The following is a 115,625-nucleotide window of genomic DNA, read 5'->3' as shown; positions in this document are numbered from 1 at the left end:
TCCAGCGAGGACTCAGCCAATGAGAGGTGGGAATGCAGGCACCAGGAAGTAGTCAACCAAGGAGAGCCTGGAATGCACCGAACACTCAGCCAATGAGAGGCAAGAGTGAGGGCACCACCCAGCGTGGAGCCAATGAGAGGCAGGAATTTGGGTACCAGGGAGCGATCAGCCAATGAGAGGCGAGAAAGCGGGTCCGAGGATGAGCATCAGGGTGGAGAAGCGGCGAGGTCCACGATCGGGGGCTGTCACTCCCCTGGGGCGCGCAGGAGGACCACCCGCAGCCTCTGCAGGCCCCGGGAGCCAGCCACCGGTCCCCTGGGTGCCTAGCGGCCCCCCACCCAGCCCCGGGGAGCCCTGTGCCAGGGCTGGCGCCGAGCAGGGAGCCTGGTACCAAAGGGTTACAGGCTGCGCCCGGGCCGCTGGCTCGTGGGCGGCCGTTCCCTCCCCTGCCGGGCCCAGATGTGCTCCTCACTTCAAAAGGGAGCGGCTCACAGACTCCGCCAGGGCCTGGCCGGCCGCTGAGCTAATCATTCCTGCATGTGGGTGACGCGGGGTGGGTGCCACGGGCGGCTCTGACTTACGGGGAGGGTCGGGGCGGCCGCCGTAAATCTGACTGCGCCTCAGCGAGATGAAACGGCCTCCGCTCCCGGGGTCACGGGGAGGCTGGGATGGAGGCCGGGGTGGGGGCCCCCGCCTGCTGGCTCGCCGCCCCGGGCCCGCGGAGGCTCAGGGCGGGCTCCTGGGCCCCCACATGCCCCGCTCCCCAGACCCGCAGGCCCGCGGGACGGCCCTCCCGAAAGCCAAGAGGCGCCCAGAACTAGGCCGGGCACCCAGGACGCTGCCCCGGGCTGGTTCCACAGCCAGAAACAAGACAGGCGTGGACCCTGAGGCCGGGGGCACAGGGTGGGGGTCCCTTCTGTGGGGACAGAACGCAGGAGGTAAACAGGGGAGCGGAGCCGGGCAGGTGGCCCATGCCCGGAATCCCCACAGATCGGGAGGCTGAAGCAGGAGGATCGCCAGGTGGAGGCCAGCCTCAACCACTCAACGAGACCCTGTCTCTAAATAAAATACAAAACACGGCTGGGGACGGGACTCAGGGGTTGAGTGATCCTGAGTTCAATCCCAGGTACCCAAGGGAAAAAAGCAACCAATAAAATGTCAATTTGCTGACACATGATCAAAGGCACAAGAACGGGACACAGTGGTGCTAACTAGCATCATAAATGGGAATATAATACTAAGTAAAAGTCAAATACAGTGACTTCTCACTAAGCAACTGTGTGACACTGTCATAGGAAGGTGAATTCAGACAAATTCATACCTGAACCACTGAAATCATGGCCAATATTTGTTTCTGTACATTTTCCCGGTTAGGTAGGTAGGCCTCGATTTTTTATTTTAAATTTTTATTTTTTTTTAGGGGTTGGGTAATCCGTTTGAACTCAGTGACACTCAGCCACTGAGCCACACCCCCAGTTCTATTCTGTATTTTATTTAGAGACAGGGTCTCCCTGAGTTGCTGAGGGCCTCACTAAGTGGCTGAGGCTGGCCTCCAACTTGCGATCCTCCTGCCTCAGCCTCCTGAGCTGCTGGGATGGCAGGCGTGCGCCACCGAGCCCGGCTTGCATTGCTTTTTTAAAAGGATATATTCATTTTGTCGCCGCAGTTGGACACACACCTTTATTTTATTTCTTTACTTTAACGTGGAGCCGAAGATGGAACCCAGGGCCTGCTCGGTGCTAGGAGGGCGCCCCGCCCTGAGTCCCCACCCGGCCCTGGCATGGCTTTTATTATCAGAAAATAAAAAGGGCCTGGGGGTGACAGGAACTGGCCATCGCTGACTGGTCGGGTGGCCCCAAGGTCCCCGAGAGCACCCCCCAACCTGCGCCCTGCCCTCCATGACAGCAATGGGGACCTGGGCCGCAGGGGACTTGGACAGACCACGGGCTGCACCAGGTGTCACCGCGGCTCCTCCTCCTCCAGGACTCAGTCGCCTCTTGGGAACCCGGCAGGTGCCACGCAGCCCGCGGCCATGGAGGGGCCACCGCGCGCCCACTTCCCAGATTGGCAAACCGAGTCCCTGAAGCGGTCTCTTAGCCCGAGTCACACAGCGAGGCAGGGGTGGCTTCCCAGCGACCCAGCACCCGCCACAGGGCTCTGTCCCTGTCCCAGCGTCGGGCCTCACTGCCTGGTCCATGTCCAAGGGGGTCCAGGGAGTCCAGCTGGGACTGCGCATGCGCAGGAGCCTCCGCCAGCCACGCCCCTGAAGAGCACCGAGCACCTCCGCCAGCCACGCCCCTGAGGGGCACCGCGAGCCTCCATCAGCCACGCCCCTGAAGGGCACCACAAGCCCCCCCCCCTTCCTGGCCACGGGCCCAGGACACCAGCCCAGGGCGGAGCCTCAGTGCCGGGTCCTCACCGGTGCTGGGGCCGCCCAGGGCCGGGAGGGACTTGGGGACACCACGTCCCAGACGCCCAGGGCCACCCTCGCAGGAAGGAGCCACCGGGTCCAGCGCCCAAAGCCTTGGACTTGAGAACCCGCCTGAGACGGAGGAAGAGGAGGCCAGGACCTGGAGCCCAGGAGTTCAGAGCAGACGGGAGGCCCACGACAGGCCCGTAGCGGACACCCACCCCATGGGGGGACACACGAGCCAGCACCCAGCACGGCCGCACCAACCCCATTCTCACCCAGCGGTTACACAGTGGGCAGCCTGTGACCCCAGTGACTCCGGAGGCCGAGGCAGGAGGATCGAAAGGTGGAGGCCAGGCCGCACAACTCGGTGAGACCCTGTCTCAAAGCCTAAAGGCTGGGAGCAGCACCAGTGGTGGGGCAGCCCTGGGCGCCAGGCCCCGGATGGTGGGAAATACATAAATAAATGAAAGAAAGGAGAAACCTCTCTGTGTTCTACACCCAAAAAACTTAAAATCACGACAGGGACACGGCCACGTCAGTGTTCACAGCAGCTCAACTCACAGTAGCCGAGCTGTGGAGCCAGCCTAGATGCCCCTCGGCAGGTGGACGGATAGAGAAACTGGGGTCCATAGACACAGTGGAATATTACGCAGCCAGCAAGAAGGATGAAGGGATGGCATTTGCTGGTCAATGGATGGAGCTGGAGACAGTCACGCTGAGCGAAATCAGCCAGTCCCCAAACGAAAGGTTGAGTGTCCTCTCTGATGTGCAGATGCTGACCCCCAATAAGGCTGGGGAGGGGACAGCATGGGATGAAATCCATGGGATGAGATGAAGGGAAGGGAAGGTCAGTGGATGGACGTCACTCTCTTAGCCCTGTATGTGGACCTGTGACCTGAGCAGAGCCACGTCACTAGGACCAGAGGAGTGGGTAGCTCGGTGCAGGTACATGCCACCCAAGTCGGTCCTACGTCACATGGAAGTGGACAGTTTTAAGAAGCAGTGACCCCAAAATGTCAGCCGAGGGCCGTGGGAGCCCAAGCCCAGCTCACCCCAGACCAGGCCCAGGGGACGCGCAGGGCAGGTGTCCCCTGGCTGCTCCGTGGGCAGAGAGCAGAGGAGCCGCGGGGTCCCCCGCCCGGGCTGCAGGACAAGCAGGTCAGACACGAGGACGGTGGCCGCCCGTCTCTCAACTGCTGCTCATTAGCTGGGACATTCCTCCTGTCAACGGGGGGGGGGACGCCTGTCCTCCTGGGAGGCCCCGGGTGGGTGCCCGCCTCAGACAAAGGCTCCCCTATCCCCGGGCCTGGTGACACGGGCAGCAGCGTCCCTCTGCCCCACCCTCCGCCTGTGGAAGTGGCCAGGGCTCCAGAGAAGGGACCTGGCCAGCTCTGGGGACACGTCATGGTGGCACCGGGTCCTTCCTCACAGAGTGACCAGGACAGCGCCCACTTCAGGGGACTGAAGAAGAGGCACCGAGGGCCGTCCACCCTGCCACCCGGGGGACGGGTCCTCTGGTCTCTGGAGTTTGTTCCAGAAGCTTCTGCAGCCAGGCCTCTTTGAGGGCCGCAGCCGACGGAGCAGAGAGGGGGACGAGGTCCCCCAGGGCGCTGGACAGTGAGGGACGGCCACCAGCCAGGGGTCTGTGAGGAGCTGGGGGCTCTGGGTGGAAAGTTCTAGAACGTCCTCTGAAGAGGCCCCACTGAGCAGGAGGAGCTCACAGGATGATGAGAAGGAGCAGGGCCAAGTCCATCCTCAGGAAAGGGACAGGTGGGGACAGGAGGGGACAGGACGGGGCAGGGGGACAGGAGGGGACACAACGGGGCAGCATGGGGCAGGACAAGCAGGGGGGGGCAGGACACACAACCCCACACCCTCCAACCCTGGCCTGTGAGGGATCAGCTTCGTCTTAGAACATTCTAGAAGGAAACAGAAGCACAGGAAGTGAAGTCCCCAACACAAGGTCACAGGAGGAAGAGCGTTGCCAGGGCCCAGGGGAGTGGGTGGCGGCTGGGGACAGAGACCAAGCCTGGTCTGGGGGCCAGGGCCTTCCCATGGGGTGGCCAGAGGCACGTGTGGCCACCAGGACACTGGGCCCTGTGGGCTGTGAGTGGGACAGGACAGTGACGCTAGAGGTCCCCTGAGAGGGACCAAGAGAGGCAGAGGGAGGACCCGCCATTTCCCAGGGGCCACCTCAGCCACCACAGGACGACCCCAGGTCTGGGAAAATGACCACCGCCAGGGTCAGGGCCCGCGGGTGGCCTTGGGCATCTGCCCTGACCTTGGCATCGAGGGGACAGTGCAATTAGGGGACGCCCACGGCCGACCCCCCTGCCATCCACCCCTCACCTAAAGCCTGCCGCGGGGCCCGCTGCGGCACGAGTCACCGCTGGTTGACTTGGCTTTATAGTCGGGTCCCATTCCTGGGCAGCGTGTCCCCAACTGAGACTTGTTTTAGAAACCCGGGCACAGTGGCCCACGCCTGCCATCCCAGCGGCTTGGGAGGCTGAGGCAGGAGGATCGCAAGGTGGAGGCCAGCCTCAGCCACTCAGCGAGGCCCTGTCTCTAAATCAAATCTGAAATTGGGCTGGGGACGGGGCTCAGGGCTCTGTGGAGGCCACTGACCTGGGCCTGCTGGAGCCGGGACTTAGCTTCCAGAAGCTTCTCATTCCAGCTGATGCCCCCCGCCCCGCCTCCTGATGTCCCCAGACACATTGCCCCAAAGAGAAGCGCCAAGAAACCGCCGCCCCCTGCCCCGCTCAGCGCCGGGTGTCAGCCCCGCAGACTGGACTCTGCACTGGGCGTCCCTCTTCCCCAGGTCTCTGGCTCCATCTGGTGTCTCCAAGTGTCACAAGGAGCCGAATCTGCAGACGGCGTCCTCAGGGTGCCCCCAGGAAGGCCAGGGAGGGCAGGGCAGGGAGGGCTGCGGGTGGCCTGCCCCACACCTCGCAGCCAGGCTGCCCCCACTCTGGGAGGACACCGGGCGGGAGGCGCGGGGCAGGAGGCTGTTTGCTTGACCCCTGAGCCCACCTCGGTCTGGATCCAATCAAGTACAAAAGGGAAGCGAGTTACCAGGTCACCCTGCCGTCTGCAAGTCATCTTAAAAGCCACAAATCATTTGATGCAGGGTGACCCGGGTTTCCATGGTGACGTTCCTGGTGAGGGGCTAAGTCAAGAGGATAAGGAGACTGGAGTCAGAAAGCCCTGGACCAAGCCAGGAGGCTGAGGCAGGAGGATCGCAAGGTGGAGGCCAGCCTCAGCCACTTAGTGAAAAACAGAGAGCGAGCGAGCGAGCGAGGGAATGTTTCCATACCCCAAAGCAGGACAATTAAAACACCCAGGGCACAAATGGCAGACAAGGCAGGGAAACATTTTTCTAACAGAATAAATGATGAGTTTGAACTGAGTGGTCCCCCCACATAAGCAACTTTCCATCTTGATAAGAGAGAGATTCTTCTTGAAGAGGCCCTGGGGCTTTTCCAGAGCCATATATTAAGCTGCGGAGGAAAAGTCTGTAAACCGAGCGGCTGACAAAGACCATATTCATCCTGCGAAGCAATAAAAACCCAACTCAGGACAAAACCCGGCGTTCAAAGAGAAATAGAAAATACCAGAAATGACAGACACAGGAGGAAGCAAGTCCTTAGAAGAGAGGGAAGTAGTGAGTCGGAGGGCGCGTGGCTGTGATGCCAGGGAGTGTGGAGGCTGAGGCAGGAGGATCGCCAAGTGGAGGCCAGCCTCAACCACTCAGGAAACCTTGCCTGTAAGTCCACATGGGCCAGGTTCTGGAAGTGGCCCAGGTGCCCCTTGGGACAGGGGGCTGAAGGGAACGTGCTCTGTCCCCACGATGGAGTTTGACGCAGCCATAAAGAATGGAATCCCGTCATCTGCTGGTCAGTGGGTGAGGCCGGACGACACCACGCTCAGTGACACAAGCCAGACCCAGGAGGTCAAGGGTCAGATATTTTCTTGTATGTGTGGGAGCCGCAGAGGAAGGCAGAGGAACCCTGGGGAGATGGGCCGCGGCCAGGGCTCAGTGGTGCAGCGCTCGCCTGGCAGGTGCGGGGCACCGGGTTCGAGTCTCAGCACCGCATCTCATCCTGAGTCCTTCTAGAACTTAAAACTTTAAAGGAGAAATAGGAGAGGTGTGGAGGTACGTAGGGAAAAACAGAATGAGATGGATGGAAAAACACCTCTAAGATCACAATAATAAATAAAAGACGAGCGTTGCTCCTGAGTTTGATTTTTACAAAATAAAATTGTTTCTGGGAAAACTTAGAAACACTATTTATTTTTGGTCCCAGGGATTAAACCCAGAGGTGCTCAACCCCTGAGCCCCGTCCCCAGCCCTTTTTCTATTTTATTGAGAGACAGGGTCTCGCTGAGTTGCTTAGGGCCTTGCTAAGTGGCTGAGGCTGGCCTCCACCTTGCGATCCTCCTGCCTCAGCCTCCCGAGCCGCTGGGAGGACAGGTAAAGAAACACTTTAACTGTGGTTACCAGGAATGGATTCAGGGTGCAGGAGGAGAGACTTCCCCTTTCCTTTTGCAATTTTTCTGCTGTTTGAATTTCTGAATTATAGACATGATGAATCTCTATTTTAAAAAGATCAATGTGAATGTGAAGAATGAGATTTGGGATCATTTGTCCCTGTTTTATATGAAAATGAATAAATGTTTTTAGATATTTTGTTTCTAAGCCAAGCACCTTTTTTTAGTTCCTTATTGGAGAATATTTATTTTTAAAATTCATGACTAGGATCTGAAAACTAGGCTCAGAATCAGAGTCCTCCCTCCGTCTGCCTGGGTGACCTCTCTCACTATTTACAACTCTTGGACAAGAGGCCATAACCTGACTTACCCCTCCACCCGCCCTCAGGAAGATGTCCTGGTTTTGGTTCTGCCTTGACACTAGAGCCACAGTTCCAGCTCCACGTGCACCACCGCAGGTTGTCATAAAAAGTCAACTTTAGTAAGCCGGGCACGGTGGTGATGCCTGTGATCTCTTGGATTACAGGAGGCTGAGGCAGGAGGATCACAAGGTGGAGGCCAGCCTCAACAACTTAGACAGCCTTAAACAACTCAGCGAGACCCTGTCTGTAAATAAAATGTAAAAAGAGCTGGGGACGGGGCTCAGGGGTTGAGTGACCCTGGGTTCATGCCTGGTACCAAAAAATAAATAAAATAGAGATTATTGGAACAGCCTCTTTCTAGCACCAAGGAACAGGGCCCTCACTCTCTGCAGCACCATCCGCCCTCCCCCACCGCGCCTGCCCCTCTCTGTGCCTTTGGACCCAGATGATCAATGTCACAGCAAGAAAGTCATCATTATGACCAATCCACCAGGGAGTGGGGGGAATGATTCAATTCTGACAATTAATGAGCTTTGACAAATGACTCAACTCACACTCCACCCAACTGGCTGATGAGAAGACTCCATCTTCACCCCATTATGTGGGGACGGCAGCCCACCCAGGACCTGGGGCCTCTCTGCTCATCTCCTCATTAAATAAGGCCCCTCTGGGCAGCAGGCCCTGCCCAGGCCACTCCCAGCCTCAAGCTGTCACGAATTCACTCTGCAAACAGAAGGCAGAGACAGAGGAGGCTGAGGCAGGAGGATCGCAAGGTGGAGGCCAGCCTCAGCCACTCAATGAGACCCTGCGTCGAAATAAAATATTAAAGGGGCTGGGGACGGGGCTCCATGGATGAGGGCCCCTGGGTTCCATCCCCAGTACCCCCCCCTCAAAAAAATAAACAGAACACACCCCCTCAGGATCGTTCTCCCGCACGGAGTCATAGGGAGTGAGGCTGCCAACCAGAGCTGGGGACCTGGACGGTCCACCCAACTCAGAGCTCGCATGGAATCCCCCTTCAAGGAACCAGGGAACATTCTGGAAGGTCCAGGGCACATGGAGCAATGGCCGAGTCTGGTTGGCCCGAGAGACCAGAGACGGCGGGTCTGATGGCCCCAGTGGAGCTGGTGGAACTTTCTAGAACCCGAGCGACCTTCCTGTCCAAGGTGTCCGCCCGCAGGGAGCCTGAAGGGCCTCAACTGTCCTTCGTGGAAGGCACTAGGAAGGCGTGGCTCACAGCCAGCCCTGGGCGGTTGTCCCCCACCGCTCGGCACCAAGTGGGGACCACAGAGCAGACTGAGCCCAGCCCTGCTCCTCGAGCTCCCAGGGCCACAGAGGCCAGGGGTGACCACAGACAGGTACCACGGCCATCAGGCACCTTTAGAGGGACAGGTGGGGGGCCCATGTGCAGGTGGAGGGGACAAGAGGCTGCTCAGTGTCTGCACAGATGCAGGCCGGGGAGGCCCGGGGAGGCCCGGGAGGCTGGGGAGGCCCGGGAGGCTGGGGAGGCTGGGGAGGCCCAGGGAGGCCCGGGGAGGGCCGGGAGGCTGGGGAGGCCCGGGAGGCTGGGGAGGCTGGGGAGGCCCAGGGAGGCCCGGGGAGGCCCAGGCCCTTCAAGGCAACAGGATAAGTGGAGGCCAGCAGCCCAGAGGGGACAGGAAGGTATAAAGGGCTCTGTCAGCGGAGCCAAGGCCACACCGGAACCTTCCCCACCTCCCTCCAATCAGAACAGCAATGGCCAAGTCCACAGGTGGCAGCAAGTGCTGGCCAGGTGTGGGGCAAAGCCACTCACACAGGCTGGGGCTCAACATTGCTGCCACCACTGTGGAGAGCAGGGTGGAGATGCCTCAGGAAACTGGGAATGGAGTCACCATGGGACCCGGCTGTCCCACTCCTCAGTTTATACCCAAAGGACTTAAATCAGCACACGACAGGGACACGGCCACATCAGTGTTTATAGCAGCTCAATTCACAATAGCTGAGCTAGGGAACCAGCCTAAGTGTCCCTCAGCAGATGGATGGATAAAGAAACTGTGTCCATATACACAGAGGAATATTACACAGCCATCAAGAAGGATGAAGTGATGGCATTTGCAGGTAAGTGGGTAGAGCTGGAGACGATCGTGCTGAGTGGAATAAGCCAGTCCCCAAAACCAAAGGCCGAATGTTGTCTCTGATATGGGGACGCTGACCCACAATAAGGGAGGGTAGCAGTTCACTGGATGAGACGCAGGGGAGTGGAGGGAAGGGAGGGGAGGGACTGGGAGAGACAGGGGAACGGATGGACGTCCCTTTCCCATGTTCACATGGGAACCCACGACCAGGGACACCCCGCAGCAGGTCCAGCCACAGGAGTGGGACGTCACACCCCGTGTAGGTGGGACATGGCAGGATGCACGCTGCTGTCACAGAGAGTGTGGTAATGCACACCTGTCATCCCAGAGGCTCGGGAGGCTGAGGCCGGAGGATCGCAAGTTGGAGGCCAGCCTCAGCAACTTGGCAAGGCCCTGTTTCTAAATAAAATCTAAAAAGAGCTGGGGACGGGGCTCAGGGGTGAAGCACCCCTGGGTTCAATCCTGAGTACCAAAAAAAGAGAGAATGTTCTGGGCTCCCATCCCCTTAGTGAGACCCTCCCGCAGCGGGAAGGCCGGGCCAGGGACCAGTTGGGCCTCGCATGTGGCGGTCTCTGGCTCCCCAACTGATGGCTGGTCAGCTGCCTGGGCCTGGGCCAGGAGCCAGGCACGGAACCGCGTGAGTCCCTCCGTCCTGGGTCCTTCTCTGTCTTCCCACCCCAACCCCAGCCCCAAGGAGAATCTACAAAATAATGAAGGAGAGCGGGCCCGGGTGGCAGGCCACGTGACGGTTGTGGAATTGTTTATTCTACAAACAAACCAACAAATGGTGCTGAACTTTCCACAGGACATCAGGCCTGTCCTGGTGCCAAGGTGGGGGGCAGGAGGGCCGCCTGGGGACAGAGCGCGGGGGCTTCCTGTTGTGGATACGGATGCAGATCCCTGGGCAGCAGCCGGCTGATCAAAATGCCAAATCAGAAATCCCCAAACTACAAACAGGTGACACATGGGAGCTTGCTTCCTCTCCTGCTCCGACCCCAGGCCGCAGCCAGGGGCCAGCCCTGCTCCTGTGGTCGGCCACTGAGGGGACATGGCACTGCCCCCAGGGCTGGGCAGGGAGGACCTGGGAGGAGGCTGGGATTCACTGGGGGCTTCAAGAACCAGCCTCTTCCTTTCTTTTTGGTTCTGGGGATTGAACTCAGGGTCCCTCCACCCCTGAGCCCCGTCCCCAGCCCTTTTTCTATTTTATTGAGAGACAGGGTCTCACTGAGTGGCTCAGGGCCTCGCTAAGTGGTTGAGGCTGGCCTCCACCTTGCGATCCTCCTGCCTCAGCCTCCTGAGCCCCTGGGGTGACAGGCGTGGGCCACTGAGCCTGGCCTTCCTTGTGTGCTTTGATGGCTTCCAGCTAGGTCCCTGCCACTCAGCCCAGGAGACACCAGCCCAGCTGGTGAAGGCCCCTCCTCACCCTCTGTGACTGGGACAGCAGGAGGCCACTTCCGGGGGCCCAGCAGTTAACATCGGCTGGGTTCAGATATGACGGGGCTCCATCTGCTCCTCCCGTCTTAGTGGCCCTGTTTCTGGCCGTCCTCCAGGGTGCGAGGGACAGAGGGCCCACCGAGCTGGCCGGGGACATGGCCGCCGTGACCCCCTGCCCCCACCAGCACTCAGGCACACGTCTCCTTTAACCTCTGCGACAGACCCAAGGGACAGTCAGAGGCCCAGAGCCGGCAGGCCCTGTCCCAGGTACGGTGACCAGCCGGCCTGAGGCCACAGCCAAAGGAGACGTGCAAGGCAACAGCACCGAATGGACTCCAGAAATAGCCCCACAAATATTGTCATTCAATTGTTTTTTTTAAATAAAAATGACAAAGATAGTCAATGGGGAAAGGCAAATCTTCTCCACTAAAAGGCACCCAAACAGGACTGGGGTTGGGGCTCCGCGTAGAGCGCTCTCCTAACACGGGCAAGGCCCCGAGTTTGAGCCTCAGCTCCACGTAAAAATAAATTAATTAATTAACAATATATTTTTTTTTTTTTTAAAAAAGCACCAAAACGATTACATAAACGGATTTGCAAACACACCCGCCCTTGCTTCACACTATGCAAGAAATCAACTGGAAACAGAACCCAGACCCCGACATACAGCCTCACCCCAAAGCTTCCAGAAGGGCACATGGGAGGTCACCCTCCCAGCCTTGGGGGAGACAGATGCAAATTTTCTTAGGACACAAAAGCACAAGCCACATAAAAAAATGCCTGAAGGTCATCAAAACTAAGACCCTTCCCCAAATATCACTAATTAACAGAATGAGAAGGCAACCCGCAGCTCAGAGGAAAGACCTTGGTAAGTGTTTTCTGGTAACAGCCTTGTGCCCCAGACGTTAGAACTCCTATAAGACAGCAAGACAGACAGGCTGATGTGCAAAGGAACTCGGTGCTTATGGACAGAGCGTCCAGAGAGGAACACAAGGCTCACGGAGGCCAGGTGCAGTGGCCCACGCCTGCCATCCCAGCAACTCGGGAGGCTGAGGCAGGAGGATCGAAAGGTGGAGGCCAGCCTCCGCCATTTAGGCCCTGAGCCACTCAGCGAGACCCTGTCTCTAAATAAAATATAAAAAGGGCTGGGGACAGGGCTCAGGGGTTAAGTGCCCCTGGGTTCCATCCCTGGTACCAAAAAGAAAAATAGCCCTAATATTGAATGAAACGAGCAAGCCTGGAGCAGGGCACACAGAGCCCGTCACCATGCAGCTTGAGAACACAGAAAACCGTGCCACGTATTCGTGACTACAAACATGTGGGGGAAATGTTTACATCAAATTCCACATAGAAAAAAAAAGAAAACCTAACCAGCAGAGCAAATTGATGAGTGTAGAGTTATTGTCGAGTAACAAGAGATGGTTGAAGTTAAGCTTTGCCGTGTGTGTTGTTAAAAGCCCCCTGAGAACCGCCAATGTGCTGCAGAGACTCAGGAAAGCCAGGAAGAGGCTGGGGACGGGCCAGGCTCCAGGTGCCTGAAAGACCTAGAAGCTGGTCCCAGAGGTGGGACAGGGGCAGCATGAAGAAGGGAACTAGGGCCTTATGGTGGCGCACGCCTGTGATCCCAGTGGCTCTGGAGGCTGAGGCAGGAGGATCGCAAGGCGGAGGCCAGCCTCTGCAAAAGTGAGGCTCTGAGCAGCTCAGGGAGACCGTGTCTAAATAAAACACAAAATAGGGCTGGGGACAGGGCTCAGAGGTCGAGGGCCCCTGAGTTCAATCCCTGGAGTCCCCCCCAAAACATGCCAACTGGGAATATTCCTACAGGCAGGACCCAGGCACTTGGTGGGGCCCGGCAGTATGTGGCCCTGGCTCTACAGCCACACTGTCAGTGATGCCCAGGGGTCCGGGTGACCAGGCCTCTGGAAGGGCCTGTACCCTGAATGGTCCATCTGGAGCCTCCCCAGGGGCCGCACAGCCCCACACCCCCCGCACCTGTGCTGGGTCCATGTGTGGGGGGCCCACGGCACCCCGGGTCTCTTCCATGGTGAGGCCACACTGTGCGCTCTGTAGGGCTGAGCAGGGAGACGACCACACACACATGTGATCCCAAGGGGACAGGAGACCGTCTGTCTGTCCTTCAGGTAGGGTGGAAACTTTGGTGGTGAGCAGCTCTAGCTTTTAAAAACCTGAGTAAAATATGAAAATGGGAGCGTCCTCGTCCCACTTGGGGTGCAAGTGAAGCTGTTCCCCAGTCTCCAGGGTGGACACCTTTGTGGGTCTTAGAAATGGATGATGTGGAAATGAAGAGGTGACAGCAGCATCACCCAGGTGTCACCACCCACCAGGACACCCTGTTCTGCCAAGGTGTGGGCCACCCTGTGAGCCAGCAGGGCCCCTCCTAAGTCCTGACTCCCAGGGGAGACAGTGGGGACACACCCTGGCCAATGAGCCCTGGCGACCGAAGCACTGCTGGGCACAGGGAGCTCAAGGGCAGCGGAGCATCCAGGAGGCAGTTTTTATGGTGCTTAACCCCTGTACCCCATCCACACCCCGTTTTTAAAAATTGAGACAGGGCCTCCTCACTGAGTTGTTGAGGCTGGCCTCCAATTTGCGATCCTCCGGCCTCAGCCTCCAAGTCCCTGGGGTTCCAAGGCCCCACGCCCGGCGGCCTTGACCTTCCAGTTACAGAAGCAAATCAATTTCCCTCCCTTTGCTCTGCGCATCTGAGCCGGTTCCTGTCCCTGGACCTGTCCTTCCAGACACAGAACGCTCCTGTCCAGACAGACACCTGCCCTCGCTGCCCTGCGGGGCTGCCCGGGGCAGGAACGAGGCTAAGCCCTGAGGCCTCCAGGCTCCGTGGGTCCCAGTGACAGCGCGGGCTCCAGGTGCCCCACAGCTCTGCAGCGGCCCAGCGGCCCCCAGGGGCGGAGCAGGGGACAGGACCCCGGCAGCCGCCTTGCACTCGAGGCTCGCTGCGGGGAAGGAGGAGCCTCCAGAACTGCACGGCAGGACTCGCACAGCAAGCACGGCCTGTCCCCCAAGAAGCCCCTCATTCAGGAGACGCCTAGTCACGCGGCCCCAGCGTCCCACTCCATGGCCCATGGCCGACTTCCGCACAGCCCCAGCTTTCACTTCCTGCCCCATGGCCGACTTCCGGATAGACTGCAGCATCCCACTTCCGGGCCCATGGTTGACTTCCGGCTAAGCACCAGAGCCCCACTTCCTGGCCCATGGCCGACTTCCGGCACAGCCCCAACGTCCTGCTTTCGAACTCATGGCGACTTCCGGTTACAACTTCCCACTCATGGCCTACGGCCGACTTCAATGGCAGCCCCAGCATCCCGTTCCCTATCCCATGGCCGACTTCCGGCACAGCCCCAACATCCCACTTCCGGATTCATGGCTGACTTCCGGTTACAACTTAACGCCCCAGTTCTGGGCCCATGGCCGACTTCTGGTTACGTCCCCAAGTCCCACTCCCTGGCCCATGGCTGACTTTCGGCACGACCCCAGTGTCCCACTTCCTGACCCATGGTCGACTTCCGGTTATGCCCCGGCGGCCCTCTTCCGGGCCCATGGCTGACTTCCGGTTACGCCCCAAGGTCCCACTCCCTGGCCCGTGGCCGACTTTCAGTGAGGCCCCAAAGTCCTACTTCCTGGCCCAAGGCCGACTTCCGGTTAGGCCCCAAGGTCCCACTTCCTGGCCTATGGCCGACTTCCGGCTGGGCCCCAGCATCCCACTCCCTGGCCCATGGCCAACTTTCGGCACCACCTCAAAGTTCCACCGTCTGGCCCACGGCCCACTTCCATTACAGTCCCGGCGTCCCACTTCCGGGCCCATATCCGACTTCCGGCCTGGCCCCTGCGCTCCACTTCCGGCCAGCCCCGCTGGCTTCCCACAGGCTCTCAGGCCCGGCCTGGCCCGGGTCCCGCACAGGCGCCTGAGAAATGGAAGGAGCCAGTCGTGGCCAAGGGGGCTCGGGCCCAGAGCAGGGAGGCCCGCAGCAGAGCCGCCTCTCCAGGAGGGGACAGTCCCCCGTGTCGCCCCACCTGGCGATCGGCGTCTGCCAGCCGTCCCCGGGAGCCACCGGCCCAGGGCGGCTGTGCGTGCAGCGCGGGCCGCGCGTGGCCCTGCGGGTCTGCTTCCCATTGCGCTGGCAGCGTCCACCTGATAAACAAAAGCAGATCCAAAGCAACCTTTGGCGAGCGGCATATTTTTAAAAGAAAGACGGTCGGGCGAGCTGGCAGGGGGCCGCCTGTGCAAACAGCCGCGGTCCAGGCAAACATCCGTGGTGCACATCAAACGTCCCCCAAGGGCTGCCCGTGAACCGCGACCGGCAGCGGGAAGGGGGCTGAGCCTGGCCACCCCGGGCCCGGGACGGATCGGCCTCCTGCTTCCCCCGCGCTGGGAGGCTGGGAGGCTGGCATTTCGGGGGGTCACGGGGTGAGGTCCCGGGCTGCAGCCAGGAGGCCACGTGTCTGCTGAGCAGGGAGAGGGCCAGGTGGTCTGATGGCCCTGGGGAGGTGGCAGCCGGGGCCCGTGGGAGTCAGATTCCAGAGACAGGCCGGGTGGGGCCTCTGGGTGTCCTGGGGGAAGTTCATTCAAGGCGGATCGGGGTCTGGCCTGCCTGCCTGGGTTCTCACGGCCACCACCGCAACGTCCTCTGCAACAGATCGCAGGGGACCAGAGCGTAGGGGCTGCTGGCCCAGGACCCAGGGCCACCTTAGAGGCCGCTGGCCTCACAACTACAGCTTTAACAACCGGCTCTGGAAAGTTCTGGAGCTGGGGGCTCCCCAGTGCTGACCAGGGGGTCCCAGAGTCCCCTGGGACGCAGCTGACCCTCTAGGACTCCTGGCACTGAGCCCTCCGCCCCCCTTCCTGCCCGGCTTCCTGGGGCTCTTGAGCCTCCCAGGCCGAGGCCAGCTGCTGGCCTCCTTGCCTCCTTGGCCGCCCCACCCCCAACACACAGCTTCCCCCTGTGCACAGAAGTTTCTGGAACACCGTTGCTAGAAGTGGGCTGGAGGAGGCCACAGCACACAAGACCCCTCCTCTCTCAACCCCAAGTGTCAGCTACAAGGGAGAGGGAGCTGAAGGGACTGCAGAGCCCAAGGTCAAGCAGCACGGGCAAGCCAGGGTCACTCCCAGGACCCAACAGAGGCTGGAGACAGGCGGGACACAGAGAGGCCAAACCCGGGGACCGTGCCAAGGATATTACTAACCATCACAAGCTCACAGGACACAGGGGCAGGAGGAGGGACCAGACCCACACGTCAAACAGGGTCTCCCTGAGTTGCTGAGGACCTCCCTCACTAAGCTGCTGAGGCTGGCCTCCACCTTGCAATCCTCCTGCCTCAGCCTCCCAAGTCACTGGGATGACAAGCGTGGGCCACATGCTCATGCAGCGCCATTCTGGAAGGATGGGGCCAGGTTATCCTGCCTGGCAGGCCTGGGGCCAAGGACCTGAAGGGACTGCCAGGTGAGAGCAGGCTTCTGATAAACAGAAGTTTGTCACTGTCACCACCAACAGGCAGAGACTGGCCTGTGGGGAGCTGGAGTGAAAGGGTGTGGCTGGTCTTCCATAAAGAGAGCAGTCCCTGCCGAAGGGACAAAAGTATTTGTATATGCTAATGTGCAGGAGGCAGGGGACAGCAGGAGACAGGCACAAAACAACAGGTCTTCTGTGCCTCTGAGGAGGGGAGAGAAGAAAAGGGAGGGGGAGGGGTTGAGAGCCTGAGAGAGGCCTGGAGACAGCTGGGGGAGGGGCGGGGAGGGGCTGCCGCTGCCCCCACTGAGCAGGCCCCAGAGAGGGGACCCAAGAGGCTAGAGGGCTGCGTGTCAAGGTGAGCACAGGGCAAGGCAGGCCCAGGAGCTGTGCCAAGGGCCACGGGGGCCAGGGCGAGCAGCATGGCAGCCACACATAGGCACAGGGCAGCACAGGCCTGTGATCCCAGCAGCTGGGGAGGCTGAGGCAGGAGGATCGCAAGGTGGAGGCCAGCCTCAGCCAAAGTGAGGCCCTGAGCAACTCAGCGAGACCCTGTCTCTCAATAAAACAGAAAAAGGGCTGGGGACGGGGCTCAGGGGTGAAGCACCCCTGGGGTCAATCCCTGGAATCAAAAGAATAAAACCAAAAATGGGCCCTGGGTGACCCTGAGCCCACCCAGAGGCAGGGAGGCAGGCCCTGGGGATCCCCACCCAGCGGCCTCCCCAGCAGAGCTCCGCTGTCCAGGCCAAGCCGGCGAGAGGGAGGCGGGCGGGCGAGCAGAACAAAAGTTGTTCTTTCTCGGGTCCTTTGTGTTTTCTTCCCTTTCAGCAAAGCCACACAGACACAGATGAATACCAGCTTGTTGTCAGCCGCGCTCCGGTGACGTGGGCGCACATGAAAGCCTCCTCAGTCCCCTGGATTCCAGGGACTCGGGCTCCCCCAGGACGCGGCCGGGCTCCCAGTGGGCTGGGCCTCCTTCCAGATCTTTCTGGATGCATCAGCCCACAGAAGTGCGCACACGCGCCGGCTCTCCTGTCGAGTGGGACCCAGCCCCATGGTGTCGCAAGAGTGGCTGGGCACTCAGTGTGGCATTTGTCATGCTGAATCGCAGGGCACTCCTGAGACCCGGGAAGGGCGACCGCACCCTGGCCCTCCCATGAGGTGGTCCTTGGGGTGGTCTTCCTTCAGGGATTTACATCACCACAAAATTGCCAACGTTCTAGAACTTTCCAGAACTTTCCAGAACTTTCTAGAACTTGCTGAATCTCCTCCACATGGGACCTCGGGTCTATATAAGCAGTCCCCTGTCGCTGTGTGCTGTGCTGGTCGCAGTGAACACTTCGGTGGTGACACTCTTGGGTTCCTTTGAATAGGCAGAGAAGAGACTTCGGCATGCAGCCCTGTTGGTGGCCAGAGGAGCCCATGTGGGCGCTGACCAGCAGTGGATCACAGTTCAGGCTCCAGCTGGCCCTGCACCCCGGGGCCATCTGGTGTCCCCTGACTCTTGTGGCTGCTCCACTTCATGCTCAGCCTCAGGTCATGCTTCCATCCAGGAAGCTGCCTGGTGGGTCCCTCAGGGGACACTGAGGATGCTGGGCATGTTTTTGTTTTTCTTGGTCCCAGCGACTGAACCCAGGGACCCTCCACCCCTGAGCCCCGTCCCCAGCCCCTTTTTCTATTTTATTTAGAGACAGGGTCTCGCTGAGTGGCTCAGGGCCTTGCTAAGTGGCTGAGGCTGGCCTCCACCTTGCGATCCTCCTGCCTCAGCCTCCGCGTCCCTGGGATGACAGGCGTGAGCTACTGCGCCCAGCCCCTGGGACATCATGGTCATGATAATTCTGGGAATTGTTGGGACAGAGACTTCTTGGGCACAGAAGGCAGATGCCAAAGCAGAGAAGCCCGACTTTGGGTTCAGCACCCACAGGGTTAAGCGGCTGACTGTCCGGGCCTCCTTCCTGCCCGCCTGCCTGCTTCAAGGACTGCATTAAGCGGCCAGGAGACGGCCCTGCCCGCGCACCGTCTGGTTTGCATTAGCGGCGCTGTGCTGGCCCCTGTCCCTCTGGCGGCCTGCCTCCCTCCTGCCCCTCACTCCGCCCCAGCGCAAAAGAAAATACCAGGTCCACGTTCAAACCCGCTCCCCGGCTCCGCTCAACTCCTGACCTTCCGCCCGCTCACCCCGTGGGGCTTTGGCTTGGTGGCAGCAGCAGCAGCAGCAGCAGCGCAGTGGGCAGCCTGGGGGAGCGGGGCCCTGCCCTCTGTGACCAGCTGCCCTCCCAAGGTGTCCCCGGAAGCACCCTGCCCTGTACCCAAGAATGTCACAGCTAGTGCCACCCAGACCAGGACATCTCCTGAGTCCCTTAGGAACCCGTGGGGCAGGTGGGGCCACCAGAGCTCGCAAGCCTGTTTCACCCCAGACTTGTCTTAGGTCGACTTCCTCTAGAGCTGGCCAACGTTCTGGAACTTTCTAGAACTTTCTAGAATGTTCTAGAACTTGCTAAATCTCCCCCAATGTACTGAGTCCCCAGCCAGGATCCCAGCTATATCCACGCTCAGCCCCAGACTGCTTGGACATGGAGTCATTGGCTGGCTGCTCCCCGAGCCAGAGATGGGGGGCCTCCTGCCACGTCCCCCCCCCCACCCCGGGGCCTGCCAACCCACCTCCTCAGTGGCAAGGCCTGGGCCACCACCTCAGTCTCCCCGTGCTACGGCCTCCTGCCTCCAGTCCCCAGGAAGTGACGCTCCCCACAGCCCATCCTCCACGCTGCCTGTCTCCCCTCGCACACCAGCACCCCCTACGCCACCCACACCACGCCACCCACCTGGCCTGCGGCTGGCCCACCTGGGGAGCCTGGGCCCACCTTCCTCTCCAGAGCCTCTAGCCCACCTCTCCGAGCTCAGCCAAACCCCTCACCCAGCCTTCACACTCACTGAGCTACCTCCCACCACAGGGCCTTGGCACTTGCTAGAATTTTCTATTTGGACCAGGGATTGAACCCTGGGGTGCGTCACCCCTGAGCCCTGTCCCCAGCCCTTTTATATTTTACTTAGACACAGGGTCTCGCTGAGTGGCTCAGGGCCTTGCCATTGCTGAGGCTGGCCTCCACCTTATGATCCTCCTGCCTCAGCCTCCTGACCTGCTGGATGACAGTCGTGGGCCTCCATACCCAGCTGGAATGTCCTCTGACCCACACTCCCTCCTCCTGCAGACTGGGCGAGCCTGCTCCGACGGTGGCCTAGGTCAGGTCTCCTGCCCTCTGCTCAGACCAGTGTTCCTGCCCCCACGTCTGATGACGGTGTCCCCCACAGCCAGCCAGGGAGGTGGCTTATTGCCTGGGGGCGGGGGACTGCAGTGATGTCCTTAGCAGCAGCCCCCCGTGGACCCACAAAAGCCGGCTCAGGCCTGTCCAGCCCTGGCCCAGGATCAGCTCATTTAAATACTTTGGAAAAGAAACAAAACCTGAGAACCCGAGTGGCAGGAACAAGTTCCAAGGCAGCATTTTAGGGCGACTTCACACAAGAGCACAGCGAGCCCCTCCCGCCCCATGACAGGCCGCGGCCTGGGAGCCATGAGGGCGTGTTTGTGGGGGTTTATTGTCGCTTTGTCTCTTAAAAGAAGGAATTAGAAATATTCTGCTTCAGTGGCTCCTGGCTTCATGAGGAAAAGAGAGGTCACAGCAGAGACGCCAACTGCAGCCACGGCAGGAGGGGCCAGGCCAGAGGGCTGCAGGGGCCAAGTGGGGAAGCACAGGGACAGTGGAGCCTGCGTCCCTGAGGGGAGCCACAGGGTGCAGGTGGCACTTCCTGGGGCACCTCCGGGGCACTTCCCGGATACTCCTGAAGCACGTCCTGGGTACTTCTTAGAGCACTTCCTGGAGTGCTTCCTGGATACTTGTTGGAGCTAGCCAACATTCTGGAACTTTCTGAGGATTTCCTGGATACTTCTTGGAGCTGGCCAACGTTCTAGAACTTTCTGGAACTTTCTAGAACTTTCTGAGGATTTCCTGGATACTTCCTGGAGCTAGCCAACGTTCTAGAACTTTCTGGAACTTTCTAGAACTTTCTGAGGATTTCCTGGATACTTCTTGGAGCTAGCCAACATTCTGGAACTTTCTGGAACTTTCTAGAACTTTCTGAGGATTTCCTGGATACTTCCTGGAGCTAGCCAACGTTCTAGAACTTTCTGGAACTTTCTAGAACTTTCTGAGGATTTCCTGGATACTTCTTGGAGCTGGCCAACATTCTGGAACTTTCTGGAACTTTCTAGAACTTTCTGAGGATTTCCTGGATACTTCCTGGAGCGAGCCAATGTTCTGGAACTGTCTAGAACTTTCAAGAACTTGTTAAGGATTTCCTGGATACTTCCTGGAGCTGGCCGACATTCTGGAACTTTCTAGAACTTGCTGTGGATCTCCTGGGTACTTCCTGGATACCCCTTGGAGCTCTTCCTGTGCCCCCACCCTGGCTGCTGCCCTGGCCCTGGCCTCGGTCCCCACCTGCTCCCGCCCTCCCCTCTCCTCAGCCCAGCTCGCCCCAGGCTCCTCCCCTGGATGTCCGAGTGGCTGGGTCCCTTTGTCACACAGTCTCCCCAGGAAGCGCTCGAGACCTTCAGAGACCCTCTGGCTCTCAGTCCCTCACCATGAACAGCCCTGATGCTAAAGATCCGTTCAGCAAGGACCCATGGGGACCTGCCTCACCGGCCCTGTCCCCTGTGGCCTGGCCAGGCTGCACGTGGCAGGAGCTCTGTGGTGACTGCTGCCTGAGCCAGCTGGACGCGTCACGTGAAGCCTCCTTTTACCCCCAACACCCCGCAGAGCGGACATGTTCTAGGGTTTCCTCATTTTGCAGACTTGGGAGCTCAGAAAGGTCAAGTCACCAAGGCTGCACAGCAAATCCGACATCAGAGCCCCAGGCTGCCCCCAAACTGTCCGAGAAAAGGACTCGCTCCAGGGGATCTGCTTGTCGGGAGCCCAGGTGACCCGACCGTTATGAAAATCAATTCCCTGGCTTCAGCCGACTGCGACTTGGGGACTGCTGAGGGACAGAGAGTTTTGTTTAATTTTTTATTTGCTCTCTTTAGCTCCCTGTGACGGCAGCGAGCATCCTGCCATGTCCCACCTACACGGGGCGTGACGTCCCACTCCTGTGGCTGGACCTGCTGTGGGGTGTCCCTGGTCGTGGGTTCCTCTGTGAACATGGGAAAGGGACGTCCATCCATTCCCCTGTCTCTCCCAGTCCCTCCCCTCCCTTCCCTGCGTCTCATCCAGTGAACTTCTGCTGTCCCCTCTTGTTGTGGGTCACTGTCTGCATGTCAGAGGGGACATTCAGCCTTTGGAATCTGGGGACTGGCGGATTTCACTCAGCACGATCGTCTCCAGCTCCACCCATTTACCCGCAAAAATCATAAAGCCATTCTTTTTCGTGGCTGAGTAATATTCCACCGGGACCAAGACTGTTCGGTAAGCACTAGTTGTTCCAGGCCCACCTTCCGCCCAACACCTGAGAGTTAAAGAGCGACGGGTCAGACCCCATCACCCCCAAACCCAAGAGCAGGGGCTGCTTGTGGGATGAATTCCACATGGGGCAAGCATCAGGGGGTGGACCTGGGGTCCGAGGCAGGAGGACAGGGGAGAAGTGGAGGCCGGGGCAGGGCCACAGGCCAGAGTGAGTCAGAGGAAGGCTGCGGGGCTCAGGACACCCCAGGGGACCCCTGGTTTCTGAGCCGGCAGGGCCACTGCACGGACTGCAGACCTGGTGCCGGGCCACACAGCCCAGGACCCCCACCTGCCCTGGAGACCTGCTGAGCCCCCAGGCCCCAGGCCCTCAGCTGCAGGGACCTTTGTATGTCCCTGTCACCCTCAGGGCCCAGCGCCAGGACCCTTGTCCTAGAAGCAGGCTGGAGGCCCTCTGGGCCCTGGAAGCCACTTTACCCAGCACCCTGCCCGCATGAGGGGACAGGGACAGCCAGCCCTATGTGCACACCCCGGGTCAGCCTGGGCTGGGACATTTGGTGACTTGCTGCACTTTTGCTCAGTGCTTTGGGCACTTTCTGATGTCACCACCCCCAGGGCCACACCACAGCTGGGAGCATCGCCAGCCCCAGGCCTCGAGGCCACGTCTTCCCCGGGTGGAGGCTGGGAGACCAGGAGGCCGGGCAGAGGCTGGTGGCCTCCCTGGGCTGCGGGGCGTCCCCCCTGCCTCGCTCGCCTGCTCCCCCACTTCTGGCTCCTGTAATGAGCCCCAGCTGGGATGGCCGGGGGCAGCGGGGCCTGTGGCCGGGGGAGGAGGCCACTGTTTATTTGGACTGGCCGCGCCCCGCCCCCACGGGAGTTCACGCGGTCAGAAGTGTCCGAGTCGATTAGGGAAATCTGACAGGGACGTCCCTGGGCCCGGGGAGAGGGCCGTGGCCTGCGATGGCCTCCTGCTCCCAGGCGCTGGCCACCAGCCCTGCCAGGCGAGGACGGGCAGGGTGAGGGCTCAGGAGTCCCTGGACCCGGGCCTCTAAAGTGGGCCTCTCCCTGGAGCCTGGGAAGGGCCAGGCCACCCCCAGGCTGGCAGCTGCCCGGGGCCTGAGACCCTGCCCAGGACCACGGGGGACCCCAGGCCTTCTCTGGCTTCAGTCCCCCCCACCCACAGTCGGGGCCATTCCCTAGGAGGGTCGCGACGCAGACGCCAGGCCCCAGCTTCAGACCACAGACGGGTTCCCACGGTTCTGGAGGCCAGAAGTCCCCCTGCGCCTGTCGGGGGGGTCCTGAGGCTGTGAGGGACACTGGCCCTGCACCCCACCACCTCGCCCCTTCTCCACAGGGACGGCCTGCCGCGAACCTCCACGTCACCTTGTCTGTCTCCTACGAGGTCACCTGTCACCAGAGTCAATGTCCACCCCGTTGTGGTCAGCCATCGTGCCACAGTGACTCAGGGACCCTCCAGCACCACTGCAGAGGGGGATGGTGGACGTGGGGCCCAGGGTGTCCACAGAGGGTGGCCCCACTCCTGGCCGAGGGGAGGCAGGACATCATGGAGGAAGAGTGTGGGGAGGGAGCAGCTCCCGTGGGGACCAGGGAGCAGGGACAAATAGGGACCCCAAGCCACAGCCCCAGGGCCACCTCCTCCCCACACCCCACCAGGGGCCTCCAGGGGACCCCCAGTGCCGGGTTCAGGCCTCACACCCCTCACTCCTCCTCTGGACCCTCCTGTGTCACCTCCCAGGGGGGCTCTGGGGACACCCCACAGGACACTGGCCATGACTCTGCTCACGACCCTCGTCCTCCTCCCAGTCCCCCCAGTCACCCTCTCCTGACACCTTGGGGAGCGGCAGGGATGCGGGGCCAGGTGGCCCCCAAGGCCCTCCTCCAGGACACGGGGACGGCCCAGGGGACCAGCCCAGGGTGGCGGCCAGGACCGTGCCGTGGTCAAGCAGAGGGTCTGTCCTCATGGTCTCACGCCGTGTTTTCTAGGATCTGCCCACGGCTGAGGACGGCTGGTGGACGGGGCTGTCCTGGGTCCCAGGAGGAGGCCCCGACCCAGCAGTGGGGACAGCCGGGCCACGCCCTCTGGCTCCTGAGGCCACGTCCCCAGAGCCCCAGAGTCGGGGGCCTCACCCCTGAAGGAGGAGACGTCGGCCTCAACACCATCCAAGGGGCCTGGGGTGACCCCGAGGTCCCTTCACCTGGGGCAGCCGGCTCACTCCTGTCCCCCTCCCTGTCCCGGCCGCACTGCCCCAGAGCAGGACGGCTCACGCGGTGTCATCTGTGACCACGTGGGGGACCACGGTGCCCAGGGAGGTGCTCAGACACGACTCTGGACCACTGAGAGCTGTTTCACCCCAGACTTCTCCTAGGTCCACCTGTTTTCTAGAGCTGGCCAACGTTCTAGAACTTTCTAGAACTTTCCAGAACTTTCTGAACCTCCCCAACACACTGAAACCCCAGCCAGGAGGGCGATTTTACATTGAAACAACTAACACTGACGATGGCAGCCGTGGGGCAGAGCAGGGCACCCCACGCAGTCCCCCGAGGGGGGGCGACGTCCACCCACAGGTGGCCTCTGAGCTGCAGCGTGCCCTGGGCGTCCACCCGCCAGCCTGTCCAGCAGATTCTGGACTCGCCAGGCCCCATGACCACGTGAGCCAATTCCCCGAAACACGCTTCTCCCTCGTGAGACATGGGTGGGTCAGTCCAGGGTCTCCGGGGACAGCGGTGGCCCGCGCCTGTCATCCCAGCAGCCTGGAGGCTGAGGCAGGAGGATCGCCAGTTGGAGGCCAGCCTCAGCCACTCAGCGCGACCCTTTCTCAAAATAAACAGGGCTGGGACGTGGCCCTGTGACCGAGGGTCCCTGGCCTGTGCGAGGCCCTGGGCTCACCTCCTGGGGACCCCCGCTGGGGACCTCACAGGCCTCGTGCTGTTGGGGGGACAGGGCGAGCGGTCGATCTAGGATCCAAGGCAGGACGGGTGGGAGCCAGGGCGGGGCCAGGCCCAGGACACACCCGGCCAAGGACGGTCCCCTCCCAGACAGACCAGAGCCCCGACTGACCTTGAGGGCGGGGATCTCCACGCTGTCGCCGAGGCTGATGGAGCCTGAGAGGACGGTGCCCGTCATGACGGTGCCCTGGCCCTTGATGGAGAAGCAGTGGTCCACGGACATGAGGAACGGGCCCGAGGGGTCTCTCGTCGGGATGGAGATCTGCGACCTCAGCAGCTGGAGAAGAGACCCTGCTGCCACAGCCTGTCGCCAAGGGCCAGGGGCCAGGGGCCAGGGGCGCAGTGGGGGAGGGAGGGGGCCCACAGACACTCAAGAATCCAGAGACCGCGGTGGTCATCCCAGGAGTCCGGAGGCTGAGGCAGGAGGATCGCAAGTTGGAGGCCAGCCTCAGCCACTGAGTGCGACCAGGGTCAGGGCATGTCCAAGGCAGGGCGAGGACTGCCCAGGTCAGAGGGACCCCAGAGGCAGGCCAGGCTGCTGCTGTGTGTCCAGCAGCTTCTGCTGGGTGAGGAGGAAGGGGCACGGGGCTGGGGACCTCCTCACGCTCTCCTGGGGGACGCTCAGCTAGGACCCCTGCCTGTGGCCCCGCCTCCCGAGGCTGCAGGACCTGGGATCCCCCACCTCTAAGCCTCGGGGACCAGGCAGGCCGCGTCTCCCCCGTCACCTCGGGTGTCTGCCACTGTGAGCCCAGAGCCCCAGGTGGCCAAGCCTCAGCTGTCCCCTGACCACACCCCGGGGGGCCACCCCTACACAACCAGGCACCAGAGGTCACACCCTGTCCTGGGGATGGAACCCAGGGACACTTCACCCCTGAGCCCTGTCCCCAGCCCTTTTTATATCTTATCTAGAGACAGGGTCTCGCTGAGGGGTTGAGGCTGGCCTCCACCTTGCGATCCTCCTGCCTCAGCCTCCTGAGCCACTGGGATTGCAGGTGTGGGCCACCGCGCCTGGCCATGCACTGTTTTGGTCACCTATCTCATGGGCTGTGAGGGTCTAGAAGCTGGTGCCATATCTGGGGGACAGTCACACGAAGCGCAGAGAGGGCAGGAGGAGGGAAGGCCTGTGTGTGGAGGTCGCAGGACAAGAGCGGTCAGTGGGCAGCCTCATGGCCACTACTCCAGGGCCCGACAGAGACAGAGGGCCTGGCTCGTGGCCAGCGCAGCCCCTACGTGGTGCTCTGTCCGTCTGTCTGGCCCCGCTGGCCCGCTTTCCCTGTGCCACCTACGTGCTCCGAGATGCTGTCGGGGCCAAGGACCAACTGACACAGGAGCATCGGCAGCACGTCCCTCCCTCCCTCCCTCCCTCCCTCCCTCCCTCCCTCCCTCCCTCCCATTTGCTCCCCCCGCTTCCCGGGGGGCAGGTTGTCACACAAGTATTCAGCGGGAGCGTTCCAAGGTTTGAGTTTTGTGATAACAATTCCTTTGGAAAAGCAGGGAAATTCAAAACAGGCTTGGCCTGAGATTTGAGGAGAGGCTTCTAGAAGGAATGCACAGGCCTCTCCCAGCCACATTCTGGTGGGTTTTCCTTGAATCAAAACAACTGTCCCTGCCTGTCACCCCAGGGCCCTGGGAGGCTGAGACAGGAGGATCACGGGTTCAAGGCCGGCCTCCGCCAAAGCGAGGCCCTGAGCCACCCAGGGAGACCCTGTCTCTAAATAAAACACAAAATAGGGCTGGGGACGGGGCTCAGGGGTCGAGGGCCCCTGGAGGCAGGGGTCCACAGAGCTGAGCCCCAGCAACCAGCTGGGTCTGAGCCTCAGCTTTCCGATGCGCTTGCTGAGCCACCCTGGGCAAGTCACTTAACCTCTCTGAACCCCAGCCCCCTCCTGGGGACCACGGAAGCCTCCCAGGGTTGCTGGGAACGTTGGCCACCGTGGACGGTACCGCAGTCCGGCCCCAGGGCCAGGCGCAGGATCCCTCTGCCCAGAGAGGCCCTGAGTGGCCCAGAGTGCCCAGCAGTGGGACCCTGTCACCTTCCTGCCCCCTCCTGCCTGTTACTGCAGGGACAGAGGTGAAGCTGCCAGAACAGCCAACATGGCCCGGGGCCCAGGCTGTGGGCCACTTGGTGGGGGTGAGCGGAGGAGGGCGGCCAGACGGAGGCCAGGGTGCGGAGGCCCGCGGAGCCTCGGGCTGGGGGTAGAGGCCTGAGGCCGGGCAGGCCCGCGGGTGGCTGGGGCAGCCGGGGCTGGGTACCTCGATGAGCTCTGGGATCCCCTGAGGAGACTCGGTTTCGGGGGCCTCCGGGCCCCCAGGCTTGGCCGCCACGGGAATGATGGGCGCACCCCGGAACCTGCAACAAGGACAGCAGCGTTAGGGGACGGGCGGTCAGCAGGCCGCGGAGCACCAGGCGGACTAGCAGGCACGACAGGGGACACGTGCCACCCACTGTCGGGGACACCAGGAGACGCCTCGCGTTGGGGCACCAGGAGGAAGGGGCTCCCCTGGGCCCTGGGGTCCTCCTTGGAGGCCACCCAGGGATCCACAGGGACCCCGGCCCCCGCCTGTGGCCCCCCCAGGACAAGTGACCGTCGCCCCAGATTCCCCAGAGACGGGGCCCTGAGCAGGGCTGGGGACGGGGCTCGGTGGCTCACACCCTGGTCCAGTCCCTGCACCAGACAATGAGACAGGAGGCTGGCGGCCAGGAGGGGCCACCCACACGTGTCACCTTGCTCTGGGCCAGCGGGACGCTGGGGGGCTGGAACCCCACCTGCATCCTGAGGGACCCGCCACTGTCACCTGACAGACCCTGGTGGCTGGACCAGGAGGGCCATGCGCCTGGGGCCTGAGCCCTGGGGCCGGGTCCCCAGAGTGTCCCCCACGCGCCTTCCCCGTGACACAGAGCCCGGGCCTCGGGAGACCGCGGCAGCGCAAAGACCCCTGGGCAGACCCCGAGCTGCCACCGGGTCAGAGAGACGTCAGGCCTGTCCCTCGGAGGAGCAGGCAGGAGCCTGTTGAGGGGACAGGGAAGGGGACACTCCCAGGGGACAGAGTGGTCCTCTCAGGGGCCTCTCCTGCTGCCCAGTGTTGTAGACAGCCCCTCCCAGGTCCCCTCTTGGCTCTGACGGACAGCAGGTGACACCAGAGTCAGGTCCCCCCTGCCGCGGCAGCTCCGGGTCCCCTGGGCCATGGTGACACTTGTAACTGGACGCTCCACCCGACGTCTCACAGACTTCATGGTCAGGAGGAGCCGCCTTCTGTCCCAGAGCTGCAGGACCTGGTCACAGGGGTGTCCCCTTCAGGGTGGCCTGGTCCCTCTTGCCCATGTCACCTGGGGCTGCACTGCTCCCACAGTGAGCAGGCCCTTTGCTGGGGACGATGACACATCCTGTCACTGAGGCCAGGCGGGGCTCAGATCGGTGGCCTCTTGGGAGTCACGGGGTTGGGGACAGCACCGAGGACCTGCCTCACGGCCTCATGTCCCTCCATCATCGTCCTCTGTCCCCTGACCACTGTGGCCACTGGTCCCTGGAAAGCAGACCAGAAGGCGGAGCCCAGTGCGGCCACCCGGCCCCCAGCCCAGGCACCAGGGGGGGATGACAAAGCCCCACAGGGCCCTGCTCCTGTCCCCTCCCGTCACTGTGACCTGTGACCCTGGCCTGGCCACGGCCCTCCCACAGCCTCCCACAGCTGCCACCCGGGACGCTCCGGCACCCACCGTGTCATCAGGGCACCCAACTGAGAAGTGCAGCCCCCTGTCACGACCTAATGGCAGACCTCGGCCACTTGTCACCCCCCGGGTGGCACAGACGCCCTCCCAGGGGCTCCACGTCCCAGGTGGCCAGGAGCTGGGCCTTCCCGCCCACAGGGAGCCCCGGGCCTGGCACCGGGGGGCACAGCACCCGCGGGTCACAGGCCGGGGCAGCGGGTGCCTCCTGGGCTTCTGTCCCACCAGCCGACCTGCGCGCTGCAGGCCACGGTGCTGCCGCTGAGTGGGAAATGCCAGTCCCCAGTGTCACTTTAACGACATGATTCAAAGCAGCGGAAAAAACAGACGCGGCCTGTCGTCCCAGCGGCTGGGGAGGCTGAGGCAGGAGGATCGCCAGGTGGAGGCCAGCCTCAGCCACTCAGCGAGGCCCTGCCTCTAAATACGATATAACAAGGGCTGGGGACGGGCTCAGGGGTGGAGGGCCCTGGTTCAGTCCCAAACCCCAAGAAAAGAGGGAACAGGCCCAGATTCAAACGGGAGGCCCACCCAGGGGGACCACGGCCCCCAGCTCCTCTGTCACAAGTCACCTGTCGACGTCACCAACAGAAATGCACGTGTGTGTTTCAAGTTAAGATGTTTTGTCTGAGGTCCGCACGCGTCACTTTTTGACAATCTTCGCTCCCAGGGCCTTGTCCCCTGCAGCAGCCCCCCCCCCCAGGGGACAAGAGGCCCACCCCTGTAGCCACCGAGAGGGACACAAGGGGACCCGGGGCTGCTCCACCCTCAGCAGGCCCGACTCGCGCAGGCAAGGCCTGTTCAGACGCTGGGGACACTCTGAGGACAATAGTGGCCCAACTGGGGACATTGGCTGACCTAAGGCGCTGAGGGACAACCAGGCAGGACGGTCCCTCCCGTGACCACGGCCCAGAGCCAGGCCCAGGCCACCTGGCCACGCGGCTGCGGCCCCTCGCACCCACCTGCCCAAGGCCCTCCTGGCCCCGTGTCCCTCCACACTGGCCCCGGGCCCAGACTCCAGCAGGACACAGGAGCCACCCAGAAGGGACAACTGAACAGACGGGTCCCTTCAGGAACCCGCGGCCCCCAGGTCTCAGCCCCGGGCCAGAAAGAACCTTCTAGAAGCCCGTCCCCAGACCCCGCCCTGCCAGTCTCCCCCGGGGACCCAGGTCACTGTCCCTGCCGTCCCCCGCTTCTCTAAGGGAACTCGGACGCAGGCCGTGTGACAGGACAGCTCCCACCTGCCACTAGAGCTGGCAGCCCACGTCCCCTGCCAAAGACACGACGCTGTGTGACAGGAGAGAGGGCCACCGACCCCCAGGACCATCACGGGCCCAAGCCCCACAGCCCCTGCGGCTCGCCTGACTGTCCCCAAGGTGGCCCTGAGAGCCCCGCTGTCCCCAACCCTCCAGCCCCACCAGCCACCAGGCCCTCGCTCCCGACCTCAGGGGTCCATGACGCCCAGGACGCAGCCGACACCCGGGCCAGTGCCAAGGCCCCTGACGGTCTGTCCCAGCCTCTCCTGCTCGGCCTCCCCAGGCCTCGCCCAGGGCCCGTCTCGGCTCACACGGCTACTGCCACCTCTTTGACCCAATCAGGCCACCACGGCCCAGGCCAGCTGTGCCACTGGACAGCCTTGCCAAGGGGGACCCCAGAGTCAGAAAAGAGAATTTAAAGAGGACGGAGAAGGAAAAAGAATCAAGCCAGGTGCAGTGAGGCCCACCTGTCATCCCAGCAGCTGGGGAGGCTGAGGCAGGAGGATCGCAAGGTGGAGGCCAGCCTCAACAACAGCAAGGCCCTGAGCAGCTCAGCGAGACCCTGTCTCTCAATAAAATGCAAAATAAGGCTGGGGACGGGGCTCAGGGGTCGAGGGCCCCTGAGTTCCATCCGGGGTACCCCTCCCACCCCCCAAAAAAGCGTCTTCAAAGCAAGAAACACGCGTCTGGGGGGGAAGACGGGCCAAGGGAGGTGTCAGATGATGATATTTAGTGGAAAAAAATAAACAGAAAAGCCCAGAACGCAGAATCGTGTCAACGTGGCGATAACCACCACCTCAAATTGTGTCCCTGGGGGGAAGCCGGCCGGGGGACGGGAGGAAACATTTTAATTTGATGCACTGGGAAGATTGGGGTGCGTGCGCATCTCCCATTTTGATTTCCGCGAACATTGATAAATGCTTATGCGCGAGCCATTTTAAATGCTTTCAGAGATAAAGAAATCACAAAGAGAAACAATCGAAGAGTGAGGCGACGTGGAAATCAGGAACTTCTATGTGTCCCCAAAAAAAATGGAATCCGGATGGAGGGACCCACAGCTGGGCGAGGGCCACGTGGGCAGGAGGCTGGCAGCACCTTTGTGCCTATGAGACACACAGATATCAAAATGGCCAGAGGCCAACAGACCAGATATATGTGCCCAGGTCACAGACACACAAGCACACGAGTGTGATGCACTTAGGAGAGATGTGCCATGTCCCCACTGATTCCAGAGTCCTATGTCCAAAATGAGAATAAAATGACATTTCCATTTTAAAGTTTCAAGTATATGTTGAAGGCAGATATATTTTCAACATATGAACCCAAGTTAGTTGTTCAGTCGTGTGTAAACAGGAGAACCCGTTTAGAAAATAACATGGCAGGCCGGGCAGCGTGGTGTACACCTGTCACCCTCAGCAGCTCAGGAGGCTGAGGCAGGAGGATCGAAAGGTGGAGGCCAGCCTCAGCCACTTAGCAAGACCCTGAGCAACTCAGGGAGACCCTGTCTGTAATCAAATTTTAAAAAGGCTGGGGATGGGGCTCCGTGGGTAAGTGCCCCCTGGGTTCAACCCCTGGTATAAAAAAAAAACAAACAAACAAAAAAAGAACTTTTGTATATGAGAGGACCCTGCCAAGAAATCAAACTGACAATCTATGGCTGGTAGAGAAGAATCACAAATCCTACTTATGGCAGGGGTCAGTGTATAAATCTGCAATTCAACAACAACAATCCAATTAAAATGGGCAAACGATAGAAATATTTTTCCATGAAGTTATACAAATGGCCAATAAGCCCCCTGGGACCTCGGCCTCACTCGTCATTAGAAACAACAGCCTCACTTCGTGCCTCCTGGGGCTGGTTTTGGAGGTGGGGGTGACAGGGACTGCACCCAGGGGCACTTCACCACTGAGCTACAGCCCAGCCTTTTTTTTATTTACTATTGAATCATGTATTTATTAATTTTTTAGACAGGATCTTGTCAAGGTGCTCACGGCTTCACTAAGTTGCCGAGGCTGGCCTCCAACTTGCGATCCTCCTGTCTCAGCCTCCCCAGCTGCTGGGATGACAGGCGGGTGCCATAGCACCCAGCTGGATATTTTATATAAATATACTAGTGTGTGTAGAAATGCCACTACACGTACCTGTGTGTCTATTGGGGTGGACTGGGGATGGAACATGGTGGGCAAACACCCGGAGCCACCACCTGGCCCCACTAAGAGTCTATATTCAAAGGACTTGAAATGAGGGACTTAAACAGATATCTATGTCTACACCCAAATTCGCAGCACGATCCTTCGTAACAGACAGGGAACACCACCAGTGTCCATTAGGAGAAGGATGGATCAACAATACAGGGCCCAGTTACACCACAGAATACTATACAGCCACAAAAAAGAAGCCAAGTTCGGAAACCCGGTTCAATAGAAATAGAGTTTCTTGAAAACTTTATGGTCTGTGACATGCAGGATTCCCCTCAGCTCAGGGACCTAGAACAGGTGAAAGTCACAGACAGAAAGCAGAACAAAGGCTCCTGGAGGAACAGGAAGAATTGCTTCATGGGTACTGAAGTGACTTGGGAGATGGTGAAAAGGTTTTGGGAGATGAGTATAAAGTATCGTGACTGTATTTGAGGTCGCTGGATTGCACAGGTACAAGTGTCGAAAATGATAAATATTGTGTATATTTTACCACAATAAAAAAAAAAAATAAGTGACAGGGTGCAGCGGCTCACCCCTGTCATCCCAGCAGCTTGGGAGGCTGAGGCAGGAGGATCGCAAGGTAGAGGCCAGCCTCAGCCACTCTAAATAAAATCTAAAAAGGGCTGGGGACGGGGCTCAGGGGTTCAGCACCGTGGGTTCAATCCCTGGGACCTAAAATCATGTTTTAAAAAAAAAACGAAAAGTCCCCACCAATGGACCATCCCCTTTGGTCTGTCGTGAAATCTGTCATTTGACCTTCAACTGTGACCTTCCGACAGGAAGAGCCACCTCCACCCGCCAACGAGGATCTCCCTCCTCTGTCATGGATGTGGCCAAGTTCGCGTTGACCCCGCAGAGTCCCTCCGCCCTTCCCACCAGGTGCCATGCCTGGAGTCAATGACGGCGACACTGGACGGCGCTCTCTCTGCAGGGTCCCCAGACCGGTTCCGCGCTCTGTGACAAGTGAATAAAGCGGCAGGGAGATCGCATAACTCACTCCACAGGAGATATGGTTCGCTATCTCCCTTCTCGCAGCCTCAGGCCCACTTCCCCGGGAGCCGCAGCTCCGCGTGCTCCTGCGACACTCATCTAGACGTGTCGATCGTATCGTGTTGATGAATTTTGGTCACAAAAGGCAGCGCAGGAAAATCTTTTATGACATATTTGGTGCGTGCACGGGGCCGGGGCTTTAATCTAAGCCACTGGAGGATTCTGCGGAAGAGCTGCAGGTGGGAAGATTCTGGAAATTTAAAAAAAACGCCATCATCAATGGAGAAGCAGATCCATCTTGGCGACAAGGACACAAAGGGCCTCTCCTGGCGGCCTCCACGGGCAGAGGCAGGAGGTGGACGGGGCAGGATATTGTCCCCGGCTGCGTAGCCAAGGGGAGGCTTCCCTGTCGCCCGGTGACCGCTGTTCAGCATGGATCACCAGGGACACAGGGGGCTCTGGGTCCCCGGAGGCCCACCTGCCTCTCGCTCCCTGGTCCAGCACAGGGACACGGCCACCGTCCTGGGCCCTGAGTGTCCTCAGGAGCAAGTGCTGTGGGGGGTCCTGCAGTGACTTCCTACTTTATTTTTTTAAAAAAACTAAAGATTGAACCCCAAGGTGCTCATCACTGACCGAGCCCCGTCCCCAGCCCTTTTTCTATTTTATTTAGAGACAGGGTCTCGCTGAGTGGCTCAGGGCTTCGCTCAGTGGCTGAGGCTGGCCTCCACCTTGCGATCCTCCTGCCTCAGCCTCCCAAGTAGCTGGGACACAGGTATGTGCCGCCGCACCCGCAGACTTCCTACTGCCTACAAAATCAAACTGTCAACTCCTAGGCAGGAAAAGCCACCGAGGTCCTTTGTCACACAGGTTAGCATTTCCAAACGTGGTCTCCAGCAGCAACGTCCGTCCGTCTGTCCCTCTATCCAACTTGACAAACCTCTGTGACAAAGACAGTCACCCACCCAAATTCCCTGTCTGGTGTTGATGGTCCAGTTGTAGAGACGCAGATGGGGACAGAGCAGGATTCTTGGTCTCCCTGGCGCTGAGGACCCCGGGAAGCACGGGCGGGACTCTGTCCCCACCCAGGAAATTCAAGAGGATGGGACCTCTGTCCCCAGGCCCAGGCCCTCCACGTGGGGGAACCCAGGGGTGCTTCACCCCTGAGCCCGTCCCCAGCCCTTTTTCTATTTTATTTTGAGACAGGCTCTTTCTGATTGGCTGAGGGTCTTGCTGAGGGGCTGAGGCTGGCCTCCACCTGGCGATCCTCCTGCCTCAGCCTCCTGAGTCTCTAGGACTCCAGGCCTGCACCACGGCACCCACAATTTGGGGCTTCTTTGTAGCAGCACCTTCATATTCACCGACTCAATGTGGCCCTTGATGTGGCCAGCGCCTGCCCAATCCCTGTCGATGACAAGCAGCGCCCCAGACGCCCTGTCCCATGGGTCCGTGTCTCCAGGGCAGACCTACTTGGTGCTCTCCAGGGTCTTCTGCATCTTCTTCGTCATCTTGTCGATGGCCGCCTGTCTCTTCCCTTCGGGTAACAGGTCTATCTTGTTCAGCACCACGACCAGCTTCTCGCAGGCGATCTGACCAATCACCAGGCACTCCGCCGACTGCGTCTGCATCCCCTTGGTCACATCGATGACCAGCATCATCAGATCGATGATCTGGGCCCCTGGGGCAGAGAAGAGCAGGTTAGAAAGGGAAAAGAGGGCCGGCGGGGTGGCGGCGCACGCCTGACGTCCCAGCAGCTCGGGAGGCTGAAGCAGGAGGAGCGCCGGGTGGAGGCCAGCCTCCGCCACTCAGCAAGACCATCAGCAAGATCTCAAAATACAAAAGAAAAAAGGAAAGAAGAGTCACTGGACATGTTGCTGCCTCTGTCCTTTTCAAGCAGGGACATCTAGAAACCATTCCGAACACATTCACATGGAATCGTGGACGGACACATCACCTTTGTTTCATTTTTATTTATTTTTACGTGGGGGGAACCCAGGGCCTCACAGACGCCCTGGTGACGGGGCAGGAAGTAAAGGACACAGCTACAAACCAGGAGAGACCCAGCACCTCAAGCAACTCCAAGAAGCTGCGAGGAAAGAGGGACCGTGGCCCTACCCATGCTGGAGGCTGAGGCAGGAGGACCAATGAGGAGACCGCTGAGCCTCCACCCCGGCCCCACAGAGTCGTCATGTTGTAAATGCATCAATTGATCCATCGGTGGATCCATCCCCCACAGACCTGGCGGGGTGCCTTCCTGGTGACAGCCCCCACCGTCCTCTGGATACGCAGGTGTGGCCTCACAGTCCCCTCCTCTTGTGACCACCAGCTGCTTCACACTCAGGTGGGCTACGCAGGTGACTTCACAGTTGGCAGACCCCGTCCTGGGCTCCTTCCTGGCCCCGTCCCCAGCCCTTTTTTCTATTTTATTGAGAGACAGGGTCTCGCTGAGTGGCTCAGGGCCTTGCTCAGTGGCTGAGGCTGGCCTCCACCTTGCGATCCTCCTGCCTCAGCCTCCCCAGCTGCTGGGATGACAGCTGGGTGGCACCAGGCCCAGCCAGGGCAGAGATCTTACCCCACGCGGAGGCTCCTAACCACCTGGCCCCACGGCCTGCCCTGACCAGGAGGGACCTGGGCTGCATGCCAGCCTCCTGGCCTCCAACCTTTACCCCCCTCCACTTGCTCACAGCAAGGCCTGGGGCTGGGATCCCTTGTCACAGCACGAGCCCCGGCCAGGGCCCCACGACATAGATCTTTGTTGAGCTGACCAGAGCCGAGGTCAGCGGCTGAGCCTCTCCCACTTTATTTACCAGGAACGTGTCCCTTTCCTCCTCCAGGCTGAGTGCCACCAGGCGCCTTGTCTTGCCTCTTGTTGGGACCCTGCGGTGGGACACACTGGGAGCTTTAAGTGCAGACAGGGCCCCTTGGTGGCCTCCTGGGGCCCACAGGCGCCTCTGTTCCCACCAGCACACAGCCCTGCCCCCGTGTCCCCTCTGCAGCCGGCCCAGGGACACTTCTAAGGGGGTCAGAGGTCACGGGGACTTGTCGGGCCACGCTGAGAACCAGGGCACCGCGGGAAGCCGGGGTCAGCCCCGGGCCTGCTGCCGGGCAGCGGTCTCCTCGTCCGACTTTTGATCAGGCCCCAGGAAGTGACAGGGCTGGCCGCCCGGGCGCTCAGGGCCCTTCCTCTGTGCATGGAATGAATCGGGCAGTGTCCCTCCGGTTCCCACGAGCCAGGGCCGGGAATGGCTGTGGGACGAGTGGGTGGCAGCCAGACAAAGACCCGCAGCTCACAAACGGCCCTCTGTGCCTCGCGGGTATCAGGGCTGTCATCTGCTGGGGACCACGGGTCCTGGGGGGTGCGCAGGGCCATTGAAGGCTCACGGGACGGTTCAAAATGACAATTTCCAACTCCACAGATTCCACATCTCCATCGTTTCAAAAAATAAAACTAATGAGACACTCACAAAGGTCAGCGTGGGGCAAAGCCTCGGGATCTGGGCCATGTCCCTTGGGGGACAGAGGAGGGGAAATGTGTGCCTAGGGGAAAAGGAACATCAGACTTTGAATACAGTCGAGAAACCTCGAAAATCAGATATTTGAAAAAATCCAAAGGTTTTCTAAGAAGCAGAAAGAAGACTGGGTTTAAAATCAGGAGCCGGGCGCACACCTGTCACTCCAGCAGCTCGGGAGGCTGAGGCAGGAGGATCGCAAGGTGGAGGCCGGCCTCAGCCACTGAGCAAGGCCCTGAGCCACTCGGCGAGACCCTGTCTCTCAATACAATAGAAAAAGGGGCTGGGGACAGGGCTCAGGGGCAGAGCACTGGCCTCATGTGTGAAGCACTGGGTTCAACACTCAGCACCACAGAAAATCACAAATAAAATAAAGATTTTGTGTCCATCTGCAGCTGAAAGTGTCTTTTTTTTACGGGGATGGAGGGGCGGGGTGTGGCTCAGTGGTTAAGCCACTTCAGTTCCCAGGACCAAAGAAAATTAAAAGTAAAATGATATTAAAATAAAATTAAAATTACAATTGAATTAAATTAAAAGTAAAAGAAAATCAGGGAAAAAAATCGTGTTCAGCTGGTGACTCTTTCAATTGTGCCCCTGACCACACAGAGCCACAGCAGGGAACTGCAGCCTGTGACTGTCACCACCACTTGCCACACCCCCACCCGATGGCCACCCTGGTCACAGCAGGACAGCGTGAGAGAGCCCAGGTGGGGTCCAGCGTGTGGCCACGGGCTCCACGGTCAGCCCACGGGGTCCACCTGGGCCATGGACACTGCACGTCGGCCATCGCCCTCTGGGGACAGCGACGTGGTGCTACAGCCGAGAACAAGGCTGGAGAGGCGCGGTGGCCGCGTCAAGGCCAAGGAGCCGGGATCCAGACAGACTGGAGCTCAGACCACGGACCTCTGTCCACCACAGCACCCCACGTCCCCAAGGGCAGGGTCCATGTCCACAAGACCCTCGCTCTGTCCCTGGGCGGGGGGTGCACACAGGAGCCCGTGAGTGCTCCAGGACAGGTCCTGGGAGGCTCCAGAAGGTTCCTTCTGGAAGATTCCAGAAGGTTCTAGAAGGTTCCTTCCAGGAAGATTCCAGAAGGTTCTAGAAGGTTCCAGAAAGTTCTTTCCAAGAAGGTTCCTTCCAGGAGGGTTCCAGAAGTCCCTGTGTGGGGAGGAAGTGCTGGCCACCCTGCAGCTCAGGCCACCTGCATTAGGGCGGGGTCCTGATTCACTGTCCAGCGTGTCCTCCCCACTTCAAGGCCCACACAGGTCTGGTCAGTGGCTCCAGCGGCCCCCACCCTGAAGGGCTGAGGGCTGTCCCCCTAGTCCAGACGGCCCCTGGGCTCAGAGATGTGGACAAAGGCCTCGGGTGGCTCAGGAAGTGTGGGCGAGGGGGTGGCCCACTCAGCCACGGCTGGGGGACTGGAACTCGGTGCCACCACTGTGGGGAGCAGGGTGGAGGGGCCTCAGGAAACTGGGAATGGAGACACCATGGGACCCAGCCGTCCCACTCCTCGGTTTATACCCAAAGGACTCAAAATCAGCACAGGACAGGGACACAGCCACATCAGTGTGCACAGCAGCTCAGTTCCCAATAGCTAAGCTACGGAGCCAACGTAGGTGCCCTTCAACAGGGGATGGATAAAGAAACTGTGATCTATATACACAGTGGAATATTACTCAGCCATAAACAAGGATGAAATGATGGCATTTGCTGGTCAATGGATGGAGCTGGAGGCCATCATGCTGAGTGGAATCAGCCAGTCCCCAAAACCAAAGGCTGAGTGTCCTCTCTGATATGGGGACGCTGACTCACAATAAGGGGGGGGGATGGCAGTTCACTGGATGAGACGCAGGGGATTGGAGGGAAGGGAGGGGAGGGACTGGGAGAGACAGGGGGATGGATGGACGTCCCTTTCCCACGTTCACATGGGAACCCACGACCAGGGACACCCCACAGCAGGTCCAGCCACAGGAGTGGGACGTCACGCCCCGTGTGGGTGGGACATGGCAGGATGCTCGCTGCCGCCACAGGGAGCTAAGGAGAACAAATAAGTTTAAAAAGCAGCAGCGTTAACACAGAAGTCGGGCCAGGCATGGAGTGGGCACCCGCGGGCACAGCTCTGGCCCCTCTCCTTGGCCCGTCCCCCACTCTGCCCACCTCCAGGCCACTCTATCACCAGGGTGCACCACACCCAGGCAGCTCAGAGGGAGGGGACACCACAGGAAGTCCACCTGACTCCCCAGGCAGAGTCCTACGGATGGAGGCAGAGGACTGGAGGCCCGGCAGGCCTCGCCCCTCACCCACTCTGCAGCTGAGGCCAAGGCACATCTTTTTTGGAGGGAGGGGTGCCAAGGATGGAACTGAGGGGACTCCACCCCGAGCCCCGTCCCCAGCCCTGTTTGTATGTCACTTAGAGACGGGGACTCACTGAGCTGCTGAGCGCCTCGCTAAATCGCAGAGGCTGGCCTCCACCTGGCGATCCTCCTGCCTCAGCCTCCTGAGCGGCTGGGGTGACCGGCGTGGGCCACCCCCTGACTGCACTGCCCTCTCCTTCTGTCCCCAGCTCAGCCCTGGAGCTAAAACCTTCTCCATGAGCCCAAGGCCCACAGAGCCCAAGAGGACAGCCTCCAGAGAGACGGGACTCGCACAGGAATAGATACTGGAGGCCAAGATGGAAGCAAGAGCCGGCTCAGCGTCTGCCCTCCCCCTGCCCGCATTCCTGAGCCCTCTGGGGACCCTGAGGCCTGTGGGCAGCAGGTGGCCAGGCCCGCAGGTGGCAGAGGAAGGAGAGCAGACCGCGTGCCAGGGCAGCCTGCCAGCGCCTGCAGGACACACGTGCCACCTGAGGCCCGTGCCATGGGGGGGGGAGTATCATCAGCCCCTCAGCAGCCAGAGGGGAACAATGGGCCATGTCAACAGCCCAGGAACAGGAGCGGTGACAAAGAGCGGCCCGAGAGATCAGGGGGACTGAGCTGCCAGAGGCCACACAGAGGTGCGGCCCGGGGGACCAGCCAGAGAGGCTGGGGACGCCTCAGAGGACCACAGGGACACAGGGACACAGGGACAGGGGGCCAAAGCTGGGGCTGAGGACAGGACACCTGTGGGCTGCGCAGTCTTGGGTCAGAAGCTGTCCTCCTTGGAGCCACATTTGTACCAGGACAGTCACCCAGCTGGGACCCAGGCACGGGGGAAAGCCATCGAGACACAAATAGAACTGGATCTGTACCTGACAGGGGACGCCAACATCAGTGACAACTTGATCAAAGGTTCCAGTGTAAAAACAGAAAATCTAGAGAGAAGCTGGGGCGCGGTGGCACACGCCTGTCATCCCAGCCGTTTGTGGGAGGCCGAGGCAGGAGGATCGCAAGTTGGAGGCCAGAGCCGGTTCCTTTCAGAATGTCTGCCCAGAGGTGGAAAGACTGTGGGGATTTTTTGGTACCTGAGATTGACCCAGGGGTGCTTAACCCCTGAGCCCCGTCCCCAGCCCTTTTCATATTTTATTTAGAGACAGGGTCTCGCTGAGTTGCTCAGGGCCTCGCTAAATGGCAGAGGCTGGCCTCCAACTCGAGATCCTCCTGCCTCAGCCTCCAAGCTGGGGACACCCATGTGTACCACTGCCCCTGGTTACAAAGTGACTTTGTTTGTTGGTTTTTGTTGGTTTGTTTCCGTGCCAGAGCTCAAACCCAGGGCCCTGCAGATGCTGGACAGGCGCACCCAGCTACACCCCAGCTCATGTTTATGACTCATGCGTTTATGTCAAAAACTTGCTGGGCACCATGGGGCACACCTGTCATCCCAGCGACTCAGGAGGCTGAGGCAGGAGGATGGCAAGTTCACGGTCCCATCTGGAAACTGAGCAAAACCCTGTCTCAAAATCAAAAAAAATCAAAAACAGTCTGAGGATGCAGCTCAGGGGTGGCGCCCCCTATGTTTGGTCCCTGGTACTGCACAACAAAAAGACCACGAATGAAACATATTAAGCTTATTGTCATGAGCACAAAGTAACTGCAAAGATCAATCTTTTTTGCAAACCTAAGAATGAATGTGTAGCCAGACGCGGTGGCCCATGCCGGTCATCCCAGCCACTTGGGAGGCTGAGGCAGGAGGATCGCCAGGTGGAGGCCAGCCTCAGCCCTGAGCCACTCAGCGAGACCCTGTCTCTCAATGAAATAGAAAAAGGGCTGGGGACGGGGCTCAGGGGTGGTAGGGACAGAGCCAGGCTGGTGTCCCCAGCCTGGGAGCAGGCCCAGGGCCGCCAGCAGCCCGGGGTGCCTGGACTCTGAGGTTCCCAGAGTTCTTGTGCCAGGGTCTCTGTGGCTTTTCTGCTGACTGCGCACAGGGGGTCCCCGTCCTGCTGGGGCGAGAGGGAGCCCAGGAGGGAGTCTGAAATGGAGGAGTAAAATAATGGTGGGCCGCGGGCTGTAATTGGATTTCATGCTTTGGGAGGAAATGAATGGAGGCTGCTTTGAAAGGTCTGCTCGCTGGGCCCCCCAGCCCCCCATCGGGGGGCTCCCCCACTGCCCTGGCCCTTTCTGAGGATTTCCTCCAGCACCGAAGAGAAAATAGGATTGTGGCAAAGGCTCCGTTCTCAAGTGTCACGGGGACTCGGGGCCGGCTGGGCCCTAATGTGCACTTCCCCATTTGGGGGAAAAGGAAATTCTTCAATTAATAAAACCGGGGGTGCGCAGGGCCAGGCCTGAGGTCCTAATCAACTGCATCTGTACTTAGGATAAAAAGACTCACTATTCTGCTTTTTTCCCCCTCTCTCTCTCTCTCTCTCTCTCTCTCTTTTTGCTTCTTGCAAAAAAAAAAAAAAAAAAAAAGAAATAATAAAATGAATGTTTTATTTGAAATTCTTTGAGGTTCCTATCTCCTGTTTCAGGAAATCTTGTCTGTTGCATGCCATGGATGCAGCTCGGTGCCCCCTGTCCCCTGCTGCCCTGACTCTTCCATTTCCTTCTTGAAACTTCTGCTAAGAATCTGGAGTCCACCCCCCAAATAAATAAATAAATAAATAAATAGCTGGGTCCTTCTCTCTCTGCGCCCCCCTCCACTGGGAGGTGAAATGAATGGGCCTGGATTTTGGCAGACACCTTGGGGGCTGGGGGAGGGCGGGGAGGGAGACACATGGCCAAATATGGACGTAAGAAGTTCTTCTGGACACAGCGGTAAAGGGGTGGCCGCGGGGATGGGGACTGGGCGGAGGCCCCGGGTTCCGCTGGGCTGGGTGAGGTTCACAGCCCGTGCTGAGACCTGGCCCAGGGGGAAGGGGACCCTGCCCAGACAGCTCTGTGGCCCAAGAAGAGGTCTGAGCATCTCAGGAGAAAACCAGGTTGGCGCACGCCTGTCCTCCCAGCGGCTCGGGAGGCTGAGGCAGGAGGATCGCCAGGTGGAGGCCAGCCTCAGCCCTGAGCCAGTCAGCGAGACCCTGTCTCTAAATCAAATAGGAAAAGGGCTGGGGACGGGGCTCGGGGGTTGAGGGCCCCTGGGTTTGACATTTGGTATCATAAAATAAATAAATAAAAAGTTAGAAAAACCTGGACACACAGAAAGCACCTGCTCAGTGGAGGAGAAGGAGGGAGGTGAGGCAGGAAGAGCAGACTCTGTCTGTCTGTCCCGGGGCCCATTCTTTTTTTTTTTTCTTAGTGCCAGGGATGGAACCCAGGGGCCCTCAACCCCTGAGCCCCCATCCCCAGCCCTTTTTCTATTTTATTTAAAGACCGGGTCTCACCTCACCTGCCTGAGCCTCAGCCTCTCCCATCTGCAGAGGAGGACCGTGTATTATTGACAGGGCCCATGGGACTTGTAGAAGACGGCTGCAAACCTCACCCAGGCCACAGAACACTCCAGTCCCATGTTCTAGGATATGGGGTCCCATCCTCCCTGCTCAGTTCTAGAAAGAAAAGGATCAATGTTGCTAAAATCCCAGCAGCTTAGGAGGCTGAGGCAGGAGGATCGCAAATTGAAGGCCAGCCTCAACCACTCAGCAAGACCCTGTCTCTCAATAAAATACAAAAAGGGCTGGGGACGGGGCTCAGGGGTGAAGCGCCCCTGGGTTCCATCCCTGGGACCAAAAAGGAAGAACAAAACAGAAGGGGCGTCCGGGGCCAGCGGGCACCTTGAGGGGTAGCGAGGCCCAGGCCCAGGGTGCAGGGTGAGACCGCAGGAACCCGGAGCCCCTGAGCCCCATCTGGAGGGGCAGGGTCTCCCCGCTGCAGTGGGTCGGCAGGAATGCAGGCCTGGAGCTGCAAGACCTTCCGGTTTTTCAAGAGAAGCCAAAAATGCAGACTATTAGATGTGATTTGCCAAATTTTAAATGTTGACAACCGATTCGAAAAATGTTTAAACGGCGGGGCCCAAAGAAAACAAGTCCGAGGGCCAGGGCTGGCCTGCTGCTGCCTCGTGGAGAAGCTCTGCGGTGAGTTTTCTCTAGAAACTTGGAAGGCGCAGGACAAACAGCCCCCTTCCTTGGCCCTCGCCCACTGGAGCCAGAGCAGCACTGAGGAGTCCGTGTCCTAAGCCCCACGGGTGACAGATGACACAGCACGGCCCTCGGACTCCAGGGACCCACATTATTTTTTTTGGGGGGTGGTACCAAGGATGTAACTCTGGGGCCCTCAACCCCTGAGCCCCAGCCCCAGCCCCTTTTTGTATTTTAGAAACAGGGTCTTGCTATGTGGCTGAGGCTGGCCTCCAACTTGCGATCCTCCTGCCTCGGCCTCCCCAGCCATTGGGATGACAGGCGTGGGCCACCGCGCCCGGCCATATTTTGTCTTTGAAGACGGTGGGGAAGCTGGGTGCCAGGAGGGTTGTCCTGGAGGGACTGGGTGCTGGGTTCTCTGGTGGGGATCCGACACACCACAGCTCAGACCCGACCCTCCAGCTAGGCCACCAGAGGCAAGCACAGACCCTCCCTGGCCTGAGTGTCACCCGAGGCTGGTGAAGGGGTGGCAGCAGGCTGCCCCAGACCCACGGTCCCCAGGGTCAGGACCAAGTTCCCCTGGAAACAGGGCTGATGCACACAGGTTCCCCTCCACACGGCAGGACACATGTCACCAAGGTGCCATGTCACCAAGGCACGTCACCTTCTCTCTGGGGCCTCCAGCACAGGTTTCCTTGCTCATCTCCAGGTGACCTAGGACAATGGAACTGGAAACCTCAGAGACAGGGTGCTGGCATCTCCTTGGGGACAGAAGTGGCCCTCAGCAGGCCCTTGGAAAGTGCCCTGTCCACGGATCCTAGGGCCCGGGCTCAGGGGACGCTGGGCCAGCCTGGTCCTCTGTGTCTTCCTGCCCGGCCCACGGGGTCGTCACACCCCGCTCCGCAGGCAGACGCAGAAGGGCCCAGGGAGGGGACACTGGAGGCTGCTCTCCTTGCCCAAGGCCACAGAGCTGGGGACTAGCAGGGACAGAGCTGGACCCCAGGCACCCTGTGGAAACAGAGGAGGTCACAGTCCCCTCCCGCCTAAGGAACAAACAGAGGGGCAAGTCGGGTGTGGGGGTGCATGCAGGGAACCTCAGCTCCTGGGGAGGCTGAGGCAGGAGGATCGTGAGTGGGAGGCCACTTGGCAAGATCGGTCTCAGAATCAAAAATAAAGGGCAGGGTGTGCGGCTCGGGGGCAGCACCCGCGGCTCAGTCCCTGGTGAGAGAGAGGGAAACGGGGGCCAGTCCCCAGCTGCACCCCGACCTTCCCAGGCTGAGGGCCTCCCAAGGCCTCCCCAAGGCCTGCGTGCCCTCCCCGCACCCCAGCCCTTCACCCTTCAGCTTAGATGTCACCCCCATTTCCCAGGCACTTTCTGATCTGGACGTGGCCTTCCCTCAGGGTCCCACGGCACTAGGGGTGCCCTGTGTTGATCCCCTGCCTCTCCTGCAGCCTCACCCCACGGGGACAGAGGCCCAAGCTGCCACCTTCCCACAGACCCCCTCCCCCCCGGGAGGACAGAGCAGGTGAACTTTGCGGAGATAACAGAAACAGCTAGGTGGCCGGGCGCGGGGCACACGCCTGTCATTCCAGAGGCTCTGGAGGCTGAGGCAGGAGGATCGCAAGGTCGAGGCCAGCCTTGGCAACTGAGGGAGGCCCTGTCTCTAAATAAAATACAAAAACAAAAGGGCTGGGGACGGGGCTCCGTGGTGAAGCACCCCTGGGTCAATCCCTGCACCACAAAAAGGTGAACCGGAAGCTGTGCCCAGCAGGACAGGAGGCGGGGATCCCACACCTGGAGGAAGAGGAGGCTGGAAGGCCGGGGAGGAGGCCGTTCCGGGTGGAGGACGCAGCAGGGGGCGACGGAAGCCAGGCTGCCAGCGCCCGGAGGATGCTGGGCAGGCAGATCCCGGGTCTCAGGTCACCTGAGTCCTGTTCAGAGAGACGGAAGGACCAGAGGCGCCCAGCGCTGACTCAGGGCCCGTCGCGACAGCTGTTCCCAATCTTCTCGGGAGCGGAGCACATGTGGCCCACCCAGGGACGGCCACGTCGGACCCCCATGAGGGACCACGATTTATTAGGCCTCTCCACCCCACAGGCCCTCATGTCCCAGGCTTTAGGGGGCCGTCTAGTGACATCAGGCTCTGGGCCTTGACACCCGACCTTCATCTCCTCCAAAGTGGAGGACATGTTCGCCCCGTGTCCCTCCCAGACCACGCCTCTCCCCTGGCGACGGGGACGCTCAGCTGCAAGGCCTGGCCCTGTTCACAGCAAGGCCTGGCCCCCCCGCCGATCCCGAGAGGGGATGGTCTGCGGGCTCCAGCCTCCAGGAGGCAATGTATCTCAATTAAAAGCAGACACAGTCGGACACAACGCAGGAAAAATGGGGCTTCGCACACCCGGTGCGTCAAGAGGCATCAACCCCCCTGTGGGCATGGTGACAGGACCCGGGCTAGATCCTGGGGGACTTTCTCGTGTCCCCAGCCTGCCGGTGGACAGATCTGGTGTCCCCTCGGCTCCAGAGCCCTTCTTCCCTTTAGAGGCTGGAGAGCTGCGGAGCATGATGGCCCACGCCTGTACTCTCAGGGGCTCTGGAGGCTGAGGCAGGAGGATCGCAAGGTGGAGGCCAGCCTCAGCAAAAAGCAAGGCCCTGAGCAACTCAGGGAGACCCTGTCTCTAAATAAAATACTAAAGGGCTGGGGACAGGGCTCAGGGGTTAGCGCCCCTGGGTTCCATCTCTGGTACCAAAAAAATAGGAGGGGGGAGCGTTTTAAGCAGAGAAAATAGGAGGCCTGAGACAGGAGGCCCAAGTGGGGACACAGCACACAGGGGGGTAGGTGGGTCACGAGGATCCTCACAGAGACGGTGATCAGTTTGGATTGTATACTCCTTTGGGGGGCACCAGGGACTGAACCCAGGGGTGCCTCACCCCGGAGCCCCGTCCCCAGACCTATTTTCTATTTTATTTAGACACAGGGTCTCCCTGAGTGGCTGAGGCTGGCCTCCACCTTGCGATCCTCCTGCCTCGGCCTCCCCAGCTGCTGGGATGTCAGGGGGGTGGCCCCAGCCCAGCTGGATTGTGTCTTTACACACAAGAGAAGGTCGGTGGCAGTTTAAGTTGGGGAGTGGGGTGCCCTGACGCGTCTTTTGACAGTGCGTCTGGGCCATCTGCGGACAGTAAAATCCTGAGGCCACGGAGGACTGGGCCCTGGGCCCCTGGGTCCTCGGACAGCGCGGTCCTCCACCAGGCCCCGGCTCAGCCTCCTCTCCTCTGTGTCAGCCCCCTCGTCCCCGGGGCTGGGCGCCTGTGACAGCAGGCTCTGGATTTCATCTGCACAGAAAGGGGAGGCTGCTCCTGAGCGTCCTGAAGAGCTGGAGCCAGGCCTGCCCACCGCGGAGGAGGAGGAGGCGGAGGAGGCGGAGGGGAGAAGTCTCACCCTCCTTATTAGGAACTCTGTGGAGGACGTCTAAACCCAGCTCCACTCAAAAAGCCACACAACAAACATGTTTTCAAAATCATATAAAAAGGATCAACTGAGCCAGGGTGGTGGGGAGGCTGAGGCAGGAGGATGGCAAGGTGGAGGCCAGCCTCAGCCACTTAGCAAGGCCCTGTCTCTCAATAAAATAGAAAAAGGGGCTGGAGACGGGGCTCAGGGGTTAGGCATCCCTGGGCTCAGTCCCTGGGACCAAAAAATAGTCACCAAGGACCGCAGCCTCAGCTGGGGGAGGCTGTCCCCTCCACTGTCACGGTGCCTGGCGCCGGGTGCCCGTTTGGGAAGCGCTGATACAACGCAGAGCAGACAGACAGACCCCGGCAGGAGCCATTCCCTCAGCCCCCAGCCCCCAGCCCCTGGCCATGTGCCCAGAGGAGGCCCGAGAACGGCTCCCACCCAGAGCCTCCGCCCGGGAGGCCCTGTAGCCGGAGGCCGGCCCAGGAAGGCGGCCTCATGTGCGGGTTTCAAGCGACTCAAAGCCAATCTGTTTCAAGTCCCAGCTGGTGTCTGGCCGCTCCGCGCAGCACTTAAGATCTCGAGCTGATTATTTTTCTGGCAATGACAAAGGCAGGGGGGAGAGGGGTGTCCTGTTTCCAGCTGTTTCCGGAACCTTCTGGAAAGGTCTGGCGGGAGCCAGAGCCAAGCTGGGAGGGGGCTGCGCGGGCCTCAGGGCTTCGTGTTCCTTTCCTCCCCGAGACCCGCTCACCTGGGTCACGAGGGCACAGCCGGGGGACAGGCCCGTCCCCTCGCCCCTGCACACGGGCACTGAAGTCCCCAGACAGGACCTGTCCCCCGGCCTCTGTGGCTCCCTGGGGTTTGGGAGTGGACCCAAGGCCAGGTCCGTGTGGCCCTGCAGGGTGGCCTGGAGCTGGGTCCCCGTCCAGGGAACGGGGTGGTGGAGTGCGCCCGTGGGACGCAGTGGACATCCCGGGACGTAGTAGGTGCTCACTAAACAAGAGGCTCCGGATCCGGCTGGTTCCCCACAGGGACAGGGTCCCCTCCCTGGGGTGCTGCGCCTCCTCCTGCCACCTGCCTCCAGGACGAGGACCCCGCAGCCAGAGTGACGCCTGGTGCACCCTGGGGGAGGGGACCTGTCACCTGTCACTGTCCCGGAGTCACCTCATTAGGACAAACTCCTCCAGGCTGCCCTCCTACAGCCACGAGTCCCCCTCTGTGGAGAGCAGGAGGGACGCGACACCTCGGTTGACTTGTGCTGTGACAGTGACACGGGGTGGTGGCCAGGATGCCACTTGGACCCCAAGAGGATCCCACACAGGTGACCCTGGGTGACACGGACATCGGGGCTTGACGGCACCCGCCTCACGGGCCACGTGCCCTTCACGCCCTCCCTGGCCGCTGCCACCTGCCTTCTGTCCCAGGGAGATGGGGCTGTGTCACAGGAGTGCAGCTGGGTGGCGTGTGGAAGGCCTCAGAGAGCAGGCGACGGGAAGCAGAGGCCACCGCAATGCCAGCTCTTGTCACGGAGACCTGCGGAGGTGACGCTGTGGTCATGTCCATGTTCTGCTTTCTCACTTCTGTCCTCTTGGTCTCCCTGGTCCAGGGGGTCAGACCTGAGGCCGCTGGGCACGGAGCCCTTTTTCTATTTTGTTTAGAGACGGGGTCTCGCGGAGTGGCTGAGGGCCTCGCTAAGTGGCTGGGGCTGGCTTTGAACTCGCGATCCTCAGCCACATCAATGTGCACAGCAGCTCAATTCACAACACCTAAGAGACGGAGCCAGCCTGGGTGCCCTTCAACTGATAAATGGATAAAGAAACTGGGGTCCATATACACAGTGGAATATTACTCAGCCATCAAAAAGGATGGAATGACGGCATTTGCTGGTCAATGGATGGAGCCAGTCCCCAATAACCAAAGGCGGACTGTCCTCTCTGATACGGGGAATCACCGTCTCCTAAAACACTCAGGTAAGAAACCTGCAGGAGTCTCCGCCCCCAGTTCAGCCTCTCAAACCACCTCGAAGATGAGCCTCGCCTGGTGACCAAAGAGTGTCCCCACTGCCTGCCACCAGTCACAGCTGATGTGACGACACGGGGCTGTCCCCAAGGGTGACTTGCTGAGAAACTAGCCACAGGCGGGTGACCTCTTGAGCTGGTGACCAGGCTCCCTGAGAGTCTGGGGAGTGATCTCGTGGGAAACCGGACCAGCGGGCTGGGCACTGGGGTGCAGGGTGTGACCCCAACATCTGGGGAGCCCTGGGGCCAGCTGCAGGTGCGAGTGGGCAGGTCCAAGAGGACACATGGAGGGGGTCACATGTCCAGGCCAAAGCCAGGCGCAGAGGTCCACGCCTGTCATCCAGAGGTTTGGGAGGCTGAGGCAGGAGGATCGCCAGGTGGAGGCCAGCCTCAGCCGAAGTGAGGCCCTGACTCTAAATAAAACGCAAAATAGGGCTGGGGATGGGTTCAATGCTTGGCTCAGGCCGAGGCAGGTGGGAGGGTCAAGGCCAGGGTGGCCTGGTGTGGCCAGCCACCTGCTCCACCGGTCCCCGCACACCTCTGGCCTCTCTCCAGGTCCCCTGAACACAGCCACCCTGCGCTCCGCCTGCTTCCCATCACGGCGGGAGCCTGAACTTGAACTTGAGGGCTGAAGTGCTAGCAGCCACGAAGCCACCCCAGAGCCAGCGGAGCTTGGGGACAGGCCAACCTTTGATGCTCCTCCATCCCCTGGCGGCCCGTCTGGGCCGTGTTTATTTTTCCTGGGGAACTTTTGCAACGTTCCAACTAAACAGCGCGGCTTCGTCAACAAGTTTTGGAGCAAGAAAAATCGCAACAGGCTGTGTGTGCAGGGCTGCTGGGCGATGGCGGGAAGTGCCCCTCCTGGGTCTGAGAGGCCGGCCAGCTCTGCCTCCTGCCACCAGGCCCCAAGTCTCCCCTCTCTCAGGACCACCTGTCACCCCGTTTTTTTTTGGGGGGGGGTACTGGGGATTGAACTCAGGGGCATTTGATCACTGAGCCCCATCTCCAGCCCTATTTTGTATCTTATTTTATTTGAGTGGCTGAGGCTGGCCTCCAACTTGCGATCCTCCTGCCTCGGCCTCCTGAGCCACCGGGTACTAAAAAAATAAAATAAAATAAAATAAAAATGCAGACAGAAGTGGGCGAGAGAGGAGACCAGAGACTCCCCACCGACCTGACGCCTGAGCACTGGATCAGGAGCAGGAGGGTCTCCTGTCACCTGAGACACCCGGAGCCCACTCTCCTCCCACTGCGGGGGACACACAGGACTCTCGCTCTCCTGGGCATCCCTCTGTCCCAGCAGTCCCCCCGCCCCAGCAGCCTGGAGGTGACCCCCACTTCGCCAACAGGCAGTGAACTCCCAGGGACAACGGTGAAGCCAGAGTCCCCCCCTGGATCTCGGTGGCCCTGAACCACCGCTCTCCCCTTTGGCAGGGATCTGGGGACACAGACAGGCGTGTCCCTGGACGGCTCCGTGCAGCCTTGGGCGGTGCCCTGCGCCCCTGCCCAGCCAGGAGACCCCACGACCCCCCGGGCCCCCTGTGCCTGAACGTCCCCAAGTCCTGCCACTCTCTCCTGCTGCACTGTGGAGGGACAGAAAGGGAACTCAAGCCCTGAAGAGCAGCCGGGCTGTGGCTGTGAGTGACACACGGCAGGTCCCCTTAGGGACACTTCACCCTAGAGGCCGGCAGCGGCTGACAGATCAGCTCAGGAGCAGAAGATCCAGAACAACCAAGAGCCCAGAGTCCCCAGGCTGTTGACGAGCTTGTCCCCACATGAGGAACGCAGAAGGGGCCCCCAGGACATGGCCTCTATGGACCCCATGCCCAGCAGCTCTGGAGGCTGAGGCAGGAGGACCGCAAGTTGGAGGCCAGCCTCAGCCACTCAGTGAAGCCCTGAGCAACTCATGGGGAAAAGCCGGGCTGCGCTTGGGGCTTGGACTTTGGGGCTCCTCCTCTGGGTGCTCCTGTTCCAAACCTTCAGTTCCCGCTGCCAGGAATGTCGGTCCCAAGTGGCAGGAGTCTGGTGGCACGCGGTGGCCCTGCCTGGTAAGGAAATCATTAACTTTCTGGTTCGCTTTCAAAGCCTCAGACTGAACAATGCACAAGTCCCCATTTGGGGCACAATTGGAATGAACGCCTTTGTAAACCACTCTAATCTCCCTCGGTGACAAAGGCAAGGCATGGCACAGGTTCACAGCCGGTGGCAGGCTGGAATGTGGCCCGGGATGGGTTTTCGTTGTCTGCGCCTGCGCACCCCACTGCGTGTCTATTCCACTTGCAGAAAGGACGCTGGATTCCAACCGCCTTAGCGATTCCAAATTTCCTTATTATGGAGAATTTTAAAGTGGATTATAAAACTGCATTGAATCACAACACTCATGATTCAGTCCTGTGCGGTGGCCCAAACCCCTCATCCCAGCAGCTCAGGAGGCTGAGGCAGGAGGATCGCAAGGTGGAGGCCAGCCTCAGCCACTCAGCGAGGCCCTAAGCAACTCAGGGAGACCCTGTCTGTAAATAAAATAGCAAAATGGCTGGGGACGGGGCTCAGTGGCTGAGTGCCCCTGGTTCAATCCCTGGTACCAAAAACAATAATAATAATAATAATAATAATAATAATAATAATAATCCACATATTCATCATCCAAACAAAGAACTCTCTCCCCAAAGGAAATGCTATGCGGTCCCTGGGAGACATCAGCCTTATTAAGTTGACCAAGTGACTCGGCGACAGAACTAGACCCCCATTTCGAAATGGACAGAGAATGATCCCTGAGCTCCAGGGCCACCATCAAGCGAAATGGTTGTTCCAAAGTCCAAAAGGTGGCTGGAGGCAGGGAGGCCTGGCCTCTACTTCTCCTCCGGCCTCCCCTGCCGTAGCAGGGCTCCCACATGCAGTAGCTGTCGCCTGTGGGGGGTGACAATAGCTCTAGACACTCTTGTGCCCACCCACCCGGGAGCTCAGAACCCAACGCAGGAACAAAAGGTTGGGGGGAGGGGAGGGGGCGAGAGAAGAAAAGCTTCAAGATAAAGTCCCAGGCAGGGACAGACGGCTCCGTCTTTTAATAACTGAAAACACGAGTTGGGTCTGAATGTGGCCATTGTTTAGCAAGAGGGGGGCACTGGACGCGGGCAGGACTGGCTGGCGACAGGGCTGCCTTCCCATCAGAAATAAGATTTACCAAAAAAAGGGGGAGAGGCCTGGCGGCCTCCACCCCCAGCTGCCTTTACTCTAAGGACGCAGGGCCAGGCGGCCAGGTGGGCATCGGCTGCAGATGGGTGCCACCTTGCACAGGCCACCTGACTCAGAGGAGAGACAATGCACCCGCCCTTGGATCCCCAGATGCCACTCCCAAGACTCGACTCCGGGGGACATCACGCAGCCCAGGACAGATACCGGATGCACCAAGATATTGTGAGCAGCATCGTCTGCAAGAGCAAGGATTCGGAAACCAGCTGAGTGTGCAACACTAGCGCGTGCGTGTTTATTTATTTATAAACTGTCTTACTGCAGAGAGGATGTAGGGAGGCTTAGCAAAATACACAGAGCAAGGGAGAAAATGTCAGAGGAGGAATCATGACATGGGGGAAAATTATTCTTTAAAAAAAAATAAATAAACAATCCAGGGCTGAGGGCAAATTTTTAACCTACTGGGATCATTCAAATACTTCCTCCACCTCTCTGGGCCTGTTATCCCAACAGGAGGCTGAGGCAGGAGGATCGCAAGGTGGAGGCCAGCCTCAGCCACTTATTGAGGCCCTAAGCAGCTCAGGGAGACCTGTCTCTAAATAAAATACAAAAAGGGCTGGGGACGGGGCTCAGGGGCCCCTGGGTTCCATCCCCAGTGCCACAAACCACTTCTACCACCATTAATAATGGCAGCTACTACTTGTTAAATATCTGTACGTGCCTCTCACCAGTAAGAGGTTCTTGTCAGGAATCTGGACGAGGTATCTGTCACTTTGTCCCCATTTTATAGATCAGGAGGTCTCAACTCCCAGGACCACCCAAAGCCAGGGAATACAGGTGTAGATTTTGAACACAGGTTTCTCTTAGGTTCATATTTTCCAAACTCCTTGGTACTTAGATGAACTGACTGTTCGTACAACAGAATACCTGGAGGCAGGGAGGTCTGGCCTCTACTTCTCCTCCGGCCTCCCGTGCAGTAGCACAGAAATGACACACAGAAGTGACAGTGACAGAAAGTAATTAATGGTGTGGGGGGACATGCTAGAGATGTCACATTGGATTTAAATAATAGCATAAAATGGCATGAAATGTAATAACTGCGACCACGTCAACCACAGGAGGATGAGTTTCCTATAGTTTTGCTTATTATCCAAATTTTGCAAAAATAGTTCTGCATTAGTTTTGTGGGTTTTTGTTTTTTTTTATAACAGGAATTGAACTCAGGGGCACTGAACCACTAAGCCCCATTCTCAGCCCCTTTTTAATATTTTATTGAGAGACGAGGTCTCACTCAGTGGCTGAGGCTGGCCTCGAACTCATGATCCTCCTGCCTCAGCCTCCAAGCCGCTGGGATGACAGGCGAGTGTACTGCACCCGCTTTCTGCATTTGTTTTATAACCAAAAAAAAAAAAAAAGAGATCGTACTGAAAGCCTCAAAGGTTACTGTGATCGCATGCCACCCATATGCACACCAACTCACTTTGGTTAAAATAAATCTCTCTAGACGTAGTAAACCAGAAAATATACACCCAGAGTCATGCAAAACAAAGTCCTGTGCCTGCCTGCCGCCCTGCTGATCACTGCTGCAGAATAATCCCATCTGGTGGGACTCTGTCTTTGCAGTTATTTGGGAGTGCATGTGTCAGAAGAGGGGTATAAAAAATCAATTTATTTCCTTTCTCCTTTCTCTTCAGAGAGACTCTCCCAAACACATCAGCAGACACGCTTCCCCACACATTCCTCCTGGCTGCCCGCCCACAGGACGAGGCCCCCTGTTCCAGCCTCCCCTGCAGAACGGCCAGGAAGGCCAGCCCCCAGGTCACCCCTCCCCAGGGTCTGCCCGGGTCACCAGTGCTTCTGGAAGGGGGGGTCTATGTCTGGGGCCCGACCACGTGAATCGGTCGGGTGCCTTCTCCTGGGGAAGGGCGAGGACTATGTCACGTTTGTCAAGGGGCCCTGCGGTCCCTAACCTAGACACGCGGGTCCCAGTCGTGGGGGGAACTGTGGGACCAGCCCTGGGCTCTGCCATCGCGACCCTGTGCCCAAGCCCCAGCCTCTCTTGCAAGGAGCCTGGGGACAGTAGCCCTGCCTAGGCCATCAGAGACGGAGGGACGGAGGCCGGGGGAGGCCCAGCACAGCCAGGCCCCTGGCCCCGGGGAAATCAGACCTTGTCAGGGCCTTGGCTCGAGGTGGGCTTTGGAGGGTCCACTTCGGGCTGGTCACCAACACGGCGCTCAGCTCCAAGGCACAGGCTGGGCTCTCCATCAGGAGACCCAAGAACGAGTGTCCCCAGGGCCACTCCACTGAGGCTGCTGTGAACCGGCCCCTGCGTCCCCGCGGGCTGCTGCCCCCCCCGGGCTGGGCCCTGAGCTGGGGGGGGGCGTTCCGTCCCAGATGCTGGACACTAAGCAAAGAGGAGGCCGCTGCTGCTTCCTGTCCCCTAACTCCAAACGCCACCGGACAGTCTGGCCCCCAAACTTGGGAATGACTTTAGATTCAAGGAAGCGTCTCGGATGCCAAGACACCCGGGACGACCAGGGTCCCAACCGCTCGCTGGACACTGGGACGCCCACAAGCGGCGGCTGCCGAGGATGCCTGTCCGCAGGGCGCAGGCGCCCGGAAAGGGGGCGGGGTTTGGGCAAGGGGCGGGGCTCAGGCAAGGGGAGGTGCTGAGGAGGGGCGGGGCTCAGACAAGGGGAGGTGCCAAGGAGGGGCGGGGCTCAGACAAGGGGAGGCGCCAAGGAGAGGCGGGGCTGACAAGGGGAGGTGCTGAGGAGAGGCAGGGCTTGGGCACAGGGTGACTGGGGAGGGGCGGGGCTCAGGCACAGGGCGGGGCTGAGGAGGGAGGGGCTGAGGAGGGGCAGGGCTCAGGCAAGGGGTGGGGCTGAAGAGCGGGATGGGCGGGGCTAGAGTGGGCTGGGGCGTGGGAAAGGTGCACGGCGGGTGGGGCAGGGCTTGGACGAGGGTGGAGCAAGGCTTGGGCGAGGGCGGGGCTGGAGTAAGTGGGGCGGGCTGATGTGGGCGGGGCTTGGGCAAGGGTGGGACTGAGGAGTGGCAGGGCTCAGGCAAGGGGTGGGGCTGAGGGGCGGGGCTAGAGTGGGGTGGGGCCTGGGAAAGGCGCAGGGTAGGTAGGGCAGGGCTTGGGCGCAGGCGGGGCTGGAGTGGGCGGGGCTGGAGTGGGCGGGGCGTGCCGAGGTGGGCGGGGCGGGGTGGGCCCGGGGCCTGAGCTGAGGAGCTGGGCGTTTCTGTGGACACGGGTCTAAGTCGCCGATGGACACACAACTCTATTTGGTTTGCTGATCTCGATGCGGGCAGAGGTGGAACCCAGGCCCCGCACGCACTAGGCGAGCGCTCTGCGCTGCCCCAGCCGGGCCGCGAGCTGGGAGTTGGAGGAGGGGACACGGTGGCCCTGAAATCGCGTCCCTGTGGAGCTGGGGAAGGAGCCTGGGGTCCACAGAGCCGGGCGCGGCGGGGGCCAGGGCAGCGCTCCTGCCTGGCCTGTGGGGCCCCGGGTTCGGCCCTCAGCACCGCACAGAAACATGTAAAAAACATGAACATCCAGTAACCACTGAGCCCGTCCCCAGCCCTATTCTGAACTTCATTCAGAGCCAGGGTCTCGCTGAGCTGCTCAGGGCCTCGCTTTGACTGAGGCTGGCCTCCACCTTGCGATCCTCCTGCCTCAGCCTCCCCAGCTCCTCCTGGGATGATGGGCCTGAGCCACCGTGCCCAGCTGGGTCACCCCCTCTTAACACTGGTGTCTTCCTCCTCTTTCCAGTGCCTGTGTTCTTCTTCGATTATGGAACCAAGCTGAAATAGCATTCCTGGCCCTGACGGTGCACCTAGCATGACATTTAATGTGATTTTTCGTATTTAAACGGTTGGGGAGAGATCACCCGAAGGAAGAGTGGCACAGAGTGCCTCCATCTGCTTCCTGGGTGGCTGCCGATCTTTTGCGCTTGTAAGAAATGCTGTGAAGAACATCTCTGTGCAGACACCGCCCTGGCTCATTTCAGATGACTTCCTAGAAGACGAATTACAGAATCACAAAGTAGAACTTATTGAAGGATTCGGAGAGATTTTCCACAAATCCCCTGAAAATCTGGGCCAAGGCGAAGCTTTCTAGTAACTTCTGGTTACAACAGCAGGCCACGCCCACCCAGCCACCCAGAGGCAGCTGATGGCTAAGGTCTCCTGGAAGGGATTTTTCTATCCTGTGCCAGGAAAAGGAACAGCCTTGGGACAAGGCGGATACTGAGCCCGGGCAGGAGCTGAGCAGCTTCCCAGGAGGACCGGGGCTTGGCGTCTGAGTTTGCTAGGAAACCACGAGGCTCAGCTACCGTGGAGGCCAGGTAAAGGGGAGCTCACTCGCAATTCCAGAGACTGGGGAGGCTGAGGCAGGAGGATCGCAAGGTGGAGGCCAGCCTCAGCCACTTAGCAAGGCCCTGGAGCAACTCAGCGAGACCCTGTGTCTAAATAAGATATAAAAGGGCTGGGGATGGGGCTCAGGGGTGAGCCACTCAGTTCATTTCTCAATACCTAAAAAAAAAACCAGAAAACTCTACAGCCTCCAGAAAAACTTTCAATATTTTCACCCAAGATCCAAGGTGCGTCATCGTGGGCTTCCGCCAGGTCCAGCAGCTCACCCCTGCTGCGCCCCCTGAGCCCCCTAGCACCTGAACGGCTCCAACTCTCCCATCAGGACCCCACACCCCACTGAGGTGTTCTCTGGTCCCCGGCTGAGGCCCAGCACCTCACATTCGGCACATGGGCTTCTGAGTCCACTCCTGCCCCCCGACTCAGCAGCGAGAGGAGCAGAGGCCAGGCACCTCGCAGAAGCTCCGTGAAACACAGCAGCAGAAGGTTCTGGAGACCCGGCACCTTCTCTCCATGCAGTAAATGGTTTCCATCAATGTGCTGGCCTCCAGAACCTCCATTTCCCTGCCTCCTTCTCCCAGATTTCAAATTCCGCAGGGAAGAACTTTTTTTTTTTTTTTTGGACTAGGGATTGAACTCAGGGCACTCGACCCCTGAGCCCCGTCCCCAGCCCGATTTTGTATTTTATTTAGAGACAAAGTCTCCCTGAGTTGCTCAGAACCTTACTAAGTGGCTGAGGCCGGCCTCCAACTTGCGATCCTCCTGCCTCAGCCTCCTGAGCTGCTGGGATGACAGGCGTGGGCCACCGCGTCTGGCTAAGACATCCTTTAATTCACGTTGGGTCGGGAGTCCATCCCTGGACAAATCACATATGGAGGGAGCCAGGGGATCTGGCGGGCATCTGGAGGAACAGCGCCCTCCCCTGGTTCAAGAGCAGCCTCTTACCTTGTCCCCAATACCAAAAAGAAAAAAAGTGTACAGTCGTGGGTGGGGACAGAGCTGACCCCGCCACAGCTCAGCAAGGCCAGCTACAGAGCGCGAGCAGGCAACTCAGCGACTCTGTCTCAGGTCGCTGACACCCACCCCGATTGACCTGAGATAAGTCTACAGCTCAGAAGGGTTTCCTAAGTGGCTTAAGATCACTCAGTTGGTAAAATTCAAGCCCGGGGTTAGCAGGATTCCAAGGAGGAACAAGATCACAGGGTGCAGAAGAAGAGAACCTGAAAGAAGGCGCACGTCTGTCATCCCAGGGCCTCGGGAGGCTGAGGCAGGAGGATCGCAAGTGGGAGGCCAGCCTCAGCCACTTAGCGAGATGCTGTCTCAAAATCACAAAATCCAAAAGGGCTGGGGATGTCGCTCAGCGCCATGCCCGTGTCTGTTCTGGTTTGGAGTCTCCCCGCTGAACCTGGCATGAGGGTGACAACAAAGTGCTCAGGACGCCCGCCCACGTGCTCAGGGCCTGTGACCTGTCCCCAAGAACGCGGCCCGACCAGGGGTCTCAATGGGTGGACAGCAAACAAACGGGGGACCTCAGAGCCGCTCCACACAGAGGGGACTTGGGGACAGGAACAATGAGAATGCTTATCCTCCATCTGAAACAGAGACTGTCACACGGGCTGGGCACGGGCGTGGCCCCACAGGACGCCTGGGAGGCCCTGGACCAGGGAGCCAGCCACACGCCCACGCCCCCCAGGCTCAGTCCCCGTGTCACTTGGCCGTGCGTCCCCAGGCCATGTCCTGAAGTGGCCCCTGAAGCAGACCGGGTCCTGCTGCTTTTAAAGGGTGACCATGGCCCCAGCCAAAGGACAGAGGCTCCCCGAAACAGATCTCTGGGTGGCTGAGGTCCCCAGCTTCCTGGAACGAGGCAGGGGGTCAGATCGAAGCCTCCAGAAGGACAGAGTCTCCATAGAAATGCAGAAAAGGCTCCACCACCCAGGAGCCCGCGGGGCCTTATTTACCTATTTATTTATTAATTCATTCAAATTTATTCAAATTTATTCGCTCATTCATTCACTGGTCCCAGGGACTAAACCCAGAGGCACTAACCACTGAGCCCTGTCCCCAGCCCATTTTTGCATTTTATTTAGGGACAGGGTCTCGCTGAGCTGCTTAGGAATTTGCTAAGTTGTGGAGGCTGGCCTCCAACTTGCGATCCTCCTGCCTCAGCCTCCCGAGTCCCTGGATGACAGGCGTGTGTCCCTGCACCTGGTCCTTTTTCATTTTTAAGGCGCGTCTGATTCTCCAAGGCTGAGCTCTCCTGCCACAGGAGAGTCCCCGCCTTCTGCAGTGACCCTGCCAGGCCCTGGGCCCACTGGCTCCCAGGAGAAAGGGCTGGACTCTGGCATCCATCAAGAGCAGAGGAGGCTGGTCTCACTGCGCTGGGCACAAGCTCCTCTTGAGCCGGCTTCAGAGCCCAGGCAACAGCATGAAGCGCCCGCCCTCCCCTCGCTGCCCGGTCACCAGTGCAAAGCCACAATGTCGCACAATGAAAACCCACACGGATCCCGCCAGGTGGAAAAACAGGTGTAAGGTCCCCCGAGCTGTGAAGGGGAGGGGTTTGCAGAAAGGAACTGAGGCCCCCACCCCCAGGTCACCACGGTCAGGAAGTCGGCCGGCAGCTGGGACGGAGCACATCTGGATTCATAAAACCCGGGAGCGCCGAGTCCCAGAGCCCGGTCCTTCTCTGTTTTGTCTTTTAAAGTCCTGGAGCTCACGGGACAAAGACACCTTCACATGCGCTGATCGGTTCAGTGGAAGAGAGTGGAAAAAATTCGAAAAATCTTTTAGATTTTTTAAAAAGACCAACAAGGGCCTGAGAACCCAGGGTCTCTTCCATACTGTGCCTAATGCAAAGAAGAGATCAAAATAATTTTTTTAGGCGGATGCGGTGGCGCACACACGTGTCTGATCCCAGCAGCTGGGGAGGCTGAGGCAGGAGGATGGAAGGTGGAGGCCAGCCTCAGCCAAAGTGAGGCCCTGAGCAACTCGGCGAGACCCTGTCTCTAAATAAAAAAAAAAAAGGGCTGGGGATGGGGCTCCCAGGTCAAGGGCCCCTGAGTTCCATCCCTGGTACCCCCAAAAGTATTAATTTTTTAAATGCACTTAGTCTCCCTTGTGTGTTTTGGGGTGGTGAAAACAGGGCAGAGTCGGGTGATTACTCTGCAACATGAAAATCTTCAATAATGGGATTTTATCTACTTCCAAAAAAAGTATGGATCTTGGGGAAAGGCTTCTGTGTGATAAGACAGCCATCTCCAGCTGCTGACTCAAACGTACCTGCATAGTAATTGCTGCAGACCCCCAAATCCCTGCTGAAGCGGCTGAATCCTGGGCCAAGTTCAATAATCTAGCGACTCCCATTCAATGCGGCTCCGAGATAACTTTGCATGTTTAATTTAAAAGTACTGATCGCTCGGAAATGAAATGCTAACGCAAGGCCCTCGGCCTCAGCCCCAGCCTGGAGGAGTCTTGTTGGACAGGCTGGAAGTTAGAGGCTCAGCAGCCTCCACACAGGGAGAACTCAGCTGCTGTCTCTCGGCCAAAGCTGTTCCCCCAAATCCAACTTTTCCAACCTGCCCCCGATGCAGAGGCCAAAGATCCAGCCTCGGATTCTCCAGCAGCACGGACTGGGATGGAATCTGATTAGCAAGAAACACAGCAGCCTCCGCCAGCCTCCAGTGACCTGGGGCCATTTCTCTGTGTCTGTCTCTCTTGCAACCGTGTTCCGTGTTTGACCCCTGAGATTTATTTTAAGTCCTTTTGCAAACAGTTTCCTCCTGCACGGAGCTGGAAGCTCACGTTTCGGGCTCACAGAGCGGGTTTTGTCCACCCTGGGAAGTGGCGCTGGGGACCATGGAGGGAGACTTGCTCCTTGGGTCAAAATTGCAATCAGAAATCGGGCCCGATGGGTCCCAGGGCGAAGGTTTTTCTTGGACAGGGACATGGGGGAAGGGGAGCTGTGACCCAGCATAAAACACAAGCCCCGTCCTCCTGCGATCAGAGTCACGACAGGGACAGGAGATGAGGTCCCCTGTCCCCAGCCGCCCCAGCTACTCGCCCGCGGGAATGAATGGGCTGCAACCCAATGTCCTGCAGCGTGTGCGACGCTGGGAACCGGCATCCCCAGTGCAGCCAGGGACAACTCGGATCCCAGTCACGGGGAGGCGACAGGGTCGGGGACAGCACACAGGATCGTCCGGGGACAGCGAGCAGAGAGGGACCGACAGTCCAGGGCAAGAGCTGACCATCCAGATGCGTTTTGGGATTCTGGGCTTCAAGGATCAGAAATGTCCCCTTGGAACGATCCAGTGTGACTTTTGTGAAGTGTTTAAAAGAAAATGAGGCTAAAGAGGAACAAAGAGGAAAAAGTGTCGCTGTGTGTGTGGCTGGTCCTCCTCCCCACGAGCCTGCGCCCCCAAACCTCCTGCAAACATCCCTTGGGAACCAAGTTGGGGTCTAAATGCACCAAGTGCAACATCAGATCGTGACCCACACCATGTCCCTGTCCCCGTGGGGACCTGCCTGGTGGCAGCTGGCCTCCCAGAGCCAAGGGACGCTCCCGGATCTCGCAGTGCGACTGCCCAGGATCCAGGGGACGTGGAATGGCTTCCAGTTTCACTTTAGAGACCAGGAGTCTTCCAGGAACAAAGGTCTTTTCAGTGGTTTGTTTTAGAGGAAAAGACGATGATTTTTTCCAAGTTCAAATGGTCCCCCCAAGAAATGGGGCTTTGGGGCCACGGCAAAGGCTGGGGGCAGAATCCAACAGAACCGTCCCCAAATCCCTCAGGTCGGGCACCCTGAGCCGCTGTGAGCACGGGTGGCCGCCTCTTATCTTGAATTTCCACCCCTTGGGGACCTGGGCTCACCCACCTTCAAGTTCAAGGCCTGGGTCAAACCAGCCCTTTCTGAGGGAGCCCGATGGCCACCAAGGACGGGCGACTCCCCAGTCCCCTCCTGAACGTGCCCCACCGTGTCTGCTGCCTGCTCTGCGCTCCTCTCTGCAAATCCATTTTCTTGTTTAAAAAAAAAAAAACAAAAAACAAAAAAAACATAGATATTGTAAGCCTGCTCCTCTGGGTCCGATTGCACAAAAAAAAAATACGAGTGGGTCTGTGTTTTGAAAAATCTGCACCGACTTCCAGAAGCTTCTAGAAATCGAAGCTTCCAGAAATCGAAAGTTCTAGAAATCGAAAGTTCTAGAAATCTCAGAGATTTGCAATGACAGGGGAAGCGGATCTTTCTTTTTGGAAAGATCAAGATCTTTCCAAAAACCTCTACAAACGTCCCCCCACGCCTGGGGACAGCGTGAGACGGCAGAATGTGTCACTCACGGCCTGGGCCAGGGCTCAGCAAGGCCCTGGGTCCCCTCCCCAGCAGCTCAGAATAAGGAAAGGAAATAAAGATGTGTCCATCTGCAACTAAAACACCATTTTTCAAAAATAGATTATGTGTAAAATGTACATTTCATTCACCTAGAAATGCACAAGCCCCAGAAATCAAAAGTCGACTCAAGGGGAGATTATTTTCCCTCCTGCAAAGACATGCACCCGGCAAAGTCTAGGAGAAACTCAAGTTTGTTTCTGTTTTTTCTTTCTTTTGATTTTAAATATTCCTCTTTCCTTCCCAGGACTTAGGCACAGGCCTAACTCAGCTTTATTTATTATTATTTTTTTTAATATTAAGCTGTTAAGGGCTTGCTGGGGTCTGTTTTTTAAAACAAATATCAACAAAAGGCAGATTTCCAAAATTCTGCTCCTGTGCGTCCATTTACAAGCCTCTGACGTCGGTAAAGTGCAGACGAGCTGAATCAATGCTCCAGGATCTGGTACAGGGGGAAAATTTTTTTTAAAAAAATTAATATTTCAGGGAAGTCCAGAGAGCCTGGGAGCCGCTGGGATGAGTGGCCGGTGTTGGTGACAAGGTGACAGTGTTGGCTAAGAGCTGATCATGGACCTGAGATAGTTTTCTTTTCACAACAGTTTTTTTCTGTGTTTTGCCCAAAGAAGTTGAGGCCCAGAGAAGTGCAGTCAGCAGCCGGCTCCTGGCTCCCGGCAGCCAGAGCCCAGCTCAGCCTCCACCCTTGGCCTCCAGCCCCTGCGATCACCCGTGTCCCCTTTCCTGCTCTCCTATGCTGCTTGGTGGGATTTATTTTTTCTTGGACATGGATGCCTAAATTAGTTCAAGAACAGTGCAGCTCCTGGACCACGGATTTGGGGCGCTGAGTGGTGACAGATGCCTATGAGACCAAAACACACCGTCCACATTCGAGGCCCATCCACAGCGGCCTCCCCCTTCTGACCTCAACTGCCCTCAGGACCCCAGGGCCACATGGGCACGACTGAGCTCTCGAAGGCTGACGGCCTCAAGTGGCTCCTGTGGTTTCTACCCAGATGCAGCTTCACCCACTGAGGAGCAGAGACAAAGTCGTGTATGAAGCCGGTATCAGACGCTATCCATCCAGCACACACCACCCCCAACACCAGGAAAGCGACGTTCCTAACAACTGACTTATATTTATTTGAACAGTCTGGTGAGAATTTTAAAAATTAGCTGGGCGCACTGGGGCACACTTGTCATCCCAGGGACTCGGGAGGCTGAGGCAGGAGGATCGCAAGTTGGAGGCCAGCCTCAGCCACTCAGCGAGACCCTGTCTCTAAATAAAATATAAAAAGGGCTGGGGATGGGGCTCACTGGCTAAGCACCCCTGGGTTTATTTCCCAGTACAAAAAGAAAAAAGAAAAAATTGAAAAACTCAACTATATTTGGGGCTGAGGTTATAATCCAGCAGTAGAGCGCTTGCCTCGCACTTGGCAGGCACAGGGTTCGATCCTCTGCCCCACATAAAAATAAAGACATAAAACAAATAAATATATTGTGTCCATCTTTAAAAAAAACTTAAAAACAAAACAATTAAACTATATTTAGGGACTGGGGTGGTGGCTCAGTGGTAGAGCACTTGAGTACCAACAGAACTGGGTTCGAGTCTCAGCACCACATATCAATAAAAAGTCCACTGACAACTAAAGAAATATTTTTAAAAAGTTAAACCGTATTTAATGATGAGCACAACAGGCAGCACTGTTCCCTGAGCACGTCAGAGGTCCCCCACACTGAGATGAGCAACGTTCATACCTCATCTCATGTGCTTCTCACCCCAAAAATTGCAGGGTTATTGTACCCATTTAAAAGAAGAAGAAACTGAGCCTCAGAGCAGAGCACGTCCCAAGCTGCCCCAGGGATGGGGTCCGAGCCCTTGCTGGCGCGCTGAGGCCTCACTCCTTCTAGAACCTTCTAACAGGCGCAGCTGCAGGAGTTGGGAACCAGACAGAGCAGGGAAGGGGCAGATCCAGACCAGCAGTACCCAGAGGTAAGGCCACTCGTTCCGTCCATGCCCGGCTTCCCCATGCCCTTGCTCACTCCGAAGTCACCCTGTCCCCACCCACTGCCCTGGCTGGACTTTCAGGGCACCCTCCAAGAACAGCCCCCATCCCGGCAACTGGGGAGGCTGAGGCAGGAGGATCGCAAGTTGGAGGCCGGCCTCAGCCACTTAGCAAGGGCTTGTGCCATTTAGTGAGCCCCTGTCTCTCAATAAAATACGAAATAGGGCTGGGGACGGGGACCAGAGGTGAAGCACCCCTGGACTCAATCCCCAGCACCTCCACACCCCCAAAAAGGCCCCCAGCCCAGCCCCAGGAGCAGCACCTGTGGCTCCCACAGAAAGAACAGGAAATGCTGGAGGGGCACCCGGGGGGACAGGAGAAGGGTCCCCAGCATCAGAGAATGTCCAGAGCTGGGCTGGCCCTGCAGGCTACAGGAGGAGGAGGAGGAGGAGGAGGAGGAGGAGGAAGGGGAGGAGGGGGAGGGGGAGGGGGAGGAGGGGGAAGGAAGGAAGGGGAAAGAGGAGGCCCGTGAAGACATTGGGCAGGAGAGAGGCCGCCTTTGTCCGCATCTGTTGCTGCGCCAAGGAAAACAATGAGGCTATTTTTTTCCTCGTCTCAGTGCCTTAAAAAAAAAAAAAGAAAAATTCAAGAATTTCCTTTGCTCCTGTGAAACCCAGCTCTTGCATAATTTTCATGCTTCCCCGCAGTCTGAACTGGGCAGGGAAGGGGACATCAGAGTGTCCCAGGGACCTCAGGAATGGAAAGAGCCTAAGGGCTGACCCTGGGGCACTCCGTGGCCCTGGGGTCTTCCAAGCAGCCAGGGAGAGGCTTCTGCTGATCCCACTAGTGAACCCACAAGCAATCAAATCTGTCCTTCCCTTTGTGAAACCCTAAGGTCCAGACATATCCCATGTCACTCCAAAGCCAGGAGGAGAACCACAGTTCACCAGCGGCTCGGGAGGCTGAGGCAGGAGGATCGCAAGGTGGAGGCCAGCCTCAGCCAAAGCAAGGCCCTGAGCCACTCAGCGAGACCCTGTCTCTCAATCAAATAGAAAAAGGGGCTGGGGACGGGGCTCAGGGGTTGGGGGACCTTGGGTTCCATCCCTGGGACCAAAAAATTTAAAAAGCACCAGGATTCCACTCTGAAGCTGCCTGACGTCAGCGCCCAGGCCGACTGCACTGCAGCTCCGTTGCTCTCTGGAATGTTCTAGAAGCAGAGGCTGAAACCCACTTCACCAGGCCCCACAAGCCACGGCCCAGGCTCCCGGGGGGTCAGCAGACGAGGAGCAAAGCCGACCTGGGACCCGGGGTCGCTCCAAATTCAAGGCTGTGGCTGGGGAGGGGACCCTGCCTGAGCCCCCGCAGCCGGGGACAGCTGTCCCTCCTGCCCCTGTCCACCCAGGCTGCAGGCTCTGGGCAGGGCTCCGGTGGCCCCAGAGAGCCAGGCAGGACCCAAGAGTGTCCCTGACGGGGTGGCAGGAGGGACCTTCCAGTGTGGTGGCTTCCCAGGGCTCCTTGGTGGCCTGGCAGCCGCTGTGTGGAGGCTGGAGCTGGGCAGACGGCCAGGGACCCCCGGGCCAGGCCCCCACAGTCCCCCACGGCCTGGCTGCTCTTGACACACGTCCCCGTCCCGCCTGGGGGTGGCACTGGTGACTGCTGATCGTCGCCTCCAAATGCAAAACTGCCGGGTGACAGGCGCATCCTGCACCTGGGACGCTGACGCGCGCCTGACATTCCCTTGAAAAGACCCACTAGAATATGCTGGAACATTCTAGAAGGGGGACCGATAAGGAGAAACGAGAGCCCCTGCTGTTTCCCGGGGCCCCGGGCTGGTGGAAGGGGACTCTGTACAAAGGGGGCCACTTCAGAACGTGGCTGCCCTTGGGGACAGCCAGGCCCCAGGCTTCAGGGGGCAGCGCTCCAGGAGGCCACCGAGGCCCCTGTCCTGTGCGTGGCCAACGCAGATTTTGTATCCAATGTCACAGGTCAATCAGAAGTCAGTGATGTCACACCCCCTTCTGTCCCACAGCCTCTGGGACACCCAGCTCAGAGACGCTTCCTTTGGAAGATCTGAGCTGTGGTCCCGGGAGATCAAGGACGACACCTGATTCCACAGGGGCTCCGCCTGGGGACCGCTCTGTCCCTGCAGGGACGGCCACCACAGGGTCCAGGCAGCAGCCTGGCACGGCCCGTCTCTGTGTCACTGCGCTGTGCCGTGGTGCTCAGAGGAACCAGGCACAACCTGTCAGTGAACCAAGTGATGAGCGACCTACACAGACATGATTCGTCCTCAGCAAAAACTGCCCACCTGTCCTTCTAGCGTCTGGGGAGGCTGAGGCAGGAGGATCGTCAGGAGGAGGCCAGCCTCAACCACTTAGTGAAGCCCTGAGCCACTCAGCGAGACCCTGTCTCTAAATAAAATAGAAAAAGGGCTGGGGACGGGGCTCAGGGGTTCAATCCCTGGGACCAAAAGAAAAAAAGTCTTCACAGAGAAAAACCATAGAATATCTGAAAACAGGAGGCCGGGAGGCAGGGAGGCCGGGAGGCCAGGAGGCCACCTTTTTTTTTTCCTCCCCCCTGTGAGCAATTCTTTGTGTTTGGTTGATGAACTTCTAGAAAAAAAAGAAGTCTGGGTGTGGAGGCCGCTGGCTGGGGGCCCCAGCTTCGACTGCTGTGAGGGTGAAGGGGGTAATCTTGACACTGATGTGAGAGGGGCCTCCAAATACAGCCGGCCTCTGACTTCAAACCCACGTCTCTGCATCTGGTTTGGGATCAGAAAGCCGCTGTTTGGCTTCTGTGATCCTCTTTAACCTCTGCCGTTTAGGTACAAGCCTGCAAAGTGTATTTTCCCTGATTAAAGAGAAAAAAAAAATGAAAAAGAAATGTTGGAAGAAACAATATTTTCTTTTTCAAGAAAAAAAAAAAAAGACAGTGGCCGCCGGGCTCTGGCAAGGTCAGGGTCTTAAAGGCGCAGAGGAGAGGCCCGCGCACCTCTGGCTGCGGGTTTATTTAGTCTTGAGAGAGGCCCGGGCCTTCTGACTGTGCTGACCAGGGAGCCCCACGTGCACGGCCAAGTGCAAGTCCCTGAGCAACACTGCCCCCTGCTGCACCCGACGGCTTCTGCAGGGGACAGTGCCACCCACCGCCCCTGGGTCTCTGGCTTGGTGGAGAGGGTCAGGAAAGAGACATCTGCTAGGAAGTGCCTGCAAGAACGTCCCCAGACCGCCCTGGGAGGCAGATCAGAGGAGGAGGACGGGAGACTCCACTCCAAAACGGAGGCCCAGAGGACTGGCTCTTAGCCTCCCTGGAAATATTCTTTTCTTGCAAAGAAACTTTTCTGTCCATGTCCTTTTTTAAAAAAAGTTGAGGAATGATTAAAAGAATCCTTGGTAATGAGTCAATATGACCATTTTTTTTTTAAGCCCAGAAATCTCTGCCAGGAAGAGGTTCTATTTGATTCTAGAAAGGGAATAAAGGGGACTAGGAGGAATGACAGTCTCTCCCCCAGCCTGTGGGTAGGGTTCTGTCCCCACTAACGCATGTGGATCTCAACAGGGCCTCAAAGTTCGAGTGCAGTGGTACATGCCCATATTTCCACAGGCCCGGGAGGCTGAGGCAGGAGGATCGCAAGGTGGAGGCCAGCCTCACCCACTTAGCGAGACCCTGAGCAACTCAGCGAGACCCTGTCTCTAAATAAAATAGGAAAAGGGCTGGGGACGGGGCTCAGGGGTTCAGCGCCCCTGGGTTCACTCCTCGTTGACCCCCCTCCTCTCATGACCTTCATCCCAAGAAACATGGGGGCAGGAAAGGGACGGAGGACATATTCAGGGAGCATGTCCCATCAAAGTGCGCAGGGAAATAGCAGCGACCAAAAACATCAGAGGTGGGCTAGTGGCCGGTGACACTTTCCCCGCTTCCTAGCTCTGTGACCCAGACCCCTGCTCGACACCTCTCAAGTCTAATTGTTGCTTTAGGCTTCAGGAGCCTCCTCAGCCTCCACAGAGGCTGCCAGCCACAGAGCCACGACCAAACAGTGGCAGAGTCGGGGACACGTCCCACTCCCTCTACCACATGACGTCTGCCAGCCGCGTCTCCACCCCAGCCCGGCCTCGACCGTGGGGAAGAGGAGGCGGACCTGCACCAGAAACAGACTGAGCATGGAGGCCAGCGCACAGGTCAGCCGGCCTGGGGCCACCCACGACCTGAGGGCCGGCTCATCTTCTCCCATTTTTCTTTCTTTTGTGTGTGCGCTGGGGACTGAACCCAGGGTCCCCCGACCCCTGAGCCCCGTCCCCAGCCCTTTTTCTATTTTATTTAGAGACAGGGTCTCGCTGAGTGGCTCAGGGCCTTGGTTTGGTTGAGGCTGGCCTCCAAGTTGCGATCCTCCTGCCTCAGCCTCCTGAGCCTCTGGGATGTCATGGATGTGCCACTGCACCCTGCCTGTCTTCTGAGTCTTTTGGTCGTCAGATGAGAACACAAGGTGCCGTTGCTAATCCCCCGGTAAAACCAGGGCTGACAGAGAGGCCAAGCGCACACGGTTCTCCAAAGATCTCTCCAACCGCCCAACGCCAGGCCTTTCCACAGAGGCTGGCTCTGATGCCCGCCCACCTGCACATGAGCCCTGCGCTGAGTCCTGCCCCAGGGCCTTTGCATATGCCCCTCCTCTGGTCTGGAGCACCCCACCCCCAACACTCCGTGGCTGGCCTCCCCTCCTCCTGCAGATTGTGCCTTCCAGCCACGGCCACAGAAAGGTCTTCCCTGGCCTCCACACGCAGGTGGGTCCCCAGCCCCCAGCCCCTCCTGAGTGGAACCACTCTGCCTCGCTGGCCACGGAAACCCCGCCCCTGGCTGCACCAGGTTGCTCAGGGTTTGCTGGGTGCATGAGGCGACCCGCAGTCCCTTCTGCATCATGGCACAAGGCACAAGGTCACAAAGCCAAAGCTTTAAGACACTAACGATCCTGGGGGATGCCGGGCGCAGTGGCCCAGGCCTGTGCTCCCAGCCGCTGGGGAGGCTGAGGCAGGAGGATCGCAAAGTGGAGGCCAGCCTCAGCCACTCAGCAAGGCCCTGAGCAACTCAGCGAGACCCTGTCTCTAAATAAAATAGAAAAAGGGCTGGGGACGGGGCTCAGGGGTCGAGGGCCCCTGAGTTCAATCCGCAGCACAAAAAAAAAGGGGGAAAAAAAATCCCGTCCTGTCTGAGGATCAGGTCTGAATTAATCCCCTTCCTCCAAAGAGCTGCAGGAGCAAAGTGAAAACAGACCCGCACGGTGCCCTTTGAGAGCCCCAGCAGGGGTGACGGGCCCAGGCCGCCCCGGCTCTCACAGGACCCCTCGGGTTAAAGGTTCACGGAGGCAGGAGAATTACCAAAGGACAAGTTTGTTCGAATTTCCTGCAGCAGATCCAAGCAGCCGGGGTCAAGCCGGAGGCGGCCCCAGCCCCCAGCGACGGCCAGTCGCGCAGGGACAGGGCACTGTGGGCCAGGAGGGTCGGTGTCGGGGCTTGTAAAAGCCATCGTGAAAGGGCCACCCTCCTGTCACCTGTGGAGGAGCAGGGAGATGGCCTCCCTAAACCACAGGCATCCACCACCCGGGCCTCAAGGAGATGGTGGGGACACGGAGCAGAGGTGTGAGGGCCTCAGATGAAGGGCACCTCATCCAGCCTCAGGGGGCAGAAAAGTGGGCCTCCCAGAAAAAATGTACAGATCCAGCCACGCCTGTCACCCCAGGAGCTCCGGAGGCTGAGGCAGGAGGATCGCAAGGTGGAGGCCAGCCTCAGCCAAAGCGAGGCCCCGAGCCACTCAGCGAGACCCTGTCTCTCAATAAAACAGAAAAAGGGCTGGGGACGGGGCTCAGGGGTGAAGGGTCCCTAAGTTCAATTCCTGGGACTGAAAAAATACCAATTCTGCGGTCCCCAAGATCAGGCAAGGCAGGCTCCACAGGCCGAGCCGCGTCACGCGAACCAACTTGAAGAAGTAATTTTCCAAAGAAGAAAAGTCAGGTTTATCTTCAGGTAGCACCTGTGCCCGCCACCAAATAAATATCCTCGGGAAGTAGGTGAGAGACAAAGGAAGTGATTTGAGTCTTCCTGGAGGCCCCAGACTGGAGAGGGGAGATCACAGTGCGACAGATACGGGGAGAGAGACAGTCACTTGTCCCCACAGCCTAGCCGTTTCTTCTCCTGCCAAGAGAGGATCCCCCCAATCCCGGAGTCCCCCCACCCGCCCAACCAGGCCACTTCAAAGCGGCAGGAGCCTAATCGCACAGCACAAGGAAATAAAAGACCTAATTAAACCAAAACAAAAAGTCAAATCATCCAGGGGAGAAGGAAGCAGAAATCCCTATTTTGCGACCATTCGATTTCCTGTCCGTGGATAAACTGTTCCTCGCCAGTGACGCTTTTCTCCCAGTGCAGGTGTGGCTCAGGCTGGGCAAGGCCGTGGCTTCTCGAAGGAGAAGTGAGGCGCAGGTGGGCAGGGTGGCCCGCATCTGCCATTCCAGCCATTTGGGAGGCTGAGGCAGGAGGATGGCAAAGTGGAGGCCGGCCTCCACCACTTAGTGAGACTGTCTCTAAATAAAACACAAAATGGGGCTGGAAAGGGGGACTCGGGCGGGGACTAAGGGCCTGTGGGTTCAACTCCCCCCAAATCCTCAAGGCCAAGAGAAATATGGCCACCAAGCTCCAAGGCAAGGGAGCCTCAGGCCCAGCCTGGTGGAGACTCCATGTGACAAGGCCTCCATGATGGGCTGTTTCCAGGGACACCTGCCCAGATCCTCCTGCCACCTGCATGGAGTGCTCCTGGGAAACCCAGGGGACATGCAGATGGCAGACCAAGGAGCTGCTGGGGGAAAAATTGAAAAAAAAAATGAATTTTGGATGATCCCAGCTTTGCCCCGACTTTGAACGTGACCTTCCAGCCCAGTGGGGGCCTCCACCGCGGAGGCTGGGCGTTCTTTTGGATTCCTCGCAGGACTCGGAGCATATTCTTTGATTGAACATTTGATATGTTCCGTTCTCAAGGGCGAAGCCCCGGGAGAAGAAAAATAGGCCGCAACAGGATGAAATATGACTCCCTGCGTCCATTTGTCTCTCCGGTGGCTTCCTGCTCAGATATTCTGCATGAATTGAGACTCAAGGCTGCGGTGGCGGCAGCGGGGACGTGGGGCTCCTCCCACACTGTCACCCAGAGCAAAGCAAAGTCACCCGCTGTCCAGCGCCTGGAGAAAGTGCTGCCCAGGAAGCTGGACTGCAGTGTCCTGGGGACAGTGGGAGACACGGCATCCTGGAAGAGTGGCAGGGGGTGGGCGGAGTGTAATCAGGTGCCAGGAAACGCACCCCTGTATGGAGGGGCAACTGCACTGGAGGCTGCCTCCCGGACAGGGAGGCCCTGGAGGAAGTGACTGCAGGGTCGGGCCCTGTGACGCTTGGTGGCGGAGGACGTCGCAGAAATGATACTGCAGAAAAGAAGGTTCTGGAAGGTGCCTTTTTAAGATATCTTTTGTACCAGGGATGGAACCCAGGGGTGCTTAACCCTGGAGCCCCGTCCCCAGCCCTGTTTGTTTGGGATTTTATTGAGAGACAGGGTCTCCCTGAGTTGCTTGGGGCCTTGCTAAGTGGCTGAGGCTGGCCTCCACCTTGCGATCCTCCTGCCTCAGCCTCCCAAGTCACTGGGATGACGGATGTGGGCCACCAGACCTAGTACATTGTGTGCCTTTTAATGAAGAAGAGACAACAAGTGTCGCTCACTGGGTGTGCACACAGGGACAGGGGACTCAAGGCTGCACATAGGAGCCAAAGACACTCAGATGAACAAGGCTCTTCCCCTAGACACACACACCTTTCAGTGAGCCTCAATATCTCAGGACAAACACGTGGTCGGCACAACGTGCTCCTGCAGCCGGGGGCAGTGGCGCACCCTGGAATCCCAGACTGGGGAGGCTGAGGCAGGAGGATCACAAGTGGGAGGCCAGCCTCAACAATTTAGTGAGATCCTGTCTCTAAAGAAGGGGCTGGGGACGGGGCTTGGTGGAAAAGCATCTCTGGGCTCAATCCCTGGTACCAGAGAGAGAGAAAGAGAGAGAGAGAGAGAGAGAGAGAGAGAGAGAGAGAGAGAGAGAGAGAGGGAGAGCGAGGGGGGACGTACGCACGCGCAAAGCAGCTGAAGCGTTGCCAAGGACGTGCTCTCCAGGCTGCAAAGACAGAGCCCCCAGGCCCCTGCTGGGTTCCCTCCAGTCCCACCCACGAGCTGACCACTCCAGGCAGGGCAGGCCCAAGCCAAGAGGAGGCAGCAGTGCAGCCTGGGCACAGGAGGGAGCGACGGGGTGACAAGCCGGGAGAGGAGGCCCTGCTCATTAAGCACCCGGACAAAAGACCCGGAGGCGCAGCGCCGTTCATCCTGGCGGCCACCAGAGCAGGATGGATGGGCAGACCGCGACGGCTGCATTTTTCAGGTCCCTGTCCCCCAGAGAGAGATGAGGACGCGTCGGCCTCACCCCACGGTCTCCAGACACACGTCCTGCATCTTCCTGGAGCTCCCACCCGAGACGGAGGGTGGAAGATGGATTCGAGGTCACGTCCCGCCCCGACACGGCGCGACAGGGGACGGGGACGGAGGGGACACGTCGCCCTCCACACTGAGGGGGCCACAGTGGGGTGGGGACGTCAGATCCACTGGGTGGCAGCTAGCACTGGCGTGTCCCAGGAGCCCCGTGCGCTCTGAGCCACAGCCACAAGACGGGAAGTGGCCCTCGACCTCCCGGGATGCTCGGCAGTGACAGGGGACAGGACGGGGGGGGGGGTGACCCCAAGAAATCACTAAATAACTGCTACGGGCTGTTGCCACTGCTGACCCCACAGGCCCATGAGTCAAGGGGGATGAAGCCCAATGTTCAGCTGGGCACCGTGGCCCACCCCTGTCATCCCAGCAGCTGGGGAGGCTGAGGCAGGAGGATCGCAAGATGGAGGCCAGCCTCAGCCACTCAGCGAGACCCTGTCTCTAAATAAAATAGAAAAAGGGGCTGGGGACGGGGCTCGGGGGTGAGGCACCCCTGGGTTCAATCCCTGGGACCAGAAAAAAGGAGAGAGAGAGGCCAGTGTGGTCACCAGGACCTGCCTCTGACGGAGGCCCACAGTGGAGGTCAGAGGTCGGCCTGGTTCTCAAAGCCGAGCGCTTCTTGACTTCACAATAAGGTCACCCAAGGTCGAGGACAGTCAGACGAGACGCGTTTCCTACTAAGGACCGTCACAGCTCAGCGAGGCAGCACACCACGGGGCCTGGGCTGTGTTCCTTGGTGATCTTGTGGTCCACTGGGAGCCCCAGCTCGCTGTCACTGAGCAGATCTCAAGGGAGTCTCTGCTGCACATGGCTCACGGGGGCAGATCACAGTGGGGTCTCCACTGACGTCACATCCTGTCCACACCATCCCAGTCAGAAATCCTAAGTACATCACTGTACGTGGCTTCCCTCTGTAGGTACTAGAAAAGGCCACGGAGGGCTGAACCCAGGGCCCTCGACCCCTGAGCCCCGTCCCCAGCCCTTTTTCTATTTTATTGAGAGACAGGGTCTCCCCGAGTGGCTCAGGGCCTAAGTTGCCGAGGCTGGCCTCCACCTTGCGATCCTCCTGCCTCAGCCTCCAACTTGCTGGGATGACAGGGCTGCGCACTGTGCCGGGCACCTCCTCAGGTTTTTAACCTGGGTCTCCCACCTCCACCCAGACCAGGCAGGTGTGGAGGGGCACAGGCACCCCTGGCTGGCTCGGGCCCTGCCTTTTGGTCCGGCAGGCAACACGGGAAGAGGGGGTTTGGGAGAAAAGAAACCTGGAATCCACAGAGGGCCACACACAGGCCCTCCCAGGGACACAGCTCCCTGTTCTGCTCCATCCCCTCAATAAAACCTGCTTCCTGCTCTGGCCTGGGCCCTCAGGAGTTTAGTCTCCAACCCCAGGGGACAAGGACCCGTCCCAATTTCCAAGAGCAGCACCAAAGCCCCCTGGGACGGGGCGGATGACCCACAGCAGCGAGCGCAGGGGGACAAGAAGGGATCAAAGCCTCCAGTCTGTCACTGAGCCTGCGACACAGGACACCCGAGGACCCACAGAGGATTTCTAGAAGAAAACACACCAGAATCAAGGCAGGGGACCAGGTCAGCAGCAAGACGCAGACTCCTCTGACATACACACCCTTTATCATTTTTTCCAAAAGAAAAACACATTTTAGAGTTCCGCCCCTCGATTCCAGTGTCCTCACATGGGCTTGAAAAATCATCTACCAACACAAAAGATTGGCCTGGGTTTGGTGGCCCAGGCCTGTCATCCCAGCAGCTTGGGAGGCTGAGGCAGGAGGATCACCCAAGTTAGAGGCCAGCCTCAATAACTCAGCAAGGCCCTGAGCAACTCAATGAGAAACTGTCTCTAAATAAAATGTATAAAAGGGCTGGGGACGGGGCTCAGGCGTCCCAGGTGTGGCTGGAGCTCATCCCCCGGGGAACACAGCCCACACGCCAAGGACCTCTGTTCTAGAATATTCGGTCAGTGAACACTGGCTCCCACACAGAGGCTCACCATGCAGAGGCTGGTGGGGACTGTCCGCCCAGTGGGCACTGGACACGGGTCTGCTCTGGTTTGGTTGGTTTGCTTGACTTTGAGGCAATGTTGGGGACAGGACCTGGTGTCCCTCTATGCCACTAAGCTCCACCCCCAGCCCTATTTTTATTTATTTATTTTGACTTGGAAGGATCTCACAGAACTGCTCACTTGTAATCCTCCTGCCTCAGCCTCCCTGGTCTCTGGGAGGACAGGGGTTCAGCCTCAGACCTGGCTCCAGGTGACCTTTACAGAGAACGAGGCCCTTTCTATGTGAGGATATGGGGCACTCTCCAGGGACCAGGAAGCCAAGCGACCAAGGGACAGGTGAGGGGTGACTTGAACTGTTCTTTTTTTTGGCTCTGGGGACTCAACCTGGGGGGATGTCAACCCCTTCTATGTCTGTCTGTCTCTGTTTTCTGGGGACAGGGCCTTGCTCAGTGGTGGAGGCCGGCCTCCACTCTCCATCCTCCGGCCTTGGCCTCCCGCCACCGGGCTACTACTATTCAATGCAGACGCTCAGCGCAGGTTGGTGCCCAGCGGAACCCGGAGGCGCTGGGTCCCGGCCCCCGGGGGGGCGGGTCTGGGCGGCGCACCGCAGCGTCGGGCCGACAGCGCCCCCTGCCGGCGCCCCTCCCCTTCCGCCCGCGCTCACCGCCGATGATGGTCCGGATGAGGGAGGCGTGGCCCGGGCAGTCGACCAGCGTCACCTGCAGCTCGGGCGCGCCGGCCTCCGGCAGCGGCACCGCGAAGCACGAGAAGCCCAGGTCGAGCGTGATGCCGCGCTCGCGGCTCTGCGGCTGCCGGTCGAAGGCGGCGGTGGAGGCCGTGGTGCTGAGCGCGCGCGCCAGCGCCGTCTTGCCGCTGTCGATGTGGCCCAGCACGCCCACGTTCACGTTCCGCCGCGCCGCCATTGCCGGTCCGCCGCCGGACGGCCCCCCCACGCGCCCCGAGCCGCGTGCGCGCGCGTTCCGCCCCCCACACACACCCCCCCCGGAGCTTCCGCCCGGCGCACCTCGTGGGGCGGGGCCGCTCGCCGCCCCCAGCCACTGCCCAGACCGGAAGGGGATCCCGCGGGCCCCGCCGCGTGCTCCTAGTTGGCGCCTACTGGGTTCCACCTGCAGGGCGCGGGGACAGACGACACCGAGGGACCCAGGAGGGGACCCTGCCGCGTCGGAGAGCGACGGGCCCCTGGAGAAAATGACAGCACAGAGAAATAGCGGGGCGCTGGGGCTCACGCCTGTCATCCCTGCAGCAGGGGAGGCTGAGGCAGGAGGATCGCAAGGTGGAGGCCAGCCTCAGCCACTTAGCGAGGCCCTAAGCAACTCAGCGAGACCCTGTCTCTCAATAAAATAGAAAAAGGGGCTGGGGACGGGGCTCAGGGGTGAAGCAGCCCTGGATTCAATCAAAAAAAAAAGTGACAAAGAATGTGGACAAGGATTGGGGGAAAGGGGACACTCATCCATGTCTGGTGGGACTGCAAATGGGTGCAGCCACTCTGGAAAGCGGGACGGAGATGCCTCAGAAAACTGGGAATGGAACCACCATGGGACCCGGCTGTCCCACTCCTCAGTCTATACCCAGAGAACTTAAAATCAGCACACGACAGGGACACAGCCATGTCAGTATTTACAGCAGCTCAATTGACAATACCTAAGCTTAGTGAACCAACGTAGGTGCCCTTCAGCAGATGAGTGAAAGAAGAAAACGTGGCATACATGTGCGTGCACGCACACACACAATGGAATATTACTCAGCCATGAAAAATAATGGCTTTAAGGGCTGGGGATACAGTTCAGTTGGTAAGGTGCTTGCCTCGCATGCACAAAGCCCTAGGTTCGATCCCCAGTACCAGTCATAATAATAATAATTAATAATAATAATAACAATGGATGGAATGGAGACTATCATGCTAAGTGAAATAAGCCAATTCTCCCCCAAAACAAAGACTAAATGTCCTCTGTGATATGCAGATGCTGACCCACAATAAGTGGGGGACAGCAGTTCACTGGATGAGACGCAGGGGAGTGGAGGGAAGGGAGGGGAGGGACTGGGAGAGACAGGGGAATGGATGGACGTCCCTTTCCCATGTTCACATGGGAACCCACGACCAGGGACACCCCACAGCAGGTCCAGCCACAGGAGGACTAAGAATGAAATCAATTTTTTTTTCTTTTAGTACCAGGGATGCAACCCAGGGGTGCTTCACCCCTGAGCCCCGTCCCCAGCCCCTTTTCTATTTTATTTAGAGACAGGGTCTCGCTGAGTTGCTCAGGGTTTCGCTGAGTGGCTGAGGCTGGCCTCCACCTTGCGATCCTCCTGCCTCAGCCTCCCCAGCTGCTGGGATGACAGGCGTGGGCCACGGTGCCTGGACACCTGTAAATGTACCATGACCCCAACTTGAATGCGACTCACCCCCAAAGCAGTAGCCTAGATGGGCATCTCCCTCCACAGCAGACTCCCTGGGTCCCCTACAGTCCCCATGGCTGGGCACAGTCCCTGGGGACATGGCTGTCTGCAGAGCTGTGATTATTTGGAATGTGTCCCTAATGGTAACGGGATGCCGGCTGCTGTCTGTGTCTTTCAATGCCATTTTTTGAAACAAAGGTGGCTCAAAGTTCTCACAATCGGCCCCGTAATGAATGCAACTTCATCAAGGCCCATTAATCCAGGATTAATTATAAATTGGCCCAGAGCAAGTTATTAGACTTTTCCTCTTTGATTTGAATTCGAGCTTTAAAGATGCTTTCAGGAGGGAAATGGAAATTTCTCTTTTCTCCGAGGGGCCCTACCTTGCCGAGCGATTGCAAATTAACCCTGTGTGTTCCTACATCCACCAGCCTCAGAGGACACCGTCCCCCAGGCCTCCACCTGAGCTCCCTGTCGGTCCCAGAACTGAACAGATCCGCTCAGGCCACACTGAATCCGAGGTGGGGGAAGTCTGACAAAGTGGCAGCAGCTCACTCCATCGGGGCGCAGTGGTATCCAGTCACCTGGCCTCCAGGTTGGCTCTGGAGGCTGAGGCAGGAGGATGGTGGGCAAATGTGAGGCCGGCCTCCACAACTTAGTGAGACAGTGACTCAAAATAAAGACACCAAAGAGAGCGAGGGATACAGCACCATGGTACAGCCTCCCCGGGCTCCATTCCTAATAGCACAATAAATGACAAAAACTGCTGCTGAATTTGGTTTACAAATATCAGATTTTTGGGGAGAGGAATTTTGTATCTATGTTCACGGGGGATATTGACCTCGGTTTTTGCTTTTCTTTCTTTTTTTTTTTTCATTCCTTGTAGAATCTTTACCTGATGCTGTCATCAAGATATCGCTGGCTTCATAGAACATAGTAGAAAACATGTCTTCCTTTTTATTTATTTATTTATTTTTTTTGGTAAGAGTTTGAGATGCATTTAGTTTCATTCTTTGTTCTGGCACCAGGATTTGAACCCAGGGGCACTTACCCACTGAGCCCCCATCCCAAGCCCTTTTTATGTTTTATTTAGAGACAGGGTCTGGGTGGCTTTCTCCTCCTGAGCAGCAGTACAGAAGGCAAGGTTGGCTTGACCCCGGGCTTGGGGTTCAAAGGTCAGATGGGACAGAGGTCAAGGCAGGCAGGGAGCAAAAGAGTTGGGAACCAAGTGATTGAGGGCATGAGTCTTGGGCTGGAGAGAGGAGAGGTAGAAGGACTTCAGGTGAAAGATGATGGGAGTGAGAAGCTGAGACACAGCAGAGCAGGGATTGTCCAGTGCACGGTTCCAGAATGTACTTCTCCATATGATTACTTGTGTATGTTTCATCACATTGATCTGGCTTTTTATTACCTATTAGTGGATAAAAACATAACTGAAGCCAGGCATGGTGGCATATGCCTGTCATTCTAGTGGCTTGGGAGGCTGAGGCAGGAGGATTACAAGGTGGAGGCCAGCCTCAGCAACTTAATGGGTCCCTAAGCAACTTGGTGAGACCCTGTCTCTAAATAAAATATAAAAAGGTCTGGGACAGGGCTCAGTGGTAAAGTGCCCCTGGGTTCAATCCATAGTATAAAAATAAAGAGCATGGATTCAATAATGTGTTTGTGTGTGTGTGTGTGTGTGTGGGGGGGGGTTCTAGAACCTTCTTTGAATTCATAAGAAGTCTTATCTAGAAGCTGGTTTGTAGACTGTGTACCAGGTTCCAAAATTAAAATTAAAATGGTAAATATGTGTCCTCCACCTTCATCATGTAAAGCAGTCGAGGGAAAGAGGCAACCATCAAGTCAATAACTATGTCAATAATCAGAGTAAAATAATTAGATTTAAAAGTCAGACTAGAGAGGACAAAGAAATCATAGGGGAATCAGAAACACCCGCATGGACTGGATCTCAGGCGAGTCTTAGTCCTCATGTAAGCTCGCTTATCTCTAGGGCACACCTCCAATACCAGCGCTTTGGAGGCTGAGGCAGGAGGATCGCAAGTTGGAGGCCAGCCTCAGTCACTTAGCAAGGCCCTAAGCAACTCAGGGAGACCCTGTCTCTAAATAAAACGCAAAAATGGGCTGGGGATGGGGCTCAGTGCTTTAGGGCCCCTGGTTTCAATCCCCAGTTACCAAACAAACACCCCCAAAAATGCTACTCGGGGCCACCCACCACCTGAGCCAGGGAGCAAAACCAGGGATCCATCCTTCTGCGCTCACACACCCACTAGAGTGAGCCGGAAGCACCTGTTGCCGGGGAAGCCAACGCAGTGACACAGCCGGAAGTGTGTGGGCGGAGCTTTACCGGCAGCTGGTGATGAGCGCAGGCCTGAGCCAATGGAGAGCGGCGGCGCTCCGATATCCTCCAATGGGGCGCCGACGGAGGCGGGCTCTTGCGAGCCGCCCTAGTTACGGCCGCATGGTAACCCCGGGGCCGCCGGGGGCGCGGGGTAGCGGCGGCGGGTGGCTCGGCGGCGGCGGGTTGGGCTCCCGGGCGGCACCATGAAGATCGAGGAAGTGAAGAGCACCACGAAGACGCAGCGCATCGCGTCGCACAGCCACGTGAAGGGGCTGGGGCTCGACGAGAGCGGCCTGGCCAAGCAGGCGGCCTCGGGGCTCGTGGGCCAGGAGAACGCGCGGGAGGTGCGGCCCGGGGCGCGGGGACCGGGGACCGCGCGGGGGGACCGTCCCGGGGGCTCGTCCCCGACTCCGCGATCGTCAGTGTCACCCGGGGGCGCCACATCGCCGCCCCTTGGTGTTTATTCCGAGACAGGGTCAGGCTGAGCTGTTGAGGCTGGCCTCCACCTTGCAGTCCTCCTGCCTCAGCCTCCAGGTGCCCCGGGGTGACAGGCCTGCGCCACCGCGCCCCGAGCAAGCATCCTTTAAGTGGCCGTGGTACCAAGCCCCTGGAATCCCGTTATTTATTTTCATTATTATTATTTTTTGCAGAAGAAAAAATTGAGAAGGGAGAGGTGACGTCACCCCGCCCATCCCTTGGCCACCCAGTTTAGTAATGATGGCCGGGGGTTTGCACCCCACCTCCTCTAAGCTGCTGGACCCTAGAGTCATGGCCCGTGGTCTCCCTGGAGGCTGAGCAGCTACAGAAACCTGCAATTTATAGGAGGTTGTGACTGGAGCCTTGGAGCCTCCTATTAACAGAAAGGGTCTCGGTCTCTTTTTGGGGGGTGGGGGGGTGCCAGGGATTGAACTCGGGGGGCCCTGAACCCCTGAGCCCTGTCCCCAGCCCTATTTTGCATTTTATTTAGAGACAGGGTCTCCCTGAGTTGCTCAGGGTCTCACTTTGGCTGAGGCTGGTTTTGAACTCGAGATCCTCCTGCCTCAGCCTCCCGAGCCGCTGGGATCACAGGTGTGGGCCACTGTGCCCGGCAGACTTTTCTCTCTTGCCTCCACTGTTGGGGCATCCAGTGCCTGGAGGGTGCTGGCATCCAGGGTTGGTTGGATGAGTCTATAAATCGTGTGGATCAGAGACTGCATTTTTTCCCCCACTGACACACAGCAATAGTGAGCATCTCTTCCCTCTGTGCTGCAGGCATGTGGCGTCATCGTGGAGTTAATCAAAAGCAAGAAGATGGCGGGAAGAGCCGTGCTGTTGGCGGGACCCCCGGGAACTGGCAAGGTACCCGTGTTCTCGCATTTATTTCCGCTGCCCAAGAGGACGATCCTCATGTCGAAGCCCAAATGGAATTCACATCGGACCTTGTCTTTGTTTAGCGACGTGGCTCATACGTGTGTTTAAAGAAGGAGTCTGATCCCAAACTGAGGCTTCTAGAATTAAAGTCATCCTGGCCAGAGGGAGAGGAAAGTCCTCAGAGGGGTCTGGTCGCTGGGATTGTCCTTTAACTCTTTCAAGTGTCTTTGCTTTGGAAATGCATCTGTTTTTCTTTTCTTTCTTTTTCTTTTTGTACCAGTGATTGAACTTGGGGACACTAAGCCACATCCCTTTTTTTTTTTTTTTTGTATTTTATTTAGAGACAGGGTCTCGTTAAACTTGCTGAGGGTCTTGCTAAGTGGCTGAGGCTGGCCTCCACCTTGCGATCCTCCTGCCTCAGCCTCCTGAGTGGCTGGGATGACAGGCGTGCACCAGCGTCCCCAGCTGGAAATGCATTTCTGTTGGTCCAGGGCCTTGTCAAAATCCGTGACGGGCTGTGGCTGTGACTCAGTGGTGGAGCGCTTGCCTCGAATGTGTGAGGCCCTGGGTTTGATCCTCAGCACCACATAAAACATTAAAATAAAGATATTGTGTCCATCTACAATTAAAAAACTATTTAAAAATCTTCTGTGGCATCTTCTTTGAGGGGGGAAAATGAGTCAGCCTGCATTTTCCCTAATGCTAACTTTGCCCACCACTATTTTGGCTACGCGTGTGATTGGAAAGTATTAGAAACGTGGTTTTGATCTTAAAAGTGACTTCTAGTCTTTTTTGGGTAGAGAAACAGGAAGTCTCCTGATCTTCTATGTAAAGAAGTGGCTCTTACCAGGGGCGGTGGCCCACGCCTGTCATCTCAGTGACTCTGGAGGCTGAGACAGGAGGCTCACATGGTGGAGGCCAGCCTCAGCAGTTTCGCCAGGCTCTAAGCAACTTAATGTGACCCTGTTCAAAAATAAACAATGTAAAGGTCTGGGCTGCGGCTTGGATTGACTTATCAGCTGGGAGGCCTGGGGCAGGCTCCTGACCGTTCAGAAGCCGAAATATAGTCCGTTGTGAACTGAAGGCTGGGATTCTGATTTTGAAGTTGTGCATAGGGAGTTGCCGGGGCGTGTTGTGTGGAGTCTGATGGTGGATGAAGAAGTCCTGTGTCTGGGGGACGTTTTCTGAGGCTGGAATGCCGTACGGTGTGCACTTACAGGAACATTCACTTGTCCAAGTCGTTTTCATTTTTTGGGGGTGGGGTTACCAAGAATTGAACCCCAAGAATTGAACCCAGGGGCTCTCGACCCCTGAGCCCCGTCCCCAGCCCTGTTTTCTATTTTATTGAGAGACAGGGTCTCGCTGAGTTGCTCAGGGCCTCGCTAAGTGGCTGAGGCTGGCCTCTACCTCATGATCCTCCAGCCTCAGCCTCCAGACCTGCTGGGATGACAGGGGTGCACCCCCACACCAGCTCTCAGTTTCTTAACCCATAAAATATGGAAAGATCAGTGAGATCCATAGAGTTCCACAGGAAAGGGTAGGTCTATGTGCCTTCCTTCTGTGACTGTTTTTGATATTTTTACATATATATAATATTTTTTAGTTGTAGTTGGACGCAAAACGTTTGTTTTATTTATTTATTACTATGCCGTGCTGAGGGTCAAACCCAGGGCCCCGCACATGCCAGGCGAGTGCTGTACCACTGAACCCCAGCCCGGCCCCTTCCATGAGCTTCTAATTGGAGAAAGCTACACAGACACGAAGCCCTTCTTAACCCAGTATCCATCCTATTTAGATGGAACTGTAATGGTCACCCCTTCTCTATTAGGTGGAGGGAGTTGGGGATGCTGTTCAGTGGGACGTGGTCACCGTTTTTGACACTGGAAACCGAGAACGGGGAGTTGAGGGTTGTAAAGAACAGGGAAGAGACATTCTGGGTAGAAGGTGGGCATGAAAACCAGGCTCCGTGGCTCACACCTGTCAACCAGCAACTCGGGAGGCCGAGGCAGGAGGATTGCAAGGTGGAGGCCAGCCTCAGCCATTCAGCAAGGCCCTAAGTAACTCAGTGAGACCCTGTCTCTCAATAAATGCAAAACAGGGCTGGGGACGGGAGGGAGGGTGGAATGGCACTCGGAGGCCGTGGCATTTCCCAGTGGTGGGCCCACTTGAGAGCGTGTGCGTTCCACAGCTTGGGCCTTTGACAAGACGCTGTGACATTGGTTCTCTTTAGCATCTGCCAACCAGAGTCAGGTCACCGGGCACCAGTTTGTAGTTGACCACAGGGTAAGGTCAGGGGGCCTTGTGCTGACCAACCCACGGCTTCCAGATTCGGCCTCACGGATCTTCCACTATTCGCCGGCCTTTTAACATGAATCGAAGGTTATGGAGTAAATCCTTCCTGATTTATTAATATTATTATTTTTTTGGTCCCAGGGATTGAACCCAGGGGCGCTTAACCCCTGAGCCCCGTCCCCAGCCCCTTTTTCTATTTTATTGAGAGACAGGGTCTCGCTTAGTTGCTGAGGGCCTCGCTGAATGGCTGAGGCTGGCCTCCAACTTGCGATCCTCCTGCCTCAGCCTCTTGAATAAATTTTTTTATAGATGGGTTTGGATTATGTTTTTGGGCCTGTAAAATGAAATCCTTTCCTTTGTCACCTCTGTAGACAGCCCTGGCCCTGGCGATTGCTCAGGAGCTGGGGAGTAAGGTGCCTTTCTGCCCCATGGTGGGGAGCGAAGTCTACTCCACGGAGATCAAGAAGACAGAGGTGCTGATGGAGAACTTCCGCAGGGCCATCGGTGAGTGTCACGTCGGAGGGAGACATGGCTGTGGCTTCTCTGGTGCTTTGAATCCTTTCGTCTTGAAAATGCTTCTGTGACGAGCTGATTGTGCTGCCGGGTTCTTTTGGTGCCGTTGACAAGACAGGAAAGAGCGGCCCAGGCATCCCAGCAGCTGGGGAGGCTGAGGCAGGAGGATCGCCAGGTGGAGGCCAGCCTCAGCCACGGAGCGAGGCCCTGAGCCACTCAGCGAGACCCTGTCTCTAAATAAAATAGAAAAAAAAAGGGGGCTGGGGACGGGGCTCAGGGGTGGAGGGGCCCTGAATTGAATCCCTGGTACCAAAAAGAACCAAAAAAAATTGTGACCAATAAGATATCACAACCTTTCAAATACCTGAATATTAATATTTTTAAAAACTTAAATTTTAAAAAAAGACATTTTGGGGGGCTGGGGCAGGGGCTCAGTGCACCCACCTGGCATGTGTGGGTCCTGGGTCTGACCCTCAGCAGCACATAATAGTACATCAATAAAACAGAGGTGCCGTGCGCATCTACGACTAAAACAAAAAAAATTAAAATCGAAATCATTTCTGTGAGACAAAAACCTGGTAAATCGGGTCTCCACACAGTTGCTTGTGATTCAATTAAAACGCTTTAAAATCTGAAGAAAGTGGGGGTCACCAGGCACCTTGGTTGGGGGTGGCCTCTGGGGTGGGGGGTGGGGGACCCAGCAGGGGCTTTGGATGGCAGCAGGCGAAGAGAAACTTCTAGAACCTGCCCCAGAGTGAAAGGGCAGGCCCTGGACGCCCCTCAGACGGGAGCCTGCTGTCCCCGCACCTTGAATTCCTGCGAGGCTGGGGGGGGCGGTCACCTGTCCCCGTCTGGGCCGCTTCCTTGACGTGATGAAGGTCCCTGTCAGGGACTGGGAAACCCGAGCCGCGGATGAAGCCCGTGTCATTTGTGCTGTCGTGGCCAGAGACAGCGCCCGCGGCCCCTCTGCTGGCCGACAGCCGGCCCATTGTCCGCCGGGCCTTCCCCTGTCCACTTGTCACCACCGAGAAACTTCTAGACAAACAGGAGCGGCTGAGAGACGGGGCCACTTCCCCTCCCGGAGGAATTCCATGTCACTGTCCCCGGACGGCGAGGGGGGGCGCGTTCCGTTTGGAGGAACGTTCTGTCTGCGGAGAAGAAAAGGTTCTGTTAAAAAGTCAAAGTCGACTTGAAAGCCCAGAATCTTCCAAGCTGGACAACAGCTTCCTGTTGTTGGAGAAATTTATTTATTTATTTTTTTGTACCAAGGATTGAACCCATGGGCCCTTGACCCCTGAGCCCTGTCCCCAGCCCCTTTTAAGATTTTATTTAGAGACAGGGTCTCCCTGAGTGGCTGAGGCTGGCCTCCACCTTGCGGTCCTCCTGCCTCGGCCTCCGGAGCTGGGAGGACGGGCGTGGGCCACTGCTCCCCATGGTGTAGCTCTGTGCCCAGGATGGTGTCTCCGGGTGGTCCCGTAAGGTGACTTGTCACTTGTTGTGCTGTGGCAGTTTTGAGGAAGCAAAGTTGTTGGTGGGGAGGGGACGGATGTGGAGAGAAGGATGGCCCCGCTCCACTTCTCACCGTGGCCCCGTGTGCTGTCCCCTCCCAGGGCTGCGGATCAAGGAGACCAAGGAGGTGTACGAGGGGGAGGTGACCGAGCTGACGCCGTGTGAGACCGAGAACCCGATGGGCGGCTACGGCAAGACCATCAGCCACGTGATCATAGGCCTCAAGACGGCCAAGGGCACCAAGCAGCTCAAGGTGAGTCCCCCTGAGCAGGTGGTGTGGCCTCCGTGTCCCCCTTTCCTTGTCCTCTGCACTGTGGATGCCACGTGGGGCACTCGGGTTAACACCGTGTGGCACACAGGGACACTGGGTACAGGGCTTGCACGTGGGTCCCTTCATGAAGGCAGCTCTTCCTTTTCTCATTGCTCCTGGGAGTCGTGGGGTAAAGTCAAGAAGTTGCTTCTGCCACTCGTCCCCCACATGACGACCATTGGCCAGCCGGGCACAGAGGCCCACGCCTGTCACCCCAGCAGCTCCGGAGGCTGAGGCAGGAGGATCGCAAGGTGGAGGCCAGCCTCAGCCCCTTAGCGAGGCCCTGAGCTACTCAGCGAGACCCTGTCTCTAAATAAAATAGAAAAAGGGGCTGGGGACGGGGCTCAGGGGTGAAGCACCCCTAGGTTCAGGCCCTGGTGCCCTCTACGTGTTTTCCCACACGTGTGACATGTTGGGACAGAGGACCTCAGGGACGCTGTGAAGTTCCCGAGTGTCCTGGTTTGAGGGAGGCTCACGCATCTTGGCCTGGGGACGCCCAGCCCTGGTCCTGTGTGGCCCACGGGGTCTTTATGCGTGACACAGTGTGCACCCCCCATCTTAATCCTAGCACAGCAGGGACCTCATTCCCATGAATGGCCACCTGCTGACCTCCCCCTGGCCTCTGGCCACCACTTTGTTTCTGGCTTGGCCTTTGGGGGCCACCTCCCGCTGACGGGGCCTGGCAGGGAGCCTTACTCCGCGTCATGTCCCCCGCCGTCCCCCTTTGACTCTGGACTCTGTCTGGGACAGAGCTCAGGTGTGTGTCCCCCGGGTGGCCCTCTGTAGCAGCTGCCCCAGACGCTCAGCCTCGGGACCTGTCCGGCAGAGGCTGCTGTCCCTGCCCAGTGCCCATCTCCCTCACCTCTTCTTTGTGGTCCTGGGGCTCGAACCCAGGGCCCTGGCCGTAGTGAACCAGCGTCCTGCCACTGAGCTGCCCCCAGCCCCAGAGCCTAGCTGCGTGGTCGAGACTGGCCTCCACCTTGGTGATCCTCCTTCCTCAGCCTCCGACCCAGACAGTGTGGGGGGACTCCAGCTTATGCTCCCCTTCTGAGCTGGACTCCTCTGTGGGTGCCTCTGGGCGCTGTCACCGGGATCACGGGCCACGTCAGAGGCAGCCTCGGGTCGGTGGCTAGGCAGGAAGCTCTGGGGCCCCCAGCCCAAGGACTGGCGCTGCGGTGGCCATCCTGGGGGGTGCCGTGGGGTAGCCCCGGACAGGTCCCCTCTGAGGACAGCCGGGTCCCTGTGAGAATGCTCCTCCCACTTTGCTGTCCCTGAAATCAGGGCCAAGAGGAGGAGTGGTGACCGTGTCTTGTCCCCTGCAGGCAGACACGGCCACCCTCAGGTTCTCCTCCTGGTGGACAAAGCCCCCAGTCCAGGCTGTTGTACCTGTCACCTGCCCTCACACCCACCCGCTCCCGGGGTGTCTGTCTGTCTGTCTGTCTGTTTAGTCCTGTGAATTGAACTGAGGAGGCTTAAGCCGAGAGCCAGGCGCCTGCCCTTTTTATTTTGCTTCGTATCGTTTTGCTCCCCTTGCTGAGTGGCTGAGGCCGGCCTCCACCTGGCAATCCTCCTGCCTCAGCCTCCCGACTCCCTGGGATGACAGATGTGCGCCCCTGCACCTGGCCCCTCAGGTCTCTTAGGGCAAGGTGCCTGCCCTCGGGGTCAGAAGGAACGGGAACATGTGTCACAGTCCCCTGAGTCCCCCTCTGTGTGGTTGGCTTTGGTTCTAGCTGGACCCCAGCATTTTTGAAAGTCTCCAGAAGGAGCGAGTGGAGGCCGGGGACGTCATCTACATCGAGGCCAACAGCGGGGCCGTGAAGGTACGTCTGCTCCTGGGGACAGCGCCACGCCTGAGGGTCTGCTGGGGGGACCTGGGGGGCCAGCAGCTGTCCCTCGACCTGAGTCAGCGTGGCTTCTCTGCCTCCTGTCCTGGTGACCTCAGCGGGCAGTTAAGACCCAGACCCCGTGGGGGACAGGGACCCGGCAGCCTGCGTCCCTCCCGCTGCGCCAGGCGGCCTCTTCCATCTTCCTTTATCTCCTGGCGTCCCTCCCCGAGTCCTGAGCCTGGGGACCGCCAGGCGGCTCCTCCTCTATCTGATGCTGTGTCCCGCAGTGGCCGCGCCTCCCTGTTAATGGATGAGCCTCAGGCCGCGTGTCACCCATAAATCACCACCTGGACGTCCCCGCCCCAGTGAGTCCCCTGGAGGCTCCTTTATCAGGAGCAAAAAGAAAGGGCAGAGAAGGTTCTAGAAAGTCTCAGGTGTCGCCTGGGCGGGTCTGGGGGCCCAGGCGGCGGTGGGCCGGGGGCTGAGGTGCCCGGGCTGTCTCTGTTGGCAGAGGCAGGGCCGCTGCGACACCTACGCCACCGAGTTCGACCTGGAGGCCGAGGAGTACGTGCCCCTGCCCAAGGGCGACGTGCACAAGAAGAAGGAGATCATCCAGGACGTGACGCTGCACGACCTGGACGTGGCCAACGCCAGGCCCCAGGTACGGCCCGGAACCAGGCTGTCCCCTGTGGGAGGTTGAGCAGTGAGCACACAGCAGCCTCAGCCCCTTTGTCCCCATGCCCAGGCGCTGTCACAGCCCCGTCCCCAGCCCCTTTTCCATTTTATTGAGAGACAGGGTCTCGCTGAGTGGCTGAGGCTGGCCTCCACCTTGTGTTCCTCCTGCCTCAGCCTCCCGAATTGGCAGGATTTTTACAGACACGTGCCACTGCGCACGGCTCTGCCTCACCCCTGCAGGTCAGGGGACACCTCCAGGATCCCTCTGTGCTTAGGAGCCCCTCATCCTTCCCAGGGCAGCTGTGCTGGGCCTGTCCACCTCAGGATTCCAAGTGGAGTGACGTCAGGGACCCACAGGACACAGGAGGATGGGCTTTGGTAGCTGCCTTAAAAAGTCCTCTCTCCCACAGGGGGGACAAGACATCCTGTCCATGATGGGCCAGTTGATGAAGCCAAAGAAGACTGAGATCACAGGTAGGATACGTGGCGCGGCCTCCCCAGCCCTTTTTCTATTTGATTTAGAGACAGGGCCTCGCTGAGTGGCTGAGGCTGGCCTCCACCTTGCGATCCTCCTGCCTCAGCCTCCCAAGCTGCTGGGATGCCAGGCCTAGGCTACAATACCTGCCCGGCTCTTCCCCAATTTTATGTCCTTGTTGGAACCATTTCCTTTTTACTCCCTGAAAACGTGAGTTAAACATGAATCCACTGTCGCCTTGAGGCCTTGCAGCAGTCTGAGCTCCTCTGTGCGTGGCCAAGAGCAGATTCCGTCTCCTAACTGGGTTGTGACAGCCCCGCGTCATGGCTCTGGGCGAGGACAGGCATCAGATCCTGGTTCTTTGTGAGCAGCTCCATCCCAGTGACAGCGGGCGCTGGTTTGGAGGATGAGGGCTGTGACCCGGGGCGGGCCTGCCGTTCCGCAGGGGCTGATGGTTCTGGGGCCGAGGCTGGACTCCTGCTCCGACCCTCAGGTTTCCCCGCCAGGATTGTCTCTGCACTTGATTGAAAGTTAATTAACCTGAGCATTGTCACACAGGGCCCCCAAAAAGGGCTCGTGCAGCAGAGGAGAATTTGCATATAAAAACGCGTCTCCCTGGGGCTCCCAACTGGATAGCTCCAAGGAAGGATTTCTGTAGCATTTGGGTGCAATGATGCCTGTTTCTTTAGGGTGGGGTACAGGGATTGAACCCAGGGACGCTTCACCCCTGAGCCCCGTCCCCAGCCCTTTTTACATTATATTTAGAGACAGGGTCTCGCTGAGTTGCTTAGGGCCTTGCTCAGTGGCTGAGGCTGGCCTCCAACCTGCGATCCTCCTGCCTCAGCCTCCCAGGCTGCTGCGGTGACAGGCCCGCGCCCCTGCACCTGGCCTGATTCCTGTTTTCAAATGAAAACTGGGATGGGCCAGTACCCAGCCAGGGTCAGAGCCAGGAGGAGCCGCAGGCTGCAGGGTTGGGTCTGGAGGGAGTCGAGGTGGGGGGAAGAGAGGGGTGACATTTCCCCCGCCGGCCGTCACCCTGCCCGTGCTCCGTCTCCTAGACAAGCTGCGAGGCGAGATCAACAAGGTGGTGAACAAGTACATCGACCAGGGCGTGGCCGAGCTGGTCCCCGGCGTGCTGTTCGTGGACGAGGTGCACATGCTGGACATCGAGTGCTTCACCTACCTGCACCGGGCTCTGGAATCTTCCATCGCTCCCATCGTGATCTTTGCCTCCAACCGAGGCAACTGTGTTATCAGGTAGGTGCTGTGCCCACCCACAACGTCACAAGTGAGGACGGGACGCAGGGAGCGCACGTGAGCCCGCTTCATCATCTCCCGCAGCCTGATCGTCTCCAGCTCTGTCCATTTACCTGCCGATGCCCTCATTTCATCCTTCTTCAAGGCTGCGTAATATTCCTCTGTGTCTAGGGACCCCAGTTTCTTTATCCGTCCGTCTGCTGAGGGGCACCTAGGCTGGCTCCGTAGCTCAGCTACTGTGAGTCGGCCTCTGTGCACACTGGCAAGGACGCAGGTCTCTCCAGTCACAAAACCAGTAAGGACAGTAGTGCCTGGGTCCCACACCTTCCCTGGGACACCGTGATGCCTCTGGCCCCTGCCTGGCCTCAGGCCGCCTTGGAGCACAGTGGCCCCAGGCCGTGGGGACAGGGGGTCTGGTGCAGAAGGGCGTGGACACATCTTTGGCACAGCGGCCCTGCCACCTGTGCCACCGCTGGGTGACGTTCCTTGGCTCCCGAGCCCTCTCTGGGCCCCTGCGCTGGGGGCCTCCCCGCCAGCAGCCGAGGGCCGTGGGGACGGGCCCTGAGAACGCTGGGTGGGAGTTAGAAAAGGATCCCGGGGTCCAAGTGTCTCAGGACGGCCAGAGCCGGAAGTGACCCCCCACGGGCCCAGACTGGCTGCTGGGAATTTGGTGGCTTCCGTGGAGACGCCCCGACTGAGGAGCTAGAGGGCCACAGCACCAGGCCACCCGCGGGTCCCTGCCGGTGGCTGTTCCCCTGTCCTTGGGATCTGAGCCCGTGACCCAGGCTCATGGGCAGCGTTGTGTGGTCGGGTCCCCAAGTCCCCAGGCACCAGCTGGACAGGGTCAGCTCAGACGCCTCCTGCAGCCTGGTGTCCGCCCGGCCGGCTGCTGGGGGAGCGCAGGGCACCTGGGTGGCGTTGGGGGCTGGAGGCCCTGCAGCCACCACCTGATACTGCGGGAGTCCCCTCGCTGGGTCCCCTCCCTGGGTCCCGCCTGGCTGGCCGAGGGCTCCACACGGGTACATGGCGCCCCCTGCTGGGGAGCCCTGCTCACAGCCCCCAGGGTCTCGCTGAGCTGCTTATTTAGCACCTTGCTTTTGCTGAGGCTGGCCTCCAGCTACGATCCTCCTGCCTCAGCCTCCCAAGTCGCTGGGAGGCACTTGAACTTCCGGTGGCTGAGGAGCGCCCACCGCGTGGCACATTCACCAGCTCATGCATCTGTGCACTCGCGCACGCGGAGCCCGTCGGGGGGTTTGGCTGTGGGAGTGATGCTGCCCCCGATGTGTGGGGACCGCAGTTTCTTTTGGATCTGTGTGGAGCGGGGAGCTGCCGGGTCACACGGCACCTCTGACCTTCCAAGGACCTGCCAGAGGACGGCTTTAGTGCCACAGTCCTTCTGGGAATGTCTGAGGGTCTTGGTTTTTCCACCTGCCGCTCGACGTCTGTTACTGTCCCACTGTAGATGTCCTGGTGGGTGTGCGGTGGTCTCTCACTAGATTTGCATTTCCCGAGGACCAGGGATACTGTGTTTTTTGTGTTTTATTGGCTATTTGTATATCTTTGTAAAAATATCTTGCCCCCTTTTTATTCATGTTATCTTTTTATTGTTGAATTGTAAGAGCTCTTTATATATTGTGGGTACTAGACATTTATCGTGTGTGATTTGTATTTTTATTTATTCTCAGGGTAGTCTTTTCAGTGTTTGGACAGGGACTTTGACATAAATGAGTTTTGAATTTTGATTTAAAGCCCCAGTTGATTGAGCTGGGGGTGTATGTGGCTCAGTGGTGGAGTGCTTGCCCAGTGTGCCCAAGGCCCTGGGTTCCAGCCCCAGCATCACAAAGAAGTGCAGTTTATCTGCTTTTTCTTTTGTATTTTTGGCCTCGTATTTAAGAAATCATTGTCCAGCCAGGAGCAATGGCGCACACCTGTAATTCCAACCGCTCAGGAGGCTGAGGCAGGAGGATCACGAGTTGGAGGCCAGCCTCAGTGTGGCCCCAAGCCACTCAGGGAGACCCTATCTCTAAACCAAAATTTTAAAAGGCTGGGGACGGGGCTCCGTGGTGGAGCCTCCAAAAATCAGCAAAAAGGAGGTTCTCTGGGGCCACCTGGGGGTCAGCGTATGACCTGTCCCTGGTCGGCTTCCCTTGGTCACCCCCTCGCTCTCTGTGGCTGCCAGTGCCCCTTCCCAGTTCGCAGTGTCCAGCGTCTTGTCTCAGACAAGCGCAGCTGACGGGACTCCTTGGCCTCCGCAGGGGCACGGAGGACGTCACCTCGCCCCACGGCATCCCCCTGGACCTGCTGGACCGCGTCATGATCATCCGCACCATGCTCTACTCGCCGCAGGAGATGAAGCAGGTGGCCCTGTTGCGTCCCCTCCGCCTCCCTGCGGCCCCCCCACCCTGGGCAGCTCCTGTTACCCAGAGGCTCTGTCCCCTCGTCTGCAGGGCGGGTGGGTTACGGGGACATTGCCCAGCGTCCCAGAGCCTCGCTTCCCCTGGTCCTGCCTGTTGTCACCTTTAACCCCCTTTGGCCAAGTTTCAGGGACAGAATAAGAAACAGGGACTTGACAATAGCCAGGGACCGAACCAGGGCCCTCGACCCTGAGCCCTGTCCCCAGCCCTTTTTGTATTTTATTTAGAGACAGAGTGTCCCCTGAGCTGCTCAGGGCCTTGCTTTTGCTGAGGCTGGCCTCCACCTGGCGATCCTCCTGCCTCGGCCTCCCCAGTGCTGGGATCACAGGCCGGTCACACCCTGAGCCCAGCTGAAGGGCTTTGCTGGGGCACCTTGCAGCAGCGGTGGCCTGCATGGGGGGTCGCATCCTGGGGTGCACGCTGGCCTGGTCACCTGGACCCCACCCGGCTGGCCTCGCAGGGCCTCTACTGTGTGCAGGCCCCAGCATGCCTGGCCTCCCTGGGTCCCTGGCTCTGTCCCTCTGGGGAAGTCTGCAGGGAGGACTGCTGTCCCCAGTCCCTGGCCTCCGCCCGGGAGTGTTTTGTGGCTCTAATTGAGGCCTGGGCTCCTTGAGACCTTGTTTACGAAGCTGCCAGAGTGACAGATCCCCGTGTGGACCAGGCGCCAGGACCCGGGTATCTCGGCCGAGCCACACGCCACCTCATCACTGCCCCTTGTCACCCAGCGCCCGCGGGACCCCACGCACCGAGCCCAGCCTCCCGCCGTGGCCGCCCCGCAGCTCCCCAGGACCCCGCGACAGGCGTCACCGCCTGACAGATGACATGGCCCCCCGATGCTGTGCGGGCTGCCGGGTCCCGGGGACACCTTCTGATTTATTGGACCCTCGCGTTCCCCTCGCAAATAAAAATGGCTCCTCTCAGTCCCAGGCTGCGGAGGGAGGCTGGAGCCTCAGGGGCTGGGGTGCAGGGACAGAGGGGGACACCGGGCACTCTTTAGTCAGTGAGCAGGACAACGGCCATGCAGGTGGCCCGGGTCCCCTGGAGATTGCGGCCAGCCTTCCAGTCCCCGATCCAGCAGCATGAGACGCGGCACAGGGTCATTTTAAAGCACTGGATAAAGGGGACATTTGGGCACTGCCACTTATTTATTTGGTCCCAGGGATTGAACCCAGGGGCACTCAACCCCTGAGCCCTGTCCCCAGCCCTTTTTCTATCTTATTTAGAGACAGGGTCTCGCTGAGCGGCTCAGGGCCTTGCTAAGTGGCGGAGGCTGGCCTCTACCTTTCGATCCTCCTGCCTCAGCCTCCTGATGCTGAGATGACAAGCGTGGGCCACTGCGCCTGGGGCCCGGACACTGTTGATGGTGGTTTTTTTTTCTCCTCTGAAAGATCATTAAGATCCGAGCCCAGACGGAGGGGATCAACATCAGTGAGGAGGCGCTCAACCACCTGGGGGAGATCGGCACCAAGACCACTCTGAGGTGAGGCCGTGGCCTCCTGGGCCCAGGTGGAGGCTGCCCAGGGCTCAGGCTGTGATTGACGAGAGAGGTCCCCCTTGTCCTGCAGCTGACACTCTCTCTGCGGGAGGTCACTGACCCTGCCTCTGTCCTCTGGGACAGGAGATGGACAGAGCCAGAGCCTGGGCTCCGTGGGGGCCTCGCCAGCCCAGCCTCTCCCCTGGCCCCTGGCTCCTGTCCAGGTGGACGAGGACAGTGGGACGGTGTCCCCGACAGTCCGCAAGGCCCTGTGACCAGTTTCCTCAACTTCCGCGTGTCCCTGGGGTGTGGCTGAGCCCACAGCTGCAGGCCGCCTTGGGTGGGTGGTGACTTTCAAAGCCCTTCTCAGCTGGAGACGCACGGGGCCTTTATTTTTATTTATCTACTTTTATGTGGGGCTGAGGAGCAAGCCCAGGGCCTCGCAAGTGCTAGGCAGGTGCCCTGCCCCTGAGCCCCGTCCCCAGTCGTTTTTCTATTTTATTGAGAGACAGGGTCTCGCTGAGTGGCTCAGGGCCTCGCTCAGTGGCTGAGGCTGGCCTCCACCTTGCGATCCTCCTGCCTCAGCCTCCGGAGCCCCTGGGAAGCCACTGTGCCCGGCTTGGGGAGTTTCCAGACGAGGGTTAAGGTGTGAGGACCAGCTGTGACCGTGACGTTCCCAGTCATGGAAGCTCTGTCCTCGGCTGACCCCTGGCCCCACCGTCCGCGGCAGGTACTCGGTGCAGCTGCTGACCCCGGCCAACCTGCTGGCCAAGATCAACGGGAAGGACAGCATCGAGAAGGAGCACGTGGAGGAGATCAGCGAGCTCTTCTACGACGCCAAGTCCTCGGCCAAGATCCTGGCTGACCAGCAGGACAAGTACATGAAGTGACCGCGTGACTCCACGGGACGCTGCGGCCCCCGGGGCAGCGTGCACGGCCTGGGCCCCGCCCGCCCGCTCACGTGAGCTCTGCGCTGTGGTCAGTTGTGTCTGAAGAGCATTCATTTTATTTTTTTGTAAATTATAACTTTTGCGATTGCTTTGGTAGAGTCCCCCCTCCCTGAAGGTGTTTGGAAATAAAATCTTAAATGTCACTTGGGTGTCCCCTCCCCTCCCCTCCCCCTCCCTCCTTTGGACTTGTTCTGGAGGGGGGTACCTGGGATCCAACCCAAGGACGTTTTTATTGAGAAACAGGGTCCCGCTGAGTGGCTCAGGGCCTTGCTAAGGGGCTGAGGCTGGCCTCCACCTTGCGATCCTCCTGCCTCAGCCTCCCGAGTCTCAAGGATGACAGGTCGTACCTTAATTATCTGTTATTGTCATATTTCTTCTAACATGGCCATGGCCTGGGCTTGAGGCCAAAGTTGTGGGTTCTGGGCCCTGTCCCCAAGAGGGTGCCTCCGTGTCCCCCACTGCGTGTTGTTGGGATCTCTTAGGTCCAGGCCCTGGGACAAGCTCACTGTGGCACAAGGGACAGCGGGGCCACGGTGGATCCTGAGCTTTCCCTCCACCTCTGCCCACTGTCTCCTCGTCCACTCGGTCCCATGTCCCCACACCCTGGCAGTGAGGTCAACACGGGGCTGGGATCGGCCGCCTGCGGGTTCCAAGTCACCGAGGTCAATGTGCAGCCACCAAGCCCAGGACGCCACCCTCCGCAGGTGACAGGAGACGAGGGACCTTGTGGGTCTGAAGCCGCCCCCTCGACCCAGCCAGGAGGTGGCGGTCAGCACCAACAGGACGCGTCCACAGCGAGTGCTTCGGCAGACACGGGGGACAGCACCTGACCAGTCCTTCCCCCGAGCCATTGAGGTCACCAAGAACAAGGGCCATCGCAGATAAGGTCACAGCCCAGAAGAAGCCTCTAGAGATGGGACAACAAGGTCCCTGGCTGGGACTTTAGGACCCAAAAAGGGGCATCAGGTCAAACAGAAGGCGCGGGTGCAGGTGGTGACCGGGTGCCAACTGCAGAGGACCACAGGTGACACAGGAACACACTCCACTGTCACTCTAGTCTGCAAATCTGAAACTGCTCCCCTTGTGGCAGTGGACATCCAACCCAGGGCCTCACGTGGTGGTAAAAAGTTCCAAGAAGCCAGGTGCAGTGGCCCACGCCTGTCATCCCAGTGCTCGGGAGGCTGAGGCAGGAGGATCGCCAGGTGGAGGCCAGCCTCAGCCATTTAGCAAGGCCCTGAGCCACTCAGCGAGACCCTGTCTCTAAATAAAATAGAAAAAGGGGCTGGGGACGGGGCTCAGGGGTTAAGCACCCCTGGGTTCAATCCCTGGTATCCCCCAAAAGATGGAAGCCGGGTGGCCGTGACAGCCCAGAGCGCCCTGGGCCGCAGAGCCCCGGGTATTTGGAGGCCGCTGCGCGTCTCTAGATCTGGCCTCTAAAGGCAGGTTCCGTCCTGGCCTCTCTTCTGACCCAGGCCCCAACCTTTCCCAGGAACAGGCCAGAGGCCCTGGTGACAGCAGGCCCCAGCTGTGGGTTGGGACACAGGTGCCCTGGTGACCAGAGTGGGGTGTAGCCTTGTGCTTCCTGCTCCTCAGGTGTCAGGGAGGTGGCCCTGGGTGGGCAGGGTGGGTGGCCTGCATTTCCCCGAGTCCCCGAGTCCCCTCTGCGGGGCCTGATGGTCACATTCATCTCCCAGAGGAAGTCTTTACGAGCGTCCCCGGCCCCCGGCGGGCAGTGTCTCCATCCATTACGGGCGGGACACAGCCGGGCGGGAGCAGGGGATTTGTCACATCTTATCGCGCTGACACGCAATCTAGCGGCCATTACAGCACCCCCATTTTTTGTGCTATTTCAGCTCGAGCCTGAAAAATGGTCGTGAGGTTTGGGTGAAGGGGAGGGAGGCTGGTCTCCCAATGGGTCACAGCTGGGCCCAGGCTCTTGGGTGCCTCCCAGTAGGGGACTGGGTGGCCATCAGTCCCTGCCCGCTCTCGGGGGCCCCTGTGGGAGAGAACGCACAACCTGGAGGGCTTCTGTTTTTGGCACCAGGGACTGAACCCAGGGTCCCTCACCCCTGAGCCCTGTCCCCAGCCCTTTTTCTATTTTATTTAGAGACAGGGTCTCGCTGAGCTGCTCAGGGTCTTGCTAAGTGGTTGAGGCTGGCCTCCAACTTGCCATCCTCCTGCCTCAGCCTCCCAAATTGCTGATGACCAGCCTTTGTCACCCAGCCCGGCTCCTTTCTGTTCCTGAGCCTCGGTTTCCCCATCTGTAAGGTGGGCCTCCGTCTCCCATCGCTGGAGGTGTGTGACCGTATCCCGTGGACCTGGGAGGTGGTGTGTGGACAGCCACCCAGCAGCCTGGATTGAGAGCAGCCCCCAGTCCGGGTCCCCCCCAGGAAGAGGACCTGGCAGCGAGGAGACCCCCGCGGGCCAGCTGCACCGTCCCCTCCCAGCCACTGGATCAGACCAGGGGATGTCACCGCTCCACCCAGTGTCCCCACTGGGGGAAGGACCTGGGCTCCTGCTCACGGTCAGCCCCGTGCCTTGTCCCCTCCCCGGGCGATTCACCCAACCGCCACCTCCCACTTGGAGGACGGTGCAGGGGGCCGCTGTCGCCCGCGTCACCGTCGCGGTGATTAATGGGCGGCCGCGCGGCCGGCGATGGATGCGGCTGTCACTGCGCCCGGCCGCGCTGACCCCGGCCCCGGCCCCGCGCCATCAGTGGGCGGCGGCGGCGGCGGCTGGGCGGCCGCGATAAGATGGGCCGATGGGCGCCGCCGATGGCCGCTCCGTCACCTGCCGTCGCTGTCCCCGTCACGCCGCCCGCGCGCAGATGGGCGCCGTCAGCGTCGCGTGATTAATGGGGACACCGGCGGCCGTGGGGAGGGACAGCGCAGGACCCGTGCGGGACGCAGGGGACGGGCGGGTGTGGGCCTGGGGACACGCAGGGGGACCCCTAGGGCTGGCTCCCGCCGCCCTCACCCGGGGACCCGGGGACTCCAGCCGGGGCGGGGGGGGGCGCAGTGACAGCCAGAGGGGCCTCCCGACCCCACCCCGCCCCGCCAGGCTCAGCCGCTGGGGCCACCTCCTTGTCCCTCGCGGACCCCTTTCCCCACGGTCCCAGCCGGGCGCCTGTCATCCCGGCGGGAGGCTGAGGCCGGAGGATCGCAGATTCGAGGCCAGCCTCCGAACTTAGTGAGACCCTTAAAAACCGAAAAGGCTGGGACGTGGCTCGGTGGCCAGCGCCCCGGGGTCAGTCCCTGTCGCCGGGGTCCCCACCCCAGGGGCGAATCCCGCCCGTACGCTTCACCCTAAGCGGGGACTTGTCGCCTTCAGGACGCGGTGACAAGCTACCGGGTCCGGGGCTCCCGCGCACCCCGCCCGACTGCAGCGCGTTTCTCCAGGCGACAGGGGAGACCCCTGAGGTGACCGTCCCCTGGCACCGTCCCTGCAAACCAGCGCAGCGCGACTGGCCGGGGCCACCGAGGCCGAGGGGCGTCCCGCAGCGGCAGCGCCGGCCACCGGGCGGGGGACAGCCGCGCCCTCCCTAGAGGAGCCGAGCTGCGAGCGGGGACGAGGTGGGGACCTCGGCTGGGTCGTCTGGGCCTCAGGCGACCCGCAGCGGAGACGCGCCGTCCCCTCCTCGCGGTTCCCGGGGGCTCCGCCGCAGCCGCCGCCTCGCAGCCACGCGATTGCGAGGCTGCAGCGCCCCCGCGCGGACGCACGCGCACAGCGCGGTCCTGGCTCCGCCCACTCCCCGCCCCGGGGCGTGGCAACGTGCGCCACGCTCCTGCACCGCCCACTCCCCGCCCCTGGGGCGTGGCCGCACGCGACCTGCTTCGGCACCGCCCACTCCCCCGCCCCCGGGGGCGTGGCCACGAGCGCGCTGCTCCTGCACTGGCAGCCCCTGTGCGGAGGGAGGGTGGCGAGGCGCCTGTGGGGGAGCCCTCCCGGAAGGCGACGCCCGCGGTACGTGTGCGCATGCGTAGCGGGGACGGCGGGGAACGAGGTTAAGGTTTCAGAAAACCCGAAGGAGCCGGCTGCGGTGGGGCGCGTCTGCCATCCCAGCGGCTCCGGAGGCTGAGGCAGGAGGGTCGCCAGGTGGAGGCCAGCCTCAGCCACTCAGCGAGGCCCTGGGCTGGGACGGGGTCGGCGGGTAGGCGCCCCGGGGTCCAGTCCGTGGGACCACGACCCAGGAGGGCACTGAGGGGTTCTCAGTGGCGCCCGCCCTCGGCCTCCCGTCCCCAGGCCTCGTCTCCGGAGTCCCCCGACCAGATGGAGGCGTCCGTGCGACAGTGACTTGGAGACTTAGCAAGTGCAAGACTGGGGCCTCGCCGATGAGCCCCGAGAGCCGTCCATCAGGCGCTCCCCGTCATCCCATCCTCCTCTGCGCTGTCCATGGCGCGTCCAGTGTCCTGCGCTTTGGAACTGCCCACGCGACCCCTGGGTCCCTGTCACCCGGTGGGAGCGGATTCTTTTTAATCTGTAGGGACTGGAGGTTCGGTCGGGTGGCCGACCTCGGAGCCACATCCCAGCCCTAGTTTTTGAGACACAGTTTTGCTGAAGTGTTGAGGCTGGCCTCTAACTTGCGATCCTCCTGCCTCAGCCTCCCAGGTTGCTGGGATTCGAGGCGTGCGCCACGAGGCTGGGGTCACGGAGGCTCTTGTCCAAGTCCCTGTCGAGGGGAGGGGCATCCAGTGTCCTGGCTTCGTGGAAACTGCTGGACCTTTCCTGACGCCCGTGGGTCTGCTTCTCACCCAGTCTCTGATGCTTCCAGGATGGACAGATGTGGCCCCAGAAGGTTTGGGGCGAGGTGGGCGCTGGCGTAGTTAGGGCACCCCCGGGAGCCTCCAGGGAGAAGCACTGGTGGGTGTGGTGGGTGCTGAAGCTCAGGCACCGCCCTCATCAGGAAGCTGTGCTCGTCCCTGGGCCGCCCACCCGGAGGCTGGGACTGGAGGCCCATGGGTATTATGCTCCAGAGGATGAGGCCAGGCCCATAGGCAGATGGAGGTCAGCGGTGGGAAGGAAACCTGGGTGGGGGGGTGGGAGCCAGGGGTGGCAGCTGACGTGGCCAGGACCCCCTCATTTCCGGCCTCAACTGGATCCCAGCAGACAGGGGCCTGGGGTAGAGCTTGGCCTCCCTTCTGCCTCCTGGCACTTCCCAGGGCAGGAGGTTCCTGACTTCGGATTTTGGGTCTTCCTTGTATCAGGGACTGAACCCCAGGGCTGCTGGACCACGGAGGCCCACCCCAGCCCTTTTTATATTTAGAGACAGGGTCTCGCGAGTTGCTGAGGGCCTCACTAAATTGTTGAGGCTGGCCTCCACCTCCTGATCCTCCTGCCTCAGCCTCCCTAGTCACCGGGATACAGGCAGAAGGCCGGGTGCAGGCCAGTGCGTCTCTGGGGATGAGCCTGAGCGGAAAAGAGACGGTGACCCCGCAGTTTGTAAAAAGTTGCCTTTATTTCTCATTTATCCACCGTATCAGTTGTGCCATTTTGGCGTCCACAGTGACAGTCCCCTGGAAGCTGAGGTCTGGCGCTCTACAGCCACAGCCCGGGAGCCGGGGACTGGGCCTGCCTGCCAGAGGCCACGGAGTCCCCAGCGGTGGCCTGGGGGGGCCCTGACCTCTAACAGGCGCAGGAGAGGGACGGCGTTGGCCCCGTGGGCTGGGGGGCGGCTGGGGGGCGGCTGCCCTGCTGGGGACTGGGTCTAGACAAGGCCACGAGTGAGAAGGTGCTGGGCCCTGGGTGGGGCCGGGGACCCCTGGTTCTGGTCCCAGGTCTCTGGGTACAGTGTGCCACCTCTACTGAGGTGTGACGGGGCCCGTGCAGAATCGGGGCGCCCTCTGGGAAGGTCCCCAGCTCCATGGTCTACGTCACCTGTCACCACAGACGTCATTGTCTTTTTGTCTCAGACACCACAGCACCTTCCTGGGGACCCCGAGTCGTCCCGGACCCTGAGCTGACCCTGAGCTGATGGCCGCCCTGAGCCTGAGCCTCCCCTCCGGGCCTCCGAATGTAGTGGAGGCTGAGTGTGGTGGAGGCCGAGAGAGCTGGTGGCGTCTCGCTGTCCCCTGACTTGCATTTGGTCCCTAAGTGCAGTAAGAACATTCTAGAAACACGGGGGAGACGGAACACGACATTCCCAGGGGCCCAGGGGCAGCTGCACGTGAGGTCGCCCCCGTGGCTGACTGGAGTCTGGACAAGCGGACGCAGTGGCGTGGTCCCCCGAGGGCACCGGGCTCAGCCAGGCGAGGGTGGAGGTGGCGACCCCAGGCCTCCCCCGGACGAGGACAAAGCTGCCTGGCCACGTGGTGGCCCTGAGGTGGCGGGGATGGCAGCCCTGGCTCTGCCCCAGGGGACACTGGGTGGGAGAGCGGCCGCCGGTGGCTGAGCAGGGAGCTGTGTCACCCTGAGCCCAGGGGACCCAGTGCCCCCCACGGGAACAGTCTTGAGCCAGAGAGTGCCACCGCTGGTGACGACAGGGACATCCAGGTGACACTGTCCATGTCCCCAGAGCAGGTGGACCCGACGCCCGACCACCCTAAGGCCACACACAGAGATTTTGTGCTTCCAACCAGAGTCAAAAAGCCACCGTTGTGGGGACCAGGGACGCCACGGTGGCTGCACACGTCACTGAGGGGGGGAGGGGAGGCCAAAACCAAAGTCAGACAAACGATGGGGACAGCGCTCACCGTCCCTGTCACGACTGCAGCTGCCAAAGCCAGGAGGAGGAGAGGGGCCCTGCTGGGGGTGGCCGGCCTCGCGGTGGACAGGAGGGGCAGATGCCACCCAGCCGACGTCCCCACGCGCCACAGCTCCGCTGCCTTCCGAGGGACCGCCCGGCGTCCTCCCGGGTCCTGGGGCGGCGCGGCTCTCAGAAGAGCAGGGCGCCCATGCTGCCCACCTCGCTCTGCTCCTTGACGAAGATCTCGAAGTACTGGTAGATGATGGTGACCGCCAGCAGGATCCCAGTCCCCGAGCCGATGGCACCCAGGAAGTCAGCCAGGACCGAGAGGGCCCCGATGCACAGGCCTCCGAAGGCGGCCGCCGTGGGGATGTACCTGGGGGAGGGCAGGCGGTCAGCAGGGGCCCGCGCCTGTCACCCCAGCGACTCGGGAGGCTGAGGCAGGAGGATCGCGAGGTGGAGGCCAGCCTCAGCTACTTTGCAAAACCCTAAGCAGCTCAGCGAGACCTTGTGTCTGCTTCTCTCAGGAACGGTCACCAAGTGACAGCCCCCAGGACAACCTGGCCTGCCACCTGACTTTGTGGACACAGCCCTGCTCAGTGTGGCTGCTGCCGAGTGGCAAAGGAAGAATGTGGGGGAGAGGCCCAGGGAGGCCGGAGGCAGCCCTCCACCCAGGATGAGGCCCACCTGCAGGGGGTGCTCCTCCTGCCCCGGGCACCTAGGACCTGGGGCCTCTCCCACCCTCCCTCCTCTCCACCCCCAGGTGACGGCCACAACTGGCCACCCGCCGTGGCCCGGCTCATCTCTGGCCTCCTCTCCTCTCTGACCTCCCTGCTTCAAACACCATCAGCCCTCTGCGGCTCTGCTGGCCTCTCTGCCACATCCACCATCTTTTTTGTCCCAGGGACTGAACCCAGGGGCACTTAACCCCTGAGCCCCGTCCCCAGCCTTTTTATATCTTATTTAGAGACTGAGCTCCTGAGGCTGGCCTCCACCCTGCCATCCTCCTGCCTTGGCCTCCAGGCGTGCCCCACGGGGCCTGGGGCTTCAGCTCAGATCCATCTGGAGTCCCCTTCTGTGCTCAGGTCCTAGAAGCCACCGGCAGCGTCCCACCAGCATGAGCAGAGGTGAAGGTCCCTTGCCACCAGGCATCTGTTCCCATGTCCCCAGAGTCCAGCACTTAGCAGGTTCATGACTATCTAATGACGCGGGGACCTTCCTGTCCTGCACCCCGAGCCCGCGAGCTGCCCACGCCGACTGGGAGCGTGCCCCGCACTCACCGGTTGAGCTCGTGCACCATGGACGTCTCCCGGTGGCCCCGCATCACCATCTGCTGCTCCTTCAGCTGCTTGGCCACCTGCAGGACGCCCAGAGCAGAGGACAGGCTCAGAGGTGGGTTTGGAGGGAGGGTCTGCAGCTGCTGGTCACTTACAGGGCGCCTTGTGCAGCTCTAGGTCTTTACAGGACTTTAAAAATGCCCTAAGGTCCAGGGGTGCGCCTGTCATCCCAGCGGCTCGGGAGGCTGAGGCAGGAGGATCGCAAGGTGGAGGCCAGCCTCCGCCATTGAGCAAGGCCCTCAGCAGCTCAGCGAGACGATGGCACAAGGTGTGATCTTCCACTCTGGCTTCGGGTTCTCAGACCTGCCGCTGACGGCTGAGCTCCGTCCGTCTGTCCTTAATGCTCTGAACTGTCTCCCCAAGGTGGGTGGCCCGTGTGCATGTCACAAACCACCACTGTGACAAAGGGACAGGGCAAGGGACCCGCTCATACTCACGTCCTTGGCAGAGGAGCCCGAGACCTCGATCCAGGTCTTGGAGAAGAAGGCGCAGGAGCCCAGCATGAAGACGATGTAGACCACCGCGTGCACGGGGTCCTCCAACACGGAGCCGAAGGACTCCGGCGGGGACAGGTAGTAGCACAGGCCACCAACTGGGTAGGCGCGGGCCGGGCCTCCCGAAGACGTGTCCTGGGAAGAAGGAACAGAAGGTCTGGGACGTGCATCTACCAAACCTAAACTTCTAGATGAACCCAGAGCAGATCAAAGACTGTCATTGTAGCCGGGCACCGTGGCCCACGCCTGTCATCCCGCAGCTCAGGAGGCTGAGGCAGGAGGATCGCAAGGTGGAGGCCAGCCTCAGCCACTTAGCAAGGCCCTGAGCAGCTCAGCGAGACCCTGTCTCCAACACAGGGGAGGATTGCGGTGGGCAAGACACTGGGTCACGGTGGCCGGGAGAGGGTCCCCGGGGACAGTGACTTACAGACCAGGTGCCCAGCAGGCTGACGAGCAGGTTCCCGCTGAAGCGGGCCGACAGCATCTGGGAGATGACGTAGAGGTTGGAGACCAGGGCGGACTGCAGGATGATGGGGATGTTGGAGGTGTAGAACAGCTTGATGGGGTAGGTGTTGTACTGGCCCCGGTAGCGCGCAGACTTGATGGGCAGGTCCACCCGGAAGCCCTGAGGACACACAACAGGGCACCCGTCACTGCCTCGCTGTCCCCTACGGTCCAGAGACATGCGAGGTGGCCCCAGCTCTGGGGACCCGACTTCTGACAGTGCTGGAGAGCACCTGCCCCTTCCCTCACCCTCACTGTGTAGGGCACACCCAGTGGCCCACGCCTGTCATCACCAGCCGCTCTGGAGGCTGAGGCAGGAGGACTGCAAATTGGAGGCCAGCCTCAGCCACTCAGCGAGAGCCTGTCTCTAAATAAAATCTAAAAAGGGCTGGGGACGGGGCTCGGGGGTGAAGCACCCCTGCGGACCAAAAGATGAAGAAATGCACAGTTGCTGTGCCCACACGGAACACACCTGGAAATAGATGACCACGGCAAAGACAAAGATGGTGGCGATGAGGTTCATGAGGTTGGGGAGATTCTGGCGGTAGAAGGCCTCTCGAAGGGCTCGGACTTTGTCCGTGCGCGTGGCCAAGAGATGGAACAGTGCGATGATGGCGCCTTCAAATTCCATGCCTGTTGGCAGAGGAGGGCACAGATGTGAAGGGGAGAACAAGAGGCTGGACTCACCTGGGTCTCGGGCCTCCTACTGGCCAAAGCAGAGGCAGGAGCACAGAATCAGCCAGGAGACTCACGGCGTCACAATCTGGATTTTTTTTTTTTTGGTCCCAGGGATGGAACCCAGGGGTGCTTCACCCCTGAGCCCCGTCCCCAGCCCCTTTTTCTATTTTATTGAGAGACAGGGTCTCGCTGAGTGGCTCAGGGCCTCGCTCAGTGGCTGAGGCTGGCCTCCACTTTGCGATCCTCCTGCCTCAGCCTCCCGAGCTGCTGGGATTTCAGCCATGTGTCACTGCGCCTGGTACAATATGGACTTTTTGAATCTCTTCTTTCTCTATTTGAACTACAGCCACGGGCTAGTCCACTTTTTAAATTCTTTGGGTACTAGGGATTGAACCCAGTTCTTCTTATTTTTAAATAAGAACTTATTTCTTTTTAAATAAGTGGCCTTGAACTTTTTCCTTTTCCTTTTTTAAAGTACTTTTTGGTCGTAGTTGACACTATACCTTTATTTTATTGATTTATTTTATGTGGTGCTGAGGATCCAACCCAGGGCCTCCATGTGCTAGGCAGGCGCTCTACCATTCTGCCTGACCTTGAACTTTCTTCTTCTGGGCCTCGGCTGAGATTAGAAGTGAGCAGAGGTCTCAGGTGGCCCCGCCCTGCTACTCCACCCTTTTGAATTCACTGGTGCCATTTCTGGGCCAGATGAGTTCAAGGCCACTGGCTGCTGGGGATCAAGAGCCCCAGGCAGAAGGGCCCCCAGCTCCTGAAGCCAGGCTCAGGATGGCCTGGGGGGGCTGCCCTCTGTAATTGAACACACAGCACTATGACATCTGTGCTAGCACCACGGTCACAATCTAGTATTGGGGACTGAACTCAAGGTTCCTTGACCCCCATGCCCCCTCCCCAGCCTTATTCTGTATTTAGAGACAGGGTCTCCCTGAGTGGCTTAGGGCCTTGCTGTGGCTGAGGCTGGCCTCCACCTTGCGATCCTCCTGCCTCAGCCTCAGCAACAGGCAGAAAGGGGCGTGGCCTGAGGAACGGCAACAGATGGGCCACGGACGCAACAGCACAGGACACCAAGGTCCAAGCACTTCAGAAATGGTGAGAGGCTGACTTGAGGACAAAAGCACAGTGGGAAACACTGTCACCTGTCACTGTGACCCCTGCTGCCCAGGGCAGTGCTTCCCTAGACGTGGCCTCTGTGGGCAGAGTGTCTGCCAGCTGGGACTCAGACGTCCCAGTCCCAGAATCTGAAGATATTAAAGCTGCAGCATTTTGTAAAGGAGGAAGTTCAGCAATCCCAGGGGGAGGAAGCAGGGACTTGTCCTGGCTCCTCTGGCCACCAATGACCTCTCTGAACTCCCCTCACATGCTCCCCTGAGCCCCGTGCCGACCCTTGAACACACCAGCTCATCTCTGCCCCAGGGCCTTTGCACCCCCAGGTCTTCAACTCGCCTTAGATTTTCTAGAATTCTAGGAAGAGCCTACGGAACAGTCTGGTGTCCCTCTGCCCACTCTTCTGTAAGTGTCCCCAACCCTTCTCCAAGGTCCAATCTTTCCCATGGGACCCCTCAGGCACCCTGCAGGGACTCATCCACAGTTTCCTCAATTTGATGATGGGACACTGGAGGCCGAGAACCAGCTTCACAGTGAATTCCAAGCAAAATGAGGCAGGAGTACTCTGTGGCATGCTAACTGTCCTTGAAATACTCTTTAGATTTTATTTAGAGACAGGGTCTCGCTGAATGGCTGAGGCTGGCCTCCACTTTGCGATCCTCCTGCCTCAGCCTCCTGAGCTGCTGGGAAGACAGGCTTGAGCCTCCGCACTCAGCTCTATTTTTAAAGCTTTGCACACTGAGAATTCAGAAGAGATGTCCTAGAAACACACATTTCCCCCGAAGGAATGCTGCGCGTGCATCAAAACTTCCTGCAGAGGTGCCTCCCGGGAGGCTGGGCCCTTACCTCGGCCGGTGTTGACGGTGGTGGGGCTGAAGGCCTTCCACACGATGGTCTCGCAGATGTTGGTGGCGATGAAGAGGGAGATGCCAGAGCCCAGGCCGTAGCCTTTCTGAAGCAGCTCATCCAAAAGGAGGACGATCAAGCCCGCCACAAAGAGCTGCCGAATCAAAATCCATCCATCCATCAAAGTGGACGAGCCCCAGGGTCCTGGTTCTCTGCTTTGAGGCCAAAGAAGAGCCTCTTCTCTGTCTGCCTCAGTGAATTCAGAAGCCCAAGCCAGGGTCTTTCCATTCTTTTCTTTTCTTTTCAATCCCTTGAGCGACCTACAGCTGAGCCCCAGCCCCAGCCCCTAAATACACTGTTTTTATTTCTTAATTTTTTGTGTGTGATTTTAAGTGGACAGCATGCATTTATTTATTTCAATATTTTTCGCAGTAGATGGATGCAGCATTTTGATTTTATTGATTAATTTTCATGCAGTGCCCAGGCTCGAACCTGGGGCTTTGCACGGGTGAGGCCAGCGCTTAGCCCTGAGCCGGGCCCCAGGCCTGGCTGAGCGTCGCTGCGGAGGAAGAGGGAGGGCAGGGTGCCCCAGGAAGCGGGATGCGAGTGGGCGCTCACCTGAATGGTGATGAGCAGGCAGATGCCGGCGCCCATCTCCGAGGGGTCCCCGTACATGCCCGTCATCACGTACACGATGGACTGGCCGATGGTGATGATCATGCCGAACACTAGGACGCAAGACAACCCCGAGTTGGTCATCACGGGGACATCAGGAGTGGGAACAGCTGCGGGACACTCCTGCAGGGCACAGTGTGGCAGGAACCCAGACGAAAAATACTGACACCGCCCTGGGGACCTTGGTAAGGACCGACAAACTGTCACGCGTCAAAAGCGCACGACAACTCAGAGGCCTGGTAGTGAAAGCACACGTTTGGTCTTTTTTTGTGGCTTTAGGGATGGAACCCAGGGACCCTCGACTACGGAGCCCTGTCCCCAGCCCTGTTTGGTATTTTATTGAGAGACAGGGTCTCCCTGAGTGGCTGAGAGCCTCACTGTGGCGGAGTCTGGCCTCCACCTTGTGATCCTCCTGCCTCAGCCTCCCGAGCTGCTGGGATTAGAGGCATGGGCCACTGCGCCCAGACAAGTATATTTTAAAATGTCCAAAATAAAAATTAAAAAAAAAAGAAAAAGAAAACCACTGATAAGTGCTTTAGAAGAATAATGCATTAATTTAAGGCACTGAATAATAAATGCATTACTTAATATTTAATAATGCATCCCTTAATTCATTCATGATTGATGCATTGATACATAATACATTTTACAATCTTTCTTTATGTCCGAAACTCACAAATTTAAGTTAGACAGACGTCTCGCTCAATGATTTAACCTAACTGAAGATTTCTGAGGCATGCTGTATGGAAGATGGCGGAGTAGAAAGTCGTAAATACTGTTTTCTAAGTCACACGTTCCAGATGACAGAGGCTGAGCGAGGTTCACTCTGAGGTGGTCACCGTTTGACTGGGTGCTGCCTGTGTCATTGGCTACCGGGGCTGCCCCATTCGATTAGGCCAATACTCTCACCCTAGCTTAACAGCACTAAGAACTGAGACTCCAGAGCCATTATCTAGATTCCTTCCACATCACAAAACCAATCAACAGCAGAGCTGGACGGAGAGGATCCCCTTTCTGCTCATTAAATCCTTTTAAATGTTTTAATTCCCCCAATTTTAGAGCCAATTCAAATTCTCAACTAGACACCAGAACTTTCCACACGATCTTTCTTACACTTCTGGGCTCCGTTGAAGAGGGCTCGGTCTTTTGGGGTGTCACCCACTTCGATAATCTTGGCGCCGGCCAGGAGCTGCATGATGAGGCCCGAGGTGACAATTGGAGAGATCCCCAGCTCCATGAGGGTGCCTAAGGAAAGGGGGGGCAACACAGCGCTCGTGAGCTCAGGAAAGCAAGACACCATTTCATAAGACGAACCTCCAGATTTGCAGGGGTTACCCCTTCTCCACATCCAACGCGCTTCAGGTTGCTGGCAGCAATTATGTGAAGCTGAACTATGATTCTGAGTGACTGGAACCCCATTGGAACCCCATTTCTAAACCATGAGCATCAAATGCACCATCAACGTACACAAGAAAATTATTTTTCCAGACCCACAGGGAACTGGTTAGAGTCGACCCTACACTGTCTGTGGCTCGTGGTTTGGATGCATATATTTCACCTGTAGATATGCAAAAAATGCAGCTGAGAAACAAATGGAATGTTCTAGAAAATGTTAGGGGTGGACTCGCCGTCTCGTTTCAGGTATTGAAAACACTCTTGTTTTTGCAAGTTTTAGGAAATTCTCTAGCAGAGACTTATCTTGCTCTTCCAGGTTTTGCTTCACAGAAAGGCTGTCGTTAAGCTAAATGGGGCTTGTCCAGCAGAGAAGAGGCAGAGTGAGTCTGGGCCTACCTCTGTTGGAGGCCAGAATCACTCGCATCCAGTAGAAAGGATCCGCAGAATCGGAGGACATAATACCAAATAGAGGGATCTGCAAAGAAGCAGAAAGGAAAGGAGTCTGTCTGGTCCCCTCCCCACCCCCCTGCCCCAATGCCCCCACAGGAGACCCGGATTTACCTGACAGCATACTAAGAAGATGAAGAGGGTGATGGCTGTCCACAGCACCTTCTCCTTAAACTGGATCTGCAGGAGACACAGAATCAGAGGACAAGAAGTTGCCCAGCAAGTCAATCAAAATGAAGCAGTTCGGGAGGCTGAGGCAGGAGGACCACAAACTGGAGGCCAGCCTCAGTAATTTAGCGAGGGCCTAAGCAACTCCGCAAGACTCTGTCTCTAAACAGGGCTGAGGATGTGGCTCAGCGGTCGAGTGCCCCGAGTTCAATCCCCAGTATCCCCCCAAAAAGAACATTAAGTAGAAAGTGACTTGTCACACTACACGTATGAGTGATTTCATTGGATGGAAGAGCTGGTAAGTAAAATCTGGAATTTGGGATTGCTGACGTGATTTTCTGTGAATCAAGGAGAAAACCATGTAATAAATAATATGGGGGAGAAAGTGTTGCCCCGAGTTCTAGTAACATCTGTTCAAGCGACTTGAAGCATTTTTACACTTTAGGAATGGAAGTTGAACAGGTGACATGATTCATTCCCTTCCCTTGGGGAATGTGCCCCTTATCCCTGTTGTCCTACCACATAGAGACAGAAGTTGGCCAGAGGAAGGTGACACCATTCAGTGATATGACAAACCTGTAGTGAATGCACCCCTTCCCCCACTCCGCTCTGCAGTGCTGGGGGACAAGCCGGGGGTCTACTGCATGTACTAAGCAAGTGCTCTACCCCTGAGCTCCATTCCCAGCCTTTTAAATTTCTATTCTGAGTCAGGGTCTTGCTAAGTGGCTGAGGCTGGCCTCCAACTTGTAATCCTCCTGCCTGAGCCTCCCCAGTAGCTGGGATGACAGGCGTGGGCCACCACCCATCTAGGACTCCTCATTTTTCAATGACTAAGTCTCCTCTCTTGGTAACAGATTTAACAGCACAACTTGAAAACCTCTCTATCCCAGGGCCCTGTCTTCTGCCTTATAAATAGCTCCTAGCTCCATGGGTGTTCAGTACTAAGGTTCATCCTCCTATGCAAAAGCCTCCAAACCAGATTCTAAGCCTCCCTCTTACTTCCAAAGCAATTTCCTGTCACATCCTCTCCATTCATCTCCCATTGCTTCCTGCTTGCCCACGTCCACCATCCAAACACACGAGGCTGGTCTTTTTATTTTTGTACCAGAGATTGAACTCAGGAGTGCTTCACCCCTGAGCCCCGTCCTCAGCCCTTTTTTTTCTATTTTATTTACAGACAGGGCCTTGCTGAGTTGCTTAGGGCCTCCCTCAGTTGCCGAGGCTGGCCTCCACCTTGCGATCCTCCTGCCTCAGCCTCCCACAGTGCTCTGCTAGCCTTGTCTTCTTGGCCTTAAAGACCAAATTAGACTCCCGAAGCCTAAGATCCACCCAGATGTCAAGCCCACATCAACACGTGGGTGCCTTCACAACAGTCTGTAAACGGTAGACACAAGGGTCTCACTGGCCACTTTCAGAGCCGGGTCCTTCACCATTGAACAGCTCCAGTGACATCAGGGAATCCCTCTCCTGGGCTGCAGCGGGCCGCAGTGCCAAACCCCTACAGCAGGTTTGAATGCACCTGCTGGGAGGAGCAGCAGCCCCGGAACCACCTCTGGGCATTCTGACAGCCTGGGAAAGAGGAAGCCCTCACCCACCCCGGGCTGCGCTTCCCCGTCAGCAGCAGGACACAAAGGGCGTCTCCAGGGTCCCGCTGGAGGGAGGGAGGGTCCCAGGAGCTGATCCTGCCGGAGGGGAGGGTGGCAGGGAGGTGACTCAGCCCCGGGATCTTCACGATCGCTCGGTGAGTGGCCCAGATTCTTTTTGGGGACAGGGGGACCTGATGCGAAGGAAACAGCTCCCGCGAGAGGCGCCGCGGCCTCGGCGGGGAGTCCCGGTCCCCGCGGCCTCCCCCTCCCCGCGGCCTCCCCTCTGCCCCGCGGCCTCCCCGATCCCGGGGCCGAGGCCAGCGCGGCCCGCGGCGGCTCACCTTGCGCTCGGGCTTCTGGATCTCGGGCAGGATGACACAGAAGGGCTTGATGACTTCCAGGAACTTGACTTCGGGGGGACAAAGGAGAGCGGCGGTGAGCGCCCGGGAGGCCGGCCGCGCCACCGGGGAGCCTCGAGGCCCGGAGGGGCAGCGCGGCGGCGGCGGAGGGCCGGGGCCGGGGCGGTGGGCGCGCGGGGAAGGGGAAGGGATCCCACCCGCCCCGGCCGCCCCGGGGGAACTCACTCGCCATGGCGGCGGCTGCTCGGGCTCGGCGCCCCGCTCCGGCTTCGCTGCGCTCCGAGTGGAGTGACGCCGCCTGCTCGGGAGCGCAGCTCCTCCGCCGAGAGACACGTCAGTGCTAACCCGGCGGAGAGCGGCGCGGCGCGGCGCGGGGCGGGGCCGGGGGCGGGCCGCGGGCCACTTCCGCTTCCTGCCACGCGCGCCGGCCGGCCGCCGCGCCGCTTCGGCCGAGGCCACAACTCCCGGCAGGCAGCGGGGCCCCGAGGCCCGACGGGAAGCGGGCGCGGGGCATGCCGGGGCGGGGCCTGGAGCTGGGCTTCTGCGGCTGCGCAGACTCGGCGCGGGCGGCCGTCCGCCGAGGGTGGGTGGCGCTTCCGGAGGCCGGCGGGGGCGGGGGGCCTGGGTGACGCGCCGGTGGCTTCCCTGCCGCTCGCTGCACTTAGCGCTCCTGGAGGTCGGCGGACAGGCGGCAGGGCCCGAGCGCCGGGTGCGCACGCGCGTCGATGGGTTCCGGCCGGGGAGCCCGGGACGCCTTTGTTGGGTCACTCGGCAAACGGGCGGGTCCGGCCAGGCGTGGCCCCTGCGGCGGGGACAGATGGGCTGTAAAGGGACCTCGTCGGAGGAAGGCTGCGGCGGCTCGGGAAGTCACCCGGAGTCCCAGGGATTGAACCCACCGAGCCCCCGTCCCCAGCCCCTTTTTCTACTTCATTTCCCGGTAGAGTCTCGATGAGTGGCTGAGGCCGGCCTCCACCCTGCGATCCTCCTGCCTCGGCCTCCCTGACTTTATTTCCCCTCCACCTCCGGGGTCCGGCAGGTAGATCCGTTCAGTGACGTGGCCCAGGCGGGACACCACCTTCTATCCATCCCTCACCAATCCCCAAAGCCCAGACAACCAAAGGTCTTCGTGAGGGTGCAGGAGGGTCACCAGGTGGAACCCATCCTGGGCCGTGGAGGCAGATTCAGGATCGAAATTTTTAAAAAGGGCTGGGGATTAGCTGAGTGGCAGCGCACGCCTGGCTTCAGTCCCCGGTGCCATCAAAGAAAAGGACAGAGAAAAGCAGGTGATGACTAGGGTCGGGATGGCTGTGCAAGTCCCCACCTTCCCTTCCAGGACCCACGGCCAACCCTGGCAGCCTCTGGACTAGATTGAGACAGACCAGAGCAGGGCCAGCACTCGCTTGGTGGCACATGCCTATAATCCTCCGAGGCGGAGGCAGGAGGATTTGTGAGCCACAGCCAGCCTCATTCGCTTAGTGAGATCCTGTCTGTAAATAAAATACAAAAAGGGCTGGGGTTCGATTCCTGGTAGAAAAAGAAAATAAAAGATACTTTTATTGCTGGACGTAAATGGTGGAACATATTGTAACCACAGTGACTTTGGAGGCCAAGGTAGGAGGATAGTGAGTTTGAGGCCAGCCTCAGCCATTTAGTAAGTCCTAAGCGACTTGGTGAAACCGGGTCTCAAAATAAGAAAGAAAAAGGTCTGTGGGTATAGCTCAAGTGGTAACGCATCCTTGGTTCAATTCCCAGTAACTCCCCCCCCCCCCGCCCCCCGCCCCTCCCAAAAAAAGACACTCTATTGTTAGCACATCATGATTATTTGGGGACATTGTAGGTCTGCAGTGTTTTTAAAAGCTTAAGATTATATTATAAAGTATTAGGAACAAGCCAGGCATGTGGCCCCACGCCTGTAAGCTGAACAGATCGGGAGGCTGAGGCAGGAGGATCGCAAGGTGGAGGCCAGTAACCTCATCCACCACCCAGAATTAACAATTTAAGAAATCAGACAATGCGGGATGCTCACAGGGATTTAAGCACTCCCTGGTTTGGACCTAGGGCTGTGGCTCAGTGGTAGCGCACTTGCCTGGCATGGGTGAGGTCCTGGGTTCGATCCTCAACACCCCATATCCAAAAATGAATCAATAAAATAAAAGATCCACTTACAACCAAAAGGGCAGGGGTGGCTTTAGGTCAAGCTGGATCCAGGACGACGAGGAGGACCGCAGTCACGCTGTTTCTCTGCCTCTCTGAGCTCTGCTTTTGGGTATAGGTTTCCTGCCTTAGGGTGACCCTTAGCTGTGCCACAAGTCACAGAGTTTTCTTTGTGTCTTGCTTCATGGCTGGGTGTAAACAGGTTCTCACACCAGCCAAGTGCTTTACCACTGAGCTACAGCCTTAGCCCTTCTCTTGTCCCCCCCTGTACCTACCCCGTGGTCCTGGGCAGTGAACCCAGGGTGCTTAGCCACTGAGCCACGTCCCCAGCCATTTTCCCCAAGATTGACGTTTTAGTTTGAAGTGGAGGCACTATCTTTATTTTACATTTATGTGGTGCTGAGGATCCAACTCAGTGACTCAAGCATGCTAGGCAAGACTCCATCACCGAGCCACAACCCAGCCCCCAGCCATTTTTTAATATTTTATTTAGAGACAGGGTCTCACTGAGTTGCTCAGGGCCTCACTAAGTGGCTGAGGCTGGCCTCCAACTTGAGATCCTCCTGCCTCGGCCTCCTGAGCCACCAACTGCTCCTGGTGTTGATTATCTTTTCAACTGCTTATATGACACCCATGTGTCCTTTTCAGTGTTCAGTGAAGGGTCTTGTCTCTCCAGCCCCACCCCCTGGAGTTCTTCATTTGCTATAAAACCAGTGATTGAGCCACGGCCACACCCCAGTGATTTTATTTTTTAATTTAGCTAATACTATGCAGGTGATGCATTTACAAGTTTTGAAAAGACTATGTGTCTTAACCTGAAAAACAGAGACTCCTGTTCAGACCCCATTGCTCAAAGGAAATCAGAATCAACTCCTTTTTTTTTTCTTGTCTGTGCCTCTGTGTGACATGCTTCTATCATACTGTTAGATTTTTAAAAATTTTTAATGATCATTTTTGGTGCCAGGGGATTGAACTCAAGGACTTTTAACCACGGATTCACATCCCCAGTCCGTTTTATTTTTATTTTTTTAGTCAGGGGTCTCATTAGGTTGCTTACAGCCTCACTAAGTTGTTGAGGCTGGCCTCCAGCTCACCATCCTCCTGCCTCGGCCTCCCAATCTGCTGGGATTATAGGCAAAAGTCTGCCAAGACGCAGTCAAGGAGTTGGAGGCCATTCTTGTGGCCAATTCTCCCTCCAGTCTTCTCGCCTGCCCTTCTGGGATCCCCAGTGGAGCTGGGTGGTGGGGTGCAGGGCTGCTTCCTAGCTGTTTGGGAGCTGAGTGGGGGAGGGGCTGGGCTTCCAGTTTTCCCTTCTGGACCCCCCCACCCAGACCACCCTGTCTTCTGCTGGGCCTGAGGGTCCCACCCAGGGTTCCCTGATTCAGTTCTACAGATGTAAGACACAGGCCTCTCAGTTAAAGTGGGATTTCAGAGAAGGGACTCAGGATAAGTATATCCCATAGAACATTTGGGATATACTTATACTAACATTTGGGATATACTCGTACTAACATTTGGGATATACTCGTACTAACATTTGGGATATACTCGTACTAACATTTGGGATGTACTTATACTAACATTTGGGATATACTTACACTAACATTTGGGATATACTAATATTTGGGATATACTTACACTAGCATTTGGGATATACTTATACTAGCATTTGGGATATACTCGTACTGACATTTGGGATATACTTATACTAGCATTTGGGACATACTTACACTAGCATTTGGGATATACTCGTACTAATATTTGGGATATACCTGTACTAACATTTGGGATGTACTTATACTAACATTTGAGATATACTTAATCTAACATTTGGGATATACTTACACTAACATTTGGGATATACTCGTACTAATATTTGGGATATACTAGCATTTGGGATATACTTGTACTAACATTTGGGATATACTTACACTAACATTTGGGATATATTCGTACTAACATTTGGGATATACTCGTACTAACATTTGGGATATACTTATACTAACATTTGGGATATACTCGTACTAACATTTGGGATATACTCGTACTAACATTTGGGATATACTCGTACTAACATTTGGGATATACTCGTACTAACATTTGGGATGTACTTATACTAACATTTGGGATATACTTACACTAACATTTGGGATATACTAATATTTGGGATATACTTATACTAGCATTTGGGATATACTTATACTAGCATTTGGGACATACTTACACTAGCATTTGGGATATACTCGTACTAATATTTGGGATATACCCGTACTAACATTTGGGATATACTTATACTAAAAAAACACTACTTGATGCTTATCTGAAATTCAAACTCCTTGGTATTTCCTCTTTCCCTCCCTCTGTCCGTCTGATCCCCTTCCTCTGCTGACCTCACTTCTGTTTTTAAGAGATCCCTGCCCCTCCCACCCCTCTTTCCCTCTTTCGCTTCCACATTTGAGAGAAAACCCGCGGCCCTTGGCTCTCTGAGTGAGACCCCTGTCGCCATAACTTTCTCAAGTTCACGGACACAGCTTCCTCCTCCTCGTGGCTGAATGAGCCTCCCTGGTGTGTGCACCACAGTGTGTTTGTTCAGTCGTCCGTTGATGGTCGCCTGCTGCCATTTTGATTTTAGGTTCTATTTTGGTGGGGTCATTTGAAGGAACAGAAAGAATTTTTCAGGTAAATTTTTGCTAAAAGAGGCTCCCCCCCATGCAGGTCCTGAGTCAGAGCTGGGTGTTTTACAAGGTGAACACAACACGCAGCCACACAGAGATCAAGAGGAAGAGCGTGGCCAGTCCCCAGAGTCACTAGCTAGTCTCTAAGGACAGCTACTACCTCCTTCTAGAAATTTCTTCTCTTTTTTTGGGGGGGGGATACCAGGGATTGAACTCAGGGGCCACTCCTTCACTGAGCTCCATCCCCAGCCCTTTTAAGACACAGGGTCTTGCTGAGTTGCTTAGGGCCTCACTGTTGGTGAGGCTGGCCTCCAACTAGCAATCCTCCGGCCTCAGCCTCCCAAGCTGCTGGGATGATGGGTGTGCACCACGGAGCCCGACTAGAAATCTTTTTACAAGGGTCAGGTAGTAAGTATTTCAGGATCTGGGGGCCATGGGGTCTCGGCTGTGGCTACTCGGCTCTGCTCTTGTAGCATCAAAACAGCCATAGACAGTAATAAATGGGTGAAGGTGTCTTGTGTTCCAATAAAACTTTATTTACAAAGGAAGGCGGGGGCCGGATTTGGTCTACAAGTGAGCACTGGGCACTCCTCTGCATCTGGCCCTCACTGCCTCTGGCTGTGTCGCAGACCCTGAGTTGGCTGAGTGTGGATTTCAGAGAAAGGACTCAGGATGAGTCTATCCCACAGAACCTTTGGGATATACTTACACTAGCATTTGGGATATACTTATACTAACATTTGGGATATACTTACACTAACATTTGGGATATACTTATACTAACATTTGGAATATACTTACACTAACATTTGGGATATACTTATACTAACATTTGGGATATACTTACACTAACATTTGGGATATACTTACACTAGCATTTGGGATATACTTATACTAACATTTGGGATATACTTATACT

At 58.6% G+C, this 115,625-nt stretch overlaps 3 protein-coding genes and 1 long non-coding RNA gene across 5 annotated transcripts; 2 read left to right on the top strand and 2 right to left on the bottom strand.

Annotated features, from left to right (window-relative positions):
• Positions 1-22,639: 22,639 nt before the first annotated feature.
• Positions 22,640-74,762, bottom strand: Eefsec (eukaryotic elongation factor, selenocysteine-tRNA specific). The gene is made up of 4 exons (XM_078033901.1): positions 74,448-74,762; positions 34,345-34,552; positions 26,965-27,061; positions 22,640-24,988 (listed from the first exon to the last, which is right to left on the bottom strand). Exons 1-4 carry the CDS (start codon positions 74,704-74,706, stop codon positions 24,566-24,568), a joined length of 987 nt encoding a protein of 328 aa, XP_077890027.1. The 5' UTR covers positions 74,707-74,762; the 3' UTR covers positions 22,640-24,565.
• Positions 74,763-78,624: 3,862 nt separating this feature from the next.
• Ruvbl1 (RuvB like AAA ATPase 1) lies at positions 78,625-93,730 on the top strand. 2 transcript variants are annotated; one of them, XM_078033898.1, is made up of 11 exons: positions 78,626-78,886; positions 79,794-79,880; positions 82,556-82,688; positions 84,308-84,459; positions 86,247-86,336; positions 86,854-87,003; positions 87,428-87,491; positions 88,551-88,749; positions 91,005-91,107; positions 92,552-92,643; positions 93,368-93,730. In XM_078033898.1, exons 1-11 carry the CDS (start codon positions 78,746-78,748, stop codon positions 93,525-93,527), a joined length of 1,371 nt encoding a protein of 456 aa, XP_077890024.1. In that variant the 5' UTR covers positions 78,626-78,745; the 3' UTR covers positions 93,528-93,730. The 2 variants fall into 2 exon arrangements, with proteins under 2 accessions (XP_077890025.1, XP_077890024.1); XM_078033899.1 differs by lacking the exon at positions 91,005-91,107 and having other exon boundaries at positions 78,625-78,886; positions 93,368-93,510.
• A 1,213-nt stretch (positions 93,731-94,943) lies between these two features.
• Positions 94,944-98,151, top strand: LOC144371539 (uncharacterized). Its single transcript, XR_013431493.1, has 2 exons — positions 94,944-97,550; positions 97,830-98,151. It is a non-coding gene; the product is annotated as an uncharacterized LOC144371539 (long non-coding RNA).
• Positions 98,152-99,023: 872 nt separating this feature from the next.
• Positions 99,024-110,270, bottom strand: Sec61a1 (SEC61 translocon subunit alpha 1). Its single transcript, XM_078033897.1, has 12 exons — positions 110,103-110,270; positions 109,860-109,927; positions 107,879-107,944; positions 107,714-107,792; positions 107,036-107,167; positions 105,866-105,975; positions 105,248-105,401; positions 103,077-103,237; positions 102,528-102,725; positions 102,044-102,235; positions 101,550-101,626; positions 99,024-100,645 (listed from the first exon to the last, which is right to left on the bottom strand). Exons 1-12 carry the CDS (start codon positions 110,107-110,109, stop codon positions 100,459-100,461), a joined length of 1,431 nt encoding a protein of 476 aa, XP_077890023.1. The 5' UTR covers positions 110,110-110,270; the 3' UTR covers positions 99,024-100,458.
• Between the last annotated feature and the right edge of the window lie 5,355 nt (positions 110,271-115,625).

The sequence above is a fragment of the Ictidomys tridecemlineatus genome, chromosome 16, assembly GCF_052094955.1.
Source record: "Ictidomys tridecemlineatus isolate mIctTri1 chromosome 16, mIctTri1.hap1, whole genome shotgun sequence".
In the NCBI taxonomy this organism is placed as follows: Eukaryota; Metazoa; Chordata; class Mammalia; order Rodentia; family Sciuridae; genus Ictidomys; species Ictidomys tridecemlineatus.
The sequence above is the reverse complement of the archived record's forward strand: the minus strand, read 5'-3'. Positions and strand labels throughout refer to the sequence as shown.

Coding starts and splice junctions, on each gene's coding strand:
- Eefsec (XM_078033901.1), bottom strand. CDS start 74,706: ATGGCGGCGCGGCGGAACGTGAACGTGGGCGTGCTGGGCCACATCGAC. Junction 34,553..74,447: donor CATCCGGACCATCATCGGCG/GTGAGCGCGGGC, acceptor TCTCTGCCCCAG/GGGCCCAGATCATCGATCTG. Junction 24,989..26,964: donor GGATCCCAGAGCTCATCGAG/GTACCCAGCCCC, acceptor TCTCTTCTCCAG/CTGCTGAGGTCGCAGATCTC.
- Ruvbl1 (XM_078033898.1), top strand. CDS start 78,746: ATGAAGATCGAGGAAGTGAAGAGCACCACGAAGACGCAGCGCATCGCG. Junction 84,460..86,246: donor AGGGCACCAAGCAGCTCAAG/GTGAGTCCCCCT, acceptor CTTTGGTTCTAG/CTGGACCCCAGCATTTTTGA. Junction 92,644..93,367: donor GGCACCAAGACCACTCTGAG/GTGAGGCCGTGG, acceptor CGTCCGCGGCAG/GTACTCGGTGCAGCTGCTGA.
- Sec61a1 (XM_078033897.1), bottom strand. Junction 101,627..102,043: donor CGGGCTCCTCTGCCAAGGAC/GTGAGTATGAGC, acceptor GGCGTCCTGCAG/GTGGCCAAGCAGCTGAAGGA. Junction 100,646..101,549: donor ATGGTGCACGAGCTCAACCG/GTGAGTGCGGGG, acceptor GCCCTCCCCCAG/GTACATCCCCACGGCGGCCG.